General features: G+C 45.6%; 3 protein-coding genes across 60 annotated transcripts; 1 reads left to right on the top strand and 2 right to left on the bottom strand.

The window, feature by feature from the left end:
• Positions 1–22,801: 22,801 nt before the first annotated feature.
• Positions 22,802–24,224, top strand: TMEM271 (transmembrane protein 271). Its single transcript, XM_049886878.1, has one exon. It carries the CDS (start codon positions 22,802–22,804, stop codon positions 23,924–23,926), a length of 1,125 nt encoding a protein of 374 aa, XP_049742835.1. The 3' UTR covers positions 23,927–24,224.
• A 22,356-nt stretch (positions 24,225–46,580) lies between these two features.
• On the bottom strand, positions 46,581–111,883 carry PIGG (phosphatidylinositol glycan anchor biosynthesis class G). 9 transcript variants are annotated; one of them, XM_049886818.1, is made up of 14 exons: positions 111,617–111,883; positions 109,164–109,369; positions 96,598–96,807; positions 95,332–95,520; positions 94,328–94,469; positions 83,865–84,077; positions 80,726–80,943; positions 80,141–80,422; positions 79,037–79,494; positions 73,761–73,952; positions 64,533–64,842; positions 60,508–60,671; positions 48,441–48,624; positions 46,581–46,725 (listed from the first exon to the last, which is right to left on the bottom strand). In XM_049886818.1, the coding sequence occupies exons 1-13, from the start codon at positions 111,768–111,770 to the stop codon at positions 48,444–48,446; spliced, it is 2,919 nt and encodes a 972-aa protein (XP_049742775.1). In that variant the 5' UTR covers positions 111,771–111,883; the 3' UTR covers positions 46,581–46,725; positions 48,441–48,443. The 9 variants fall into 9 exon arrangements, 8 of the variants coding, with proteins under 8 accessions (XP_049742775.1, XP_049742774.1, XP_049742778.1 ...); XM_049886817.1 differs by lacking the exon at positions 46,581–46,725 and having other exon boundaries at positions 48,189–48,624; XM_049886816.1 differs by lacking the exons at positions 46,581–46,725; positions 48,441–48,624 and adding an exon at positions 48,638–51,904.
• LOC126077420 (keratin-associated protein 10-11-like) lies at positions 74,585–79,026 on the bottom strand. 50 transcript variants are annotated; one of them, XM_049886826.1, is made up of 5 exons: positions 78,383–79,026; positions 78,137–78,203; positions 77,865–78,067; positions 76,892–77,793; positions 74,585–76,826 (listed from the first exon to the last, which is right to left on the bottom strand). In XM_049886826.1, exons 1-5 carry the CDS (start codon positions 78,787–78,789, stop codon positions 76,117–76,119), a joined length of 2,289 nt encoding a protein of 762 aa, XP_049742783.1. In that variant the 5' UTR covers positions 78,790–79,026; the 3' UTR covers positions 74,585–76,116. The 50 variants fall into 50 exon arrangements, with proteins under 50 accessions (XP_049742783.1, XP_049742812.1, XP_049742792.1 ...); XM_049886855.1 differs by having other exon boundaries at positions 74,585–76,556; positions 76,762–77,793; XM_049886835.1 differs by having other exon boundaries at positions 76,892–77,205; positions 77,518–77,793; positions 77,865–78,203.
• Positions 111,884–144,179: the final 32,296 nt, after the last annotated feature.

The following is a 144,179-nucleotide window of genomic DNA, read 5'->3' on the forward strand; positions in this document are numbered from 1 at the left end:
AACATCTAGAAAGAAACTCAACAAAGATACAGAAGAGCTAAAGGGTATAATCAGCCAACTTGACCTCATAGACATATATAGAACACTCCACCCAAAAGCTGCAAAGTACACATTCTTTTCCAATGTACATGGAACATTCTCCAGAATAGACCACATCTTAGGCCACAGAGCAATCCTCAACAAAATCCAAAACATGGAGATAATACAAAGTATCTTCTCTGACCACAACACCATCAAAGTAGAAGTTAACAACAGGAGGAGCAAGGGAAAAAAAAAAAAAAAAAAACAATTACAGGGAAACTGAATAACACCCTGCTAAACAACTACTGGGTAATAGAAGAAATCAGAGATGGAATAAAAAAATTCCTAGAATCAAATAAGAATGAAAACGCATCATACCAAAACCTTTGGAACACAGCAAAGGCAGTCCTCAGAGATCAATTTATAGCAATAGATGCACACATCAAAAAGAAGAAAGGGACAAAATCAGAACATTAGCTACACAACTTGAACAAATGGAAAAAGAACAGCAAAAGAAGACCACAGCCGCCAGAAGCAAGGAAATAATAAACATCAGAGCTCAAATAAATGAAATAGAGAATAGAAAAACAATAGGAAGAGTCAACAAAACCAAACATTGGTTCTTTGAAAGGATCAACAAAATAGACAAGCCAAAGTTACAAAAGGAAAACACAAGAGGATACAATTAACCCAATAAGAAATGAAATGGGGGACATTATACAGACACAAATGAAAAGAAAAGGATCATAACAGAGTACTATGAAAAACTGTATTCCATCAAATTTGAAAACCTAGAGGAAATTGAAAAATTTCACTACCTACTCAAACTAACAAAAAATGATGTTGAAAATCTGAATAGACTCATTAACAAGAGATTGAAAAGGTAATTAAAAAATTTCCCAAACAAAAAAATCCCTGGGCCAGATGGCTTCACCGGAGAATTCTACCAAACATACAGAGAAGAGCTTACACCAGTACTACTCAAACTATTTCAGAACATAGAAAAGGAAGCGATACTTATGAATTCATTCAATGAAGCCAGCAAAACCCTGATGCCAAAACAAGGCAAAGACACCACAAAAAAAGAAAATTACAGATCAGTATCTCTCATGAATATAGAAGCAAAAATTCTCAACAAAATCCTAGCCAATAGAATTCAGCATCATATCAAAAAAAATAATAATAATACACCACGACCAAGTAGGATTCATACCAGGTATGCAAGGATGGTTCAACATTAGAAAATCAATGTAATCCACCACATAAATAAAAGGAAAGAAAAGAATCACATGATCATCTCAGTCAACACAGAAAAGGCATCTGACAAAGTCCAACACCCATTCCTGATAAAAACTCCCAATAATACATGTATGGGAGGGAAATTTCTCAACGTAATAAAGGGCATCTATGCAAAACCAATGGCCAACATTATTCTTAATGGAGAGAGGCTGAAAACATTCCCCTTGAGAAGAGGAACAAGACAAAGATGTCCTTTATCACCATTCCTATTTAACATTGTGTTGGAAGTCCTAGCTAGAGCAATAAGTCAAGAAACAGAAATAAAACGCATCCAAATTGGTAATGAAGAAGTTAAGTTGTCCCTATTTGCAGATGATACGATATTATACATGGAAAACCCAAAAGCCTCCAGGAGAAAACTACTGGAACTAATAGATTCAGCAGATTAGCAGGATACAAGATAAACATACAAAAATCAGTTGAGTTCCGTATAGGAGTGAATGATGAAAAGGAAATCAGGTAAACAATACCATTTATTATTGCCCCTAAAAAAAAAAAAAAAAAAAAAAAACCTGGGAATAAATCTAACCAAGGATGTAAAAGACCTATACGAAGAAAACTACAGAACACTACTGCAAGAAGCCAAAAAGATCTACATAAATGGAAAACATACCGTGCTCATGGATAGGAAGACTCAACACTGTGAAAATGACAATTCTGCCCAAAAAGATTTACAGATACAATGCAATCCCAGTCCAAATACCAACAACATTCTTTAAAGAGATGGAAAAACTTATCATTAACTTTATATGGAATAAGAAGCAGCCCCAGATAAGAAAAGCACTATTGAAGAAGAAAAAATAAGTAGGAGGACTCGCATTACCTGACCTCAGAACCTACTATACAGCTACGGTAGTCAAAGCAGCCTGGCACTGGTACAATGACAGACACATCGACCAGTGGAAGAGCATTGAGAATCCAGATGTAAATCCATTCACCTATGGTCACCCGATCTTCGACAATGGCCCAAAGTCCATCAAATGGGAAAAAGTCTTTCCAACAAATGGTGCTGGCAAAACTGGATGTCCATCTGCAAAAAAAAAAAAAAGAAACAGGACCCATACCTCACACCATATACAAAAACTAACTCAAAATGTATCAAAGACCTAAAAACAAAGCCAAAAACCATGAAGCTCATAGAAGAAAAAATAAGATCAATGCTAGAGGCCCTAACACCCGGCATTAACAGGCTACAAACCACAATCAACAACACATAAGCTACAGAGGATAAGCTAGATAACTGGGGTCTTCTAAAAATTAAACACTTGTGCTCATCAAAAGACTTCACCAAAAGAGGAAAAAAAGAACCTACAGACTGGGAAAAAAATTTTTGGCTATTACAAATCAGACAACGGTCTAATCTCTAAAATCTACAAGAAAATCTAACACCTGTACAACAAAAAGACAAATAATCCAATTAAAAAATGGGCAAAGGAAATGAACAGACACTTCACCAAAGAAGACATTCAAGCAGCCAACAGACACATGAGGAAATGCTCACGATCTGCAAACCAAAACCATAACAAGATACCATCTCACCCCAGCATTACTGGCACGAAACAATAAAACAGGAAATAACAAATGTGGAGAGGCTGTGGGGAGATTGGAACTCTTATGCACTGCTGGTAGGAATGTAAAAAAATGATACAACCATTTTGGAAAACGATATGGCACTTCCTTAGAAAGCTAGAAATAGAAATACCATATGATCCAGCAATCCCACTCCTAGGAATCCAATGAATCTGTGAAGCATCTCATAACATGGAAGAATCTGGAGGGCATTATGCTGAGTAAAATAAGTCAATCAGAAAAGGGAAAATATTGTATGAGACCACTACTGTAAAAACTCATGAAAAGGTTTACATACAAAAAGAAACAATCTTTGATGGTTATGAGGGAGAGGAGGGGTGGGGATGGAAAAACACTAAGAAACAATAAATAAGTGGAAGCTCTGGTGAAGGGTAAGACAGTATACAATACTGGGGAAGACAGCACAGCCTGTACAAGGCAAGGTCATGGTAAGTCCATAGACACATCCAAACTCCCTGGGGGATCAAATTGCTGGGCTGAGAGCTGTGGAGACCATAGTCTCAGGGAACATCTAGCTCAACTGGCATAACATAGTTTATAAAGAATATGTTCTACATTCTACTTTGGCGAGTAGCATCTGGGGTCTTAAAAGCCTGTGAGTGGCCATCTAGAATATTTCACTGGTCTCACCCCTTGCGAAGCAAGGAAGAATGAAGAAAACTAAAGATATAAGGGAAAGATTAGTCCAAAGGACTAACGGACCACATCTACCACAGCCTCCATCAGACTGAGTCCAGTAAAACTAGATGGTGCCCAGCTATCACCACTGACTGCTCTGATAGGGATCAAAACAGAGGGTCCCGGACAGAGCTGGAGAAAAATGTAGAACAAAATTCTAACTCAAAAAAGAAAGACTAGACTTGCTGGCCTGACGGAGGCTGGAGAAACCCTAAGAGTATGGCCCCTGGACACCCTTTCACCTCAGTAATGAGGTCACTCCTGAAGTTTACCTTTCAGCCAAAGACCGAATAGACTCATGGAACAAAACAAGAGTAAAGGGGCGTACTAGCCCTGGGGCAGGGGCTGGAAGGGAGGAGGGAACAGGCAAGTTAGTAATAGGGAACCGAGGGTTGAGAAAAGAGAGTGTTGACATGACAGGGGGTTGTTAACCAACGTCATAGATCACTGTGTGTACTGTTTGATGAGAAACTAATTTGTTCTGCAAACCATTATCTAAAGTAAAATAAAAAAATAAAATGAAATCCTTGATGAAAATAATAATGATCGGAACCTGGAATGTACAAAGTATGAATCTAAGAAAATTGGAAATCACCAAAAATGAAATGGAACACATAAACATCAATATCCTAGCCATTAGTGAGCTGAAATGGACTGGTATTGGCCGTTTTGACTCAGAAAATCATATAGTTTACTATGCAAGGAATGAAAACTTGAAGAGGAATGGTGTTGCCTTCATCATCAAAAAGAACTTTTTAAGATCTATCCTGAAGTACAACGCTGTCAGTGAAAGGATAATATGTATAAGTCTACAAGGAAGACTCCCCACGTGTCTGTCAGTTTGTCATACTGTGGGGGCTTGCATGTTGCTGTGATGCTGGAAGCTATGCCACCGGTTTTCAGATACCAGCAGAGTCACCCATGGAAGGCAGGTTTCAGCTGAGCTTCCAGACTAAGACAGACTAGGAAGAAGAACCTGGCAGTCTACTTCCGAAAAGCATTAGCCAGTGAAACCCTTATGAATAACAGCAGAACATTGTCTGATATAGTGCCGGAAGATGAGCCCCCCAGGTTGGAAGGCACTCAAAAGATGACTGGGGAAGAGCTGCCTCCTGAAAGTAGAGTCGACCTTAATGACATGGGTGGAGTAAAGCTTTTGGGACCTTCATTCACTGATGTGGCATGACTCAAAATGAGAAGAAACAGCTGCAAACATTCACTAATAATTGGAACTTGGAGTGGATAAACTATGAATCTAGGAAAATTGGAAATCGTCAAAAATGAAATGGAACACGTAAACATTGATATCCTAGGCATTAGTGAACTGAAATGGACTAGTATTGGCCATTTTGAATTGGACAATCACATAGTCTACAATGCTGGGAATGACAACTCGAAGAGGAATGGTGTTGCATTCGTCGTCAAAAAGAACACTTCAAGATGTATCCTGAAGTACAACACTGTCAGTGATAGGATAATATCCATACACCTACAAGGAAGACCAGTTAATACGACTATTACGCAAATTTATGCACCAGCCACTAGGGCCAAAGATGAAGAAACAGAAGATTTTTATCAGCCTCTGCAGTCTGAAATTGACTGAACATGCAATCAAGATGCGTTGGTAATTACTGGTGATTGGAATGCAAAAGTTGGAAACAAAGAAGGATCAGTAGTTGGAAAATATGGCCTTGGTGATAGAAACAATGCTGGAGATCAAATGATAGAATTTTGAAAGATCAACAACTTCTTCATTGCAAATACCTTCTTTCACCAACATAAACGGCGACTATACACATGGACTTCACCAGATGGAACACACAGAAATCAAATCGACTACATCTGTGGAAAGAGATGATGGAAATGCTCAATATCATCAGTCAGAACAAGGCCAGGGGCCGGCTGTGGAACAGACTATGAATTGCTCATATGCAAGTTCAAGCTGAAACTGAAGAAAATCAGAGCAAGTCCATGAGAACCAAAATAGGACCTTGAGTATATCTCACCTGAATTTAGAGACCATCTCAAGAATAGATTTGAAGCACTGAACACTAGTGACCGAAGACCAGACAAGTTGTGGAATGACAGCAAGGACATCATGTATGAAGAAAGCAAGAGGTCACTGAAAAGACAGGAAAGAAAGAAAAGACCAAGATGGATGTCAGAGAAGACTCTGAAACTTGCTCTCGAATGTCGAGCAGCTAAAGCAAAAGGCAGAATTGATGAAGTAAAAGAACTGAACAGAAGATTGCAAAGGGCATCTCGAGAAGACAAAGTAAAGTATTATAATGACTTGTGCAAAGAGCTGGAGATGGAAAACCAAAAGGGAAGAACACACTCTGCGTTTCTCAAGCTGAAAGAACTGAAGAAAAAATTCAAGCCTTGAGTTCCAATAGTGAAGAATTCTATGGGGAAAATATTAAATGACGCGAAAAGCATCAAAAGAAGATGTAAGGAATACACAGAGTCATTGTACCAAAAAGAATTAGTCGATGTTCAGCCATTTCAAGAGGTGGCATAGGATCAGGAACCGTGGTACTGAAGGAGGAAGTCCAAGCTGCTCTGAAGGCACTGGCAAAAAACAAGGCTTCAGGAATTGATGGAATATCAATTGAGATATTTCAACAAACAGATGCAGCGCTGGAGGTGCTCATTCGTCTATATTTCCAAGCAATATGAAAGACAGCTTCCTGACCAACTGATTGGAAGAGATCCATATTTATGCCTATCCCCAGGAAAGGTGATCCAACTGAATGTGGAAATTATAGAACAATATCATTAATATCACGCTCAAGCAAAATTTTGCTGAAGATCATTCAAAAACAGCTGCAGCAGTATATTGACAGAGAACTGCCAGAAATTTAGGCTGGTTTCAGAAGAGGACGTGGAACCAGGGATATCATTGCTGATGTCAGATGGATCCTGGCTGAAAGCAGAGAATACCTGAAGGAGGTTTACCTGTGTTTTATTGACTATGCAAAGTCATTACACTGTGTGGATCATAGTAAATTATGGATAACATTGTGAAGAAGAATGGGAATTCCCAAACACTTAATTGTGCTCATGAGGAATCTTTACATAGATCAAGAGGCAGTTGTTCGGACAGAACAAGGGGATATTGATTGGTTTAAAGTCAGGAAAGGTGTATGTCAGGGTTGTATTCTTTCACCATAACTATTCAGTCTGTATGCTGAGCAAATAATCCAAGAGTCTGGACTATATGAAGAAGAACTGGGCATCAGGATTAGAGGAAGACTCATTAACAACCTGCGTTATGCAGATGACACAACCTTGCTTGCTGAAAGTGAAGAGGATGAGAGCCTGCACCATGCACTTGGTGACTGACTATCTGGACACCTGAACTGAACCCATACAAGAAAAATGAATGGACTTCTATGCTCACGTATGTAGTAACAGCTAAACCACCTGGTGACAGGACATTAGAGCTTCAGAAGCAACAATAATCAAACTAGATCACTCGAGCAGCCTATTTGAGCATATCAAAACAAAACAACCGAGAAGCTAGGACACAGTAAGCAAACATAAAGTAAATACAATAAATTACTGATAGCTTGGAAGCTGCAGTCAATATCAAATCACATAAAGAGGCAGGCCACATGGCTTCAGCAAGCTTCCAAAACAAAGAATTGGGAAATTTTCTGGATGAAGAGAATGTCCTGAAATTACCAGAGGTACAATACAAAAGATTAACATACAGAACTCTTCAAAAGACCAGGAAGGAGATCAGGCAAAACGTACAACAAGCAAGGAACACACAGACAAAGCATTAGAGGAACTTAAGAAGGTTATACAAGAGTATAATGACAAATTTAACAGGCGGCAAGAATCTACAGAGAGACAGGGAACAGAAATCCAGAAGATTAACAATAAAATTTCAGAATCAGACAATTCAATAGAAAATCAAAGAGCAGAATTGAGGCAGTGGAAGTCAGAATTAATGGGCTTGAGGATAAAGCACTTGGCACCAATATATTTGAGGAAAAGTTAGATAAAAGGATTCTAAAAAATGAAGAAGCCCTAAGTGTTATGTGGAATTGTATCAAGAGGAATAATCTACAAGTGATTGGAGTACCAAAACAGGGGGGAGGGGAACAGAAAATACAGAAAGAATGGTTGAAGATTTGTTCACAGAAAACTTCCCTGGTATCATGAAAGATGAAAAGATATGTATCCAAGATGCTCATCGAACCCCATACAAGATAAACCCCAAAAGAAAGTCACCAAGATATATTATAATCAAACCTGCCAAAACCAAAGATAAAGAGAGATTTTTAAGAGCAGCTAGGGATAAACGAAAAGTCACCTACAAAAGAGAGTCAATAAGACTAAGCTCGGACTATTCAGCAAAGACTATGCAGGCAAGAAAGCAATGGGATGACATACGTAAAGCCTTGAAGAAAGAAAAAAAATTGCCAGCCAAGAATTATATATCTAGCAAAACTATCTCTCAAATATGATGGCAAAATTAGGACATTTCCAGGCAAACAGAAGTATAGGGAATTTGCGAAAACCAAACCAAAATTACAAGAAATACTGAAGGGAGTCCTCCAGTTCAAAAGTCAACATCAGATAAAAACCCAAAACTAGAACACAGGACAGAGCAACCAGGTATCAACCCAGACAAGGAAATCACAAAAATAAATCAGCTAAAATACTCAAAACAGAGAAACAGAGACATCATTACATAAAAGACGACAACATTAAAACAAAAAGAGGGACTAAAAAATGTAGTCACAGATCTTTCATATGGAGAGGAATTCAAGGTAATATAAAGAAATAAAAGATTGGTTTAAACTTAGAAAAAAATAAGGGTAAATATTAAGGTAGCCACAAAGGAAACTAACAATCCTACACATCAAAATAAAAAACAAGAAAAACTTACAGACTCAGCAAATACAATATCAACAACAATGAAAAAGAGGAGAAGAAAATATATAAGAAAAGACTCAGCACAGAAAATTAAGTGGAACAAAGAAACTGTCAGCAACACACACAAAAAAAGACATCAGAATGACAGCACTAAAACTCATACCATCAGTAATTACACTGAATGCAAATGGACTAAATACACCAATAAAGATACAGATAGTGGCAGAATGGATAAAAAAAAAAAAAACACAATCCATCTATATGCTGCCTACAAGAGACACACCTTAGACTTAAAGACACAAACAAACTAAAACTCAAAGGATGGAAAAAATATATCAAACAAACAACAATCAAAAAAGAGCAGGAGTAGCAATATTAATTTCTGACAAAATAGACTTTAAAGTAAAATCCACTACAAAGGACAAGGAAGGGCAGCATATAATGATTAAGGGGTCAATTTACCAGGAGGACATAACCATAAAAATATTTACACACCCAATGACAGGGCTTCAAAATACATAAAACAAACTCTAACAGCACTGAAAAGAGAAATAGACAACTCCACAATAATAGTAGGAGACTTCAACAAACCACTTTCAGTGAAGGACAGAACATCCAGAAAGAAGCTCAATAAAGACACAGAAGATCTAAATGCCACAATCAACCAACTTGACCTCATAGACTTATACAGAACACTCCACCCAACAGCAGCCAAGTATACTTTCTTTTCCAACGCACATGAAACATTCTCCAGAATAGACTAAATATTACCACAAAGAAAGCCTTAACAGAATCCAAAACATCGAAATACTACAAAGCATCTTTTCTGATCATAAAGCCATAAAAGTAGAAATCAATAACCAAAAAAGAAAAAAAAATGGAAACTGAACAACACCTTGGTCAGAAACTATTGAGTTACAGAAGAAATTAAGGACAGAATAAAAACACATCCCACCAGAACCTTTGGGACACAGCAAAAGCAGTCCTCAGAGGTCAATTTATAGCAATAAATGCACACATCCCAAAACAAGAAAGGGTCAAAATCAAAGAATTAACCCAAGAACTCAAACAAATAGAAAAAGAAGAGCAAAAGAAACCCTTGGGCACCAGAAGAAAGCAGATAATAAAAATTAGAGCAGAATTAAATGAATGAGAGAAGAGAAAAACAATCGAAAGAGTTGATAAGACCAAAAGCTGGTTCTTTGAAAAGATAAATCAATAAACCATTGGCCAAACTGACAAAATAAAAACAGGAGAGGAAGCAAATAACCCAAATAAGAAATGAGATGGGCAATATCGCAACAGACCCAACTGAAATTAAAAGAAGCATAACAGAATACTATGAAAAACTGTACTCTAACAAATTTGAAAACCTAGAGGAAATGGACAAATTTCTAGAAACACACTACGGTAGAACAACTGAATAAACCTATAACAAAAGAAGACACTGAAAAGGTAATGCAAAAACTTCCAACAGAAAAACCCCAGCCCTGACAGCTTCACTGGAGAATTCTACCAAACTTTCAGAAAAGAGTTAACACCACTACTCCTAAAAGTATTTCAGAGTATAGAAAAGGATGGAATGCTCCCAAACCCATTCTATGAAGCCAGCATAACCCTGATACTGAAACCAGGTAAAGACACCACAAAAAAAGGAAATTACCTACCAATATCCCTCATGAACATAGATGCAAAAACTCTCAACGAAATTCTGGCCAATAGAATTCAACAACATATCAAAAAAAAAAAAAAAAAACAATTCACCATGACCTAGTGGGATTCATACTAGGTATGCAGAGATGGCTCAACATTAGAAAAACAACCAATATAATCCACCACATAAATAAAACAAAAGACAAGAACCAGATGATCCTATCAATTGATGCAGAAAAAGCATTTGACAAAGTCCAGCACACATTTCTGATAAAAACTCTCAGCAAAATAGGAATAGAAGGGAAATTCCTCAATATAAAAAAGGGCATTTATACAAAGCCAACAGCCAACATCATCCTAAATGGAGAGAGTCTGAAAGCATCCCCCTTGAGAACAGGAACCAGACAAAGATGGCCTTTATCATCACTCTTACTCAACATTTTGTTGGAGGTCCTAGCCAGAGAAATTAGGCTAGAAAAAGAAATAGAGGGTATCCAAACTGGTAAGGAAGAATTAAAAATATCTCTGTTTGCAGATGATGTGATCTTATACACAGAAACCCTAAAGAAGCCACAAGAAAACTACTGGAACTAATAGAAGAGTTCAGCAGAGTATCAGGATACAAAATAAACATACAAAAACCAGTTGGATTCCACTACAGGAACAAAGAGAATGTCAAAGAAAAAAATCACCAAACAAATACCATTTACAGTAGGCCCCCACGAAGATAAAATATTTAGGAATAAATCTAACCAGAGACATAAAACACCTACACAAAGAAAACTACAAGACACTACTGCAAGAAACCAAAGGAGACCTACATAAGTGGAAAACATACCTTGTTCATGGATAGGAAGACTCATCATTGTGAAAATGCCCATTCTACCCAAAGCGATCTACAGATACAATGCAATCCCGATCCAAATTCCAATGGCATTTTTAACCAGGTAGAGAAACAAATTACCAACTCCATATGGAAAAGGAAGAGGCCCCAGATAAGTAAAGGTTTACTGAAAAAGAACTAAGTGGGAGGCCTCACACTACCTGATTTTAGAACCTATTACACCACCACAGTAGTCAAAACAGCCTGGTACTGGTACAACAATAGATACATAGACCAATGGAACAGAATTTAGAATCCAGACATAAATTCATCCACCTATGAGCAACTGATATTTGACAAAAGCTCAAAGCCCATTACATGGAGGAAAAGATAGTTTCTAACAAATGATGCTGGCATAACTGGATATCCACCTGCAAAAAAATGAAACAAGACTCATACCTCATGCCATGCGCAAAAACTAACTCAAAATGGATCAAAGACCTAAATATAAAATCTAAAACAAAGACCATGAAAGAAAAAATAGGGACAATGCTAGAAGCCCTAATACATGGCATAAACAGTACATAAAACATTACTAACAAGGCACAAACACCAGAAGAGAAACTAGATAACTGGGAGCTCCTAAAAAGCAAACGCTTATGCTCATCCAAAGACTTCACCAAAAGACTAAAAAGAATGGGAAAAAAATTTGGCTATGAAAAATCCAATCAGCATCTAATCCCTAAAATCTACAAGATACAGCAAAACCTCAACAACAAAAAGAGAAATAACCCAATTAAAAAATGGGCAAAGGATATGAACAGGCACTTCACCAAAGAAGACATTCAGGTGGCTAACGGATCATGAGGAAATGCTCACGATCATTAACCATCAGAGAAATGCAAATCAAAACTACAATGAGATTCCATCTCACCCCAACAAGGCTGGCATTAATCCAAAAAACACAAAATAATAAATGTTGGAGAGGTTGTGGAGACACTGGAACACTTATACACTGCTGGTGGGAATGTAAAATGGTATAACCACTTTGGAAACCTATTTGGCACTTCCTTAAAAAACTGGAAATAGAACTACTATACAATCCAGCAATCCCACTCCTTGGAATATATCCTAGAGAAGTAAGAGCCTTCACACGAATAGATATATGCACAACCATGTTCATTGCAGCACTGTTTACAATAGCAAAAAATGGAAACAAAGAAAGTGACTATCAGCAGATGAATGGATAAACAAATGACAGTATATCCACCCAACGGAACACTACTCAACGATAAAGACCAACGATGAATCCGTGAAACATTTCATAAATGGGAGCAATAAGGAAGGCATTATGCTAAGTGAAATTAGGCACAAAAGCGCAAATATTGTACGAGACCACTATTATAAGAACTCAAAATATGATTTGAACATAGAAGAAAACATTCTTTGATGGTTACAAGGGTGGGGAAGAAGGAAGGGAGAGGGCTGGCCACTAATTAGATAGTAGACAAGAATTATTTTAGGTGAAGGGAAGGACAACACACAAGACAGGGGAAGTCAGCATAACTGGACTAATATAACAGAAAAGAAGTTTCCTGAAAATACCTAAACACTTAGAGGGATAGAGTAGCAGGGGTAGGGGTCTGCGGACCATGGTTTCAGGGGACATCTAGGTCAACTGGCATAACAAAGTGTATTAAGAAAATGTTCTGCATCCCACTTTGGTGAGTGGCATCTGGGGTCTTAAAAGCTAGCAAGCAGCCATCTAAGATGCATCAATTTGTCTCGACCCACCTGGAGCAAAGCAGAATGAAGAACACCAAAGACACAAGGAAAATATGAGCCTGAGAGAAAGAAACGGCTACATAAACCAGAGACTCCATCAGCCTGAGACCAGAAGAACTAGATGGTGCCTGGCTACTACCAGTGACTGCCCTGACAGGGAACACAACAGAGAATCCCTGATGGAGCAGGAGAAAAGTGGAATGCAGACCTCAAATTCTAGTAAAAAGAACAGACTTAATGGTCTGACTGAGACTGGAGGGGCTCCAGAGGTCATGGACCCGGGATTCTCTGTTAGTCCAAAACTAAAACCATTCTCAAAGCTAACTCCTCAGGTAAAGATTAGAATGGGGTATAAGACATAAAATGGTACTGGTGAGGAGTGTACTTCTTAGCTCAAGTACACACATGAGACTATGTGCGCAGCTGCTGTCTGGAGGCGAGGTGAGAAGGCAGAGTGGGATAAGGGCTGGTTGAGTGGACAGGGAAAATATAGGGTGGAGAGAAAGAATGTGCTGTCACATTGTAGGGAGAGCAACTAGGGTCATATAACAATGTGTGTATAAGTTTTTGTACGAGAAACTGACTTGAATTGTAAACTTTCACTTAAAGCACAATAAAAAATAATATTTCCAAATGATTAAAATGTAAAATAAATATAGATAAATTTAACAAAATATGTACAAGCCTTGTGCACTAAAAACTACAAAGTAATGCTGAGAGAAATTAATGATGATCTAAATAAATGTAGAGATGTTTCAACAAATGTAATGTTGGAAGTTCTCACTCATCTATGCAAAGAAATTTGGAAGACAGCTACCTGACTAACTGACTGGAGGAAATCCACACTTTTGCCCATTCCAAAGGAAGGTAATCCAACAGAATGTAGAAATTATTGAACAACATCATTAATACCACAGTAAAGCTTTGCTGAAAATAGTTCAAGAATGGTATGCAGTATATCAAGAATGGCAGCAGTATATCAACTGGGAACTGCCAGAAATTCAAGCCGGATTCAGAAGAGGACGTAGAACAAGGGATATCATTGCTGATATCAGATGGACCTTGGCTGAAAGCAGAGAATACCAGAAAGATGTTTACCTGCATTTTATTGACTATGCAAAGGCATTCAACTGTGTGGATCATGACAAATTATGGATAACAATGGGAAGAATGGGAATTCCAGAACACTTAATTGTGCTCATATGTAACCCTATATAGATCAAGAGGCAGTAGTTTGGACAGCACAAGGGGATGTTGCGTTCTGTGTCAGGAAAGGTGTGCGTCAGGGTTGTATCCCTTCACCATACTTATTCAATCTGTATGCTGAGCAGATAGTCCAAGAAGCTGGACTATATGAAGAAAAACGTGGCATCAAGATCGGAGGAAGATTCATTAACAACATGTAATATGCAGATGACACCACCTTGCTTGCTGAAAATGAAGAGGACTTGAAGCACTTACTGGTGAAAAACAAAGACTATAGCCTTCAGTACGGATTACAGCTCAATATAAAGAAAACAAAAATCCTCACAAATGGACCAATAAGCAACATCATAATAAATGGAGAAAATATTGATGTTGTCAAGGATTTCATTTTACTTGAATCCATAATCAACGCCCATGGAAACAGGAGTCAAAAAGTCAAACGATGCATTGCATTGGGCAAATCTGCTGCAAACGACCTGTATAAAGTGTTCAAAAGCAAAGACGTTACTTTGAGGACTAAGCGGTGCCTGACCCAAGTCACAGTGTTTTCAATTGCCTTGTATGCATGTGAAAGCTGGACGATAAGAAAGACCGAAGAAGAATTGAGCCGTTTGATTTAGGGTGTTGGCAAAGAATATTGAATGTATCATGGACTGCCAGAAGAATGAACAAATCTGTCTTGGAAGAAGTACAACCATAACGCTCGTTAGAAGCAAGGATGGCAAGTCTTCGTCTCACATACTTTGGACATGTTATCAGAAGGAACCAGGCCCTGGTGAAGGACATCATCCTTGACAAAGTAAAGGGTCAGGGAAAAAAAAGGAAGACCCTCAATGAGATGGATTGACACAGTGGCTGCAACAATGGGCTCAAGCATAATGATTGTGTGGATGGTGCAGGACTGGGCAATATTTTGTTCCATTGTACATAGGGTTGCTATGTGTCGGAACCTACTCAATGGCACCTAACAACGACACAAATAAATGTATAAATAAACCATGTTCATGGGTTGGAAGATTTAATATTGTTAATACATCATTTATTTCCAAATTAATCTTTAGGGTCAGTAAAATCCAAATAAAAATTCTGGCTTTTTGGCAGAAATTGACAGGCTGGTTCTAAAGTTTATAAAGAAATACAAAGCAATTTTGAAAAAGAAGAAAGTTGGAGGGCTTACGCTACTTGATTTCAAGAATTACTATGGAGGTACGATAATCGAAATAGTGAGGTATTGGCATAGGACAGACATAGATCAACGAGGCAGAATTAAGAGTCTAGAAGGAGACTCATATTTTTACAGTCAATTGATTTCCAATAAAATGCTAAGTTAATTCAATAGGAAAGTCATGTTTTTTCGGAAAATAATGCTGGAACAATTGGACATCCATAAGCAAAAATAAACACTTTGACTGTTACCTCACACCATACACAAAAACTTAATTCAAAATGGATCAGATATGTAAGAACAAAATCTGTAAACTTCTGGAAGACATGGGAAACAACATTTGTGATCTTGTTTTAGGCAAATATTTCCTAAATAGGACACAAAAACCACAAAAGAAAAAAAAAGCAATGAATTGAACTTAAGTTCCATTGATTTAAGTTTTGCTTTTTAAAAGATATTGATAGGAAAATGAAAAGGCAAGCCATAGGCTTAGAGGAAATATTTGTAAAATATTTATCTGATAAATAACTTTTATCCAGGATATATAAAGAACTCTTGCAACCCAATTACAAGAAGATAAACCTCCCAATATTTTCAAATGGGCAAAAGATTTGCGCATATACTTCACCAAAGAAGATAAATGAAAGACTAACAGGCTTGTGAAAAGGTGTTCCACATCATTAGTTATCGGGGTAATACAAGTTAAAACCACAAGGAGATACCACTAAAACCCATCACGATGGCTAACATTATTAAGAAGACTGATGGCACCCAAGGTTGACCAGCATATGAAGCAACCGAAACTTTTACACATTGCTGTTGGGAACGCAAAATATACAGCCTCTCTGGAAAACAGTTTGGCAGTTTCTTATAAAGTTAAATATAAACTTATGGTTTGATCCATCAATCCCTCTCCTAGGTATACACCCAAGAGAAATGAAAACATGTTCACAAAGGTTTGTACATGAATGTTAATAACAGCTTTATCCATAAGAATCCCAAATAGAAACATCCAGATGTCTGTCACCCAGTGACTGGATAAACAAATTTCTAGTGGAATTCTACTCAGCAATAAAAACTAATGATCCACTGATTCGTGCAGCAATGTGGATAAATCTCAAAAGCATTATGGCCAAGTGAAAGAAGACAGAGTTCAAAGACTACAAGCTGTATGATTCTATTTATATGAAATTCAGTGATAGGCAAAACTACAGCCAATCAGGGGTTTCCTGGGGCTGGGGATGGAGGGAGAGGATGACTGCAAAGAGAACCATTTTGCCTTCTCAACAACAATGTGTTTATGGTGTTGGTGAAGAATAGTGAATATAACACAGACTGCCAGAAGAACAAAAACACCCATCTGGGAGGAAGTACAGCCAGAAGGCTCCTTATAAGCAAGGATGGCAAGACTTCGTCTCACATACTTTGGACATGTTGTCAGGAGGGTTAGTCCCTGGAGAAGGACATCATGTCTGGCAGAGTACAGGGTCAGTGAAAGAGAAGAGGACCCTCAAAGAGATGGATTGACACAGTGGCCGCAACAGTGGGCTCAAGCAAAACAACAATTACGAGGATGGCGCAGGACCAGGCAGTGTTTCATTCTGTTGTTCACAGGCTCACTGTGAGTCGGAACCGACTCAACAATACCTAACAACAACAACACAAAAACAATGTGTGAGCATTCAGGTTGCGCCACATATTCGCCAAACTTCGTCTTCCTAATAATGTTAGCCAGTCTGGTGGATTTTCGGTAGTATCTTGTGGTGGTTTTAATTTGTATTACCCTGATGACTAATGGGTTGGTGAGTCTCATAACATGACTGTGGTCGTGATTTACACCAATGTATACATTTGTCTAAAGTCATGAATTGTACACTTAAAATTAGTGACGTTTATTGCATGTAAAGTATATTTCAATACAAAGGGCACAAAAAGTTGAGGATACATATTGTATTGCTTATGGCCCAGCAATTCCAACGAAAGGCACACCAAGTGCTCCAGGCACACACCTAAGGAGGTTCATAACAGCCCCAAACTGGAAACAGTCCAATGTCCACCATGAGTAAAATGGACAAACACACTGTGGCATACTCACACAATGGATTTATACTGTTCGGCAATGAAAGTGTATGAAAAACAGATACATAAACAACACAGATGAATGGCACAAACAAAGTTGAATGAGAGAAGCTAGAATATAAGAATCGTGCTTTATGATTCCACTTATATAAAGTTCAAAAACAGGCAAAACCAAACAATAGTGTTTAGGGATGTATGCTATGTGATGAAAGTACCACCAGTCGCCGTTCAGTCCATTCCTACAAATGGCGACCCCATGAGTCTCGGAGTAGAACTGCACTTCATAGGGTTTTCAATAGGTGGTTTTTCATGAGGAGATGACCAGGCCTTTCTTCCAAGGAGCCTCTTTCCAACCTTTTCTTAGGAGCTGAGCATGTCAACCTTTTGTGCCGCCCTGGGACTCCAAATTCGAAGAAGTAATGTGCAAAAAACATCACCCAAATGGTTACCCTTGGTGGGAGGGAGGGCTGTGGCTAGGTGGGGAGCAGGAGAGAGGTTGTGGTTGGTGGGGGGACAAGAGGGAGGGTTGTGGCTGGGGAGAGAGAGGGAAGGTGTGGTTGTGGGGGGGGGTAGGAGGCAACATTGTGTTTGGGGGAGATGCTGCCTGTCTTGACTTCGGTGGCAAGCACACAGAGGCTCATTTTACAATTCATTAAGCTGCTGCATGTATTTTTTATGAAACTTTCCTGTATATTTATTACATTTCACAATAAAAAGCTTTTAAAAGAGTAATTAAGGTGCATTATTGTGTCTCAGAACCCACAGGCTGTGGTTCCAGGAGAGTAAGTTCTTTAATCACTAGGAGGAGTCAGCCCAGAGATGTGCAGACAGTAACTAAGAGATCATTGTTTGTTCCTAGACAAAACGGGTGGGGATTAATAATAACAGAAAATCTGAGTTTTCAGTCAGTCAAAAAGATAAAGGACAAAAACACTGAAAAATTAACTGACAAATTAATTAGAAAAATAATTAAAATAGGCCAAATTAATTAACTGAAGTCAATACTCCAAAAGACTGAATTTTAAATGCTAATGAACATGCGAATACTAAAATAATATTTAACGCTGTTGGGGAAAGTATTCTTAATTGACACATGATTACTGTTGTAATCAGAAAAAAAAAAAACATGAACTTTTAAAAACGTCTCCTCTGGGCTTTGGTTTCCTTATCTTTACAGTGGGGTAAGGCAGTGGTCAGGTGGTAGAATTTTCATGGTGCTACGGGTTTTTGCTCCATCACTGACAGAAAGGTTGGCGGTTTAATCCCACTCATTGACACAGCAGGAGAAAGGCCTGAGGGTCTGTTTCCATAAGATTACAGCCAAGAACGCACCACGGGCACAGTTCTACTGTGTAACTCATGGAGTTGCCATGAATCAGAACCAATTCTACGGCAACTGGGCTTATGCAGGAGACCAGGGTTCAACTCCCAGGCAACGCACCTCATGCAGAGCCACCACTCGTCCGTCAGTGGAGGCTTGCGAGTTGCTGATGCTGAACAGGTTGCAGCAGAGCTTCCAGACTAAGACTAGGAAGAAAGGCCTGGCGACCTACTTCTGAAAATCTGCCAGTGAAAATCCTACGGCTCCACAATGGATCACAGGGATGGTGCAGGAGCAGGTAGCGTTTTGTTCTGTTGTGCGTGAGGTTGCCATGAGTAGAAGCTGACTGCAAGGCAGCTGACAATAACAGAATGGGGTAGTGATGTCCACCAAGCGTGGAGACAGCCATAATGATTACAGCAAATACTCACCGTGAGGGTGCTGGGTGTGTGGGGGGTTCTGTGATTTCTAAAATCACTCCCCTTTCTCCAACATCTACTGCGAAGTCATTCCTCTCACTGGGTAGAGATGGGAGGTGCTTCTTTCCAGAATGACCTTCCCTCCCTATCCCCCTGGGACCCCCAAATTTCCAGACTGGACCGCAGCCGCACCTGGGGTTTCCTGTGACAGTGCTGAGGAAGGGCAGGGGACATACGCTGCTACCGGGGCGGGGCGGGGGGTGGAGCTGGATGGAAGGAAGGAGGCTTTACGGGTGAGCCTCACAGGTAGATGGGGGAAAGGGTTCCACCAGAAAGCAATCTAATCGGCTTTCAAAATGTGCATCGGTTTGTATCAACTTACTCTTCTTGGTTTTAGGCTTCAGAAACCAACTCAGGTGCAGAGGTCGTCACCATGAGAGACAAAGTAGTTAAGGGGTCCCTGTGAGCTTGACAGATGTCCTAGAAGTGAAGCTTTGCAGACTTCTGTCTGGTGCTCTCCTTCCTCCTGCTTAAAGGAAAGAGGGACAGGAGAGTTGTCCCTTCACTCAGGGAAGATTTAGCACCTACCGAATGCACCAGCTAGGTTGGGGGTAGCGGTAGATGACAATCTGGTGACTGCTGTCTCTGGAAGAAGCATGGGGCACAGAAGGGCTGCCTCCTCTGGCCCAAGCCCCCAGCCCTGTCCTCCCAGACAGAGCAGGCCTGGCATCCTTCTACCTTCTGGGCTCTCAGGACAAAGCCCAGCCTTCCTCACCCCTGTGGAGGAGACCTCAGTGTGTCCTCAAGGTCCTGCACCTCTAACCTCCAGGGCTCCACCAAGCTAGCTCTTCTTCCCACGTCCACTTTGGATGCTGCTTCTCCTAGAGAGCCTTCCCTCCCCAACATGGAGATGGCTGCTTTCCTACACACTGCCTGGCCCACTGCATTACTCATGCTCCTTGGGAGCAAACAGGCTGGTGTTATGTTCTGTAATAGGACAGGCACCCTCAGTCACTGCACATGGCCATGGTAGGGCACTGAGTATCCACATGGAGACAGGGGAGGTGCACAGGTTGGACACAGACCTGTCTGCACTGAGCTCCAGTCTGGCAGGGAAGACAAACATTTAGACTGGGGGAAATCCTGATGGTCACGGGAGAGTGTCTGCTGGGGCCATGCACAGAGCCGGGGTTTGAATCCTGGCTCCCGGATTCCTGAACGCCTTTGTGAGGGTACTAGGACCAGGCACCGCAGGGTCTGCAGCAAGGACTGAATTAGAAAACCCGGGCAAAGTACCTGGAAGGCAGCAGGTAGCCACTAAAGTTAGTCACTGATGAGATCTGAGCTACAGGAAGGCAGATGCGCTGTGAGGGCATGGAGAGGGGAATATATTCCAGGAAGAAGAAACCACACAAATGCAAAGGCCCTGTGGCAGGTTAAGGAACAGGGAGGTGGTCGGGGGTGGAAGCCTTCTAGTGAGGGCCTGGTAGAGCATCAGGGGCAGCTGGAGGAGGGGAGGAGCCAGGTCTCTGAGAAATCCCATACCACTGACCTTCTGCCTGGAAAGAGACATTTAACCTGCAGGTGCTTCCACACAGCCCTCCCAGGGAAGCCTTTCCCCAGCCCACCAGGCCTGCCCCCAACTAGCAGGCCAGCACCCCCAGGGCAGTTCATTTCCTCCCCCAAAGCTGATCAATCCGGCAGCAACGTCACCGCACTGAGGAGGGAGAGGCTTCTCCATCCTCCTTTCCACCGGAGGTTGCAGCAAATCTCGTTTCCCTGGAAACCGAAATAATCATTGGAAGTCAGTTCATGGCAACCGCGCTCACACCGCGTGGGCGCCACGCTTATTACACAGCTGATATACACGCTGTCCTTTTAAAATTCATCCACCACAAATGTGAAAGAAGTCGCACTATTTCGACTTTTCTGGCAAGTCATCACGCCTGAGCAGATTCGGCTGGCGCTGGAATCTGCGCTCCCTGCTAAAAATACCGCCAAACCTGCCGGCTCGCCTCATAGCTACCGCCAGGGAAGTCAATCCCACGCAGACGTCCAGAGGCCGAGTGAGGGACCCTCACAGGTACCCACACTGGACAGGTGGTGTCCGTGAAATGTGGCTGAGGAGCTCTGCGTGCGGCTTCTCCAACGAGCGCAGGGCCTCTGAGGCGTCTGCCCCTGCCTGCCGGCTCCCGTTGAACACTCTGAAACCTTTAGGGGCATGGAGAGTGTAGCTCTAGGGTGAGTCGTCAGGAAACTTGCTAGGTGGGTGCGAGGAATGAAGGTGCATTCTTGGAGGACCTTTGCACCTCTCCCCCCCCCTCCCCCCTCTCCAGCGCTTTCTATCTGCAGCCGCCGCCGCCTCGCCTCCTGGATGGAGCTCAAAGTTATTTAACGCTGCAATTAGCCAGCAGGGTGACTCATCCAGCCCCGGGCCTCGCGACTGCAGCACAAAAACGGAGTGGAAAGGACTTCGGAGAATAGGCCCACTTCGGCCTGAGGGACCTCAAGGGCCTTCCCAGGTGCCCCCCCCCCACACCAACTGCTAGTCCCTGCGCGGGAGGGGCTCCTTTCAGAGAGGAAGGAGGGCTCAGGCATGGCCCCCCAGCTTTCCTCTCACCCACCCTAAGTGTTCATGGTCAGAACGAGGCGATTTTCTTCCGCCCCCACCTTCGCCCTCAGGCCGTGGACCGCCTTCTGATGAGTTAATTCACAGGCACCTACGTCTGGGGAAATTCCTACCTGATCCCTCGGAAGGGCCTTTTAGACTAAAACCCAAACGAGACTCAGGAGAGCTGCCTAAGCCTTCCCCCTCTAGTTTAATTCCAATACTTTTTCCTGAGGACAGCACCTTCTAACACCCCTTCCCCCATCACACGCGCGCGCGCGTGCGCGCGCGCACACACACACACACACACACACACACACACACACACACACACACACACACACACACACACACGAGCGTGCACTTCCTAGCCTGGGTTGGAGAGTCCCAGCACCGGGCCCCCTCCACCTCTCCCAGCACCCAGGCTTTCCTAACCCCTCCCCCGAACCTCCCACCCACCCAACACCGGGCTCCCTCCCTCCTCCTCCTCCACCATACCCAGGCTCCCCTACTCCTTGCCCTGCACTCGGGCTCCCCACCATCGCCTTCCCCAGCATCAGGGCGCTCCCCCCTCCCACCCAGCAGCCGAGTTCTCTCCACCTCTCACCCCCAACGCACCTGGGCTAGCTCCCCCCGCCCCCGCTCCCAGTCTAACTTCTTCAGGCTCCCTTGCAGCCCGCAGGCCGGGGTGGGAGTGGAGTACTGCCCTCTGGGGCCCTGTGGCCCGGCAAGCGCAGACCTTGGGGCACCAAGAGGTGGGAGGTGCTGGGGGTGGGGCCCAGGGGCTCTGGGAGAGAGAGTCCGGGGCTCAGGGCGCGTTCCCATAGCGGTCGGCAGCGGGTGGGGACGCCCATAGGCGGAGGGACGCAGCGAGTGGTACCTCTCCCTGGCGAGGTGGCGTAGGGGCGACCTGGGGGCGGCTGGGACTGGGGGGCGGAGGAGGGCGGTGCCAGGGCGAGGCGCGCGGCCCGCGGGCGGGAGGGGAGCGTCCTGGGAGGGGCGCCGCCGGCTGGGGAGGGGGCGCGCGCCCTGCGGTCCTCGCCGCCGCATCGGTTCCCGGCGCGGGGCCGCGGCGGCGGCGGCAGGAGGCGGAGGATGCGGGCTCCGGCCGCGGCGGCGGCGGCGGCGTGGGCCCGGGAGGACGCGGGAGGATGAGGAGGAGGCCGGAGGTCCGGCCGCGCGGCGCCGGGAGGAGGCGCAGGCGGCGGGGGCGGCGGCGGGAGGCGGCGGGCGCGCGGGGTGCGGGCCGGCTCGGGCGCGGAGGATGAAGTGGAGCGTCCGCGGAGCCTGCGCCGCGCTCTCTTCCTGTCTCCTGCTCGCCTGTGCGCTCAGCGCTGCCGCCGTCGGCCTCAAGTGCTTCTCGCTGGGCTCGGAGCTGCGCGGGGAGCCGTTCCGGCTCGGGGCGGCCGCCGGCGCCTTCTACTCGGGGCTGCTGCTGGCTGCGGGCCTCTCGCTGCTCGGCGCCGCCCTGCTCTGCTGCGGGCCCCGGGACGCGCCCCTCGCGGGGCCAGGACCCGGCGCAGGGCTCGGGGTCCCCGCGGCCCCGACCGGAGCTCCTGAGGCCGCACCAGGAGAGCCAGGGGTCGGGGCCGGGCCCTCGGGGCCGGTGAACAGCCAGAACCTTCTCCTGTTCGGCGTCCTTGTCTTCATGCTCGGTGTCCTCAGCGCCTTCGCGGGAGCCGTGATCGACGGCGACACCGTGTCCCTAGTGGAACGCAAGTACTCTCACTACTGCCTGCCTCCGCGGGCGCCGGCCCCGGGCTCTGCCCCCGGCCCAGCAGCCGCCGCCCCCGGGCTGGTCGCCGGCGTGCCGCGTGCGCGCAGCACCCTGGACAGCGCCACGTCCGCCAAGTGCCGGCAGCTAAAGGACTACCAGCGCGGCCTGGTCCTCTCCACCGTCTTCAACTCGCTCGAGTGCCTCCTGGGCCTGCTGAGCCTTCTGCTGGTCAAGAACTACAAGTCGTCGCAGGCCCGGCGCGGTCGGCGTGGCCGGCGGAGGGGAGGCCGGGCCCTGACGCGGCCCCGAGGCGGCCCGGGACTCCGCGTGCAGTCGCCAGCCTCCCGGACTTGGCGGGGCCGGCGAGGACCGCGCGGCCGAAGGCTGCAGCCACGACCTAGCGAGGCCTCCATCCTCTCCCCGGAAGAGTCCGACTTCGCGTCCCCCGGGGACTGCGCAGGCTTTGCTGCGCACCACGCGGTCTCTTACATTAATGTGGGCGGCTTCCACGCGTGCGACGAGGCGGGCGTGGAGGTGTGTTGCGGAGGACATCCGTCGGTGGAGCTACCGGGGTACGCGCCCTCCGACCCCGACCTCAATGCCTCCTACCCCTACTGCTGCAGGCCGCCCTGTGAGGCGGCGCGCCCCTGGGAGCCAAGTGGGGCCTGCTGAGACCCATGTGGACCCGGACGGACCCCCACACGCGCCTCCTCCCCGGACCCATAGCCGCCCGGGAGCGGACAGGGGGCTGAGGTGGGTCCGAATGAGGCCGGGCCATGGCATTGTGTCTTCAGGGCCTGGAGCCTCTGACCGACCGCCCATGGTGTCCGGGCTCCTGGCCACAGGACCGGGGCCTCTGGTATTATGTTTTACGTGTCTGGGAAGTTTCTCATTTCTTCTGTGTCTGTTCATATCCGGATTCCATTTTAAAGTTTACAATAAATGTTTTGGGATTGGCTCGACCCAACCACACCGCTCTTTGGCAAATCCGTTCCCTGGGGCTAGACACCGGCTGTGCCCGCCCTCCCGGAGGTCCCATCTTCCGTGCTGGCAAGCCGAAGGTGAGGGGGAAGAGCACAAGAGCACGGATTGAGGGTAATTTCGGTGCGGAGGAGACCCTGGTACACTCCCAGCCCAGAACCTTCCGGCTGAGAGGACAGAAAGACAAATCAGCCGATACTTTTAGGGAGGAAAGAAAAGCACCCACAGCCACACTTTGTACACTGACGTGCCTGCTGTTGTTGGTACTTCCTTACTGTGAAGCTTTCCATAAACGGTGACAATGTTTGGTAAATTTACTGCAATTTAAAATGGTGAGTTCCTTTATTAAATTAGTTGATATATTACTGGAGAAGATTCATCAGGTTGCAGTTTGAGCTTGTCCACACACAATCATTTGGGGGAAATGGTTAAATTTGGTGAGAGAAGAGTTGTATTCCACTAGCTAGTTGACTAAACTATCCTCTTTCTTAAGCTAACTTTTCTCTGTGTGTGTAGACAGTGGTACCAGGCCCCCTATATTTCTTTTTTTTGAAAACTGGCTATGGGTTTTAACTGCAAAACAGAGCTTAATTTTGGTTAAGATATACGAACGATCCGATTCTATTTTGGAAAATTGCAATCATAGTTTTTCTGGCAAGGGTCATTTTCCTTCTGGTTAATTCATTAATCTGGTGATTTAGAATATTATAACATTTCACTAAAAATATACCTTTTAAATTGCCTTAACTGATGTGAAGGTCGTATTTTAAATGAACAGGAGGTGTGTGTGTGTGTGTGTGTGTGTTTACAACATGTTAGAAAAACTATTCCGAATGATGGTGAAGGTGACAGTGAGGGTGATTTGTTTCCATTTGGTCTGTTGGGCTGGCCAGGTCCTGGGCAGGTACAGGGCTTTGGGGGAAATTTAATCTGACCTCCATGTGCCTGGAATTGTGGCGTGCGTGGGGCAGCTGTGGTGCCCAGAGCAGAGCCCTGCCTGGCCGAAGGGGTGCACCTGTAGAGGAGGTGAGGACCCACCCATGGCCCTGCTGGGGTGAGCGCCAGAAAAGCCACTGTAGGTGGGAAAAGCTGAAAGCACAGTGTGTAATGGCTTTACAGCGTTTAAGAGTCTACTTCTAATTTTGAACATTTAACCAAATGTAAGGGCGGGCAAGGGGCAGGGGCAGGCTCTGGGGTGAGACCTTCTCCTCAGCCCCAGGTGCCCTGTCCTAGATGCCTGCCAGAGCTCTCTTGTGCCCATGGTGACAAGGGGCCCCTATCCCAGCGGGTGGGCTGCATCAGGGGCTGCAGAGCGTTTCGAGTTGTTAGAGGGAGGAGGCTTCAATCCTGTTTCCATGCAGAGAAGTGGAGACCTGCGCCATTTGGTGAGTTTGATCGACAAACACACCTGTGCTGATGCGTGGGCGATTACTAAGAAATCTGATCAAAAAGGCAGTGGACCAGTGCCCACCTCCTTGCTGTGTTCATGCAGCCTGACAAGAGTCACCCAGGGCTGATTTACTAGGTTACTCGGCAGCAGGCTTCTTTAGACACTGGTTCAAACCGACCTTTGCTCCTCCATGATGTGGCAGGGAAAGAGGATCAACAGGTCCAAGGGTACAGCCCAACCAGGTCCAACTGCCAGTCCTGCAGCTGGCCCCACCCCCTGCCCCCAGGACAAGCAGACCCTTCCAGAACAGCCTCAGCGGTCAATGTGATACATGGCAGCACAGGGGCTTTTTAAATAATTTTCCTGTCTACCTGCATCTAGGCACTCTGGTGTTGCTGAGTGCTTTCTGCTCATGGAGCAGGCTGATCTGACCTCCTGGGACAGAGACCCCACATGCAGCTTTGAGGCCTGCCATCGCAGAGCTACACAGTGGAGACCACCAGGCTGTGCCCAGAAAGGTGGGCAGATGGCAGCTCCCTGAGGAGGGCTGCGGGGCAGGGACAAAGTCAAACCCTCTGCTGCCCTCTGCTTTCTGAAGTGTTCAGTCTTGTACAATTTTTACAGCTTATGATGTTAGATGCCTTACAGGTCTTTCAAATTTGCAGTCAGAATTAGTGACCTTCAGTCATTTCTTGGGATAGAACAGGGGGAAGAATGGGGTGGGGCAGGCAGGGCCAGCATTCCTGGATTGAGCTATGGTGTTGTATCCACTTGGGCACTGGGCCTGGCCTCAGCTAGGGACAGCTCTGCACCCAAGGGCAGCTGGAAATCCAGGGGCCCCAGCAGGTCAAGTTGCCTCTTCTACACCACCAAGAGACGAGGTCATTTTGTTTTTCAAGAAGTGAGTGTTTTTAACCCCACAAGTATTGTTAGCTCCACTTTTATAGAGGTTGCTATAATAATGTGCAGTTTTAAGTTTATTTTCTTAAAGTTTACTAGAGGAAATCGAATCCCTAAACTTGTTCCAAAGATGAATACTCAGGGAAATGAGTGAGAATTATAAAATGACCTTCCTTCCTTCCGTTACTATTTCAACTCTAAATTTATTGAAGATTATTAAGCTCATGGCAGTACTTTTTATTCATGTCCAGTCTACTTTTTTGAAACTTTTGGTTTGTTGTTCAGAATTGGTTTTTTATGACACTTGAAAAGTAATGCCAGTCCCTGTGCCCTTCTAGAATGAGCCTGATTCTGCTTCTCAAATACCAAGGGTTTATTATGACGACAACAAAGTTAAAACGAAACAAATTTATCATTGTACATGGCTTAACACTTAGTTTCAAGGTTATTATCTTAACTCTGAAGGTGTGATTAGTCCAACAGTAGGAGCCCACTGTTCATATGGTTCATTGCTTGCATTTGAGGGAACAATTTAATAAAGATAGCACATGATATTGCGTGCAGGATTGGCCAGTGTATTCTCCGAACAAGCCACGTTTCCTCAGAGCTGACAGGCGAGAACCCCCACGGTATCGAACACCTGGTTCTCACGGCTCTCCTAAGGCAGTGGGTGCTCTGCCTTTGGAGGCGTGGATCTGAGCCACACAACTAAATTTTGGGCTGAAAATTCAACTTAAATAGTCATTTACTATTAAAAAAAAAACAGAGTTGGTTTGTATGATCACACTGTTGGTGTTTGATATTCTACTCCTGGCTGGTCACAGAGAGGTTAAGAGTTTGGCTGCTAACCAAAATGTCAGCAGTTGGAATCCACCAGGTGCTCCTTAGAAGCACCACGGAGCAGCTCTACTCTGTCCTACAGGATCACTGTGATTCGGAATCGACTCACAAGTTCGTTTTTTTGGTGCCCTGACATGGCGCAGACAGGAACCTCAGCACCCATGCACATGCATGCACATACCTGCCCACACACACGCACAAATACACACGAACACGCATGCACATGCTCGCACATACATGTGCATGCATACATATACTCACAATACATGTGCACATGTGCCCACACATGCACACACACACGGCCTTCATGTCCTGTATGGGACTCCAAGGGGAAACCTGTACTGGATGGAGTGGCCTGGCCATGGATTGAAGCCATGTTGTCCTGGCTGACTACTTGCCCTTGTGGTGTCATCCTCCATTGCTGGGAGGGCCCCTTGTCACTGCTGAGAAGCAGGCTGAGGCACATCTACCAGGGAGAGGTGGGCTGGGGGCCCCCATCTGTGGTGAGGCAGTGGGCTGAGGGCGCTCATTTGTGGTGCATTCTGCTGAGAGGTGAACTGGGGACCTCATCTGTGGCGAGGAATGGGTTGGGGGCCCTGTTTGTGGTTCTCAAACTTTGGTGAAGGATGGGCCAGGGACCCCGTCTGTGGGTCCCACACCCACACAGTGGTGAAGGATGGGTTGGGGATTGCCTCTGTGGTGAAGGATGGGCTGGGGGCCAAGTTTGTGGGTCCCACATAGTGGTGAAGGATGGGTTAGGGACCCCAACTGTGGTGAAGGATGGGCTGGGGGCCCCGTCTGTGGGTTCCATGCCGAAGTGAGGCTCCTCCGATGAGCAACAGCTGCTCACATGCTCCCTTGTCCCTCAGAGCTGTTCAGTCTTTATTACTCAAAAGCACTTTTTTTCTCACTAAGATATAAAAAAACTAATAAATGGAGACCTTATGAACAGTGAATTCTGACATATAAGTAAGTATAATTTGTTTACAGAAACCCTGGTGGCGTAGTGGTTAAGTGCTACAGCTGCTAACCAAAGGGTTGGCAGTTCAAATCCACAGGCGCTCCTTGGAAGCTCTATGGGGCAGGTCTACTCTGTCCTATAGGGTCGCTATGAGTCGGAATCGACTCAACGGCACTGGGTTTCTGGGTAATTTGTTTACATTTCCAGGCACCTATGTTTTTATATGAGACAGAGGCAGTGGCTTAGTGCCAACTGGTTTAACTTCTAAATGATCCAATCTTTTTGCTTCACTTGCTCTCTTTTAGTACTGTAATTGACATGAAAGAAAAAAAAAGGGGGGGGGACAATTAAATTTAGGAAAATCATATGCAATACCATGATCTTCCCAAACTTAAATTCTCCTGAGTTCTTTCTGGGGTGTCACAGGGCTGCACATATAACAGACTTCTTACAGTCTCTGTGCTCAGAGGGAAATCTTCGTATGCATGTGAATTTCATCTAAGAAGCCTTTCAATTTGCCATGGATTCTCAGCAGAATGTCTGTAATGATGTCCCTTTGTTGTTGTTGTTGTTAAGAGCTGTTGAGTCAGTTCCAACTCTTAGCGACCCTATGCACAACAGAACAAAACATTGCCCAGTCCTGCATCATCTTCACAATTGTTGCCATGCTTGAGCCTATTGTTGCAGACACTGTGTCAATCCATCTCCTTGAGGGTCTTCCTCTTTTTTGATGACCCCTATTTTACCAGGCATGATGTCCTTCTCCAGGGATTCATCCCTCCTGACAACATGTCCAAAGTATGTAAGACGCAGTCTTGCCATCTTTGCTTTTAAAGAGCATTCTGGTTGTACTTCTTCTAAGACAGATTTGTTCATTCTTTTAGCAGTCCCTGGTATATTCAATATTCTTTGCCAACACCACAATTCAAAGACATCAATTCTTTGGTCTTCCTTATTCATTGTCCAGCTTTCACATGCGTATGATGTGATTGGAAACACCATGGCTTGGGTCAGGCACATCTTAGTCCTCAAGGTGACATCTTTGCTTTTCACCACTTTAAAGAGGTCTTTTGCAGCAGATTTGCCTACTGCAATACATCTTTTGATTTCTTGACTGCTGTTTCCAGGGGTGTTAATTGCGGACCCAAGTAAAATGAAATCCTTGACAACCTCAGTCTTTTTTCTGTTTATCATGATGTTGCCTATTGGTCCAGTTGTGAGGATTTTTGTATTACGTTGATGTGTAATCCATACTGAAGGCTGTGGTCTTTTATCTTCTTCAGTAAGTGCTCCAAGTCCTCTTCCGTCTCAGCAAGCAAGGTTTTGTCATTTGCATAGCGTAGGTTTTCAATGAGTCTTCCTCTAATTCTGATGCCCTGTTCTTCATATAGTCCAGCTTCTCTGAGTACTTGCTCAGCAATGTCCTTTTTGGATCAGCAAATTTGCTCTGAAGCACAGTATACTTCACGCTGATCACTCTGAGAGTTACCATCCTGCCTTAGGGTATGCTTTGCAGTAGAAATGGCCAGACCCACCCAGATGCGCTGAAGGTAGGAACAGCCGAGCTGTGGGCCTGACACTTCCCAAGCACTTGGCAGAAACTATGGAGCCAGCTGGGGGCCTACATCTGCCCTCACCTCTCTCCCGCTTAGTGCCTGGAGGGGCGAGTCTTACCCCTGCCTTCCTTCCTTCCCCAACACCCAAACTTCCCATCCTCTGGTCCCTGGGTTCCACTTCTGTCTACCTGCCCTGGCCCTACCCCAAGAGAAAGGGCCAATCCGACTGTCCTCCAGGATTCCCAGAGGGCCTGCTGCACACCAAGCACAGTGCAGGGCACTGGCCAGGCAGAGCGTGTGGAGGGGGTGCCCTCCCAGGCCTTCCCTGACCTGGCCTCACCCCCACTTCTCTGCTCCAGCTTCTAATGCTTGACTGTGTCACACTGCGACCAATCCCTGTGCCCCCTACCCAGGCTGCCCCTTCAGGCCAGAGCAGCCTTCCCACGTTCATCTAGGGAACGCCAATCTAGGGAACACAACTCAAAATTAAGCCCAAGATAAGTGCCCATGGAGCCTTCGTACCCAGTGTCCTCCATTCACCTGAGCAGTGAGTACTGACAGAGCTACCTGCCTGTCGGCCATCAGACCCTCAATCAGCTGGACCTCACTTAGCAGCACCAATGGAATCACCATTTACACAGAGGACGCACTTGTAGGACACTCACATGACACATATGTAGTATGCACACATAGGGCACTCACACATGGCACACATGTTGGATGCACACGTAGGATGTAGGATGCACACAGCAGGATGCTTAGACACACATGTAGAATGCACACATAGGACACACATAGAAGGATGCAGATGTGGTACACATACATAGGACACATGTAGGATGACACATATGCACACACAGGAAACATGCAGGATGAACACATAGGGTGCACATGTATAACGTGTAGGATACACATGTAGGATGTCATGTATGATGTACATGTAGAACGCTCATGTAGGATGCACGTATGACACATGTAGGATACACTGCATGATACATATAGGATATACATGTAGGATGCTCACATACAACTCACACATAGTATGTATACAGAGGATGCATGCCTAGGACAGATGTAGGATGCTCACTTAGAATGCATGTAGAATAACAGGATGCCCATGAAGGATGCATGTAGGACACACATGTAGGATGCTCACATACAACACACATAGGATGTGCATGTACGATGCATGTAGGATGCACATAAAAGACACATGATACACATATAGGGTGACATGTAGGACACAAAGGATATGCTTGCAGGATGCACACGACAGCACATACAGAGTAGGCGTGCAATAAATGTTTGCTGAAGGAAAGAGTGGGGCGGGATCAATGCTGATGGGTGAGGGCTTCCCGAGGGCTCTTAACAGGCTTGGAGACTTGCAGTGTTGATAGCACCTGTCCCTACCATTCTTCAGGACACTCATGAGACGTGTGCTTTGCACAGACACTGTGCTGGGTGCTGGGCTGTGTGGATAACTAGGGCTGGCTCCCGACCACAAGGACAGTACAGTCCACTAAATACTCTCACATCTGATAGGAAGTGAGTAGGTGGGGGCAAAGGGGGAGCTCCAGGTAGAAGGAGCATGTGCGTACAATCCAGGGTGGGAGGGAGATGGAGGTCGTAAAGGGGAAGAGGGCCACCTGTGTTGGTGGAGGGGGCCACCGAGGAACCTTGGGGTCTTACAGGTCACTGCAGCTGTGAGGAGGAGAGTCATGGGGGCTGGCTGACACAGAAGTGGGGAGGAGGTGATGGAGGGGTGTGGAAGATGTGTAGAGTTTCAGGGACCTGTACATTTCAGGAGCTCCAGCCAGGTTCATGGGATGGGAAGCAACTCATGTGTTCTTCCTCTAGAAGCACCACTCCTCCTGCAGTGTCTGCAAAGGGTGGGCACTGAGGCCCCTGGCACTGGGGTGCTCCCCTGGGACAGCCGGGGTAGGGGACCCATGGCGATGGGCGACCTGAATAGATCCATCGGTTCAATATTCTAAAAGAAGCGCAAGTAGCAACATCAGTTGCCCAAGAGGAAAGCCTTCTGAAAATAAGTTACATTCACTTATTTGCAGATATTTAGATAATAGCCCTAATAACTGAATTTAGCTTGCGAATTGGCCCAGGCTGGCAGAGTCACCCTCCTCCTCTCCAGAGGGGCCACCCTTCCTCCTGGCCAGCTGGTTCAGCTGGTAGACTGAGACGCACTTGGACACACTTGGGCAAAGGCCGAGGGCCCCCAGTGCACCTTTGGGCTCTTTGGAAAGGAGCCTTCTCTGTCTGACCTGTGGGTCCCTCTGGGCAGCCTTCCCTCTGTCCCAGAGTTGGCCTTGCCCTGGTCAGATTCCTGGGGGTCTTCCCTCCTGCTCTCTCACCTCCTGGTGGGCCACGGTCCTGGGGTCCAGGTAGGGCGCTGGCTCTGGGAACTGGAGGCTGGCTGGAGGACAGTGTCCCCTCTGCTCCTCCCCCCACAGTGCCCCTCACTTCTGTCCCTTCACTCCCTGTTGGAACAGGAGAACCTCTTCTCTCCTCTGGAACAGGAGAGCCTCTTCTCTCCCCCTGGCCAAGGAGGTCTGTGGGGGCTGTGTGAGAACAGCTGACAGCTGCCTGGGAGAGAGCCCTCCTCGGCCACGGCCCAGAACCCATTGCCTTTTTAAGCGTAGCTCAGGTTATTTTTTCTTTAAGTGCGTGACTTCACATCTCCCACGTGGCAGCTCCTCTGCGTTGTGGATCCCAGTCACGCATGTGTGAACCCTGCCTGCAGCCCCCGCAGATGCAGGCGGAGGCTTTCCAAGGCCTCTGTTCATGGCTCCTCCTCCTCAAGGCTCCACAATGCCTTCCACTGGGGGAGCTCCCATCTCCCTTCGCCCTCCCCAGTTGTTCTTCAAGGCTGTGCTGGAAAAAGAGGGCTCTGTTGTTGTTCTTAGTCTCCACAAGTGGCCACTCCTCTCACCTGCCCCGGCAATTTGTACTTCCTGCTTGGGGCTTAGCACCTGGTGCAGGTGATAATGCTGTGTTCAACAAGTATTCACGAGTACCTACTGCATCCTAGCCCCAGGGCTGCCCCATCTCCCCAAACAAACACACTCCTTTATCTTCATCAGCTGATTTATACTGAGGACTTGTCATGACCTCGTGTGCCAAGCATTTGAGGCCCACTGTCTCCCCAAACTCCCCAAATCATTACTTTATAGGCAGGGAAACAGAGGCCTCCAAGCCCAGGGCTACAGGTGCTGGGAGATGGAGCCTGGCAGAGCCTGTCATATCAAGGCCTCCAGAGTTTCTAGAAGGTCTTATTAGCACAAGCCTGAGACAGCTAGGCCCAGTTTCTGGGGCATTGAGGTACTAAGGCCCAAGGACACAGCCCTCATATTAAGTATTTACAAGACACTGGATCAGAGTCATTTTTACAAACATTTCTACTGTCATTAATGAAAGCATGGGTTGTATTTGGGGAACATGATATAGAGTTCCAATTTGACGCCCGTTCCAAATTAGGTTTTTAGTGTCCCCGGGTTCCCTTGGGTGTAGTTAAAAAAGTCAGTCACATTAAAACAAGGGTATTGCTGTGGTATGTTAAGGAGGGTCGTGATGAAAATTGGGGTAAAGGTATATATGTTGAGGTTGTCTCTCCTTGGATTACTTGGGGTACATCTGACAGATTGGTTACAGGGACAGCTATAGGTAGGCCTGATGACAAACCCAGTAATTTTTGAGATCGTCCCCAGTGGCAGCAGCTTGAGAAATTTAAACAACAGCATTTCTACCCTGTGGGGAAACTAGGGTTTTGATTCAGGTATTAGGGGAGGCAGCGACATGTCTCCCACTCCAGGCCAAGACAAAGGTGAGGGTTAGGTTGAGCATCATACCCTTAGGAGTAGCAGAGGTGATTAAAAATAACTATTAAACAGGTTATATGGAAGGTTGATAGGGGTATCTGAAACAGAGCAACTCAAGCAAAAAAAAACTTTCACTTATCTCTTAAGGGTTATTTTTCTTGAGCAGCCACCTGAGGTCTCCTGTCTGTTCCGATTTCCAGGGAGGGTCACAGTGGACTGTTTCTCTGTTTCTAGAAGTTCCGGCCTCCGCGACAGGTAGAGCCTTCTTTATTCAGGTGTAAAAGACCCAAGGCCTCACTCCTTCTAGTTTTACAGAAGAGTGGGTGGTTAATAAAATAAGATAGGGTCCCCCCACCTTCCCTGTAGGCTATGATCTGTCTTCCAGTGTTTAAGAAGAACACAATCACCCAGTTGGAAAGAAGGGAGAGGGGTATCAGAAGGAAAGGACAGAGCTTCTTCAGAGTGTTGGGTTATTGACGACTGAGCTGCCTGCAGGGATTGTAGGTAAGCACAGATCAAGGCCTTTTGTTCTAAGTGAAGGTCCCAACCCACCTACCTGAGGAAGGGCCTCCCATATAACATTTTAAAAGGGCTTAATTTAAGCCTACTTCTAGGAGCAACGCTTATCCTCAACAGAGCCAGTGGCAGAGAATTTACCCAAGGTAGGTGGGTTTCTTGACACAGTTTGGCAATAGTCTTTAAGGTGTGGTTCATCTTTTCTACTTTTCCTGAGGATTGGGGCCTCCACGCTACGTGTAATTTCCACTTAACTCCCAACGAAGAGGAGATGGAGTGTTTTATCTTGACCATGAAGGCCAGCCCACTGTCTGATTGGACGGAGGCCGGGAACCCAAACCACATGATTTGTTCTAACAAGGCTTTTGCCACTTCTCCAGCTTTCTCTATCTTGCAAGGTCAAGCTTCAATCCAATTTTAAAGGTATCTCCCAAACTAGTAGGTATCTCAGGCCTCCAGGGGCAGGTAAAGTCTACCTGCCTATCTTCTCCTGGGTATTGTCTTCCATACTGTGTTCCTCAAATGGGGGTAGCCGTGTATGTCGTGGGTTGTTCTGCACACAAATTTCACATCTTTGAACTATTTCACAGATGACACGGCTCATCCGCGGTCCTGCCATTACGGGTCTAGCCCAGTTTCGAGTAGCCTCTATTCCCCAGTGGGCACCTTCGTGGAGAATTTTGAGGATCATCCACAATTGTCCCTCAGGTACATACACCTTGCCCTCAAGGTTTTTATTCCAGTATCCTTCCTTTTCAGCGAGCCCCCAGTCTTCCCTCCTTTTTTTGTCTTTGAGGGTATAAACAGGTTGAAGGTCCTTAGGGGGTCTGTGGAAATAAGGGGACATACCTGGACAGGGTTGGTTGAGGGCGAGCTTACCTGTTGTGCTGCTTGTTTGGCAGCTTGGTGAGCAAAGTTTTTACCCGGGGCCTCTGGAGATGTCCCCTTCTGATGTCCAGGGCAATACACAACTGCTACCTCAGTGGGCAGGAGTACGGCCTCCAAGAGTTCTTGTATTTGCTGTCCATGTTTGATATCTTTATTGTTAGCTGTTAACATTCCCGCCTCTTGCCAGACGGCCCTGTGGGCTTGTACCACAGAGAAGGCATAACACGAGTCCGTCCAAATTGTGATCCTCTTACCTGTGGCCAGGTGGAGGGCCCTGGTTAAGGCTATTATTTCTGCCTTCTGTGCCAATGTCCCGATGGGTAAGGGTTAGGGTTTGATCACCTCTGGAGTAGGTTTGACGGTGATAATTGCATACCCAGCATGCCACATACCCTCTTTTACAAAGCTGCTGCCATCAGTGAACAGCTCTAGTTCTGGAGCCTCTAGGGGCTGGTTTTGCATGTAGGAATGGCACAAGAAGACCTACTGTATCATCCAGTGATGGTGTGGGGAGGAGGGTGGCAGGGTTCGAGGTGGTAGATACTTTCAGGGTGATCAAGGGGTTGTCTAGTAAGATAGCCTGGTACCTTCCATATGACCAGTAGTTAACCAGAGTGTGCCCTTTTGTTCGGCAGGGTCCAAACTGCATGAGCGGTGTATACTATCATCAACTATTGCATAGCTAATTTTTCTGCTTCTAGGATTGGATCTCAAGTGGCTGCCACTGCCCTAAGGCAGGTGGGCCAGCCCTGGGCTACAGTGTCTGTTTTGAAAAATACCCTACCAGTCTCTCCAGGGGCCCCAGCATTTGTATGAGGACCCTGAGAGCCACTCCTTCTCTGTCACGCACATAGAGCTTGAAAGGCTTGGTTAGATCTGGGAGGCCCTTATGAGGTGGGCTTTTAGTTCTTGAAATGCCTGTTGGCACTGGGGTGTCCATATAAAGGGATTACTATCTGCTCCCTTTGTGGCCTCATATAGGGGCTTCACGATGAGTTCAAAATTAGGGATCCAAATTTGGCAGGACCCTGCCATTCCCCAAAACCCTCGGAGTTGCCGCTTTGTTGAAGGGACCTGAGTTTGACAAATGACCTCTTTCTTTACAGGTTGGGAGGAGAGTTCTTTGTCCCTCCATAAGGGAAAAGCCTAGGTACTGGACCTCTCGGTGTGTGATCTGGGCCTTTTCCTTTGAGACTTTATACCCCAAGGCTGCCAGGTGATACAGGATTTTAATCATGTTTTTGTCTGAGGCCTCTTTACTAGTGCTGGAATTAGCAGGTCATCAACATATTGGAGCAGGACCCCCTCCTCTAATTGTAACTGTTGGAGGTCCCTCCATAGGATTTCCCCCCAAATAGTGGGACTATTCTTAAACACTTGGGGCTGTACTGTTCAACAGTACTGGGATCTTTGCCCACTTTTGTTCTCTCACTCAAAAGCAAAGATTTCCTGAGAATCTCTTTCAAGGGGGATGCAGTAGAAGGCATCTTTTAAGTCTAAAACAGTGAACCATTTGCTGTCTTCCAGAAGCGCAGACAACAGGGTGTATGGGTTGAAGACCACAGGGTATATATCACTTACGATTTGGTTGATGGCTCTCAGGTCTTGCACAAACTGATATTCTCTGGTTGGTTTTTTCACCAGGAGGATCAGGGCGTTGTAGGGAGATTGACACGGCTGGATTGATCCATGCCTCAGAAACTTGCTTACCACCTCTCAGAGCCCGTCTTTTGCTTCTTGCCTGACGGGATACTGTCACAGGCAGGGGAGAGGAGCTCCTTCTTTGAGCCAAAATCTAACAGATTAGGCAGAGATGGGAAGTCTGTCATCCCACACACAGGGGTCCACCAACCCTTCCCAGTCTTCTTCTAGGGAAGGGTTCTCACCCTGCAGCCTTCAGGTATCAGTGAGGAATGCCTGTAAGGCCCATGCTTGTTCTGGGGGTATGCTTACCTCAACTGCATGTGAGGTGAACATGACCTGGGCCTGTAAATTGGTTAGGATATCTCACCCGAGCAGGAGGATAATGCATTCTGAGATATAGAGGAAGCTATGCACCAATTGGTGGGCTCCTGCTTTGCAGGTGAGGGGCTTCAAAAAGTTTTCTTTCTGATTGCCCTGTGACCCCTACAACTTGAGTTGTTTTTTGAGATAGAGGGTCGGGGACCTGGTTTAAGACGAGTGGGTGGCACCGGTGTCCAGTAAGAACTCAGCTTTTTCTTCCCCAACTTGCAGGGTTACCTGGGATTCTTTCAGGGAGATTTTGACTGACCCCTTATGGGGATCAGTTTTACTCCCCAGGCCCCATCACTGTGAACTTGGGTCTTGACTCATCATCTGGCATTCCCCCCTTCACATTCCCCTCATGCCTTCTTCTCCAGGGATATTCTTGTTACCAGTGGCTCTTCTACTTGCAGTATGCACACTGGTTTGGGCCCAAAGGGGGACGGCCTCTCGGTGCTCTGGGCTTCTCTGGCTGGGCTCTTGGCTCTTTCTCCCAGCGTCACAAAACTTGCATCTGGCCTGTAGGCACCGTTTGGGTCAAGGCTGCCACCAGGAAGGTGGCTTGTCATTTCATCTTCCGATTATCTTTTTGTTCAGTGTCCTGATCTCTGTTGTTAAAAACTCAAAATGCAATTTCTACCAACTGGGATATTGGCATACCCAGCTGCCCTTGTACCTTTTGGAGCTTTTTCTTGATGTCTGGAATACTCTGCCCAATGAAGATCACATTGTCCGCTGATTCTCTTGTACCTCTGGGTTCAAGTCCATGTGTTGTCAAAAGGTCTGAAAGACTCTTTCCAGAAACTCAGAAGGATTTTCCTTAGATTTTTGTATTACTTCATATATTTTAGAGAGATTTTTCTGTTTTGGAGCCCCCTCTTTCAGATCTATTAGTAGAAAGTGTCAGTAGTGCCTCAGTCTGTTCTGTCCTAATTCCTGATTGGGGTCCCAGTTGGGGTCCTGCCCTTGTACGACTAAAGGTGTTGTTGTTGTTGTTAGATGCCATTGAGTCGGTTCTGACTCATAGTGACCCTATGCACAATAGAACGAAACACTGCCCGGTCGTGCGCCATCCTTACAATAGTTGTTATGTTTGAACTCACTGTTGGAGCCACTGTGTCAATCCACCTCGTTGAGAGTCTTCCTCTTTTCCACTGACCCTGTGCTTTGCCAGGCATGATGTCCTTCTGCAGGGACTTATCCCTTCTGAAAACATGTCCAAAGTATGTAAGACACAGTCTCGCCATCCTTGCTTCTAAGGAGCATTCTGGTTGTACTTCTTCTAGGACAGATTTGTTCGTTCTTTTGGCAGTCCATGGTATATTCAATATTCTTCACCAACACAATTCAAAGGCGTCAATTCTTCTTCGGTCTTCCTTATTCATTGTCCAGCTTTCACATCCATATGACGCCACTGAAAATACCATGGCTTGGGTCAGGCACACCTTAGTCTTCAAGGTGACATCTTTGCTCTTCAACACTTTAAAGAGGTCCTTTGCAGCAGATTTACCCAATGCAATGAGTCTTTTGATTTCTTGACTGCTGCTTCCATGGCTGTTGATTGTGGATCCAAGTAAAATGAAATCCTTGACAACTTCGACCTTTTCTCCGTTTATCATGATGTTGCTTATTGGTCCAGTTGTAAGGATTTTTGTTTTCTTTATGTTAAGGTGTTATCCATACTGAAGGCTGTGGTCTTTGATCTTCGTTAGTTCTTCAAGTCCTTTTCACTTTCAGCAAGCAAGGTTGTGTCATCTGCATAACACAGGTTGTTAATGAGTCTTCCTCCAATCCTGATGCCCTGTTCTTCTTCGTATAGTCCAGCTTCTCATATTATTTCCTCAGCATACAGATTGGATAGGTATGGTGAAAGAATACAACCCTGATGCACACCTTTCCTGACTTTAAACCAATCAGTATCCCCTTGCTCTGTCTGAACAACTTCCTCTTGATCTATGTAAAGGTTCCTCATGAACACAATTAAGTGTTCTGGAATTCCCATTCTTCGAAATGTTATCCATAAAATTTTGCTGAAGATCATTCAAAAATGGCTGCAGCAGTACACTGGCAGGGAACTGCCAGAAATTCAGGCCGATTTAGAAGAGGACATGGAACCAGGGATATCGTTGCTGATGTCAGATGGATCCTGGCTGAAAGCAGAGAATACCTGTGTTTTACTGACTATGCAAAGGCATTTGACTGTGCGGATCATAAATTATGGATAACATTGTGGCTAAAGGTGCCTCTCATTTAACTGGGTCATGTAGGTTCTCAGTATGTTCTCGCTCTGCCTGTTGCCTAGCTTTCTCTAACACCATCTTCCTTTCTTCTGCCATAAGGAGGACCTCCATTATAGCTTGGTAATCTGCTCAGGTGGGCTGGTGTGTGTTGAAAGTGGAGAAGAACGTATTATGCATCTTTTGGGGGTCTTCCCTATAGGTGGATAAATTGTTTTTCCAATTAAACTGGTCTGAGGTGGTTAAAGGTACACGGATGAGAGTGTATTCCCGCAGTTGACCACCCCTGGTGCTCCTGACTGGAGCCTGCCTTAATGGGAATTGGCCTCCACTGGTTGAGGATACAGGTGGTTCCTGGCCAAAAGACAGCCCACTACGGGTGTAGGAGGAGGAGGCCATCCCTACCACTGGGCTTGTTCCCTGTGGCCTACTTCCTCCTGTGGCCTGAGCCCCACTCCCCAACATTCTAGCCCCTGGTCCTGGATCAGCGAGGGCCATTTGGGGCATCTGGGGATAGATGGGTTGATATGGGGGAGGGGCCAAGGGTCCAAGAATGAGATCTTCCTCTGGTTGTGTTAAGATGAGGGGTCCCTTCCTTTTCTTAGGTTTCTGCCTTTCCCCCTTCCGAACCATTATTTTACACTGCTTTTGTAGACCCTTGTTACTATAGAGAGCCATAAAGGTCTGTACATAGGGGATCTCGTCCCACTTTTGTTCTCTTTTGCAAAACAAATCTAGCTGTAAAATGGTGTTGTAAGTTATAGATCTGTCATTTAGCCACTTTCATTGGTTCCCAAGTTGGTCCTGGGGCCAGGTTACACCACAAAAGAAAATTAATTTATTTTTCTTCATTCCCTCAGGTTTGAAAAAATTCCAGTGCTTTAAGACACATCCTAGGGGGTCGTCACAAGGTATTGAACTTTCATTCCCAATTTTCCTTAGGTATTTACCCACTACTAGGTTTTTGTCTGTGATGTTCAATTAGGGGTCAGATACCATAGCCCCTGAAATAAGGGTTCTCTTAGGTGTTGGTAGACTCTCTGGTGTTCTGGGAGGCTAAGGATGGGACACGTTTTCCCTCTTAAAAAACTTCAGGGCTTGGGAGGGACTCTCAAGTTTGTCTTTTTGGGTTTCCCCCAAAATGAGACCTGTGTCTATAGCCCACAGCCAGGTTTGGTAATTCTTGGGATTACAATCTACCCAGGGGTGAAAAGCCACCCTTTTCCATATGGCGAGGAAAGAAAAAGGAAATAAAAGATCAAGAGCAGAAGAGAGCAGAATGGATACCAGAATGAGAAAGGAGGAAAGAGTGTTCTGAGAGAATGTGGAGGGACTTGAACCATCAGGTCACCAACACGGCAAGGGCCGTTTAAGTAGGTGAGAGTGGGTCCCAGAGGGCCACGGCCCCTATTTCCTTTGTTGTTATGGGGACTGGTCTTAGGACTGTGCCACCCTCTTCCTGCCTAATTCCCCGAGGCCACTGGAACAACCAGATCGAGTGCACTTACCTGAAGTTAGAGACCTCTCCTGTCCAGTTTCTGTTCCCGAGCTGAGGTGGGGACCCGATGGACCTCATCCTGAGTGGGGATTGTCATGGCCACATGAGACTCTTTTCTGATCAAACGAGACCGGGGCGTGCCTTAAGGGGTAGTGGGGGTCTGGATACTCACTGTCCAGGTTTTGGAGTTTGTGGGTCCCAGTGGAGTAACCAGAATTTGTAACTGAATGCCACTCGGGTTCTTTACCTGTCCTATTAGCTGATCAAAATAAGATGGGCACTAACTGCAAGGGAAACAGGAAGTGGCAAGTTTATTGTCTGCAGAGACAAAGAGCAATGTGGGGTCTAACAACCAGAAGACCATGTGCTGTCTGTCTGAGGGAGATGGGGAGCTTTTATTTGCAATCACATCTGGGGGTTGGGTTTGGTACCTGGAACTCTCCACCCTTAGCCTTCCCATGTCCACATTTGGAGGTCTGGACACTGAATCATCCTCCGTAGGGTGTCCATGTGGTGGGACCTCTTGCTTCTCAAAAGGGCTCGAGTGAAACCGGGGTCTGGGAAATATCTTCCTTTCTGGTGATAATCAGGTCTGGGGTTGGGTGAAGTATGCGATCTCTTCAATCTGTGCATGGTCCAAGGTCTAGTTTGGGCTGATTTAGTGGACAGAGCTGATACCTGCTGCAGCTTCCTGAAAAGTGTTGCTCAAAACAAGCTTGTGATTAGCAAGACAAAAAAAAGAGGGAGAGGGGTGTTGGTCAGGAGTTTCAACACTATCTCTCTGAACCAGCCACAAAAATGGACTCAAACATACCAATGGTCATGAAGGTGGCACAGGACTGGGCAACATTTTGTTCTGATATACATTAGGTCACCATGAGTCAGAGCCATCTCAACAGCAACTAACAACAACTACTTCATAAGAGAATCTAGACTTGTGCTTTACCAAATAGCTGGGCATCCCAGCCTGGTTAAGTTCACATATAAAATTGACCATCACAGTCCACCCCTTGTTAACTTGGCACTTGTCTTAGACTGGGCTCTCTAGAGAAGCAAAACCAGTGAAGCTTGTATACGCACACACACACGTATATATATATATACACATATATATATATACACACACACACATACATACATACATACATATATATGTATGTTGTTAGGTGCCATCCATTATTGCAGCCACTGTGTCAATCCATCTTGTTGTGGGTCTTCCTCTTTTTCACTGACCCTCTAATTTACCAAGCACAATGTCCATCTCCAGGGACTGGTGCTTCCTGATCACGTGCCCAAAATATGTGAGATGAAGTCTCACCATCCTTGGTTTTAAGGAGCATTCTGGCTGTACTTCATCCAAGACAGATTTGCTTGTTCTTCTGGTAGTTCATGGTATATTCAATATTCTTCACCAACACCATAATTAAAAGGCATTAATTCTCCTCGATCTTCCTTATTCATTGTCCAGCTTTAGTATGCATATGAGGTGATTGAAAACACCACGGCTTGGGTCAGATGCACCTTAGCCCTCAAAGTGACATCTTTGCTTTTTAAAATTTTAAAGAGATCTTTTGCAGCAGATTTGCCCAACGCAATGTGCTGTTCGATTTCTTGACTGCTTCTTCCATGGGTGTTGATTGTGGATCCAACTAAAATGAAATCCTTGACAACTTCAATCTTTTCTCCGTTTGTCATGATGTTGCTTATTGGCCCATTTGTGAAGATACTTGTTTTCTTTATGTTGAGGTGTAATCCATACTGAAGGCTATAGTCTTTAATCTTCATCAGTAAGTGCTTCAAGTCCTTTCCACTTTCAGCAAGCAAAGTTGTGTTATCTGCATAATGCAGGTTTCTAATGAGTCTTCCTCCAATCCTGATACCCCATTCTTCTTCATATGGTCCAGCTTCTCAGATTATTTTTTCTCAGCATACAGATTGAGTAAATGTGGTGAAAGGATACAACCTTGACTCACACCTTTCTTGACTTTAAACCACTGAGTATCCCCTTGTTCTGTTCAAATTATTGCCTCTTGATTCACGTGCAGATTCCTCACGAGCACAATTAAGTGTTCTGGAATTCCCGTTCTCTGCAATATTATCCATAATTTGTTATGAATCATACAGTTGAATGCCTTAGCATAGTCAATAAAACACAGGCAAACATACTTCTGGTATACTCTGCTTTCAACCAAGATCCATCAGACATCAGGATTGATATCCCTTGTTCTATGTCCTCTTCTGAATCCAGCTTGAATTTCTGGCAGTTCCCTGTCAATGTACTGTTGGAACCACCTTTGAATGATCTTCAGCAAAATTTTACTTGTGTGTGATATTAATGATATTGTTCAATAATTTCTGTATTCTGTTGGATCACTATTCTTTGGAATGGGTACAAATATGGATCTCTACCAGTCAGTTGGCCAGGTAGCTGTCTTTCAAATTTCTTGGCATAGATGAGTTAGCACCTCCAATGCTGCATCCCCGTGTTGAAACATCTCAATTGGTATTCCACCAATTCCTGCAGCCTTGTTTTTTGCCAATGCCTTGAGTGCAGCTTGGACCTCTTCCTTCAGTACCATCAGTTCTTAATCTATGCTACCTTCTGAAATGGTTGAATGTCAGCAAATTCTTTTTGGTAGAGTCACTCTGTGTATTCCTTCCATCTTATTTTGATGCTTCCTGCATCGTTCAGTATTTTGCACACAGAATCCTTCAATATTGCAACCTGAGGCTTGATTTTTTTATTCAGTTCTTTCAGCTTGAGAAATACCGAGCATGGTCTTCCCTTTTGGTTTTCTATCTCTAGGTCTTTGCACATGTTATTATAATACTTTGTCTTCTCAAGTCATCCTTTGAAATCTTCTGTTCAGCTCTTTTACTTCATCATTTCTTCCTTTCACTTTAGCTGCTCAATGTTCAAGAGCAACGTTAAGAGTCTCCTCTGATCTCCATTTTGGTCTTTTCTTTCTTTCCTGTCTTTTTAATGACTTCTTGCTTTCTTCATGTATGATGTCTTTGATGTCATGCCACAACTCAGCTGGTCTTTGGTCACTAGTGTTCAATATGTCAAATCTATTCTTGAGATGGTCTCTAAACTCAGGTGGGATATACTACGGTTGTACTTTGGCTCCCGTGGACTTGTTCTAATTTTCTTCAACTTGAACTTGCATATGAGCAATTGATGGTCTGTTCCTCAGTGGACCCCAGCCTTGTTCTGACTGATGATATTGAGCTTTTCCATCATCTCTTTCCACAGATATAGTTGATTTGATTCTTGTGTATTCCATTTGGTGAGGTCCATGTGTATAGTTGCCATTTATGTTGTTGAAAAAAGGTATCTGCAATGAAGTTGTTGGTCTTGCAAAATTCTATCATATGTTCTCCAGCATAATTTCTAATCACCAAGGCCATATTTTTCAACTACCAATCTTTCTTCTTTGTTTCCAGCTTTTGCATTCCAACCACCAGTAATTATCAACGCATCTTGATTGCATGTTTGATCAGTTTTGGACTGCAGAAGCTGGTAAAATCTTCAGTTTCTTCAGCTTTGGCCTTAGTGATTGGTGCATAAACTTGAATAATTTGTTGTGTTAACTGGTCTTCCTTTTAGGGCTATGGATATTATCCTACCACTGACAGTGTTATACTTCAGGATAGATCATGAAATGTTCTTTTTGACGATGAACGCAATGCCATTTCTCTGCAAGCTGTCATTCCTGGCATAGTAGATCACATGACTGTCTGATTCAAAATGGCCAATACCAGTCCATTTCAGCTCACGAATGCCTAGGACATTGATCTTTATGCATTCCAATTCATTTTCGACAACTTTTAATTTTCCATAACATACTTTGTATGTTCCACATTTTGATTATTAAGGGACACTTGCAGCTCTTTCTTCTCTTTTTGAGTGGTGTCACATCAGCAAATGAAGGTCCCAAAAGCTTGACTGCAACCACATCATTAAGGTCGACTCTACTTGGAGGAGGCAGCTCTTCTCCAATAACCTTTTGAGTGCCTTCCAATCTGAGGGGCTCATCTTCTGGACTATATCAATGTCCCCTTGCTATTCATAAGGTTTTCACTGGTCACTGTTTTCAGAAATAGATTGCCAGCTCCTTCTTCCTCATTTGTCTTAGTCTGGAAGCTCAGCTGATACCTGTCCGCCATGGGTGACTCTGTTGGTATTTGAAGTACTGGTGGCAAATCTTCCAGCATCATAACAACACACAAGCTCCCATAATATGACCAGCTGATAAACATGTGGTCTCTCTCTGTGTATATATGTCAACAACCATGGAAGCAACACTCAAGAAATCAAAGGATGCATTGCATTGGGCAAATGTGCTGCAGTAAGCCTCTTTAAAATGTTAAAAAGCAAAGATGTCACTTTGAGGGCTAAGGTGCGCCTGACCCAAGCCATGATGTTTTCAATCACCTCAAATACATGTGAAAGCTGGACTATGAATAAAGAAGACTGAAAAATAAGTGATGCCCTTGAATTATGGTGTTGGCGAAGAATATTGAATATACCATGGACTGCCAGAAGAACAAACAAATCTGTCTTGGAAGTACAGCCAGAATGCTCCTTTGAAGCAAGGATGGTGAGAGTTCATCTCACATACTTTGGACACGTTATCAAGAGGGACAAGTCCCTGAAGGACATCATACTTAGTGTAATGGGTTGAACTGTGTCTGCCAAAAATGTGTGTCAACTTGGCTAGGCCGTGAATCCCAGTATTGTGCAATTGTCCACCATTTTATCATATGATGTGATTTTCCTATGTGTTGTAAATCCTACCTCTGTGAGGTTAATGAGGCAGTATGACAGGCAGTTATGTTAATGACCGAAAAAAAAAAAGACCAAACCCATTACCGTTGAGTCGATACTGACTCATAGCGACCCTATAGGACAGAGTAGAACTGCCCCATAGAGTTTCCAAGGAGCACCTGGTGGATTTGAACTGCTGACCTTTTGGTTAGCAGCCGTAGCATTTAACCACCACGTGCCACTAGGGTTTCCATATGTTAATGAAGCAGGACTCAATCAATCTACAAGATTAGTTTGTATCTTGAGCCAATCTTTTCTGAGCTATAACAGAGAGAAGCAAACAGAGAGATGGGAGACCTCATTCCACCAAGAAAGTAGTGGCAGGAGGAGAGTGTGTTCTTTGGAACCAGGGTCCCTGCAATGAAAAGTTCCTAGACTAGGGGAAGATTGATGACAAGGGCCTTCCTCCAGAGCTGGCAGAGAGAGAAAGCCTTCCCCTGGAACTCGGGCCTTGGATTCAGACTTCTAGCCTCCTAGACTGTGAGAGAATAAACTTCTGTTTGTTAAAGCCATCCACTTACCATGTTAGAGCAGCACTAGATAACTAAGACACTTGGTAAAACAGAGGGTCAGCAAAAAAGAAGACCATCAGTGAGATGGACTGACACAGTGGCTGCAACAATATGCTCAAGCTTAGCGATTATGAGGACGGCACATGACTGAGCAGTGTTTTGTTCCATTGTACACAGGGTCGCTATGAGTCAGAACTGACTTGAAGGCACCTAACAAAAACAACATCAGTAAAAAACCTTTATAGCATGGAGTCAATAGATACAGACTAAAATAGGAGAAGAGTTAAAAAAAAAAAAAAGACTCCAGTCTCTTAACATTTTTAATTATATTTTTTCTTAATTTTATAGGAATATTTTGTCAACTAATATTTCTCATTAATATCACATGCAAGCAAAATTTTGCTGAAGATCATGCAAAAGCAGCGGCAGCAGTATATACACAGGGAACTGCCAGAAATTCAGGCCGATTCAGAAGAGGACGTGGAACCAGGGATATATCATTGCTGATGTCAGATAGGTCCTGGCTGAAAGCAGAGAATACCAGAAGGGTGTTTATCTGTGTTTCATTGACTATGCAAAGGCATTCGACTGTGCAGATCGTAACAAATTATGGATAACACTGTGAAGAATGGGAATTCCAGAACACTTAGTTATGCTCATGAGGAACCTGTACATAGACCAAGAGGCAGTTGTTCAGACAGAACAAGGGGATACTGGGTGGTTTAAGGTCAGGAAAGGTGTGCGTCAGGGTTGTATCCTTTCACCATACCTATTCAATCTGTATGCTGAGCAAATAATCTGAGAAGCAGTACTCTACAAAGAATGGGGCATTGGGATTGCAGGAAGACTCATTAACAACCTGCGTTATGCAGTGACACAACCCTGCTTGCTGAAAGTGAAGAGGACTTGAAGCACTTACTAATGAAGATCAAAACCACAGCCTTCAGTATGGATTGCACCTCAACATAAAGAAAACAAAAATTCTCACAACTGGACCAATAAGGAACATCATGATAAATGGAGACAAGATTGAAGTTGTCAAGGATTTCCTTTTACTTGAAACCACAATCAACAGCCACAGACGCAGCAGTCAAGAAATCAAAAGAGTGCATTGCATTGGGTAAATCTGCTGCAAAGGGCCTCTTTAACGGGTTGAAAAGCAAAAATGTCACCTCAAAGACTAAGGTGCACCTGACCCAAACCATGATATTTTCAGTAGCATCATCTGCATGTGAAAGCTGGACAATGAATAAGGAAGACATAAGAATGGACGCCTTTGAATTGTAGTGTTGGCAAAGAATATTGAATATACCATGGACTGCCAGAAGAACGAACAAACCTGTCTTAGAAGAAGTACAGCCAGAATGCTCCTTAGAAGTAAGGATGGCGAGACTACATCTTACAAACTTTGGACATGTTGTCAGGGGAGATCAGTCCCTGGAAATGGATATCATGCTTGGTAAAGTACAGGGTCAGTGGAAAAGAGGGAGACCCTCAACAAGATGGCTTGGCACACTGGCTGCAACAATGGGCTCAAGCATAACAACGATTGTAAGGATGGTGCAGGACCGGGCAGTGTTTCATTTTGTGGTGCATAAGGTCGCTCTGAGTTGGAACTAACTCACTGGCACCTAATAACATTTCTCGTAGTAAAAAACACTTATCCAAAGTTTAGCATTTTCTTTGGTTTCACTTTTTTTTCTCCTGTTAAATTTAGTAGAAATACTTTTGATTAAATGTAGCAATATGGTATGGTCCATGCATTCATCCATCCGTCCATCCATCCATTCATCCACCAGTCCATCCACCCACCCACCCATCCATCGACCCAACTGTCCTTCCTTTCCATCCATCTATTTATTCTTCCTTCCACTCTTTTATCCATCTATCCTTTCTTCCATCCAGACAGATGTTACAAATTGTGTTCACCAAAGGTTAATGATAGTTGCTTCTGGGTGGTGAGATTAAAAAAAAAAAAATTCTTTTTAAATTTGGCTTTTTTTATTGTTTGACATATTTAAAATTTTTTAAATTACAAAATGCACCAAATTATTATTCCTTATCAAGGAGGAGGGTAGGTCATGAAGGGATAAGTGGGAGACGGAAGAGGGGAGGGTAAAGAGGTGAAACAGAGAACATTCTAGGAGAAGGAAACAGTCAGTAGGAAGGCATTACCCAAAACAGCATTATACACGGGGTAGCAAGAGCAGTGATCATAGTTAAACTGATGGGTACTTACTGCCTAAGACAGAGAGGGACTGGTGTGAGCTGCTGAGGTGACGTCAGGGAGGAGGGATGCCTGAACCCGCAGGCCAAGAGGAGTCTGGATTTTGTTCTTGGTGAAGGAGGTAAGCCTTAGGAGGGTTTTGACCAGGGGGTGGCACTGTGGCAGCTCCAGGGCCTGGACGGAAGCAGCCTGTAACCTGAGCAAGAGATGGGTTGACTCAGGTGATGGCATATAGATGGACAGCATACGGGGGTGACAGAGGGGTGTGGAGCTCTCCAGGCTTTTGTCAGCCAGAAGCCACTGACTGGTGCAGGACAGGTGCGTGTGGCTCAGGAATGTGGATGGAGTCTCCTTTTCTCACATGAAATCCAGGGGCTTCTGGACCTTCCCCCTGGGCCCTGTGTACCCCAAGACTACCCAGAAGGTTCCTGCACCTTCCCCCTGGGCCCTGTGTACCCCACGTCTACCTGGAAGGCTCCTGTACCTTTCCCCTGGGCCCTGTACACCCCAAGTCCATCTGGAAGGCTCCTGCACCTTTCCCCTGGGCCCTGTGCACCCCAAGTCCATCTGGAAGGCTCCTGCACCTTTCCCCTGGGCCCTGTGCACCCCAAGTCCACTCTGAAGGCTGCTGAAGTGGAGGGCGGCATTCCTCTGTGCTCCGATGCCTGGATGCCCTGCCCCTGGGCCAGCCCCCACATCACGGACCTCCTGCACTGCGAGCTCTTCATCCCTCATCCTGTGGTTTGTAATATGGGCACTGTCTAACCTGCTTGCCCCACTGACTCTCAGCAGCCACTCATGGACCCTGTGGCCTTTAGCACGTTGTTCAGCTGCTCAGTGCCTCAGTTTCTCATCTGTCTATAAATTAGTTCTGATAATAATATGGGGTCCCTGTCACGAAAGCTCTGTCACAGGGCTTCTACCACAAAGCCCGTGTCACAGGGCCTCAGTCGCTGAGCTTCTGTCATGGGGCCCCTGTCAGGAAGCCTCTGTCACAGGGCTTCTGCCACAAAGCCCGTATCACAGGGCCTCAGTCACCGAGCTTCTGTCATGGGGCCTGTCACAAAGCCCACATCACAGGGTCTCAGTCACAGAACCTCTGTCACGGGGCCCCTGTCATGGAGCCTCTGGCATGGAGCGTCTCTCATTGGGGTCTATGTCACGGACCTTTGTCATAAAGTCTTTGTCACAAGTGGTACTTTTACTTGAAAGGCTGACTGACCAACTGATTACTCAGATTTGGGTATTTGGCATAAATGAAGAGTTCCGGAAAACGTCTTTGAGGAGATTGGTGGTGATATTAACAAAAGTGACATTTAGGTGTTGAATAATGAATGTCAACATTTGGAAGACGTACATAACTCAGTTAGCCGTTACTTCCTAGTGATAATGCAGACATAACTCACCACTCCTTGGTGCGAGACAAAGCAGGGGATTTTAATGTAACAGATTCCACGCTCCAATTCACCTTTTCTCTATTTAAATAACTTTTTATTTTTAAATATTTTAAGGCTTACAAGAAATTACAAAAATAGTACTAGAGTTCTGTCTTAGTTGTCCAGTGCTGCTATAACAGAAATACCACAAGTGGATGGCTTTAACAAAGAGAAATTTACTCTCACAGTCTAGGAGGCTAGAAATCTGAATTCAGGGTGTCAGCTCCAGGGGAAAGCTTTCTCTCTCCGTTGGCTCTCGGGGAAGGTCCTTGTCATCAATCTTCCCTGGTCAAGGAGCTTCTCAGTGCAGAGACCCCGGGTCCAAAGTGCTCTCTATTCTGGTTCTTGTTTCTTGGTGGTATGAGGTCCCCATATCTCTGCTCACTTCTCTTTTGTATCTCAAAGAGATTGGCTTAAAACAAAACCTAATCTTGTAGAGTCCTGCCTCATTAACATAACTGCCACTAATCTTACCTCATTAACATCATAGAGATAGGATTTACAACACATAGGAAAATCACATCAGATGACAAAATGGTGGACAATCACACAATACTGGGAGTCATGACCCAGCCAAGTTGACAGATATCTTTTGGGGACATAATTCAATCCATAACAAGTTTCATTTACCCTTCACCCACCTTCCCCATGATGACCTCTGACATAACCAGATACATTGTCACAACCAGGAAATCGACGTTAGTACAGTTTTGACTCAGGTACAAATCTTCTTGGGTGTCCCTTTTAACCTGTACATTTTTTTTCCCCCAACTAACCTTCAAGTAAAGTAGAGGGTCAGCGAAAGAGAAGAAGACTCTCAATGAGATGGACTGGTACAGTGGCTTTAACAATGGGCTCAAGGATAATGACTGAGGATGGCGCACTACTGGGTAGTATTTTGTTCTTTTGTACGTACAGGGTCACTATAAGTTTGAACTGACTCGATGGCACCTAACAGAAACAACAACCTTCAAGAAACTAACACTTGTTAAGTTTTTCTGTAGTATCAAAAAAAGAACAACCACAATGATCAGAAAAAGAATATTAAACAACTCTTCCCTTTTCCAACCACTTATCTGTGTGAGGCTGAGTTTTCTCATACTTCAACCAAAAACACATCACAACAGATGGAACGCAGGCTCCACTGTCTTCAACTAAGCCAGACATTGAAGAGATTTGGAAAGAGGTAAACAACGCCACTCTTCTCACAAAATATCTTTGTTTTGGAAAATATAGTTATTTTTCTTAAAAAATATATTAATATGCCATGGGCTTATTATTTTTAACAAATAAGTATTTTTGAAATTTCTTAGTTTTAATTTCAAATACCACAAACATTGATTGATATAACCCACATACACAAAAACTCTTTGGGGCTGCAATGATTTTCAGATCATGAAGGGGTGCTGTGACGCCAACCCTCACGGGACCCTGGCTCTCTGAAACCCTAACACGTGAGGCAGCACAAGAGTGTCTTGATTTGTTGATATAAGTGCACATATTTGGGTCATACCAAGCTTATCCAGAGGAAGTTGAAATTTCAGAAGTTTCTAAAGTGTCTGCCACAAAGGGAAATAACAACACTAACCATATAGATTCAATTATTTAAAGTGACCTTTTTCAGGAGGAAACATATTAAACCCGTTGTTATTTAGTCTAAATTCAAGTACAGTAGTCAAAGAAATTAAAGCTATTCATCACCTTTGTTGAATTTGCTCTTTTTCAGAATGCTCCTGCATTTAAGCAGGTTTTTCATCACTCAGATCTGTGAAGTTAACACAGACTTTTAAAACAGTATTTTCCCAGTCTCCATAGAGCTTTGTCTAAGGTTTTGTGAGTCTGGTTTGATCCATGGCTGTGAAGAACACACAAATAGCAGCTGTAACGAATAGATGCATTCCCTCATAGAGAAGCTTTGGAGAAAACACGCTCCATATAAATAAATGGTAACGCAGGGACGTCACCAGAATGATATACGCGGACACTGGAATGGAGCAAATCAGTGCGTAGCAGAAGCAAGCATGACGCAGTGCTGAATGGCTGCGGATGAAAAAGAAAACACGACTTAAAATGCGCCACTTTGTGTCATGTGAGGCAAGAACACATACGCAACCCATGTCCTGATTTTGGAAGCAACTGTGGCCCCCCGGCTCCTGCTCCTGGTGTGGCTCTCACTCAAACACGTACTCAGGCCCAGGCAGGCGGCTTGGCGCCAGCTTTCCTCTCGATGCTCCAGTGAAGGAGGGAAGCCCAGTCCCTACTCCCAATAAGCCTGTGTTGTAGTGACGGGGACAGGGCATACCATGTCAGAAGTAACCAGTGTCACCAAGAACAACAACACAGAGCAAACAAAGAGCAATGCTGTGAGGGCTGTTATTTCCTATAGCACACACCCCGAGCTCTCTAGGAATGCTTCTAACTCTGTACTACACATAAAAACGACTTCGGTGTTTGCCAAAAATGCCCTTTCTGGGCCTTCCCTGCCCCACAGGAGTCTGGATTCAGTAAAGCAGGGCTAGGCAGGAATCTGCATTTCTATGAGATCACACCTGAGACACGGCTGGAGACTGGCTGTCTCCAAACTTTCTCATTGCCACTGCAATCTGTCAAATGATTTTGAAACACCCCCAGATTTGCCCAGTAATTTATAAATTACATGCATGTACTACTATTAGCACATACAAAATACAAGCAACAAACAGGAATCACAAAGAAGAGGTAAAACATAAACAGGACTTTTTTTCTGTTCTACTCGGGAGACCGGCTCCTAGCAGGTTGGTCAGCAAGGTATCGCTGAAGGCAATTTCTGAAAATGACCACAACCCCTTACGGCACTTAATGCCCTGGTTCTTTTCAAACAACTCTGTTTTTAAGCAGAGTGCTTGTTAGTTCTTTATCAATCTGCAATACTCCACTGTTTGTATTTTAACCCACAAACATTTAATCTGAATTAGGTTGGCAGTTGGAACCCACCGAGGGGCCCTGGAAGACAGGACTGGTGATCTGCTTCTGAGAGGTCACAGCCTTGAGAACCTATGGAGCATAGCTCTACTCGGCACACGCGGGGCCACCATGAGTCAGAACGGGCTCAAAAACAACTAGTACCAAGCAGGCATCAAAGAATTCTGCAGTGTTTCCGCAACAAGGCTGAGGTGGCCCAGTGGATAAGGGATTTTGCTCCAGCACTGCCTTCACTTTGAAGCTCTAAGAATCTAAGCCCTGAAGGGGCCGAGGAGGCTGGGGGTCGTCTGTCTGCAGAGCAGAGGAGGAGGTGGGTTGGTGTCCATTCCTAGACGGACTATGGTCGCTCTGCTTGTACACAGCCAGAGGCAGCACCAAGGTAACCACGTGGGACTCTAAGGGGCAGAACCCGGCACTTGAGCCTGACTTACTGTAAGACTGAACGTTAAAAAACAGTGTCTTACGGTGTCTTCAACAAACGGTGCTGGCAGAACTGGCTATCCATCTGCAAAGAAATGAAATAATACCTATACCTCACTTCATGCACAAAAACTAACTCAAAATGGATCAAAGACCTAAATATAAAAACTAAAATGATAAAGATCATGGAAGCAAAAATAGGGACAATGCTAGGAGCCCTACTACATGCTATAAACAGTATACAAAACATTACTAACAAGGCACAAACACCAGAAGAGAAACTAGATAACTGGGAGCTCCCAAAAATCAAACACTATGCTCACCCAAAGACTTCACCAAAAGAGTAAAAAGGCAACCTACAAATTGGGAAAAAAATTTTTGGCTATGACAAATACGATCAGTGCCTAATCTCCAAAATATACAAGATACTGCAAAACCTTAACAATGAGAAGACAAATGACCCAATTAAAAAATGGGCAAAGGATATGAACAGACCCTTCACTAAAGACATTCAGGTAGCTAACAGATACATGAGGAAATGCTCACGATCATTGGCCATTAGAGAAATACAATCAACACTACCATGAGATTCCATCTCACTCCAACAAGGCTGGCATTAATCCAAAAAACACAAAATAATAAACGTTGGAGAGGTCGTGGAGAGACTGGAACACTTATACACTGCTGGTGGGAATGTAAAATGGTACAACCACTTTGGAAATCGATTTGGCGCTCCCTTAAAAAGCTGGAAATAGAACTACCATATGATCCAGGAATCCCACTCCTTGGAATATTTCCTAGAGAATTAAAAGCCTTTACATGAACAGATGTATGCACACCCATGTTCACCGCAGCACTGTTTACAACAGCAAAAAGATGGAAGCAACCCAGGTGCCCATCAACGGATGAATGGATAAATTTTGGTATATTCACACAATGGATTATTACGCATTGATAAAGAACAGTGAGGAATCTAAGAAACATTTCATAACATGGAAGAATCTGGAAGGCATTATGCTGAGTGAAATCGGTCAGCTGCAAAAGGACAAACATTGTATGAGACCACTATTATAAGAACTCAAGAAACAGTCTAAACACAGAAGAAAACATTCTTTGATGGTTATGAGGCAGGGAGGGAAGGAGAGGGGTATTCACTAATTAGATAGTAGACAAGAATTATTTTAGTTGAAGGGAAGGACAACACACAATACAGGGGAAGTCAGCATAACTGAACTAATCCAAAAACTAGTAAGTTTCTTGAATACCACCAAACACTCTGAAGGACACAGTAGCAGGGGTGGGGGTCTGAGGACCGTGGTTTCAGGGGACATCTACATCAACTGGCATAACAAAGTGCATTAAGAAAACACTCTGCATCCCACTTTGGTGTGTCTGGGGTCTTAAAAGCTAGCGAGCAGCCATCTAAGATGCATTAATTGGTCTCAACCCACCTGGAGCAGAGGAGAATGAAGAACACCAAAGACATAAGGAAAATATGAGCCCGAGAGAGACAGGGCCACATAAACGAGAGACTCCATCAGCCTGAGACCAGCAGAACTAGATGGTGCCCAGCTACCATCAATGACTGCCCTGACAGGGAACACAATGGAGTCCTTGACAACGCAGGAGAAAAGTGGGATGCTAGAACTCAAATTCTAGTAAAAGGACCAGACAATGGTCTGAGACTGGAGGGACCCAGAGGTCATGGCCCGGGGACTCTCTGTTAGCCCAAAACTAAAGCCATTCCTGAAGCCAACTCTTCAGACAAATATTAGACTGGAGTATAAGACATAAAATGATACTGGTGAGAACTGTGCTTCTTAGCTCAAGTAGACACATGAGATTATGTGGACAGCTCCTGTCTGGAGGCAAGATGAAAAGTCAGAGGTGGACTGGAGCTGGTTGAATGGACATGGGAAATATAGGGTGGAGAGAAGGCGTACGCTGTCACATTGCAGGGAGGGCAACTAGGGTCACATAATAATGTGTATGTAAGTTTTCGTATGAGAAACTGACTTGAATTGTAAACTTTCAAAGCACAATTAAAAAAAAAAAATCCCAGTGTTAAAAGTCTCTAAAGGTTTTCACGGGTGAATGGCCAACACCCCGAGATCCACCCATACTACAATTTATCCAGCAATTCCAGGATGCACAACTGACACACGCAGTCCTGGGATGGGTCTTGGGAGCTTTACGCTGAGTGGCGATAGCCAGCCCTGAAAGGTCACCTACTGTATGATTTAATTTGAACAAATACATTTCAAAAGGACAGAATGAGAGAGACAGAAAGCAGGTCAGTGGTGGCCAGGAGCAGCAATGTGAGGGGCACACTCAGCGTGAAGGGCAGCGCAAGGGACTTCTGAGGTGAAGCAGGTCTGGATCTGGCTGTGGTGGTAACAGGAATCTACACACAAGGTTACATGTGGAACCATACCCACATGGCACACACATGCCCACATACCACAATACCCCCACATGCCATACATACATGCCCACATACCGCACACACGTCCACATGCCACACGTCCACACCCACATACCGCACACATGTCCACATGCCACACGTACACACCCACATACCACACACACGTCCACATGCCACACGTACACACCCACATACCGCACACACACATCCACATGCCACACATACACACCCACATACGTCCACATGCCACACATACCCACATACTGCACACACATGTCCACACGCCACACATACCCCCACATACAGATACCACAGACCAATATACGCCATACACACATACACCACACACATCCTCCACATATAAACCCCCAAACACATGTATACACTGCACACACCCCACACATATGCAGACATACCAGACACACCCATACACCCCAACACACCCCCACACCGCATACCCACCGCACAACCTACACACATATGTACCCTACACACAAAGCATACACCACACACATACTCCCCCATCCCCTCACGCATACCCCCCCCACATGCACACATACGTACGCACACCACGCATACCCATACATCCCACCCATACACATCCCCACAGACTACACACCACCACCTACTTCCCACACACATACACTCCCCCACCCCCACCCCCACCCTCACAAGCGCAGGTGAAAGTTGGTGGGTAACACCTGCAGTCTGGGTCACAGTCTTCTAGGATTTTGATGATGGCCCAGCTGTTGGGGGAAGCAGGGTAAAGGATACGGGGGCTAAACTGTACCACTGCTGAACTTCCAGGGTCATCTGTGACTATTTCAAAATTAATGGTTAAGTTGTCTGGCACCTTCACTCACATCCACAACCTCCAGCCGGCTCCTGCCTGGTCTGGAAGGATCTATGGCAGCATCTCAAATCCTGCAGAGGTCAGCCCAGGCTCTTCACGCCTCCCTTGGGCACTGCCATGAGCACCTGCTGGTCTGTCTGGGTCTTCTCCCTTCACTCAAACCACACCACCATCACCGCTGTCTGGGCTCCTCAAAGCGCAGCTTCTGCCATTTGTTAGCCTCACAGCAGTACCGTGGAATGTAGCATCAGGCCAGGGCCTGGGCCACTGACAACCGGGACCACTGCTCTGAAGTGGTGTCATCAAAGGCTCACAGACCTTGGGCTGCTGGGAGAGGGAAGCACCCGCAGGCGTGGTGTGCACAGCACAGGAGAGGCTTCATGGTACCACACTTGGGCTGAAAAGGGTTTGCATGCAAGGGAACAGCAGTAAAGGTGTTCCTTGGAGTGGCCGCAGAGGCACAGAGGCAGAACAGCGAGTATGTGTGTGCATGTGAGTACACGTGTGTGCATGTGAGTGTGTACATGTAAAAATGGGTTAGGGGCAGCGTCTGACCTCCTCTACTGTCACAAGGGGGAAGGAGAACCAAGATGGAGAGCCCGAGGCTGACTCCTATGAGGCGGAGGTCAGACACGACTCCTCTCTCCACCATCTTTACCAATTCTGACACCAACTGTCCCTCCCACGACACTCTCTACTTCTCTGATGGGTTTGAGAGCTCACTGCAATGGCCACACAGAGCTCACAGACAATACTCATGATTATGGGGTTTATTAAGGAAGTAACAGGTTACAATTCAGGCTCAGGAACACTCAGGATACAGTTCTTCCATCAAGAAAGCCTCTTCCCAGCCATGCTCACAAGCACACCTCTCTCTGGCCCTAGGCCTCTGCCTAAAGCATTCAGCTTTCTCTCTCTGTGGGCTGGGAAGCCCACTGTGCCATCTCCTGCTGCCCGGTCTCTGCTGCTGCTTCTAGCCATCTTCAGTGCTACAGTTCTCTATCTCCTCTGTCTCCCTTCTCAGTGCAGGGATCCTGGGTCCAAAGGACGCGCTGGCTTCTGGCTGCTTTCTTGGTGCTGGTGGGATCATCTCTCTTCCCTGCCCGTTCGGTGGTGTTCAAGCCCAGTGGGATGGCAAAACTGACCAATACCCTTGGTGTGCTACAATTACTGGATCTGCACAGTCCCACCCAATCACCTGGGTGTTACGAGACCATGGAAAGACCGTTCAAAATCAATCCATTATACTGCAGCACCCATGTGTGTGCACGTGCATCTTGTCTGTGAATATGTGTACATGTGAGTGCTGCATGCACTATACATGTGTGGACATGTGGACACGTGTGCGTTGACATGTGTACACACATGCGAGTATATATGCATACATTGCATACGTACATGTGCGCACAGGTGCATATGTGTATCATGTGCATGTACGTGTACACGTGTGTGCTCTTCACAAGCGTAGGCACGCATGCATGTGGACAGTCACAGGTAACTGATGGTTTTACCACCTCCCACAAGCCGTGGGCTTCTGGAGGGGGGGTCCTCGCACCTGCACTGTGGGCTCCTAGGTGCACAGCCTCACAAGCAGGAGAGCACATGGGGAGGTGGACTCACAGGCGGTGACGAGCTATCTGCCCAGGGGACATGTGGCCTGGAACAGGCAGCCTGCCACTGAGCGAACACCTGGTAGAGGCACACGTTCCACAGGACGCTCCACAGAAAAGGGTCACACACCCGGGGGCACCTGCGGGCATCTGTGGGTCAGCCAACAAGCCTTCAAGTGCGCTTCCCTTCAGCCACACAGGGACACAGGAGGTGGAGCTCTAATCTGCCACCACTCTGGCCTGTGGTTCAATTTAATTCACAATTTTTAAAGTCACTGCTTAGTGGCCAGAGGCTGCGTCTTTTCTGTGAGAACATTCAGTGAGTCCTGCTCCTACAGCCTCTGTGAGGGCGGGATGGGCTTTGGAGGTGGTGGACCGAGGGGGTCAGCAACTTACACCACCTGCTTCAGTGTCTGTGGGGGTGTCAGGCCCCAAACTCAGCAGGGGCTCGCTAAGCAAAGGGCCTAACATCTGAGCCACGAGAAATACACTCTGCCTTTACCATTCTTATCTGTCATAGGTTTTTACTTACACAAAAAAGAGTAAATAAAACTTGGTGCTTTAAGCTTTCAAAAATGAATGAGAAAAAAAAAAAATTATCGGAGAAGAAACATTCCTTAATTAGGGAATCTTTCATTAATGTTCCCAACTGATAAAAATGCTTTCAGCTCACTTTTTAAAGTGATCGCACCTGCTGTTTTCCCCAAACAAAGTGGGGCCTGGCCGTGTGTCAGGTGATGGAATTGGGACGCCAAGCACCAGGAGCTGCCTCCCACAGAGGCGCTGGGCCCAGGTGGCTGGTCCAGACCTGAATGCCTGGGGTTGCTGGGTGCGCAGAGACCTCCAACCACCCCAGCCCCAGCCCAGATTACAGGCCATGTCTGAGGGAGGTGCCAAAGGGCTCATGGCCTGATATGGGGCCGTCTGGTGGCCAGCACCTCATCGGGCCATCAGCATGAGATGCTGGTGTCAAACAGGTCCCCAATGATGTCACAGACCCCGACAGAGTGAAGGAGCGAGTGTCCAGTCCTGCTGAATTGGCAGAACCAGGCCAGATGGCGAGAGGTTCCGGACATGGAGTCAGCAGCCACCATAGCGAGACCTTTCCTTTTTTATAAACAGGAGGCATCAGGATGAATGGGAATGGGGAAAAGGTGACTCCAACTCCACCTCTGACCCGAGGTCAACAAGACATGAAAGAGTGAGGGGCAGTTTGGAGCGGGGAGGTTGGGGTGGTGGCGAGGGTCCCAGTGGGTGGTAAGGACGACACACTCACTGCAGCTCTGACAGAAGCGGGAGGGGAAGTGCGATCCCTGGGGTCATGGCCCCCAGGCCCCTTCTTTCCTGTCACAGACCCCAACTCCCTACTGTGGCCCCCCGACTCTCTACCAAAGCTCTCTGGACCTCCCTGCCCCTACCCTGCACTCCTGGTCTCTGTGCCTGAGTTTTCAAATGGTCACCCATGCCTGCCCAGAGCTGTGTGAGGTCACCTGCCTTCTGGAGGGGCAGCACATCTGTCAGGCGTCCAGGCACTAACTGTTGAAGGGGCACTGAGGCATCGCTGCAGTGAGCCACAGAGGCTCACGAGGCTCACGGCCAACAGCAGGGGCAGAGGCACAAGGAGGACCAGAGCACCAACAGAGCTTGTACCGGATGCTGTGGGCCTCACACATGCGTCCTCCCTTCCCCCACAGCAGCCCCAAGTGCCCATGGTCCCCAACTCATGGGAGGAAACTGAGCTGCAGACAAGTCAGGTAACTGCTACTGACGGTGCTGCCTGCAGGCCAGGGAGGCCAGTGCCTGGGCTCAGCTGAGGACGCGATCCTCAGAGAACCCCAGGAGCTCAGAGCTTGGAACACAGCACCCACATCTGCCATCTGTCCACACCTTGCCCACGTGTGAGGGTGCCAAGACAGACAGACCACATCCTCTCCAAGGGACACACAAAGAGTAAGAGCAGACACCATGGCGGAAAGTGGCATAGGGACAGTGCCATCCCAGAGGGAGAGGAGGGCCAGGTCTCCAGCTTCCTGGGGGACGTGGACTCCCCGGGGACCAACTTCCCAGAATTCTGGGGGCCAAGCACCGAGTCTTTTGTCTTTATGCCCCTGGAAGTGAGGGATCAATCTCCCCTAGTCCAGAACAGCAAGCAGGCGCTCTTGGGTCAGCGAGGGAGCAAGCCAACTGCCCCTCAGAACCAGACTTAGAGGCTGTGCTGCCTGACAGCATACAGAGATCCAGCACCAGCTTGCGGGCAGCCCCTTCCTCCTTAAGGAAAAGGAAATTGATAAAAACACCCTTCTGGGCCCTTGGCCCTAGACCATGTGTGCTGGAGCAGAGCATCACGGATGGCAGACCAGACAAAGAGGTTTACCTGCTTGACTCTGAGCTCAGGTAGTTCACCAGGTGGCTGGCCCACAAGACGGGGCCCACGTAGGTGGCAAATGCAGTCAGGAACACGGCGGGGACCTCCACATAGCGCTCCAGGCCCACGAAGCCCGCCGAGACATCCACGGTAGCGATGTTGTTGGAGTTCCCCTGAGGAGAAGGAAGCTCGGCTGTCATGAGACCTGTACCCAGGGCAGCAGGCAAGTCAGGACTGGTTGCCCGCTGAATGTCCCGTGATGGCACAGCTGAGGTAAGGGGAATGAGATGCCTCCTCCTCTGGCTAGGGTCGGAAGTCTGCTCTGAGGACTGCAAGTGCCAGCTGTGGCCTCTCTATGCCATGTTTACCCATCCCTCACTGCTCCCCACCCCTCACTGATCACCAGCTAGCCCTGGACAGGACAGCCAGGTGTCCGGAGGCAGTGCCAGGCCGGGAGCCCCCCAGCTCTGCCACAACGCCCGATTTGGAACCATGCATCCCATGCCCAAAGAGGGGAGTGACGTGGACATCCCACTGGGCTGTGTCCTGGCACTAGAGGGGGCAGGAAGGCCACACAGGAACTGGGCAGGAGCCAGACAGGAGCTAGGACTGAGAGACCAGCTCAGCTTACCCACACCACCTGGGCCACACAGACTCCTGTTGCTTCACTGACACTTTTGGTTAGCTTCACCTAGCAAGTAACCCGGTAGGTGCCGTCTAGGAGGGTCAGAGAATAGGACAGAGGAAAGCTGTGCACCATGGACTGTACTGCAGCCAGGCCCGAAGGGCACAGAGAGTAAGATGTAAACATGGGAGCAGGGGCAGGAGGGGCTGACTGCCAGGACCCCAAAACCGACTTGCCCTCCAGGCCAGGTGTGAGGAAGAAGAGGAGCCACCATGCAGGAGCAGTGTGCACACCTCCATACTGGGAGTGAGACTCTGAGCGGCTCATCCAGTGAGAGCAGGGCTGCAGAGAGCTGAGGCATGCAGTGTCCATCCCCATGAGGGGCCTTCACACTGCACCCAGGAGAAGAGCCAGCAGTGGCCAAGCTGGGAGGGACCATCTGATCCAACAGGACAGATGTGGAGCTGAGCCTTCTGTCTACCTGTCCAGGTGGACAGGGCCTCCAGGTGGATGGGCTGCCCCATCTATGTGGGCATCCCAGGGGCGGCTTTCTTATCTCTGAGGGACCTTCTAGTCCTGGAGAGGATGTATGACAACTGCCAACCCCCTAGGACGGACAGATAGGTGGGACACCCACAGGCATCCAGAGCTGCCTGTCTGAACGCCCAGGGCAAAACTGAGCGCAATTATGATATCAACCAAATACAGCAACTGAGAACCATAACCTGTTTCCATAACTGCTCCCAGTAAAGGAACGCACTAGAACCACGTTTCCATAACTGCTCCCATAAATGAATACACTAGAACCACGTTTCCATAACTGCTCCCATAAATGAACGCACTAGAACCACGTATCCGTAACTGCTCCCATAAATGAACGCACTAGAACCACGTTTCCATAACTGCTCCCATAAATGAATACACTAGAACCCCGTTTCCATAACTGCTCCCATAAATGAACGCACTAGAACCACGTTTCCATAACTGCTCCCATAAATGAACGCACTAGAACCACGTTTCCATAACTGCTCCCAGTAAATGAACGCACTAGAACCATGTATCCGTAACTGCTCCCAGTAAATGAACACACTAGAACCATGTATCCGTAACTGCTCCCATAAATGAACGCACTAGAACCACGTATCCGTAACTGCTCCCAGTAAATGAATGCACTAGAACCACGTTTCCGTAACTGCTCCCAGTAAAGGAACACACTAGAACCACGTATCCGTAACTGCTCCCATAAATGAACGCACTAGAACCACGTATCCGTAACTGCTCCCATAAATGAACGCACTAGAACCACGTATCCGTAACTGCTCCCAGTAAAGGAATGCACTAGAACCACGTATCCGTAACTGCTCCCAGTAAATGAACGCACTAGAACCACGTATCCGTAACTGCTCCCATAAATGAACACACTAGAACCACGTTTCCGTAACTGCTCCCACTAAAGGAATGCACTAGAACCACGTATCCGTAACTGCTCCCAGTAAATGAACGCACTAGAACCACGTATCCGTAACTGCTCCCATAAATGAACACACTAGAACCACGTTTCCGTAACTGCTCCCAGTAAAGGAATGCACTAGAACCACGTATCCGTAACTGCTCCCAGTAAATGAACGCACGAGAACGTTTCCGTAACTGCTCCCATAAATGAACACACTAGAACCACGTTTCTGTAACTGCTCCCAGTAAAGGAATGCACTAGAACCACGTTTCCGTAACTGCTCCCAGTAAATGAACGCACTAGAACCATGTATCCGTAACTGCTCCCATAAATGAACGCACTAGAACCACGTATCCGTAACTGCTCCCAGTAAATGAATGCACTAGAACCACGTTTCCATAACTGCTCCCAGTAAAGGAACGCACTAGAACCACGTATCCGTAACTGCTCCCATAAATGAACGCACTAGAACCACGTATCTGTAACTGCTCCCAGTAAATGAACGCACTAGAACCACGTATCCGTAACTGCTCCCAGTAAAGGAATGCACTAGAACCACATATCCGTAACTGCTCCCAGTAAATGAACGCACTAGAACCACGTTTCCGTAACTGCTCCCATAAATGAACACACTAGAACCACGTTTCCGTAACTGCTCCCAGTAAAGGAATGCACTAGAACCACGTATCCGTAACTGCTCCCAGTAAATGAACGCACTAGAACCACGTTTCCGTAACTGCTCCCATAAATGAACACACTAGAACCACGTATCCGTAACTGCTCCCAGTAAATGAATGCACTAGAACCACGTTTCCATAACTGCTCCCAGTAAAGGAACACACTAGAACCACGTATCCGTAACTGCTCCCATAAATGAACACACTAGAACCACGTTTCCGTAACTGCTCCCAGTAAAGGAATGCACTAGAACCACGTATCCGTAACTGCTCCCAGTAAATGAACGCACTAGAACCACGTATCCGTAACTGCTCCCATAAATGAACACACTAGAACCACGTATCCGTAACTGCTCCCAGTAAATGAATGCACTAGAACCACGTTTCCGTAACTGCTCCCATAAATGAACGCACTAGAACCACGTATCCGTAACTGCTCCCAGTAAATGAACACACTAGAACCACGTTTCCATAACTGCTCCCAGTAAAGGAACGCACTAGAACCACGTTTCCGTAACTGCTCCCAGTAAAGGAACGCACTAGAACCACGTTTCCGTAACTGCTCCCAGTAAATGAACGCACTAGAACCACGTATCCGTAACTGCTCCCAGTAAATGAACGCACTAGAACCACGTATCCGTAACTGCTCCCAGTAAATGAACGCACTAGAACCACGTTTCCGTAACTGCTCCCATAAATGAACGCACTAGAACCACGTTTCCATAACTGCTCCCAGTAAATGAACGCACTAGAACCACGTATCCGTAACTGCTCCCAGTAAATGAACGCACTAGAACCACGTATCCGTAACTGCTCCCAGTAAAGGAACGCACTAGAACCACGTTTCTGTAACTGCTCCCAGTAAATGAACACACTAGAACCACGTTTCCATAACTGCTCCCAGTAAATGAACGCACTAGAACCACGTTTCCGTAACTGCTCCCAGTAAAGGAACGCACTAGAACCACGTTTCTGTAACTGCTCCCAGTAAACGAATGCACTAGAACCACGTATCCGTAACTGCTCCCATAAATGAACGCACTAGAACCACGTTTCTGTAACTGCTCCCAGTAAATGAATGCACTAGAACCACGTATCCGTAACTGGTCTCAGTAAATGAACTTGAGTCCGTGCACTGCGCAGCACGTCAGCCTGACACCGCCTCTCCTTCCTTCCTGAGCTGCACACCAGGGCGTGTACTACAAGTCACATGTGCTGACCAGCTACCCTTCACTGAGCAGATTTTCCTGGAGAAAGTCTGATGGAGGATGGCACGCACCTGGAAGTAGAAGAAGGCCTGGCCAAACCAGTAGTGCATCACTGTGACCTCGGCCACACCGTGGTTCAGGGGCTTCCAGACAAACTTGGCCATCAGGGTCTGGACCAGGAGGCTGGACACCAGCACCGGGAGGTTGTGTGGCCTGAGTAGCAATGCTGCCAGCAGGACTAGCCCACTGTATATCTCCCACAAGCCCACAGTCCTGGCTTTGATGGCGATGGCAGCAACTTGAGACCTGAGCAAGTCTTTGGTACCCGTGAAGAGGATGCCAAAGACAAAGACATAAACAAAACGAGCCTCGACAATGCCCCTGGAAAAGCAAAATAAATTATCTTAATTAGCACCACCTGGGAAAATTCAAATACATATTTTCCTGTGAAAAATACATATCTACTTAAGATACACACAGACGTGCCAATGTACCTGGCTAAGCCAGCCACAGAGGTCCTGCCTACCCAAGTAACTGTGGAAATGAGGGGTGCCTGCCTCCACACATCAGGCCTGCTGGGACAGACTCCATCAGGTTGCACCCCCAGGATTGAACGCCATCAGGTCAGACACCCGGGCCAGATACCACTGGGTGAGACCCCTGGGCTGCCTGCTAAAGGCTGCAGACACGACCTCTCTGTGCATTCTCTGACAGTGGGACTGGGTTCAGAGGATCTTGCCCATTCAGCCTGATAACCACCTGATGCATACAACCTGTAGCAGCAGGGAAACTGTCCACCTGCTCTGCACAGGTAACTGGAAAAACCACTGCACTCGTGTAAGATCGAGCTCTGTCTTAAACTGTCCGTGAGTCCATGAAAAGCTGATCACACAACTGTGTTCATGACAAAGCAGATTTAAATACATATTTCATATGTACACGCATAAATAGCACTGTCTTAGTCACCTAGTGCTGCTATGACAGAAACACAAGTGGATGGCGTTAACAAACAGAAGCTTACTCTCTCATAATCTAGGAGTCTAGAAGCCCAAATTCTGGGTGCCAGCTCTAGGGAAAGGGTTTCTCTGTCAGTTCTGGGGGAAGGTCCTTGTCATCAATCTTCCCTTGGGTCTAGGCACTTCTCAGTACAGGGACCCCGGGTCCAAAGGACACACATTGCTCTTGGCACTCGTTTCTTGGTGGCAGGAAGTCCCTCTACTCTCTGCTCCATTCTCTCCTCTACATCTCAAAAGAGACTGACCCAAGTCACAACCCAAGCCTTTAGATTGAGTCCTACCTCATTAACACAAACGCCTGTACGCTCCCTCATCAACTGCACTGTTGTTGTTAGGTGCCATCCAGTCAGTTCCAACTCATAGCGACCATATTGTACCACAGAACGATACACTGCTCGGTCCTATGCCATCTTTACCATTGTTGTTATGCTTGAGCTCACTGTTGCAGCCACTGTGTTAATCTGCCTCGTTGAGGGTCTTCCTCTTTTCCACTGACCCTGTACTTTACCAAGCATTATGTCCTTCTCCAGGGGCTGATCCCTCCTGACAACGTGTCCAAAGTATGTAAGACACAGTCTCGCCATCCTTGCCTCTAAGGAGCATTCTGGTTGTACTTCTTCTGAGATAGATTTGTTTATTCTTTTGGCAGTCCATGGTATATTCCATATTCTTCCCCAATACCACAATTCAAAGGCGTCAACTCTTCTTCAGTCTTCCTCATTCATTGTCCAGCTATCACATCCGTATGAGGCAAGTGAAAACACGATGGCTTGGGTCAGGCACGCCTTAGTCTTCAATGTGACATCTTCACTTTTGAACACTTTAAAGAGGTCTTTTTTTTTTTTTTTAATAATTTTTATTGTGCTTTAACCGAAAATTTACAAATCAAGTCAGTCTCTCACATAAAAACTTATACACAACTTGCTACATATTCCCAATTACAGTCCCCTCCATTAGAGAGCCCGCTCCCTCCTTCCACTCTCTCTTTTCGTGACCATTTTGCCAGCTTCTAAGCCCCTCTACCCTCCCGTCTCCCCTCCAGGCAGGAGATGCCAACATTGTCTGAAGTGTCCACCCAAACCAAGTAGCTCACGCCTCACCGGCATCCCTCTCCAACCCACTGTCCGGTCCAATCCATGCCTGAAGAGTTGGCTTCGGGAACTGTTCCTGTCCTGGGCCAACAGAAGGTCTGGGGGCCATGATCACCAGCGTCCTTCCAGTCTCACTCAGACCATTAAGTCTGGTCTTTTTATGAAAATTTGGATTCTGTATCCCACTGTTCTCTTGCTCCCTCAGGGGTTCTCTGTTGTGCTCCCTGTCAGGACAGTCATCGCTTATGGTTGGGCACTATCTAGTTCTTCTGGTCTCAGGATGATGTAGTCTCTGGTTCATGTAGCCCTTTCTGTCTCTTGGGCTCGTTATTATCTTGTGTTAAACAGGTCATTTTGCAGCAGATTTGCCCAATGCAACACATCATTTGATTTTGTGACTGCTGCTTCCATGGGTGTTGACTGAAGTAAAATGAAATCCTTAACAACTTCAATCTTTTCCTCATTTATCATGATGTTGTTTATTGGTCCAGTTGTGAGGATCTTTGTTTTCCTTATGTTGAGGTGCAATCCATACTGAAGGCTGTGGTCTTTGATCTTCATCAGTAAGTGCTTCAAATCCTTTTCACTTTCAGCATGAGATTGCATCATCTGCATAACACAGGTTGTTAATGAGTCTCCCTCCAATCCTGATGCCCCGTTCTTCTTCATATAGTCCAGCTTCTCGGATTATTTGCTCAGCACACAGATTCAATAGGTATGGTGAAGGAATACAACCCTGATGCACACCTTTCCTGACTTTACACCAATCAGTATCCCCTTGTTCTGTCCAAACAACTGCCTCTTGATCTGTGTACAGGTTCCTCACGAGCACAATTAAGTGTTCTAGAATTCCCATTATTTGCAGCGTTATCAATAATTTGTTACAAGCCACAAAGTCGAATGCCTTTGCAAAGACAAAAAAACACAGGTAAACATCCTTCTGGCATTCTCTTTTTTACCCAGGATCCATCTGACATCAACAATGATACCCCTTGTTCCACGTCCTCTTCTGAAACCAGCCTGAATTTCTGGCAGATCCCTGCTGTTATACTGCTGCAGCCACTTTTGAAAGATCTTTAGCAAAATTTTGCTTATGCGTGGTATTAATGATATTGTTTGATAATTTCTGCATTCAGCTGGATCACCTTTTTGGGAAAAGGTATAAATATGGATCTCTTCCAGTCAGTTGGCCAGGAAGCTGTCTTCCAAATTTCTTGGCACAGATGAGTGAGCACTTTCAGCGCTGCATCCGTTTGTTGAAACATCTCAACTGACATTCTGCCAGTTCCTGGAGCCTTGTTTTTCGCCCATGCCTTCAGAGCAGCTTGGGCTTCCTCGTTATTAACATCACACAGATTGGGATTCACAACACAGAATAATCACATCAGATCACAAAATGGGGAACCACCTCACAGTACTGGAAATCACGTCCTAGCCAAGTTGGTACATATCTTTGGGGAACAAAATCCAATTCACAACAGGCACAGTGGCCCAAAACTGTGGGGTCTGGAGAAGACAGAGCTGAGCTGAGTGTGAGCGCTGCCACCCACCAGCTCCGCTGTCTGGGGCAAGTTAAGACCTGTGACACCCGACTGCCTTATTGGTAGGATCCAGAGAAAATGGTACCTACACCTCACAGGTAACCTGGGACTTAAATGAGAGAGTGCACATGAAGTGCTGGGCACACAATAATGCTCAACAAAAACTAGGAATTAAATATTTTAGCACTTCACCACCAGTCAGTCACCTGTTAAAGATACAATTTACGATACTATACCAAAGAATGCAAATATTACGGTCCATGTGTGAGTCACAACGAACTATGGATAACACTGCAAAGAATGGGAATTCCAGAACACTTAACTGTGCTCATGAGGAACCTGTACACCGATCAAGACGCAGTTGTTCGGACAGAACAAGGGGGTACTGCGTGGTTTAAAGTCAGGACAGGTGTGCGTCAGGGTTGTATTCTTTTACCATAATTACTCAATCTGCATACTGAGCAAATAATCCGAGAAGCTGGACTATATGAAGAAGAATGGGGCATTAGTATTGGAGGAAGACTCGTTAACAACCTGGAATATGCAGATGACACAACCTTGCTTGCTGAAAGTGAAGAGGACTTGAAGCACTTACTGATGAAGATGAAAGACCACAGCCTTCAGTATGGATTACACCTCAACATAATGAAAATAAAACTCCTCACAACTGGACCAATGAGCAACATCATGATAAATGGAGAAAAGACTGAAGTTGTCAAGGATTTCATTTTACTTATATCCACAGTCAACACCGATGGAACCAGCAGTCAAGAAATCAAAAGATGCATTGCATTGGGCCAATCTCCTGCAAATCACCTCTTTCAAGTGTTAAAAAGCAAAGATGTCACCTTGAAAACTAAGGTGTGCCCGACCTGAGCCGTGGTGTTTTCAATCACCTCATGTGAAAGCTGGACAGTGAATAAGGAAGACGGAACAAGAGTTGACACCTTTGAATTGGGGTGTTGGCGAAGAACACGGAATATACCATGAACTGCCAAAAGAATAAACAGATCGGTCTTGCAGTACAGCCAGAATGCTCTTTACAAGCAAAGATGGCGAGACTGTACCTCATATACTTTGGACATGTTATCAAGAGGGATCAGTCCCTGGAGGGACATCATGCTTGGTAAAGTAGAGGGTCAGTGAAAAACAGCAAGACCCTCAAGGAGATGGACTGACACGGTGGCTGCAGTGATGGGCTCAAGCATAACGACTGTGAGGATGGCACGGGACCCGGCAGTATTTCATTCTGTTGTACACAGGGTCACTATGAGCCAGAACCGACTTGACAGCACCTAACAACACACCAAAGAATTTCGTCTTGAGAAACACATATATTCTAAAGCATAATACTATAAGTAAATTTCAGTGAATCTAGTATCTGGTATACTTTAGAGAAGCTGATCATTTAAAGTAATGCTAAGTAAATAAATTTTAAATGAAATACCAAAATAATGTCTGTTTTGAAAAACTGAAATTTCCTATATCAGGTCTCCTTAGAAAAGATTGTTTTTTAAAATTCTTTTGTTTTAGTATGACCAATCGGTTTAATTTTAAAAAGTTTCTTTGCATACCATCTTACCACGTGCCTGGGAGTATGGAAGATACTGGAATTAAGACACAGGTCCTGCCTTGCGGGGCTGACACCCTGATTGAGGAGTCAGATACATGGAAATCACAAGACAAATGTAAGTACTAAACTGAGAGCTAATGGTGGGGCCACTTAGGGATCAAAGAAGGGAGAAATCAGCAAAGGCTGAAGCAAGCCAGACAAGTGTCAAAGAAGAAGTAGATTAGGCTCTCTACCAACAGAGAGAACATCATGAGATGGTTTCAACAGACCCCTCTCTTTGCCCAAACTGTACATCTAGCACTGACCCAACTCCAACCTGCACTGAAGCCAAGCTGGGGTGTCCAAGCAGAGAACAAAGTCTGGAGTTAGAAGGTAGGGTTCAGAATAGCAATGGGTGCCAGCATCTGGAGGGACTGAAAGGACAGAAGCAGCCGTTATGGTAATCTAGCATCAGGATAGCTCTAGCATCAGCATGAGTCTAGAACCAGGAGATGGATCTAGCATCTGAACAGATCCAGAACCAGGCTAGGTCTAGCATCAGGACAGATCTAAAACCAGGGTAGATCTGGAATCAGGGTAGACCTACCATCAGAACAGATCTATTAACAGGAAAGAGTTAGAGTCGGGATAGAGCCAAAATCAGGACAGATCTAGAATCATGACAGTTAGAAAATGGAAGCATTTTAAGGGAAGAATGTGAACCAAGCAAGCCAACTAAAAGAAACGTCACGTTGGCTTTTTTTTTTTAACACCATCACGGTACACGATCCTGTAAGCAGATAAAGTAACATGACCAAGGTCTTGAAATGAATGATGCTGAAATTAAGATCTGAAAGGAAATGAAGAATAATGCATACCGTATGTTGATGACCAACAGCTTGGATGATGGCCCCAAGTCCCAGATTCCAAAGTCAACAGAGTTTGAGGCACCTCCAGGACAACAAGAACATCCCAGCACCTATACCTCACCATCCTCTCCCTGCCATGCCTCCCAGCCTTAGGTGAAGGCCTGGCCATGCTGCCATCACCTCAACTAGGCCGCTGTGTCACCATGACTCCCTGCCGCACTCCCCACACGTCTGTCAGTTTGTGGTTCTCTGGGAGCTGGTGTGTTGCTGTGATGCTAGACGCTATGCCACCAGTATTCAAACACCAGCAGGGAACCCAGGGTGGACAGGTTTCAGCTGAGCTTCCAGACTAAGACAGACTAGGACAAAGGGCCCAGCAGTCTATTTCTGAAAAGAATTAGCCAGTGATAACCTTATGAATAGCAGCAGAACACTGTCTGATACAGTGCCAGAAGATGAACCCCTGAGGTTGGAAGGCTCTCAAAATATGACCAGGGAAGAGCTGCCTCCTCAAAGTAGAGTCGACCTTAATGATGTAGATGAAATCAAGCTTTTGGCACCTTTATCTGCTGATGTAGCACAACTCACAAAGAGAAAAAAACAGCTGCAAACATCCATTAATAATCACAATGTGGAATGTACAAAGTATGAATCTAAGAAAACTGGAAATTGTCAAAAATGAAATGGAATGCATAAACGTCGATATCCTAGGCATTCGTGAGCTAAAATGGACTGGTATTGGCCATTCTGGATTTGACAATCATATGGTCTACTATGCCGGGAATGACAAACTGAAGAGGAATGGCGTTGCATTCATCATCAAAAAGAACATTTCAAGATCTATCCTGAATTACGATGCTGTCAGTGATAGGATAATATCCATACACATACAAACCCACCCAGCTGGAGACTACACAATAGAATTCTGCAAGACCAGTGATTTCTTCATTGCAGATTCCTTTTTTCACCAACATAAACGGTGACTATATACGTGGGCCTCGCCAGATGGAATACACAGGAATCAAATTGACTACATCTGTGGAAAGAGACAATGGAAAAGTTCAATGTCATCAGTCAGAGCAATGCCAGGGGCTGACTGTGGTACAGACCATCAAACGCTCACATGCAAGTTCAAGCAGAAACTGAAGAAAATTAGAACAAGTACATCAGAGCCGAACTATGACCTTGCACACATTATGCCTGAATTTAGAGATCATCTCAAGAATAGATCTGATGCGTTGAACACTAATGACCGAAGACCAGACGAGTTGTGGAATGACATCAAGGACATCATATGTGAAAAAAGCAAGCGATCATTAAAAAGACAGACAAGAAACAAAAGACCAAAATGGATGTCAGAAGAGACTCTGAAACTTATTCTTGAACATACAATAGTTAAAGCAAAAGGAAGAGATGATGAAGTAAAAGAGCTGAACAGATTTCAAGGGGCCACTCAAGAAGACAAAGTATTACAATGACATGTGCAAAGACCTGGAAGTAGAAGACCAAAAGGGAAGAACATGCTCAGCATTTCTCACGCTGAAAGAACTGAAGAAAAAATTCAAGCCCCGAGTTGCAATACTGAAGGATTCTACAGGGAAAACATTATATGACACAGGAAGCATCAAAAGAAGATGAACAGAATACACAGGGTCACTGTATCAAAAAGAATTAGTCGACATTCAACCATTTCAGGAGGTAGCATATGATCAGGAACTGATGGTACTGAAGGAAGAAGTCCAAGCTGCAAAAAAGTCTCCAGGAATTGACAGACTACCAGTTGAGATGTTTCAATAAAGGGATGCAGCATTGGAAGTGTTCACTCATCTATGTCAACAAATTTGAAGACAGCTACCTGGCCAACCAACTGGAAGAGATCTGTATTTATGCCTATGCCCAAGAAAGGTGATCCAAATGAATGTGGAAATTACTGAACAACATCATTAATATCACATGCAAGTAAAATTTTGCTGAAGATCATTCAAAATTGGCTGTAGACATATATCAACAGGCAACTGCCAGAAATTCAGGCTGGCTTCAGAAGAGGACGTGGAACCAGGGATATCATTGCTGACGTCAGATGGATCCTGGCTAAAAGCAGAGAATGCCAGGAAGATGTTTACTTGTGTTTTATTGACTATGCAAAGGCATTCAACTGTGTGGATCATAACAAACTATGGATAACATTGTGAAGAATGAGTATTCCAGAACACTTAATTGTGCTCATGAGGAACTTGTACACAGAACAAAACACAGTTTTCAAAGAGATTAAGAGGATACTGCATGGTTTAAAATCAGGAAATGTGTGTGTCAGGGTTGCATCCTTTCACCATAATTATTCAATCTGTATGCTGAGCAAATAATCCGAGAAGCTGGACTACATGCTGTTGTTTACAGCTTATCCAGAAAATGTCACTCATCCTGGACAAAAGTAACAAACCCCCTGCAGTGAAAAGTGGGGCGAGTAACTCCTCAGGTCTTAGGGGGAAATCTCTCGAACTGTTTTTCTGAAGAATCAAGGAAAAAGGTCACATAAAGGAACTCGTTTCACCACACCAGGTCTTGAGATAGTTTCCGCAGGGGATGACCAAGTCAGAGGGCTGATATCATCGAGGTTCTTGGTACACTTTACTCTGCTCTCCAGAAGCCCTGTCCCCTTCTTAGCCTCACCACTCAGACGAGGAAGGGTGCCCACTTCACCACAACTTCGTCACTGCAATTGACAAAAACATAGTTTGCTGCTGTTTTTGTTTTGTTGGATTATTACAACAGCCTCCTGGTCGGTCTCCCACCTGCTTCTCAGACTGAGTTCCAAAGTTTGCCCTTCACAACCGTTCTGACCCCTCACAATCAACAACTGCTCTGGCCCTTAAAGAAGTTAACCACAGTTATTTGGAAAATTTAACTTTCTAGCATCCTTCATTTCCCAGCCACAATCAAGTTTCCACTCAATATTCTCATTACTATGCAAAACTGAATCCTAGCAGATAAATTCTACAGGGAGCTTCAACACCAGCCCACACCGTCCGTGGTCCTATGGAGGTTTGATTTGTTTTTAATTTTTAACATCAATCTCTGTGATCTCACTTACAAGTTATTTGTCTTTCTTAAAAAAGGTGCTAACAAAGTAGGTTAACTGCAACATTATTGGTTAGGCTGCGTAACTGCCCAGGAAACCACAACTCACGAACACTGAGCAGATCTGCTGTGGGTCAGTCAGTGACACTCACTTTGAGATGTCATTGTTGCCTCGTTGCCATGGTGACATCACATTCCCGATGGCTGCCCGGTAGCAGTAGACACCCAGCAGCCCGAGTGCCAGGGCCACCTTGGACATGGGTGAGCACCTCCTCTGGACCAGCAGGAAGACAGCAAGCAGTGAGAGGGCAGCTAGGACTGAGAGCGCAGCCTTGTGGTCGGAGCTGAAAGGGGTGGAAAGGCCCGTTGAGCACATGACACACCAGCACACTGTGACCGCTGGGACCCACACCAGGGCTTTCAAGGACAGATTAGAAATAGCTTTCTTGACAAACCAAAAAAACCAAACAAAAAAAAACCTGCTGGTTATTTAAACTCAAGAAAATAAGACTGTTTATCTGAGTCTCTTCTCGTTCACAAATGGGTGGCCCACCATCGAAGCCCTGAGAGGACACTGCTCTGTGCAGGAGCCACTCCCAGGACAGCCCGTGCTCCCTAAGCCACAGGGAGCAGGTTCCGGGCAGAGTCGCAAGTCGGCTGTACCAGGTATTTCATCAACTCACATCTGTCTTTCCTACACCCTCAAGAGCACACACTTGTACCACATGCCCATCGCCCAGCACCTTCTGTGCACTCCTTCAATGCCAATGAGCTCACTGCTCCTCCTAGATGTGGAGGGCACTGCAAAGAGCCAACAGCCCCCACAGGCAGACCCAGGACCCCTCCCCACACTCCTCGTGGTCCTGCCCCCGTACACTCTCACCAAAACAAAGCTAGGACCTCTCCCCATACCCCTGGTGGTCCTACTCCCTACCGACCCACAGGCAGAGCGAGGACCTCCTCCCCACACCCCATGCAGTCCCCCCCTACACTCTTTAGGATTTCTCTCCTGTGTCATCTGCTGCACTCAACTTACGCGGCCTCCACAGCCAGTGAGTGCTGTGCCCAGACCACGCGTGTCAGCAGGAAGATGTGTCAGCCTCAAGAATGCTGCCTCTGAAGGAGGAGTATACAGTCTGGGTGGCGGACTGGACCCCAGGGCCATTTTAGGGGTACAACACTGCCACCCCTCCTGCACTGATGGACACTGCCCAGTGGAAGGGCACAAATGGCATGGGAGGGGGCATGTCCTCCAAGAGAGCATGGGGCGAGCAAGAGGGGTCTACACTGGGTGGGTCAGAGCCATGAACACACGCATGCTTACTCAGCCTCTAGGTGGTGGAGGGGGAAGCAGCCAACTCTCTTCTCATGCTTCGATTCTCAAAACACAGGGAGAGTGGCTGCTGTGCAGGCCTGAGGCTCACAGCCCTGGTCACTGCGACTGGTTTGAACCTCTCCCACCTCGGTCAGAGGCTTAGTGCAGTGATCCAGTGCTGTGTGCCCACCCACACCAGCTGCTCCCCACCTTGGGCTGAGGTTCAGTGTGATGACCCAGCACCATGTGCCTGTCCGCACAGGCTCCTTCCCACCTTGAGCCAAGGGCTCACTGTGGTACCCAGCACCATACGCCCATCCACACCGGCTGCTCCCCACCTCGGGCTGAGGTTAAGTGTGGTGACCCAGCACTGTGTGCCCATTCACACTGAATATTCCTCTACTGCCAGGCATCCGTTCATGCTAGCCAGGATCCCCCACCTTGGGCCAAAGCTCACCATGGTGACCCAGCACCGGGCGCCTGTCCAGTGCACACTAGACAGACACCTGACCCCTCTCTGCCTCTGTGCCGCTACAGGAAGCCAGTCTGTGTCCCATGTTTAGGAATGCTGTGAGAATGAGGGGTGGATGCAGCCGGGTGCACCGTGTGCCTAACACATGTCCTGTGTTGGGGCCGTGGTTAATACAGCAACACTGTGAGAGGCAAGGCCGGATGCCAAGCTCCTTTCCTTATTGAATCATTTCCTAAGGATCAATGCCTATAAGAAGAACACAGCTGGAGGAAGGAGAAGTGCAGCTCAGACACCCACACGCACTCCAGCGCTGAGCTCTATCATCTACTCTGTTTTCTTCCCTTGCTTCATGACTTTATTAGCCCGGTTCCCTGATGACCAGTGAGCGTGAGCCCCCTACTCTTCCGATGCTGCACCCCGCTGTCTCCGCCTGCACTCAGAGCGACCTGCTGTGCTGTCTCCTCTCACTCTAGTCTCCAGAGCTTCACTACCAGACGACTAAAATTTATAACACAGCCCGCTCTGAGGGCTTCCACTCCACTTTCTCACGATTTATGTCAGTTCTCAGACACTATCGCCCTTCCTAACAGACTCACTCTCCCCCAGGTTTCCTGGTCCGTGAATAGAGCTCAGGAGGTAGAGACTCAGCCTGTCACTGCACAGGCTCTGACCACCGTGCTGTCCCTCCCAAGTGGGGAGACAGGAGAATGGGGGGAGCACGTCATCCGAGGGGTCTGCCCACCCAACCCCATGCTGTCCCTCCCAGGTGGGGACGGGAAAATGGAGGGAGAATGTCATTCAAAGGGGCTGCCCACTGCCACGCTATTCCAAAACTCACTCCTACTGATCTATCTACCAGTCTTTCTGCTCCAGGCCTGTCCCCGTGGGACCCATGACACTTCCTAGGTGGCAGCTGGGGCCCCACCAATTCTCTACTGTTCTCACTCTCTGAGGTAAAGCAACCCGACATCATGAAGGAACAGGGCACTTCTGCCAGTCTCCCCAAAAGAGCCAACAGCCATGTCCTGTGCACGCAGCTGGAGGCACCACAGTGTTGCAGTGACACAGACTGACAGTGGCACAGTGACACACCTGGTGACACATGCACAGAGACATGGTGACAGACAACAGTGACAGAGTGACAGTGGCACAGTGATACACCTGGTAACACACATGCACAGAGACATGGTGACAGACAACAGTGACTGACAGTGGCACAGTGACACACCTGGTGACACACATGCACAGAGACATGGTGACAGACAACAGTGACAGAGTGACAGTGGCACAGTGATACGCCTGGTGACACACATGCACAGAGACATGGTGACAACAGTGACAGAGTGACAGTGGCACAGTGATACACCTGGTGACACACATGCACAGAGACATGGTGACAGACAATAGTGACAAAGAGTAACAGTGACACACCTGGTGACACGCACAGAGACATGGTGGCAGACAAAAGTGACAGCAGCAGTGGCACAGTGATACACCTGGTGACACACATGCACAGAGACATGGTGACAGCAGTGACAGAGTGACAGTGGCACAGTGACACACCTGCTGACACACATGCACAGAGACATGGTGACAGACAACAGGGAGAGTGACACACCTGGTGACACACATGCAGAGACATGGTGACAGTGACAGTGGCACAGTGATACACCTGGTAACACACATGCACAGAGACATGGTGACAGACAACAGTGACTGACAGTGGCACAGTGACACACCTGGTGACACACATGCACAGAGACATGGTGACAGACAACAGTGACAGAGTGACAGTGGCACAGTGATACACCTGGTGACACACATGCACAGAGACATGGTGACAGACAATAGTGACAAAGAGTAACAGTGACACACCTGGTGACACACATGCACAGAGACATGGTGACAGACAACAGTGACAGAGTGACAGTGGCACAGTGATACACCTGGTGACACACATGCACAGAGACATGGTGACAGCAGTGACAGAGTGACAGTGGCACAGTGACACACCTGCTGACACACATGCACAGAGACATGGTGACAGACAACAGGGAGAGTGACACACCTGGTGACACACATGCAGAGACATGGTGACAGTGACAGTGGCACAGTGATACACCTGGTAACACACATGCACAGAGACATGGTGACAGACAACAGTGACTGACAGTGGCACAGTGACACACCTGGTGACACACATGCACAGAGACATGGTGACAGACAACAGTGACAGAGTGACAGTGGCACAGTGATACACCTGGTAACACACATGCACAGAGACATGGTGACAGACAACAGTGACTGACAGTGGCACAGTGACACACCTGGTGACACACATGCACAGAGACATGGTGACAGACAACAGTGACAGAGTGACAGTGGCACAGTGATACACCTGGTAACACACATGCACAGAGACATGGTGACAGACAACAGTGAGAGAGTGACAGTGGCACAGTGATACACCTGGTGACACACATGCAGAAACATGGTGACAGACAACAGTGACAGAGTGACAGTGGCACAGTGATACACCTGGTAACACACATGCACAGAGACATGGTGACAACAGTGACTGACAGTGGCACAGTGACACACCTGGTGACACACATGCACAGAGACATGGTGACAGACAACAGTGACAGAGTGACAGTGGCACAGTGATACACCTGGTGACACACATGCAGAGACACGGTGAGAGACAACAGTGACAGAGTGACAGTGGCACAGTGATACACCTGGTAACACACATGCACAGAGACATGGTGACAGACAACAGTGACTGACAGTGGCACAGTGACACACCTGGTGACAGACAACAGTGACAGAGTGACAGTGGCACAGTGATACACCTGGTGACACACATGCAGAGACACGGTGACAGACAACAGTGACAGAGTGACAGTGGCACAGTGATACACCTGGTAACACACATGCACAGAGACATGGTGACAACAGTGACTGACAGTGGCACAGTGACACACCTGGTGACACACATGCACAGAGACATGGTGACAGACAACAGTGACAGAGTGACAGTGGCACAGTGATACACCTGGTGACACACATGCAGAGACATGGTGACAGACAACAGTGACAGTGACTGACGGTGACACACCTGGTGACACACACAGATGTTTACACAGAGTACAGTGACAGTGACATGGTGACACAGGTACACAGTGACAGTGAGAGTAACATGGTGACAACAGTGACATGGTGACACATTGACATAGTGACACATAGAACACAGTGATGCAGTGACAGTGACACGGTGACAGAACAGTGACAGTGTGACATGGTGACAAAAACTGACATGGTGACACAGGCACACAGTAACACAGCAAACACTGACATGGTGACACATGGGGACACAGTGACAGAGTAACATGGTGACACAGAACAGTGACAGAGTGACATAGAGTGCCACACACGCACAGGGCCCAGGCCGCCCTAGGCCTGGCAACTCTGCACCACGCCCCCGTCAGGCTTAGTATGAACCCACTAGCAACATCAAGTCACAGACCATGGTGTGTTTCTCTAGTCATGAGTTCAAATACAATCCTACCTTAGTCTAAAAAAGGCCGAAACATAAGACAAAGAAAGCCTGCCCTGGATGCACCTGGGACAGCCCTCACCTGGTGAGCCAGTGCCCAAGGTCAGGGCGGTGGGCCCCCTGCACGCCTGTCTGGTTCAGGGCCCGAAGCAGCCGGCAGCAGCACAGCACAGCCCAGGGGCTGGCTAGCACCATCCGCTGCTCCATGCTGCCCAGCCGCTCGAAGGCAGAGGCTGCCGCACGTGTCCTGTCCTCCTCCAGCGCGGCACAGCCCTCCGCTCCATCCTGCATAGTCAGCATGGCCCCTTCGGGCCCTGGCTCCTCGCGCAGGCCACACTGAGGGTCCCCATCACTGCCTAGGAAGTGGTTTCTGCAGACCTCTTGGCACAATGCCAGGCACAGGGTGCTGACGAGGAAGTACCAGGTCTGGTGCTCCTCCTCAATGAAGCTGCTCGCGCCCAGGCTCAGGATGTGGCCCATGGTCCCCAGCAGGATGAGGAGGTCCAGCTCTGACCACCGCACGCTGGGAGGAGCAGGGTTCTGTGAAGAGGAAATGCGCTCTGTAAGTGATGTCTGGATGTGGCACACACTGTGCTGCTGGTGCTCACCAAACTCTACTCATCAGAGACCCTGTCCTTCCCACGCCCAGTGCCTCCCAATCCTGCTCTGGGGGAACGTCTCTTATCTGGACACAGTCCTGGGAACTCTCAACCAGAAACGCAAGTCATGGGCAGAGTGGCAAAGCAACTGACAGTGGTGAGGGAGACCACCCCGAGTGATCGGAGAGATCACCCTGGGTCCTCAGAGAGACCACCCCCAAGTTCTTAGAGAGCATGCTCCTCCATGATCTACAGCCCTATAGGTACCTGGTGCCCCCACCTCCCCACATAGAGGTGCCTGTTCCTCTGTGACCCACGGCCCTAGACCCACAGGAACCTGCTTTTCCCTCTAAAAACTCACACACATAATCTGACGACATGACCTGGATTCTGAAATCAGGATGCCCAGGGGGTTCGCACATGTGGTTGCTGCGTTTGGAGAACTCCTGGTCCCCCTGATGCATGTGCTCCGGTGTCTGGTATGCTGGGGTTTGCCTGTGCACCGGGGTCTGCCCGTGAGGGAGCAGTGACAGGACAATGACACAGTCTGCACAGAGCCGCAGCGCTGCCTCTTTAGGAGCCCTTACCTTGCCCACACGCTTTGCGCTGACCACCGTCTTTGTAAGCGCAGACACGATTGCACAGAGCAGCGCGGACATCAGCAGCATCGCACCACCTGCTGCCAGCCAGGGCATGCTGCAGAAGTAGCAGGTGCTCTCAGTCGAGGTGCACACTACCACATGGATGGCCGAGAGGACCAGGATCGTCAGGTAGAAGAGCAGGGAGAACAGCGGTGACGACAGCGGCACATCCAGCTCGGCTGCCGGGCTCAGCGCCTTCGGGATGCTGAGCAGGAGCAGGGCAAGGACCTGGACAGGGAGACCACATAAGCATCCATGGACTGGGTCCGGGAGACATCTACTGCAGACCAAGCCAGGTGCCTGATCTTAAGTCAGCTGTCCCAACAGTAAAGCCCAATAAGGTTCCTGAAGCCTGACTTCCAACTAGCTGCCAAGAAGGCATGGCATAACCCAAGTAAGCCCACCTGATGTCTCTGTGAAACAAAGCTCAGCAAGTGAGAAATTCCACTTCCCCGTGTTTAGTAAGGCCAACATTGCACATACTTTAAATAGCAGTGGTTTGGTTCCATTTCCAACCCCCATGAGCCGCACCTCCAGGACCAGTGTGGCCCCAACCGCCATAGAGTAGATGTCATACTGCACCACCTGTCTGCTCAGAGACAGGCTCAGGGTCTGCAGGGCGTCCAGGTACTGCCTGAGGACCTTAGAGCCAAGGTTCAAAAGGACTTCTGAGCTATTCTCCTCCAAGTAGCGTTTGATCCAATTCCCGTGCAACCTTTCTGACATTTTAAACTGTTCAAATCCAGGATCTAACAAGAAGAGAAAAAAAGCTTTATACATATATATATCATTTCAAAATATGCAGGTATTTGTGGCATACGGTAAGGCCTTTATTTTTAAGAACTGACAGCTGATGGGTGGAAACCCTGGTGGCGTAGCAGTTAAGTGCTACGGCTGCTAGCCAAAGGGTCGGCAGTTCGAATCCGCCAGGCACTCCTTGGAAACTCTACAGAGCAGTTCTACTCTGTCCTATAGGGTCGCTATGAGTCAGAATTGACTCGACAGCACTGGGGTTTTTTTTTGGTTTGACAGCTGATGAAGATGAGCTACTCCTTAGTGAGGAGATGAGCAGCTTCGCCGGCAAGACATAAAAGCTGAGAGTGCTCATCAGCCCGCTCATGCCCTCCTTGCCCAACTGACAGCACTGCCCAATGCCTGGCATCACATTATACAGATGAACAGAAACGTCTGCCCTTGTGGAGCTTACAACCTCATGAAGGAGAGGGCAACAAGCAAAATAAATAAGCAAAATCTGGAACATGTGCTGTGGAGAACAGCAAAGCAGGGAGGGGCCCCAAGTGCTGGGCTTTTCTGAAGTAGCATCTGAGCAAAGACCCGAGAGTTTCATTTCTAATTTTTCTTAAGTATTTGTAAAATTTTTCTGTTTCAACACAGTAACAGCAACAAAAACTCAGAATAACTTTACCTCTCCCCAAGTTCACTATGTTGCCTGACTCAGGAAATAAAAACTGACATCTTCTGCCTATGCAAGTAAGGAACGTGACCCAGCTAGAGCAAGAAGAACGCATCAAACCGGGCCCTGAGCTATAAAAACAACGTCAAAGATGTGGAACCAGGGATATCACTGCTGATGTCAGATGGATCTCGGCTGAAAGTAGAGAACACCTGAAGGATGTTTACCTGTGTTTTATTGACTATGCAAAGGCATCTGACTGTGTGGATCAAATTATGGATAACATTGTGGAGAACGGGAATTTCAGAACACTTAATTGTGCTCATGAGGAACCTGTACATAGATAGATCAAGAAGCAGTTGTTTGGAAAGAACAAGGGGATATTGATTGGTTTAAAGTCAGGAAAGGTGTGCATCAGGGTTGCATCCTTCCACCATACCTATTCGATCTGTATGCGGAGCAAATAATCTGAGAAACTGGACTATATGGAGAAGAACGTGGGATCAGCACTGGTGGAAGACTCTAACAATCCGGGATATGCAGATGACACAACCCTGCTTGCTGAAAGTGAAGAGGACTTGAAGCATTTACTGATGAAGGTCAGTGACTACAGCCTTTAGTATGGATTACACCTCAACAAAAAGAAAACAAAAATCCTCACAACCTGACCAACAAGCAACATCATGATAAACAGAGAGAAGACTGAAGTTGCCAAGGATTTCGTTTTACTTGGATCCACGATCAATCAGTGCCCATGGAAGCAGCAGTCAAGAAATCAAATGACATATTGCATTAGGCAAATTAGCTGCAAAAGACCTCTGTAAAGTGTTGAAAAGCAAAGATTTTACTTTCAGGAGTAAGGTGTGCCTGACTCAAGGCATATTTCCAATCACCTCATATGCATGCGAACGCTGGACAATGAAGAAGGAAGACCAAAGAAGAACTGATGCCTTTGAATTATGGTGTTGACAAAGAATATTGAATATAGCATGGACTGCCAGAAGAACGAACAAATCTGTCTCGGAAGAAGTACAGCCAGAATGCTCCTTAGAAGCAAAGATGGTAAGACTTCATCTCATGTACACTGGACGTGTTATCAGGAAGGACCAGTCCCTGGAGTAGGACATCATGCTTGGTTAAGTAGGGGGTCAGTGAAAAGGAAGAAAACCCTCAACGAGAGGGACTGACACAGCGGGTGCAACAACGGGTTCAAACACAGCAACGACTGTGAAGATGGCACAGGACTGAGCACTGTTCCGTTCTGCTGTAAACAGGGTCGCTAGGAGTCCTAACTGACTGGCTGCACCTAACAACAACGGCCTATACACTGATGACTCCGTAACATTCCTCGGACTTGGACAGACGTAGCTCCGGCAGCGTGCTTGTCTGTTTTCCTCGTTTGTCTCTTGGAACAGATGCCAAATAAAATCTTTTGTACCGCTTTAGTGTACCTTTGGGATGATTTTACCCTAGGACGTGCCTGAGTACACACATGCCTGACCACCTCACACCTCCTTCCTGGTCCAGCAGGTGGCGCTCACAGCTGGATATCTGAACGAGGTTCACAAAACTAATTAACGAAATCTCTGGACACGGCTCACTCACTTGAAAACACGCAGACCCTAGGCTAGACCTGGATATGGTGACCTAACCCAGACTAAGAGAATGAGTGCTTTCCAGCCAAGACCCCCAGGAGGCCACATCTTGGTCACTTAACACTGGTGTGAGATGCAGCTGGCTATGGCAGGTGAGGAGGGGTCTCAAGACAGACTTCAAAGAAGGTAAAGAGCCCCAGGGGAAGAAGTGGTTCTTCTACAACCCACGCAATTAAGAAAGACTCTGTGTGAGGAAAAGAAGTCCTTTCTGCTCCTCTGCTAAATGAAGGGAAACTCCCTGAATGAAGAAGAGAAAAGTAATTCCCCCCAGATCCTCCCTCAAAGGGGAGGGGAAAGAAAGGGGAAGGAAGAGGATGAAAATGGCAGGAAGAGGATGGGACGGAAGAAGAGGTGAGGAGCAGGGAGGAAGGAAGGAGGGTAGAAGAAGAAGGGAGGAGAGGGGAAGGAGAAACGTATGCAAGGACTCTAATCAGATAACTGCATGGCTGTTGCTAACCGCTGACAAGGTTCTCAGAAGACAGGAGCAGGACCTGCGTGAGCACAAGGCACTCCTGTTACTAAACTCTCATCATGGAAACTCCACACTGTTCAGTGGAAATACAAAGCTCTTACAAGAGCCAGAGGCTGCTCATCGACTTACCTTTTTCATACAGTGGCACATTCCCTTGCAACAATTTGCTAAGCTGCACTGTATTTAAATGTAAAAATCTTAATTGTTCTCGCACTGGTTTTCCTTCCACAACTGGGAATAAAAGACGCCCCACGTTGTTTCTTGGAATTGGCAAGCCCAGGCCTATTGCCAGTGTTGCAGCCAGATCAGTCTGTTGGACACGCTTTGGATGTCTCCTATCACCTACAAAAAAGAATACAGTGTTGCAGGTGACGGCTTCTAGAGAGTGTATGACTGGTCATTCTTGACTTTGAGCTTCTATAACAGATGTGAGTCAAATAGCGCGTTATCTCCAAACCATTCGGTGTAGATTCATCCAGAAAAGAGGAGTCACGATGTTTTTATCTCAATTCATGTACAGAACACCCATTCTACATCAAGCACAGCGCCGTCCCTGAAGGAGCTTGTTTCTATGCACTGAAAGAGAGACTAAAGCAAGATACTCAGTGGGGCCAGCAAGTGCAAGGGAGGGTCATTCCAGTGGAGGCAGGGAGGGAGCGTGGCCCCTTCTGGACACAATGCACTCCAGGTGCTGCTCTTTCCACACACACAAACAGCCAAATGCGCTCCACTCTCAGGGGCTCCTGGACAGAACAGGACGAGGCTGGGTATGTGGCCTCAACAAAAAACTCAGCATAGGGGTTTTCTCCTCGGTGCAGACAACAATCAGCCCAGGCCAAGGGCTCTGGCACAGGTACGACTCAGGTAATACACAATTCCGACTGAGGTACAATATAAGCATGACTCAGGTATGACAGGTACAACTCAAGCACAACATAGGTATGACACAGGTACGACTCAGGTATGACACAGGTACAACTCAGGTATGATTCAGGGACGACACAGATATGACTCAGGTATAACACAGGTACGACAGTTATGATACAGGTACGACTCAGGTACAACACAGGTATAACAGGTACGACTCAGGTACAACAAAGGTATGACACAGGTACAACTCAGGTATGACTCAGGCACAATACAGGAATGACACAGATATGACTCAGGTATTACAACTACAACTCAGGTACAACACAGGCATGACACAGGGATGACACAGGTACGACTCAGGCATGACACAGGTATGACTATGACTCAAGTATGATACAGGTACAACTCAGGTACGACACAGGTATGACACGGGGGTATGCGCAGCTACAACCATCTTCGCAGGGCAGGCTGGCTGGCCCACCCTCCAGCACTTGAACAGGAGCTTCTGCAGTTTTACTTTGTGGTAGCTTTTGGTTGTATAGAAGTTCCCTTTTTTTATTTGGTGGCATTTATTAACCTTTCCTAGTCAGCCCTCCAGCGGTGGCTCTCGGCCCTCTGTTATGCTTAAACAGCCTTTTTCACCCCAACATTGCTGTTTGTGTTTTTTTCTCATACTTCTAAAACTGTATTTTCTTACACTAAGCTTTTTGATCACAGAAAACAAAAACAAAAAACCCACCTTAAACTACTCTTGGTAGTCATATGGTCTACTGTGGGACAGAGCAATTGAGCAACTATACGATCCTCTAGTTCTGTCATTTCTGAGGGTGCTAACAACCAGGGTTCTAAGCTTGGGAAAAAGGAAGTACAATGCGAGCTCCACGAAATTAATTTTGTACTAGTGAGTATCAAGTGGAAGTGTAACTCCTTGCTTTCTCCAGAAACAATGGCTAGCCCAGGACCAGCGGGCGCTCCGCCCAGGACCAGCAGGTGCTCCGCCCAAGACCAGCGGGCGCTCCGCCCAGGACCAGCGGGCGCTCCAGCTCCAACACTGTCATCCTGAAATTCCACTTCCCACTGAAAGGAATGACATCTTGGCGATGGGGCTGCTTCTGGGCCGAGGGGAGTGTGCATATGACTGTCTATCAGAGGCTGTCCAGATCTTGTCCAGAGGACTCAGGAGCAACTCTGAAGAGGTCCCCACTGGCAAAGACGGGGCAACTTGAATGTCAAAAAGAGTTATACGTACAGTGAACTGAAACACACCGAATACATTTAAATGCATCAGTTCATAATGATACTTAAAAAGGAAATCAGCCTAAGTGGTCCCATCTGAAGGACGCTAGTGAACTAACCCACTGAGACTGGTAAGTGTGGGGAGACCAAACCATCATTCTTCCTGTCTCTTTTACACCCAAAAAGTACACAAGGGGATGTTCTCTTTGTAGCAGTATTCCGGCTAATTAATGAGAAAAGAACGTACAACTTCCTGCCACGACTTGTGCCCTCTGGTGCATTAACAGGCCATGCTGATCACCACCAGCTATTAGCATGAGTGAAGCAGACAGCCAAATGTCACGTGTTCCCTGACAGAAGGAGCCTTGCTAAAGCAAAAGACAAGAACAACAACAACAACAAAACTCCACAGAATCTGAACCTACTCAAGCCTCGGGACAAAGGATGCCTCAGCAGAGACTGTGGGAGACTCCACAGGCAGACCAGGTACTTCAAAAAATAAGCTGCAGTGAGCAAAGGACGAGGTGGAGCCTACAGATTAAGGAGACTTAGAGACGTACCAACATATCACAATACATGAGCCTCATCCTAAATGAAACAAACAAAACAACTAGAGACAGACAATGGGAAATTCTGACTGCTTGATGATACTAAGGAATTACTGCTATTTTTTTTAAATGATAATGGTGTCAACGTTGTTTAATAATAAAAAAGAGCACCTATCTTTAAAGATCTGCTTCCAAACAACAAAGGGAAGGAAAACGAGTAAGGGCACAGAGGAAACAAGAAAACAAAGCACTGGCTGTAACTGGCCAGTAACTGTCGAAGCTAGATGACAGCTTGGGGACCTGTCACACTGTTGTGACTACTTTTATATGTCTGAAATTTTCCATAATGAAGACTCATCTAAAAGACCAACTTTCTGACCATCTGGAATGTACACTGATGTAAACGACGAGTACAGGTCACTTACTACACAGACTGTCCTGCCCTTCACCTGAAATGCCACCTCTATCATACAGTACACTGAGCTACATTTCTGGCCCCTTGATCTTGTTCTGTTGATTTGTCTGACTAGTTCTCGCAGCACAAACTACTCTAATAGCTGGAACCTTGTAGCACAGCACACAGTAGACCACACTATCAGGTTTACACTTTATTCTGTAGGCAATGGGAAGCCACTGCAGGACTTTAAGCATTTCAGAAGATCATGCTTTCCAGCAACAAGTCCTCCACCCACTGGTCTCCACTTCCACTGCCACCATCTCCCCTGACCTGTACTTCCATTCAGGCCCAGCTACAATCCATTCTCTATACAGCCAGGACATCTTTTTAACATTCAATCAACAAACAGGGTGATGAAAGGTTCTAAAATTGATTGTGACAATGGTTGCACAACTCTGTGAACATACTAAGAAACACTGACTAGTACAGTGGCAATGGGTAAATTGTATGGCATGTGAATTTTATCTCAATAAAGCTTTACTCCCCCACGTGTCTGTCAGTTTGTCCTACTGTGGGGGCTTGCGTGCTGCTATGATGCTGGAAGCTACACCACGGGTATTCAGATACCAGCAGGGTCACCCATGGAGGACAGGTTTCAGCTGAGCTTCCAAAATAAAACTAGGAAGAAGAAGTCGGTGGTCTACTTCTGAAAAGAATTAGCCAGTGAAAACCTTATGAATAGCAGCGGAACACTGTCTGATACAGTGCTAGAAGATAAGCCCTCAGGTTGGAAGGCACTTAAAAGATGACTGGGGAAGAGCTGCCTCCTCAAAGTAGAGTGGCCCTTAATGACGTGGATGGAGTAAAGCTTTCGGGACCTTCATTTGCTGATGTGGCACAACTCAAAATGGGAAGAAACAGCTACAAAAACCATGAATAATCGGAATGTGGAATTTACAAAGTACAAATCTAGAAATATTGGAATCATCAAAAATGAAATGGAATGCGTAAACATCGATATCCTAGGCATTAGTGAGCTGAAATGGACTAGTATTGCCCATTATGAATGGGATAATCATATCATCTACTATGCCAGGAATGACAACTTGAAGAGAAATGGTGTTGCATCATCAAAAGAACATTTCAAGATCTATCCTGAAGTACAATGCTGTCAGTGATAGGATAATATCCAGATGCCTACAAGGAAGACCAGTTAATACGACTGTTATTTGAACTTACTCACCAACCACTATGGCCATAGACGGAGGAACTGAAGATTTTTACCAATTTCTGCAGTCTGAAATTGACTGAACAAGCAATCAGGATGCACGGATAATTGCTGGTGATTGAAACGCCAAAGTTGGAAACAAAGAAGGATCAGTAGTTGGAAAATATGGCCTTGGTGAGAGAAACAATGCCTGAGATCAAATGATAGAATTTTGTAAGACCAACAACTTCTTCATTGCAAATACCTTTTTGCACCAATATTAACAGAGACTATATACTTGGACCTTGCCAGATGGAATACACAGGAAACAAATTGACTACATCTGTGGAAAAAGACAATGGAAAAGCTCAATATCGTCAGTCAGAACAAGGCCAGGGGCCGACTGCAGAACAGATTATCAATTGCTCATAACCAAGTTCAAGGTGAAGCTGAAGAAAATTAGAACAAGCTCACGAGAACCAAAGTACAACCTTGAGTACATCCCACCTGAATTTAGAGACCATTGCAAGAACAGATTTGATGTGTTGAACGCTAATGACAGAAGACCAGATGAATTATGGGATCGATGACATCAAGGACATCATTCGTGAAGAAAGAAGGAGATCATTAGAAACACAGGAAAAAAAAAAAGACCAAAATGGTGTCAGAAGAAACTCTGAAACTTGTTCTCAAATGTTGAGAAACTAAAGTAAAAGGAAGAATTGATGAAGTAAAAGAGCTAAACAGGAGATTTCAAAGGTTGGCTGTAGAAGACACAATAAAGCCTTATAATGACATGTGCAAAGAGCTGGAGATAGAAAAACAAATGGGAAAAACACACTCGGCATTTCTTAAGCTGAAAGAATTGAAGAAAAAAATCAAGTCTCGAGTTGTAATATTAAAGGATTCCATGGGGAAATATTATATGATGCAGGAAGCTTCAAAAGAAGATGGAAGGAGTATATGGAGTCACTGTATCAAACAGAATTGGCTGATGCTCATTAACAACCTGTGTTGTGCAGATGTCTCAGTGCTGCTATAACAGAAATGACACAGTGGATGATGTCTTAGTCACCTAGTGCTGCTATAACAGAAATACCACAGTGGATGGTGTGTCAGTCACCTAGTGCTGCTAGAACAGAAATACCACAGTGGATGGTGTCTCAGTCACCTAGTGCTGCTATAACAGAAATACCACAGTGGATGGTGTGTCAGTCACCTAGTGCTGCTAGAACAGAAATACCACAGTGGATGGTGTCTCAGTCACCTAGTGCTGCTATAACAGAAATACCACAGTGGATGATGTCTTAGTCACCTAGTGCTGCTGTAACAGAAATACCACAGTGGATGGTGCCTCAGTCACCTAGTGCTGCTATAACAGAAATGACACAGTGGATGGTGTCTTAGTCACCTAGTGCTGCTATAACAGAAATACCACAGTGGATGATGTCTTAGTCACCTAGTGCTGCTGTAACAGAAATACCACAGTGGATGGTGTCTCAGTCACCTAGTGCTGCTGTAACAGAAATACCACAGTGGATGGTGTCTTAGTCACCTAGTGCTGCTGTAACAGAAATACCACAGTGGATGGTGCCTTACTCACCTAGTGCTGCTGTAACAGAAATACCACAGTGGAGGGTGTCTTAGTCACCTAGTGCTGCTGTAACAGAAACACAAGTGGATGGTGTCTCAGTCACCTAGTGCTGCTGTAACAGAAATACCACAGTGGATGGTGTCTCAGTCACCTAGTGCTGCTGTAACAGAAATACCACAGTGGATGGTGTCTCAGTCACCTAGTGCTGCTGTAACAGAAATACCACAGTGGAGGGTGTCTCAGTCACCTAGTGCTGCTGTAACAGAAATACCACAAGTGGAGGGTGTCTCAGTCACCTAGTGCTACTGTAACAGAAATACCACAGTGGATGGTGTCTTAGTCACCTAGTGCTGCTGTAACAGAAATACCACAGTGGATGGTGTCTCAGTCACCTAGTGCTGCTGTAACAGAAATACCACAAGTGGATGCTGTCTCAGTCACCTAGTGCTGCTGTAACAGAAACACCACAGTGGATGGTGTCTCAGTCACCTAGTGCTGCTGTAACAGAAATACCACAGTGGACGGTGTCTCAGTCACCTAGTGCTGCTGTAACAGAAATACCACAGTGGAGGGTGTCTTAGTCACCTAGTGCTGCTGTAACAGAAATACCACAAGTGGAGGGTGTCTCAGTCACCTAGTGCTGCTGTAACAGAAATACCACAGTGGATGGTGTCTCAGTCACCTAGTGCTGCTGTAACAGAAATACCACAGTGGAGGGTGTCTCAGTCACCTAGTGCTGCTATAACAGAAATACCACAGTGGATGGTGTCTCAGTCACCTAGTGCTGCTGTAACAGAAATACCACAGTGGATGGTGTCTCAGTCACCCAGTGCTCCTGTAACAGAAATACCACAAGTGGATGGTGTCTCAGTCACCTAGTGCTGCTATAACAGAAATACCACGGTGGATGGTATCTTAGTCACCTACTGCTGCTATAACAGAAATACCACAGTCGATGGTGTCTCAGTCACCTAGTGGTGCTATAACAGAAATACCAGTGGATGGTGTCTTAGTCACCTAGTGCTGCTATAACAGATATACCACAGTGGATGGTGTCTTGGTCACCTAGTGCTGCTATAGCAGAAATACCACAAGTGGAAGGTGTCTTAGTCACCTATTGCTGCTGTAACAGAAATACCACATGTGGATGGTGTCTTCGTCACCTAGTGCTGCCATAACAGAAATAACACAAGTGGGTGGCTTTAACAAAGAGAAATTTATTTTCTCACAGTTTAGTAGGTTTTAAGTCCAAATTCAGGGTGTCGGCTCCAGGGGAAGGCTTTCTTTCTCTATCAGTTCTGGAGGAAGGTCCTCGTCTTCAATTTTCCCCTGGTCAAGAAGCTTCTCAGGCACAGGGACCCCATGTCCAAAGGACACACTCTGCTCCTGTTGCTGCCTTCTTTATGGTATGAGGTCCCCAACTCTCTGCTTGCTTCTCTTTCCTTTTATCTCTTGAGGGATAAAAGGTGATCCAAGGCATACCCCAGGGAAACTCCCTTTACAGTTGATCTGAGTAAGAGTGGTGTTATGATCCCACCCTAATCCTCTCAACATAAAATTAAAATCACAAAATGAAGGACAACCACAGAATACTGGGAATCATGGCCTAACTAAGTTAATATACACATTTTGGGGGGACATAATTCAATCCGTGACAGCAGATGACACAACCTTGCTTGCTAAAGTGAAGATGACTTGAAGCACTTACTAATGAAGATCAAAGACCACGGCCTTCAGTATGGATCACACCTCAATATAAAGAAAACAAAAATCCTCACAACTGGACCAATAAGCAACATCATCATAAACAGAGAAAAGACTGAAGTTGTCAAGGATTTCATTTTACTTGGATCCACAATCAACACCCATGGAAACAGCAGTCAAGAAATCAAAAGATGCACTGCATTGGGCAAATCTGCTGCAAAGGACCTCTTTAAAGAGTTGAAAAGCAAAGATGTCACCCTGAAGACTAAGGTGCACCTGACCCAAGCCATGGTGTTTTTTAACTGCCTCATGTGTATGTGAAAGCTGGACAGAGAATAAGGAAGAGGGAAGAAAAATTGGCACACCTTTGAATTATAGGGCAGGGGAGAATACTGGTTATACCATGGACTGCCAAAAGAATGAACAAATATGTCTTAGGAGAAGTACAACCAGAATATTTCTTAGAAGCAAGGATGTTGAGACTATGTCTCACATACTTTGGACATGTTATCAAGAAGGATCAATCCCTGGAGAAGGACATCATGCTTGGTAAAGTAGGGGGTCAGAGAAAAAAAGGAAGATCCCCAACGAGATGGAATGACAGTGGCTGCAACAACGGGCTCAAGCATAATAACAATCGTGAGGATGGCACAGGATCAGGCAGTGTTTCGTTCTGTCGTACATGCGGTCGTTAGAAGTTGGAACCGACTTGACAGTATCTATGAACAATAACAAAGCTTTTACTAAAAAAATAAGAAGTACAGTCCTGGCTCAAAAAATTGACACAGTGAGAATGTGAACTTGTTGCATTTGCCCTCTCTTCAAGAGACCCAAGTAGAGGTGTCAGACGGCCAGTTGAGTGTCTTGAGGTCAGAGGAAGGACACACCTGAGGCACGGGCCTATGGATGGCACTAAAGTAGATGAGGTAATTGTGGGAGTGAATATGGAACCAGGCAAGAAGGCAGTCTGGGAAGAGATCAGGAAAAGATGCTAAGCCAGCAAAGAGGGCGAGGAAGTGAGGGGTGGGAAGAAATCAGAAAATTGTGTCACCTAGTCGTGAAGGGGCCAGCAGTGTGGGGTGATTGTGAAGGTCCACAAAACAGAGCCAAGCATCTACTGGGCTTCACAGCAACACAAGTGTAACTGCCACCCAACTGGAAGCAGATCTGTTTGAGTGCTCAGAAGCTAACCATAGTGGTGTAAGGGGTGGGGGTGACACAGCCCGAAGCCAACAGGCTGTGGGGTGTGGGTCACAGAGAGGAACATGTTGAGGTCTGGGATGGGGGGTCTCCTGTCAACTGGAAGCAGCTTAGTGAAATGGGGTCAAAGGTCGAAAGCAGGAATGTAAAACGGGGGGTAGGGGGGTGCAGCCCAGAGCAGATGAGCCGTGGGTCACAGAGACGGACGTGTAAGGTCTGGGGTGGGAGGTTCTGAGTGTGTCAAAAGCCCCTTGGAAGTAAATCCTGCTCCGCTGACTGGACTGTGACTCTGGTTGACACTACTAGTCAAAATATGAGTTTAAACGATGGACACTTTCAAAAGAGTATTTATGCATAGTGGTTAAGTCCTGTGGCTGCTAACCAAAGGGTCAGCAGTTTGAATCCACCAGGCACTCCTTGGAAACTCTATGGGGCAGTGCTACTCTGTCTTATCAGGTGGCTATTAGTCGGAATAGACTCGACAGCACTGGGTTTGGTTTGGTTTTTTGGTTCAGTTCATATATGTGGCACAGATGTCTCTAAGCGACTGTTCATTAATATTCATTAACAGTTCTAGATATCCAAGCAATAGCAGCCATACCATAAAATTCCTTCAAAGAATATTTTTAAGAATCAAGGAAATGTTAAAAGTTCTTCAGAGAAAAAGAGAACTATACGAGTCAGAAAATCAAATCTATACAAAGAAAAATGTTGAAGAAGAAATAAATGAGGATAAAATAAAATCTTTTAATTTTCTTATTCTTAATGGGTAACAGTTTGTTTAAAATAACAGCAACTCTATTTTGGATGTCTATAGATAAGTGAAATGACTACAACGTTACACGTGACGGGAGAAGAACTGAAAACACTGTTACGAGGCACCTGCACTACCTGTGAAGCCGTATACAGTTATTTCGGAGCGGCCTTAGGTTTGTCATAAATGTATGTGGGAAGCTCCAGGGCAACCTCTAAAAAAAAATTTTTTTAAAGAAGTATACTGGATAGGCTAAGAGAGAAGAAAAATGGAATCATACAAAATGCCCAATTAAACCAGAGAAGACAAAAGAGTGGAAGACAAAAAAAAAAGAACGAACAAAGGCAATACACAGGAAACAGTTACAGATACGGCAGATACGAATCCAACTGTATCAAGAATCACTTTACACGTGAATGGTCTACACACCAAGTAAAAGACAGAGACTGTCAGAGTGGATAAAAATGTGGCAGATGTGAATTCGACTATATCGGTAATCACTTTACACTTCAACAGTCTACACACACCAGGTAAAAGATAGACTGTCAAAGTAGATAAAAAGATAAGACCCAACTATACGCTGTCTACAAGAAACCCACCTTCAGTGTAAAGACACAGATAAATATAAAGTAGAGATGGAGTAAGACATGCCATGCTAAGAAAGCTGGAGTAGCTGTATTGATTTCAGACAAAGTAGACTTCAGAGCAAGGGAAATGATCAGCACAGAGGGGCTCTGGGAAATGATCAGGGACAGAGCAGCTTTACATAAAGATGAAGGGGCTAATTCTCCACGAAGATGTAACAATCCTCAACGTGTATGTGCCTAACAGGGGAGAGTCAAGATTCCTGAGGCAAAAGCTGACAGAACTGCAGGAAACAAACTATTACAACTGAGAATCAGGGAAGGAATGTAAATTCCACATCTTGACAGGCCTTTGCCCATTATTGTCATTCTCACTTTGCTCAGGATATTTCAAGCTTACGTAGCTTCTAAAAGATGGTTTTTAAAAATTAAATTCAGACTATATGAAACAGAAAAATAAAACACAGGTTCAAATGCTCAACCTTTCTAAGTGCTCACCAGGCTTCCTCTCGAATGCAGAGCTGATCAGCACCAGAGCAGTGTTCACTTCCTCTGTGGAAGAGGCCCCGTGACTGCCTGTCTCCGACATGCCGTGATCCCCACAGAGAACAAGCAAACTGGGTAGAAGAGCCTCCTTCTCCTGTAAGTCAGAGGAAGCTACTTAAGTGCCTTCAGTCTGATGGGAACACACACTCTTGTTGAGAAAACATCTCAGATTCCAGTTTACTTTGTAAGTAGCCCTTTCCAAATGAATCACATTTTTTTCTCCTGTGAGCTCACAACCAGATCGAAGGATTAAGATCAAATAACATCACAAATGGAACAAACGGAATGACGTGTTTGCGCTGATGTCAGCCAAGCCCTGAACGCAGGACTTGGGTTTGACTTCTCTTTCTGCCCTTCTGAGCTACGGACCTTGGGCACTACACTCCTTGTACCTCAGTTTCCTCATCTATCAAATGGATAGGCTGATAGGATCCATCTCGCCAGGTTGTTGTGAGGATTAAAACAAAAACCACATGGAAAGAGCTCAGACTGTCCTTAACCCCAGCGACCCCGCTCTGCTCACCGTGCTGTGGGTTCCAGCCACACTGGCCTTTGCCACTTCTTGGACACGGCCCCTTCTTTGGACACAACCCTCCTTGGACTTACCCACCTGGTGCTTGTCTGCCTAGAACCTCCTTTGAAGACTAAGAGCATCTACCTCCTCCCTTCCTTCAAGTCACTGCTTACACCCCACGCCTCCTCAAGGAAGCCTCCCTTCTGCTGTTCTCCATGGCACCAACCACTTGCTAGCAAACTTACTGTTATCTAATTACACGTTACGCTTCTTGTTATTGTCCGTCTCTCCTAGCTAGAAGGTGCGCTGGAGCTGCCTGGCATGTGGCCTACATCAGTAAACGGGTGTGAGAGCAGCTTCCCTCTCGGGGTGACTGAGCACATTTTAGTAGCTTCCTTTTTCCTAGAGACACTGTCCCTGCACACCACGAACGATGCCTCACCTTTGACAACAGTGCCATGTGGATCTTCATGAGGACACCATCCATCTCACTGAGCTTCTGCCCAATCAGGGGGCTGTTTGGCCCCGAGAGGTGCCCGATGTGGTCCAGCCCCAAGTAGTGCAGGATCAACAAGTCCCAGTCTTCTCTTTTCAGTACTTTCTCCAAATGCCTCGTGACATTGTTATCAACCTTTAAAGTACACACAAATGCTCACCTAATGTTCCCCTGATCTTCACTCCCCAAGGAAAAACTGACAAGGTCATTTAAAATCTAGGAGTTCATTCCAGTAGCAGGACTCATGGAAGTTGAAAAGACATAAAACAAAAAAGCAAACATGCACATTAAATATGGCTTTTTCTAATATGCTTTTTATGTCTCTAGGTTGCAGACAGAACGTATTACGCAGATAAGTTAAACGAGCAAGGGTTGTTCTGGACAAATGAGATAGCATTTCTGTGGGACCACTACTGGGGCTAAACGGGCCCCGAGTTGTCACTAAGTAACTACTGGCAGAGAGCCATTAATGAGCCATGACAGGCCTTGGATTAAGGTGACGAGCAGGATGGGGCAGACTGGAGAGCTGCAGGCATGTGGTTGCCCACGAGAAGGCTGACTTGGAGGGAGAGACTCAGCACCCAGCGGCCACATCTACTTCTGAAATAAACACATCACAAGATCAGCAGTCTGGCCCTCAGCTAGCCGCTCCCTCCCACAAGGAAACTACGTGACAAAGCGTGTGAGTGCTACCTTGCTCTGCCTCAGGGAAACTCAGCCACTACTGAAAAGTAACTGTGTCCATCATGGAGCACTACGTGCTGCACCTGAGAGATGTGGGTGTCCACTCCTATACCACCCACCCATCTTCCCCTGCCCCCACTCCCAGGAGAACCAAACAGCTCCGAGAGTCCCAGGCAGGCCCAGGAGTCCTATGGACCAGTTATATCCAGATAATGCCACCCCACTGTGTCCACTTGGGAAGGTCCTGCTCACCCGTCAACACCTGGTTCAAATACCATTCTCTGCTGTGAGGCCCTTCCTGACCCTTTGCGCCCCTCGATAAGGTGGTTCGTTGCTCTATGCTTTGGGCTCCACAGAACGTGGGCTCACATCCCCACTGGTGACACGAATCAGTAATTCTTAAAATCTCTCCACACTCACCCCCAATGTACTAGCAAAGCCACATATACAAGGGCACTGCTTCCCATCCGGCAGCAGGCATGCGAGTTCCACCTAGTGTAACATATTTCTCCTGTTTTAAAAACTAACCTCTGTGTAATCTGACACAAAAAACGAGGTGGTTCCATCATATTCCACAAAGTGCTTTGGGAATAATTTGACCCATGTTTCATCTCCATAAAAGATCACTCTTTTCCCAGCGGCTTTTGCCTGTCTTAGCACATTGTCTTCCAGCAGCACCGGAGAATTGAGGTTCCTGATGACATCGACAAAGCCAGGGATGCTCCCTGTCATCAACGCCTGCAGGAAGAAACAGTTGAGAATCAGACTAGAGAATCCAAATGTGCAGGCTGAGAAGGGGCACCCAAAGCCATCTTATAGATGAGATTGGTGTGCACGGGACTGGGGCACCCCAATTCTGGGGGCTGGTCATCTTGAGGACCACAATTGGGCAAAGGCGGAAAAGCTACACATAGAGTCTACAAAGAAGAGCAGACTCAACAATGAAGACTTGACTGTGAACGATCCTTCCAGCTGACAAGGGAATAGAGGAGGCTGTTGCGAGGATGGCTAGGTGACAGCACGGCCAGAGAGAAAGTGTGGGCCAACAACAGAGAGAAGTACAGATCAATAACAGACTTGAAGCCAATGACACAAAGTGTGCCCTGGGCTGAAAACATGAACTGGTATATTTCGGTTCCCACTTAACTTCAAATCTGCTCCTTATGACGAGCAAACTCCACATGCTGACCCTATGATCCAGCAACTCCAATGTTCCACCTCTGAACGAGAAAACGGACTCACACACCGAAGGAGGGATGTGGTCTCTGGGCACAAACTCTCAGAGGTCTCAAAGTAGACTGGCCCAGGGACACCAGCTAGATACTTTCCCCCCTCCTCCCTTCAATGGTACACCCCACTCTGAGAGGAGAGGGTGACTGTGTGAGTCATCTAGTATAGCTATAACAGAGATACCACACGTGGATGGCTTTAACAAAGAGAAGTTTATTTTCTCACAGTAAAATAAGCCAGAAGTCCAAATTCAAAGCGTCAGCTCCAGGGGAAGGTTTTCTCTCTATATATCGGCCTTCTCATCAATCTTCCCCCAGACTAGAAGCTTCCCTGGAGAGGGACCCTGAGTCCAAAGGACGTGCTCTGCTCCCGGCACTGCTTTCTTGGTGGTATGAGGTCCCCGTCTCTCTGCTTGCTTCTATCTTTTATCTCTCAAGAGATTGTGTCAAGACACAATCCAATCTTGTAGGCTGAGTCCTGCCTCACTAACACAACTGTCTGTGTAATCCAACACAAAAAACGAGGTGGCTCCATCATGTTCCACAAAATACTTCGGGAATAATTTAACCCATATTTTCTCTCCAGAAAAGATCACTCTCTTCCCATCTAACATCACAGAGGCAGGATTTACAACATACAGGAAACTCATACAACACTAGGAATATATACACACATTTTTGGAGGGACATTATTCAATCCAACAGTGACCTTTGATTCCTCACATGACATGTCCTCATACCACCCTGATAGAAAATTAAGTCAATAATCTTATGTTAACCATTCTCAGCTCTCATCAGGCAGGGCCTTAATTTAAGCATCGAATGTAAAAGGTCATATTGAACAGGTGACAGATCTCTGTGACCTGAATTTACACAACAACCTACAACACTGGGATCCAGGGTTCCATGCGATGAAAATAAACAGGAATCTGGATAATGCTAATAGGTGTAATAATTTTGCCAAACTTCTTTAACAGCAAATATGAATTATCTAAACATCCAGAGTGCTTAAGGAGTTCAGCAAATCTTCTCTCTGAAAAGCAACATAAAATAAAATATAACAATTTCAAACATATATGTTCCTAACAACAGAGTCCCAAAACACATGAAGCAAAAACTGACAAAACTGAAGGGAAAAATAAACAAGTCAGTAGTTAGACGTCAATACCTCACACCAAGATGGATGCCACAGGAGACTCTGAAACTTGCTCGCAAACATCAAGCAGCTAAAGCAAAAGGAAGAATTGACGAAGTAAAAGAACTGAACAGAAGGGCCTCTCGAGAACACAAAAAGTAAAATATTGTAATGACACGTGCAAAGAGCTGGAGATGGAAAAACAAAAGGGAAGAACATGCTCAGTGCTTCTCAAGCTGAAAGAAATGAAGAAAAAATTTAAGCTTCGAGTTGCAATAGTGAAGGATTCCATGGGGGAAAATATTAAATGATGCAGGAAGCATCGAAAGAAGACGGAAAGAATACACAGAGTCATTATACCAAAAAGAATTAGTCAACAGAAGAACCTCAGTGGTCATGGCCCCCAGACCTTCTGTTGGCCCAGGACAGGAACCATTCCCGAAGCCAACTCTTCAGACAGGGATTGGACTGGACAATGGGTTGGAAAGGGATGCTGGTGAGGAGTGAGCTTCTTGGATCAGGGGGACACTTGAGACTATGTTGGCATCTCCTGCCTGGAGGGGAGATGAGAGGGTGGAGGAGGTTAGAAGCTGGTGAAATGGACACGAAAAGAGAGAGTGAAGGGAGAGAGCGGGCTGTCTCATTAGGGGGAGAGTAATTTCGAGTGTGCAGCAAAGTGTATATGGGTTTCTGTGTGAGAGGCTGACTTGATTTGTAAACTTTCACTTAAAGCACAATAAAAATTATAAAAGAAATAAAAATTAGTCGATGTTCAACCATTTCAAGAGGTGGCATATGATCAGGAACTGATGGTACTGAAGGAAGAAGTCCAAGCTACTCTGAACGCATTGGCGAAAAACGAGGCTCCTGGAATTGATGGTATATCAATTGAGATGTTTCAACAAAAAGATGCAGTGCTGGAGGTGCTCACTCGTCTATGCCAAGAAATATGGAAGACAGCTTCCTGGTCAACTGACTGGAAGAGATCCATATTTATGCCTATTCGCAATAAGGGTGATTCAACCTAATGCGGAAATTATAGAACAATGAGCATTTAATATCACACACAAACAAAATTTTGCTGAAGATCATTCAAAAACGGCCGCAGCAGTATATCGACAGGGAACTGCCAGAAATTCAGGCTGGTTTCAGAAGAGGATGTGGAACCAGGGATATCATTGGTGATGTCAGATGGATCCTGGCTGAAAGCAGAGAATACCTGAAGGATGTTTACCTGTGTTTCATTGACTATGCAAAGGCATTCGACTGTGTGGATCATAACTATGGATGACACTGTGAAGAACGGGAATTCCAGAACACTTAATTGTGCTCATGAGGCACCTTTACATAGATCAAGAGGCAATCATTCCAACAGAACAAGGGGATACTGATTGGTTTAAAGTCAGGAAAGGTATGTTTCAGGGCTGTACCCTTTTACCATACCTATTCAATCTGTATGCTGAGCAAACAATACGAGAAGCTGGACTATATGAAGAATGGGGCATTAGGACTGAAGGAAGACTCATTAACAACCTGCGTTATGCAGATGACACAACCTTGCTTGCTGAAAGGGTAGAGGACTTGAAGCACTTACTAATGAAGATCAAAGACCACAGCCTTCAGTATGGACTGCATCTCAACATAAAGAAAACAAAAATTCTCACAACTGGACCAATAAGGAACATCATGATAAATGAAGACAAGACTGAAGTTGTCAAGGATTTCACTTTACTTGGATCCACAATCAACAGCCATGGAAGCAGCAGTCAAGAAATCAAAAGACATACTGCATTGAGCAAATCTGCTGCAAAAGACCTTTTTAAAGTGTTAAAAAGCAAAGATGTCACCTTGAAGACTAAAGTGCATCTGACCCCAGTCACAGTGTTTTCAACAGCCTCATATGCATGCAAAAGCTGGACAATGAATAAGGAAGACCAAATAATAATTGATGCCTTTGAATTGTGGGGTCGGCAAAGAATATCAAATGTACTATGGATTGCCAAAAGAACAAACAAATCTGTCCTAGAAGCAGTACAACCAGAATGCTCCTTAGAAGCAAGGATGGTGAGACTGCGTCTCACATACTTTGTACATGTTGTCAGGAGGGACCAGCCCCTGGAGAAGGACATCATGCGTGGTATAGTAGAGGGTCAGTGAAAAAGAGAAGACCCTCAATGAGATGGACTGACATAGCGGCTGCAACAATGGGCTCATGTATAACAACAATTGTGAAGATGGCACAGGACTGGGCAGTGTTTCGTTCTGCTGTACCCAGAACTGCTATGAGTCGGAACAGATCCAAAGGCCCCTAACAACAACAGGGTTGGGAGAGACGGGGAAAAGAGAAGTTTTGCTTAGGGGACACGGAGCTTATGTTAATGGTGGTAGAATAATTAGGAAAAGGATAGCAATAAAGTCTGCACAACATGAAAGACAGAATCAATGCTGCCGAATTGTATATGTAGAAATTGTTGAACTAATATTTCATTGTGTACAGTTTTACCACACAAAAAATAAATCATTCAATATGTGAAAATATACAAAGTGTACACTGTATTGTATGAAAATCACCACAAGAAAGTTGTTTTTTAATGTGAATCTCTCTTTTATACTCAAAATCCGACCCCCTAAAGATAACCAGTCACTCTTGCCAAGTATCCTTGCAGACTTTTTTCTACATGTACATAATTACAAATACACACTATACAAACTACACATATGATTCCACAACTTACTTTTGTTTTTCGATTAATACGATGAACCTCCTTCCCCTGAACACACAAAAGCTACTGCTTGTTTTTAACAGCTGCAAAGTGTGCATTTAACCAAGTGCATCCTAACGGACATTTATTCTAAGAGCTTCATGTGGAAGTGCCGCCTGAGCTGAGAGCTGAGGAAAACCTGCTGTCTGGGTGGGGCGGGGCGGGGTGGGGTTGGCTCCCAGGGGAAGACGGCAGCCTGCAAAGGCCCCAGCAGGGAAGGGCAGGCGCTTGAGGCACTGAGTGCATGTGACGTGGGCAAAAGTCAGTCAGATGAGGACGGAGGCAAACAGGCAGAACACAGAGCCTTGGGGGGTGTTGAGGATGTGAGTGTAAACCTAAGCAGAGAACAGGCCACTGTGTTTTAGCAGGTGGAGTAGCAAAACCGACCTGGGCTTGGACTGGGCCGCACACAAAGAGGGGCTGGCAGACCTTACAATCCAGGCGGGAAGGTACAGCAGGCTGTCCTGAGACGGGCAGTGGGGATGAGGGAAGGGGTGAGGACAGACCTCAGGGGACAGCAGGTTGGCTGCAGCAGCGGGGGTGAGGGTAGGGGTGGGGACAGATCTCAGAGGCATTAGGGAGGCAAAACCACCTGGACTAAAGGACTAGCTGGAATGGACACTGGGGAATGAGGAAGAAACGTCGAGGGCACTCTCCAGTAGTCCTTAGCTGAGGGGCACCCCTTGAGACCTGGTGTCTGGGGAATGAGGAAGAAATGTCGAGGGGACTTCCAGGCCACCCTTAGCTGAGGGGCATCCCTAGAGAAACTCCCAGGCCGTCCTGAGCTGAGGGGCACCCCTTGAGAACCTCCCAGACTGTCCTTAGCTGAGGGGCACTCCTTGAGAACCTCCCAAGCCATCCTTAGCTAAGAGGCATCCCTTGAGAAACTCCCAGGCCGTCCTTAGCTGAGGGGCACCCCTTGAGAAACTCCCAGGCCGTCCTTAGCTGAGGGGCACCCCTTGAGAAACTCCCAGGCCGTCCTTAGCTGAGGGGCACCCCTTGAGAACCTCCCAGACTGTCCTTAGCTGAGGGGCACCCCTTGAGAAACTCCCAGGCCGTCCTTAGCTGAGGGGCACCCCTTGAGAAACTCCCAGACCGTCCTTAACTGAGGGGCACCTCTCAAGAGCCCCAGTATCTGGGGCTGGTGGGCACAGCACCAGAGCAGGTGCACATGTAGGACTGGGAGCTGCCGAGGTGCTCCGGGGGAGTATCCAGCAGTCGGTGAATATACAGACCCTGAACCAAAAGACTAACCAGAGGTGGAAACTGGGAGTCTTTATGTTGATAAACTTGCCTAGAGAGTATCAAACTCCTTAAAGTCCACAGAGGGGAGGACTGATTGGCAAAGGAGGCTGAGAGGGGACAAAGAGTGGTAAGAGGAAAGCTAGTGAAGTTTGGTGTCACAGAAGACAAGACCCAAGAGTGCCTGGAAGAGGGGAGATCAGCAGTGCAGACACTACAAAAAGACCGCAAGGATGGGAGCCAAAAACGTTCAGAGATCAGCAAATTAAGGACACTAAGTAGGAGCCCTGGTGGCACATTGATTAAGTGCTTGGCTGCTAACCGAAAGGTCAGTGGTTTGAACCCACCAGCTGTTTCATGGGAGAAAGATGCAGCAGTCTACTCCTGTAAAGATTACAGCCTTGGAAACCCTATGGGGGTGGTTCTACTCTGTCACATGGGGTCGCTATGAGAAGTACCAGTCCACCCCATTTCTGGTACAGAGTAGATATAATTAAACTTTACATTTTTACAACGTGACAGACAAAAACTGGCCTTACAGACTGCTTCTAGTTGCCACCACTTTTACAATTAGTGAAGCTGAGACTCTTGTGTTTACTGGACATTTCAACTCCTTCCTTTGTGTATTTCTTATCTCCTTTTGGGTTTCCACTGGACTGTCTGTCCTTGATTTGATCCTCCTTACATGCTATGGATTTCATGTCTTGTGTCCAGTGCATACTTTTTTTTCCAAGTTACTGCCTGTCTGTGGATTTTGAGTACGATGTCTTCCACCACATGGAAGTTTGCTGTTTTCAAGTCACATCTGTCCACCCTTTCCTGTATGGCTTTTATAAGGCACTCCTTTCTTTTCACAGCAGTCTGGGTTACCCTGATATTTCTAAGAAGGGTAGGCATTTTTTGGTGTCTGCTCACCCCAGGAAGCATGTGGGCAGGGCTCAGGCTGAAGGCAGGAGTCCTGACAAATCTAATGGGCAGCTCAGGCCTGACACCTCCTTGGAGGTTTGCCTGGGCCTGCTGTGGCCATCTGAGAACCAAGGAGGGCTTTTCAGGCTGCATTTAAAGAGGAATTTGACCTGGTCATTCTATTCTGCATTTAAATTGTATACCACAGTACAGCCAACAGAGGCTGTAGGGTCAAACAAACAGGTTCACACTCAGTCTCTGATGCCAGCTGTGTGGTTTTACCCCTTCAAGTCTTTTTTTTTCTCTCACCTGAGAAATGGAGAAGACAGAAGTGCCCAGTCACGGGACCTGGTTCACAGGGCTGTTGTAACAGCACAGGAGTAAAGTTCTGTGCTTTGTGCTGAATGCAGTGCCAGGCACAGAATCAGTGAACAGTAATAACTCTTTGTTATGACTATAAAGTCCCTCAAGAAAGAGAAGGCATTAAAAATTTAGTTACAGAATTAAAAAAAAGCTGGTGTATCTTGACACCTGAAAGCGCTGCTGGGGGCTGCAGTGCTGCGGCATTTAAGCTGGTGTTTTGTCGAGGATGTGGGCACTGTAAGATTAAGTAAGTTCTTTCCCCAACTGGGAGGCAAGGCAGGGGGGACACACTCCTTGCCGACAATGCCCCTCCAACCAAATCCAGAGTTGTGTAGCCCAGTTCCTCCCTGATGGGGAATGAGAAGCGAGGACCTGCAAATGGTTGAGAACAAAATGAAACAAAACAAAACAGCTCTGGGCTGAGGCTCCTCAGACAGAGCTGAAGGAAACAAACGGGCTGGAGGCCAGATGCTCCAAGAATAGCACCAGTTAACACATGAACGTAAATAAAAAACTGGAACCCTGTACACACGTTCAGACACTTTTTTACAACTTCACCTAGATTCCTTAACAGAATGAGCAGGAGCCCGGATGCATTCTCCCAGCTTTCACAGAACAGATCCCAGCAGAAGTGACTGCTGCTCAGAGAAGTGTCACCGGTCATCCTGACCAAAGTTCCACCCCCCCATCACACTCCTCCTCGACTTCACTCACACTTTCATCACCCTCTGGAACCGTCTTGGCGATTTACATGTATACTCACGCATTTTCTGTCCCCTACCCTCACGTTAGAAAGTAAGCTTCGTGAGAGCAGAATTGTTGCTGTCTTGCTCTTCACTCTGTCCTTCTGGTCTAGAACAGTGTGCAGTACCTAGTAGATGCTCAAAAAATATTCCTGTATGAAAGACACGCCACATTCAAAAGTGGAGAGTGGGAAAACCAGAAAAAAGTCAGTGAAAGATGTGGCACTGATCCCTGCAATCCCAGACTGTTTTATTTATTCAACAAACATTCACTGAGCACCTACCAAATGCCAGCCTTAAGCCTTCAATCCTTAAGGAAAGCAGCAGCTCCTTCTCAGCAAATAGTAAGATGTCACATGATTGGCCTTGGATGTAAGGCTCAGCCAAAGACTCTCACACCTCACTAACATGCAACAAAAGTCCAGCTCCTCTGCCCACCCTCTCCATCCCCACCCCTCTACTCTTCCTTCCAATCTCAACTTAATGTCACCTCCTCAGCAGGCTTCTCTGAGCTCCTCTTCTAAACTGAGCTCCCACCCATCACTGCTCACCCATTGTGTTTCCTTCCATCACTGTGTTAACTACGCTTTACAACTGTACATTCAGGCACATGTTCATTTGTTTAACGGCTCCATGAAGGCAGAGATATCCTTCCCGAACTGTGTTGTTGTTGTTGTTAGGTGCCGTCGAGTCAGTTCCGACTCATAGTGACCCTACACACAACAGAATGAAACACTGCCTGGTCCTGTGCCATCCTCACAATCATTGTTATGCTTGAGCCCATTGTTGCAGCCACTGTGTCAATCCACCTCGTTGAGGGTCTTCCTCTTTTCTGCTGACCCTGTACTCTGCCAAGCATGATGTCCTTCTCCAGGGACTGATCCCTCCTGACAACATGTCCAAAGTATGTAAGACACAGTCTCGCCATCCTTGCCTCTAAGGAGCATTCTGGCTGCACTTCTTCCAAGACAGATTTGTTCGTTCTTTTGGCAGCCCATGGGATATTCAATATTCTTCGCCAACACTACAATTCAAAGGCATCAACTCTTCTTCGGTCTTCCTTATTCATTGTCCAGCTTTCACATGCATGTAATGTAAGTGAAAATACCATGGCTTGGGTCAGGTGCGCCTTAGTCTTCAGGGTGACATCTTTGGTCTTCAACACTTTGAAGAGGCCCTTTGCAGCAGGTTTGCCCAATAAAATGCGTCTTTTGATTTCTTGACTGCTCCTTCCATGGCTGTTGATTGTGGATCCAAGTAAAATGAAATCCTTGACAACTTCCATCTTTTCTCCATTTTTCATGAATGTTGTTCATTGGTCCAGTTGTGAGGATTTTTGTTTTCTTTATGTTGAAGTGTAGTCCATACTGAAGGCTGTGGTCTTTCATCTTCATTAGTAAGTGCTTCAAATCCTCTTCACTTTCAGCAAGAAAGGTTGTGTCATGTGCATAATGCAGGTTGTTAACGAGCCTTCCTCCAATCCTGATGCCCCATTCTTCTTCATATAGTCCAGCTTCTCGTATTATTTGTTCAGCATACAGATTAAATAGGTATGGTGAAAGAATACAACCCTGACGCACACCTTTCCTGACTTTAAACCAATCAGTATCCCCTTGTTCTGTCTGAACAACTGCCTCTTGATCTATGTAAAGGTTCCTCACGAGCACAATTAAGTGTTCTGGAATTCCCATTCCTTGCAGTGTTACCCATGGTTTGTTATGATCTACAGTTGAATGCCTTTGCATAGTCAATGAAACACAGGTAAACATCCTTCAGGTATTCTCTGCTTTCAGCCAGGATCCATCTGACATCACCAATGATATCCCTGGTTCCACGTCCTCTTTGGAAACCAGCCTGAATTTCTGGCAGTTCCCTGTCGATATACTGCTGCAGCCGTTTTTGAATGATCTTCAGCAAAATTTTGCTTGTGTGTGATATTAATGATGTTGTTCAATAATTTCCACATTTGGTTGGATCACCTTTCTTGGCAACAGGCATAAATATGGATCTCTTCCAGTCAGTTGGCCAGGAAGCTGTCTTCCATATTTCTTGGCATAGACGAGTGAGCACCTCCAGCGCTGCATCTGTTTGTTGAAACATCTCAATTGATATTCCGTCAATCCCTGGAGCCTCATTTTTCACCAATGCCTTCAGAGTAGCTTGGACTTCTTCCTTCAGTACCATCGGCTCCTGATCATATGCCACCTCTTGAAATGGTTGAATATCGACTAATTCTTTTTGGTATAATGACTGTATATTCCTTCCATCTTCTTTTGATGCTTCCTGGGTCATTTAATATTTTCCTCATGGAATCCTTCACTATTGCAACTTGAGGCTCGAATTTTTTCTTCAGTTCTTTCAGCTTGAGAAATGCCGAGCGTGTTCTTCCCTTTTGGTTTTCCATCTCCAGCTCTTTGCACATGTCATTATAATACTTTACTTTGTCTTCTCAAGAGGCCCTTCTGTTCAGTTCTTTTACTTCATCAATTCTTCCTTTTGCTTTAGCTGCTCGATGCTCAAGACCAAGTTTCAGAGTCTTCTCTGACATCCGTCTTGGTCCTTTCTTTCTTTCCTGTCTTTTCAGGGACCTCTTGCTTTCTTCATGGATGATGTCCTTGATGTCATTCCACAACTCGTCTGGTCTTTGGTCACTAGTGTTCAATGCATCAAATCTGTTCTTCAGACGGGCTCTAAATTCAGGTGGGACATACTTAAGGTCATATTTTGGCTCTCGTGGACTTTCTCTGATGTTCTTCAGTTTCAGCTTGAACTTGCATATGAGCAATTGATGGTCTGTTCCACAGTCGGCCCCTGGCCTTGTTCTGACTGATGATATTGAGCTTTTCCACCGTCTCTTTCCACAGATGTAGTCAATTTCCTTTCTGTGTGTTCCATCTGGCAAGGTCCATGTGTACAGTCACCGATTATGTTGGTGAAAGAAGGTATTTGCAATGAAGAAGTCGTTGATCTTGCAAAATTCTATCATTCGATCTCCTGCATTGTTTCTATCACCAAGGCCATATTTTCCAACTACCTGCCCTTCTTTGTTTCCAACTTTCACATTCCAATCACCAGTAATTATCAATGCATCCTGATTGCACGTTCAATCAATTTCAGACTGCAGAAGCTGGGAAAAATCTTCAATTTCTTCATCTTTGGCCTTAGTGGTTGGTGTGTAAATCTGGATAACAGTCGTATTAACTGGTCTTCCTTGTAGGAGTATGGATATTATCCTATCACTGACAGCGTTGTACTTAAGGATAGACCTTGAAACGTTCTTTTTCACGATGAATGCAACACCATTCCTCCTCTTCGAGTTGTCATTCCCAGCATAGTAGACTATATGATTGTCCGATTCAAAATGGCCAACACCAGTCCATTTCAGCTCACTAATGCCTAGGATATCGACATTTATGTGTTCCATTTCATTTCTGACGATTTCCAATTCTCCTAGATTCATACTTCATACATTCCAGGTTCCTGTTACTAATGGATGTTTGCAGCTGTTTCTTCCCATTTTGAGTCGTGCCACATCAGCAAATGAAGGTCCCGAAAGCTTTACTCCATCCATGTCATTAAGGTCGACTTTACTTTGAGGAGGCAGCTCTTCCCCAGTCATCTTTTGAGTGCCTTCCACCCTGGGGGGCTCATCCTCCAGCACTATATCAGATGATGTTCTGCTGCTATTCATAAGGTTTTCACTGGCTAATGCTTTTCAGAAGTAGACTGCCGGGTCCTTCTTCCTAGTCTGTCTTAGTCTGGAAGCTCAGCTGAAACCTGTCCTCCAGGGGTGACCCTGCTGGTATCTGAATACTGGTGGCACAGCTTCCAGCATCACACACCCCCCACAGTACGACAAACTGACAGACACATGGGGGTTCCCAACTGTACATCCACTAAACTGTACATCCACTAAAATATAAGCACACAGCAGCTGCTCAGTAAACAGTTCTTAAAACCGTCAATAAAGCTTTACTTTTTTCTTTACCAGTGAATCTCTTGGGTGATACACTATCCACTATCACTAAGCTGAACACCTGAAACCTTATACAGAAGCAGCAGCAACAATTGCCAAGGCCAGAGAGTACCAGTTTGCTCATCATACATAGTTTGGGACATGCCATTTAACTTCTCTGAGTTTGTTTCCTCATCTGTAAAATCAAGGGATTAGACTTGATAACCTTAAAGGGTCCTTCTGCATGTAAACCTAGGGTTCTAACTGACCCATGGAGGTCAGCAGGTCACCAAGGAGGATGGTACCTCTTGGGTTGGCCTGGAAACCTGGCTCTAAATATTATCTCACAACCTTCATGCCTCTCCTAAAGCACATGCTCTAGTGACGTGATAAAAACCAAACCCGTTGCCGTGGAGTCGATTCCGACTCATAACGACCCTACAGGGCAGAGCAGAGCTGCCACAGAGTTTCCAAGGAGCGCCTGGTGGATCTGAACTGCCAGCCTTTTGGTTAGCAGCCAGAGCACTTAAGCACTATACCATGAGGGTTTCTGGCAACCTGATAAGGGGTGTAATTCACAGGTCTCACCCCTATCCTGTTTCTGAGGCTTTGTCAGCATTCTGTTGCCTCAGCAAAGCTGACAGCACCAAAGTAAAGCTCATTTAGTCAAACCTGAATTTTGAATGAAAGTTTACAGACAGCTCCTCTAAACCTCCAAAAATGCCAAAATTTACAGAACCATGAAGCCAAACGGTTTACCTTGATTCGAGGCATAGTAACTGTAGGTGGTTTTGCTTCAGCCACAAAACTGTGAGATGCTCCTCTTTCCACAAGATAAGTCACGTAGGGCATGAATTTCACACCCTTTGACCCAAACACAAAATCGTCCCTCAAGGCGTCTATCAGCATAATGACAACTTTACCGAAGAGAGGTGGTGGGAGCTTAGTCCAGTTGGAACTGGCTCCTAAAACGTGTTTGAAAGAAGAAAAAACAAAAGTTGAATTTTAGACTCTATTTAACATTCAAGGACCTTCAGAATCCAGCTCCTGCTACTTCTCCAGCACACACCTGTCATTCTCCATGTCCTCACCCAAGCCCCAATCCATTGCCGTGGAGTCAATTCCGACTCACAGCAACTCTGTAAGACAGAGTGAAACTGCCCCATGGGGTTTCCAAGGAGCACTCAGTGGATTCAAACTGCTGATGTTCTGGATAGCAGCCATAGCTCTTAACCACTACGCCACCAGGATTTCCACCCAAGCCCCAGCAGTAGTGAAATGTCTAGCTAGAGGAGAACTAAAGAATAGTAGTCCCACCTTGAGGTTCCAGGGACAAAAAGGAATCAATCAAGGAATAGGTGTGGGGATGAGATGAAATCAGAAGCTTTCACACGATGTGAAATACTGGGACATGGCATTCCGACATTAAGGTCTTGGAATGTGGCATTTAGTGGGCTAGACCTAAAACACAGCACTGCAGGCAGACAATGGGCAAGTGTTCACAGACTGTTCACACAGTCAGTGGATGGTACTGTACAAACCTGGCCTGGAAAGGGAGAGCCTCTACCAAGTGTGTATTGCTAGGCAGGTAAAGGCTACCAAGGGGCCTAAAGAGGGGGGGCCTTAACACTGGAAAGAAAAGGGTCCTGGTAGAAATGTCACAGAAGAAACTCCAAGGAGGTTAGCAGGAAGCTTACCTGTTGTATCCTATTGGGCCAAAAGGACTCCAAAAAACAGGAGTGACTCAAAAGTTACTCAGGAGAAGCGGGGGGGGGGGGGGGGGGGGGGTGAGTAGGTGGTTATTAGATGAGTAAAAACCAAAAAAAATGAAACCCACTGCACTGCCGTCAAGTGGATTCTGACTCATAGCGACCCTTTAGGACAGAGCAGAACTGCCCCCATAGAGTTTCCAAGGAGCACTTGGCGGATTCAAAACGCTGGCCCTTTGGTTAGTAGCCGCAGCACTCAAACACTATGCCGCCATGGTTTCCATTAGATAAGTAATGCTGGGGAAAGGTGGTGGCCCTGTTGAGATCAGGGAGGAGGGTAAGGAAAGGTAGGGGCCCTGCAGTAAACAGGGAGGAGGGTAAGGAAAAGTGGGAGCCCTGTGGTGATCGGGGAAAAGAGTAAGGAAAGGTGGGGGCCCTGTGGTGATCGGGGAGGGGGTAAGGTGGGAGCCCAGTGGTGATCGGGGAGAAGGGTAAGGTGGGGGCCCTGTGGTGATCGAGGAGGAGGGTAAGGTGGGGGTCCTGTGGTGGTCGGGGGGTGGGGAGGAGGGTAAGGAAAGGTGGGAGCCCCGTGGTGGTCGGGGAGGAGGGTAAGGTGGGGGCCCTGTGGTGGTGAGGGAGGAGGGTAAGGTAGGGGCCCTATGGTGGTCAGGGAGGAGGGTAAGGTGGGGGCCCTGTGGTGGTAGGGGAGGAGGATAAGGAAAGGTGGGGGCCCTGTGGTGGTCAGGGAGAGGGTAAGGTGGGGGTGTTGTGGTGGTTGGGGAGGAGGGTAAGGTGGGAGCCCTGTGGTGATCGGGGAGGAGGATAAGGTGGGAGCCCTGTGGTGATCGGGGAGGAGGGTAAGGTGGGGGCGTTGTGGTGGTCAGGCAGGACGGTAAGGAAAGGTAGGGGCCCTGTGGTGGTAGGGGAGCAGGGTAAGGTGGGAGCCCTGTGGTGGTCAGGGAGAGGGTAAGGTGGGGGCATCATAGTGGTCAGGGAGGAGGGTATGGTGGGAGCCCTGTGGTGATCGGGGAGGAGGATAAGGTGGGAGCCCGGTGGTGATCGGGGAGGAGGGTAAGGTGGGGGCGTTGTGGTGGTCGGGGAGGAGGGTAAGGTGGTGGCCCTGTGGTGGTCGGCGAGGAGGGTAAGGTGAGGGCCCTGTGATGGTCGGCGAGGAGGGTAAGGCGGGGGGCCCTGTGGTGGTCCGGGAGAGGGTAAGGTGGGGGACCCTGTGGTGGTCCGGGAAAGGCTAAGGTGGGGGCGTTGTGGTGGTCCGGGAGAGGATAAGGTGGGAGCAGTAGTGATGGTTTCTGTAGTGGGGGAAATTTGGAAGAATATCTATATCCAAAGAGCGTGGAGCGGTAAGAGGAGGGTTCCTGGGCGTGCGGACCACAAGGGAACAGCAGGCCAAGCAGAAGGACCCCTGCAAGGAGCAACGCCACCCCACCCCGAGGGAGTGACTGGGAGCCCCTGGAGGAAACGTTCTCCAGGGAGGTGAGGCCGTACCCGCCGAGGGTTCCGGCGCTGGGCTTTCTGCTCGATGCTCCGTCGTGGACGAGGAGCGAACCGGAGCGGGGAAGAATCCCCGAAGGAAGATGGCGACCCCGAGCACCTCGATCGCTACGCAGCAGGCGGCGAAGGTCCCCGCGCCCAGCCGCATCGTGCTGACCCGCCGAGCCCGGGTCGCTGGCTCGGTATCGACGAACCGGAGCAGCTCCCGGTGCCGCAGAGCCCCCTCAGAGCAGAAGCCGCCGGCTCCCAGCGTGTCGTCACGTCCGGCGGCGCGCCGGAAATACGAACGAAGTGGGCGGGCTCTGCTGGCCGTGAGGCTGCCGGGAGGTCGGGGCCGCGTTCCTGGCGCGTCTCGTCCCCAGCTCCGCCCACCGCGTGGTTTTTGGCTGTTGTCTGTGTGACAGCTTGTTGGGACACTTCGTGAATTCTCTGCCCCGAGCTAGGCGCTTTCACACAGATGACCGCACTTATTCCTCCGTTAGCCTGGTGACTCAAGTGTTACCGACCCACTGTTCAGGTGGACAAACAAAATCCCAGAGTCCTTAGATGACTTCCTGCCATGCAGGCGGACCAGGGACACTCCGGGAGGCCGTGGCCCGGGTGAAGGATCAGAGGATGGGGAGTGGCCCTGATGGGAGGGGTGGGCAGGCGCAAGGCCAGAGCCCAAGCTAGCACAGCGCTCAGAGGTGAGGCCAGGAGAAAGGAGGCTGAGACTGGTCGGGCGAACTGGCGGATGGGGGCCGGGTGGAGCCCCTAAAGGGCTTTTGGCGGACAGACGCAGAGGAACCAGCACAGAAGGCAGGCACTGAAGCCTCCACCGAGGCTCCCCTCACTCCCCCGCGGCAGCCCCCTTTATGTTCGCAGCTCGCCAAGCCACATGCCCTAACCAAGATTTGGCCAGAACCCGCCGAGGTCCCAAACCGTGGTTTGCTCCGAGCCTCACAGGCTGCTGCTTCTGACCTGCGCTCTGTCTCGCCAGCCTCCCTAGCAGGCTGCAGCCACCAACTGCCCTTTGAATTTGGAGCCAGAACCCTGCGCATGCGCGAATCGGAATCTTCGCTTAGGGGCGGGACCTGAAGAGCGAGTCCTCAACCTGACCCTGGACCTGAGCATACAGCAGAGGAAGATGTTTTGCAGCACACCCACGGGTGTCCGAGCCCATTTGCAAAGGGAAAGGTCCCTTCCTCAGCAACGTGACTCAGCACCCAGATCTCCAAATATGGGCATGGGAGGGATGGAGGTTTCAAATTTGAGGCGCGGATCCCTGCCCCCTGGAGACTTGAAGACATAACAGCTCCCTGCTCCCTTGGGGTGGGGAGCCTGTGGCCTTTCAGCTGCTAGGCCCCACATTGCTCCTTGTTTGTGCAAACAATAAATTTCCACTTTACGTTTCCCTTGTGTAACCGAACAAGGGCTCTTGTCCTGTCTTATTAAAAAAAAAAAAAAAAAAAAAATTTTTTTTTTTTTATGTCTTATTAGCCGATCGAAATAAGACGAAACGCCACACCACCAGTTGCAACGGAAACAGAAAGTGGAAGTTTATTTTTTGCACAAACAAGGACCAAAGTGGGGCCTAGCAGCCCAAAGACCACATGCTCCCAGCCCTAGAGGGGCTTGGAGATTTTTGTGCCCTCCAGTTCCTGGGGGGTGGGATTCATGCCCAAAATCCAACACCCACCCCATTTCCGTATTTGGAGATCCAGGTGCTGACTCATTTACAAAGGAAGGGAACTTTCGCTTTGCAAATGACCTCAGGTGCAGCTGTGTGCTGGAGAACATCTTTCTCTCTGGCGAAGTTCAGGTCTGGGGTCAAGTTCAGGGCCATGACTCTTCAGGTCCTGCCCATGCGCTGAGATCTTGGTTTGCACATGTGCAGGATTTGGGCACCAAATTCAAACCGCGGTTAGGGCCTGAAGCACGGTTGGGCGCCTTAGTTAGAAACCTCTGCTTGGCGGGCTGCAAGAGAGGGGGGAAACTGTGGCACAACAGGGGAAGCCTTGCCTGTGGCTTCAATCCCTCCTTTTAATCTTAAAAGGGGTTTAGGGCCAAAGGTCTCATCTTCTGTAGCTTCTTCCCGCTGGCTAGGGGTGTTGGCATGGAACTGGACTCCAGCTGGAAACTGCTCGGGGGAGACGGGGTGATATCTCCATCATAGCATCACCTGCAGGTGGAACTTCTGAAGCCCGGAAGATACAAACTTTACTAAAAGATTAAACAAACAAGATCCGAATATAAGTAGCAAACTGACCATGACCAAGGGTCTTAGCAGGGAAAGAAACCATGTTTCGCTTGGGATTGCTGCCTTTACTATATGCAAGGCATCTTGTGAAGATGGGCCTCGGTTGAACTTGTGTAGCCACTTAGCTTCCTGGTAAGTCTTTTTGCAAGATGTGATGGTCATCTCAGACTCATCTCATGGTTTCTTTAAGAGCCCCATACTCCTGGGCTTCCTGACTTCCTTAAAGGTGCAATAGATGGAACTCTTTCAAACTCTGTTATCCTGTAAATATACTGGTGTGTGCAGGTTCCTTTCTTAGCTCTCTTACTATACCTCCCCTGGATAAGCTCTACTACCTTGACTATAATTACCAATTTTGCTTATTATTTTCAAATCCACATTTCTAGAACATATCTCTCTCCTGAATTTCAGACATAAAAATCTTACTGTCTGCTATTTACCTCCTCTTATATATCCTAAGGAAACCCTGGTGGCATAGTGGTTAAGTGCTACGGCTGCTAACCAAAGGGTCAGCAGTTCGGATCTGCCAGGCGCTCCTTGGAAACTCTATGGGGCAGTTCTACTCTGTCCTATAGGGTCGCTATGAGTCGGGATCGACTCGATGGCACTGGGTTTTATATATCCGCTAGTCAATATTAAAATGTCTAATCTTGAACTAATCATATTCTCACCCCCTAGCCACATAACCCTTTTGCGTCTCCATCTAACACCCTATCTCAGTGACAAATATCCAAGTTCCACTTTTTCTGCTTCTCTGTCATCTATTGGTCCAATCAGTCACCAAAGCCTGACAATTTCTGTCTCCGAAAAGCCTCTGGCACCTATCTTTTTCAAAAGCCACTGTCACTGTTTGGCACCGTAATTAAGAGCACCAAATCAGAAGCTAGACTTAAAAAAAAAAAAAACTTGGGTTCAAATCCTCCCTCCACTGTACATTAGCCAGCTGTGTGATCTTGGATAAGTAATAACCTCTCCAGTGCCTCAGTTCTCATCACACAAAATACATCACTGGGATTGCTTCTACATTGTTTTCAGTTCTGGAGGGGGAATGAAGCAGACCCCCTGATCTTTTAAGTGGAGAGCGTTTCAGGTGCTTATGAGATAATTATCTTGCCATTCTGGGGGCCCTGCCTCTCCCCCACAGAGACATAGGAAATAAACAAGCAGGATATAAGGTCGCATATAGGTGGTAAACATAAACAGAGCCATGAATAGAGGTAGTGGATGGTTAGTCATTAAGCTCAGCAGGAAACAAGCGCCAGCTCTTACAGAGCCACAAAACTATTATCAATAAGACTAACATAACCTGCACAATTACCAGGGGATGAAAATCAACTGGCACAATTGTCTATCAGTTTAAATCCTCTCAAGCCTGAGTTTCTCAATTGTCACTGTCCTGCCAATTCTTACTGTTTTGCAGGGTGTGTTGGTTGATATTGTGAGTAGGAGCCAGCTAGATGCGAGAGTGGTGGATCCACGCTTCCTTTTTGGCAATCTCAATTTCAATGCCAGGGGTTTTTTTCTCCTACCAGGTCTGTCGTGCTCCAGGTCTTGACATGGAGAGAGAGTTCAGGTTGTGGAAGAGTCCATCACGTTGTATACCTGTAAAGAGAGTCAAGCACCCCTGCTATTGTTTAATAGCGAGCTAGCTTTGTGCGTGCCTCTAACCTCCAAGGTGTTCTCAGGACCCAGAGTAGTTAAGCCCCCCCACAAGTTACGCCCATACATAAGCTTAAAAACGCTTACCTTAAGCTTGGTTTGAGGTGCAACCCCAGTCCTGAACAGAGCCAAGGGAAGGGCCGTAACCCAGCCCATGTTAATTAGGCTTTCTCGCAAGGTTTAACCTGGTGGACTTCAATAGTCCAGTATACCTTTTTCCTGCAATCTTCTTCCAGAATGTATTTCTGGTGCTTAATTAGTCCCCTCTTATTCTGCCAAGAAGATCTTTTTGCTGCCTTTTTTTTTTTTTTTTGCAACTAGTAGTCTTTAATGCTGAGAGAGACCATACAGAGTGACAGGTTGTGCAGAGCCAGCTGCTCACAGGACTCTAAAACCTGATACAGTAGCAGAATAAATCCATATATTTACTTTTAGGTTTTTCCTGGAAACCCATGACAGTCCAGTCTGGAGCCATCCCTCCCTTTCTTCCTACCTTCCTACTTCCTGTTCACCTTTCTTTCCCTTCCTTAGTCTTTCTTCCTTTTTCCTGCTTTTCCTTCTCGCTATTCTACTTCTTCTTCTTTCTTTTCCTTTTTTCCCTTTCCATTTTCTCTTCATTCTTCTTCCTTTCTACCCTTATACTACTCCAAGCCTAGATCAGTCATTTCTTTCCTACCCAGCCCCTATTTCTGCAACTATCATGAATGGTCCACATAAAGGTCTTCCGTAGCTTGTGGCTAGCTAGTACAGTCATTACTACTGAGTCACAGTTCTCGCCGCTCACTTGGCCTGTAAATCGGCCCTTTGGTGGCCTTGGGGCACCACCGTAGCTTCCTCTCAACGTCCTTTGCAGTGTACCACTGCCAGAGTGACAGGGAGTGACACCGCCTCAAGGAGTTGTAAAATCTGTTGGCTGTGTTTGATTTCTTTACTGGCCTAATTAAAAAACTCCCTTTGAATACGAAAAGAGAGAGTAGAGGGAGAGAGCAGACTGTCTCATTAGGGGGAGAGTAATTGGGAGTGTGTAGCAAGGTGCGTGTGGGTTTTTGTGTGAGAGACTGACTTGATTTGTAAACTTTCACTTGAAGCACAATAAAAATTATTTAAAAAAAAAAAAACTCCCTTTGTGTCCACAGAGTCCCGTATACACGTAAAACTGACAACACATACTCTGAATCTATATAAATGGTCACTCGCTTGGACTTGGCCAGCCGCAAGGCCTGGATCACTGCAACCAGCTTGGCTTTTTGGGCCGAGGTTCCATTTGGGAGAGCATTTGCCTCAAGGACCTCAGTGTGGCTGACAACTGCACAGTTCACTCTCTGTTGGCCACCCTCAACAAAACTACTCCTGCCTATGAAGATCTCTAAGCTGGCCTCTGCTAAAGGTTGATCATGTGGGTCTGGGCAGCTGGCATGGACCAGGCCCACCATCCAGATACAGTCACCGTGGACAGAGTCTCCCAGGACAGAGTGGGGAGAGAAGTGGCCAGATCTGGAGTGGCCACAGATTGGGCTGGTGTGCTGGGATCATCGACAAGAGAGGCTTGGTATTGAGTTACTCAGTGCTTGCTCTTTCTTAGGACACTCTCTCTTCCAGTGGCCCTCCTGCTTACAATATACACAGTGGATCTCTCCCAGTGGGGGTTGGGCCCAGGCCTCACTGGGATCTGCATGTCGTCTCCGCAGGTGGGGCAACCGGGCGCTTCCCGCTTTTGTCTTCCCTGTTGTTATAGACCTTAAATGCCAACTCGACCAGGAGTTCAGTATTCATAGTTACTTCTCCCTCTATTTTGCAAAGCTCGTTCCCAATATCCAGGGCACACTGTCTTATAAAAATACTACTGATCATGTGAGTATTTGATGGGTCCTCTGGATCCTGATCGGTATATTGTCTAAAACCTAAAAAAAATATTGTCTAACGGCTCTATAAACTCTTTCAAGGAGGGCTATGGGATCCTCATCTTTACAATGGTTAATTTCATGTACCTTGTTCCAATCTAAGAGCTTAGGCATTCCACATCTAAGGCCCACCAAAAGACAGTCCTGATATCTGTACCCTGCTGTGCGATTGTGGTCCCAGCGGGGGTCTAAAGGGGGAAAATGTCATTGACTGCATCTCCGGTTGGTTGAACATCAGGTCGCCTCTGGGCTTTCGCTCAAGCCTTGTCTGGGACCATCCACCTCTCTTCCAGGGGGAGGAAGGTGCTTAAGAGATATTGACAGTTTGCCCAAGTGGGGTCAAAAGAGTTAAAGATGGCAGTAAACAGTTCATACGATTTCCTTGTGTTCTCTCAACATCGTGGGTGTTATTCTTCCAGTTAATTAGGTCTGCTGTACTAAAAGGAACCTGGCCCCTATTCGCCGCTGGAGTTGTTTGATGGAGGGGATACTGGCTGGCGACTAGACCCCCTGCTGACTCTGTTCTGGCTTTTTGGCACCCAGGGCCACATTTGTCCCTTGATAGTGTGTCCCCCTCCCTCGTATGGGGCAATGGCAAAGCAAAATTCCCAGGACATTTGAACTGCCTTTCCTGGTTCATTCTCCACCTCTTCTCCCCGGCACTGGTTTGGGAAGAGAGCCACATGCTGCTGGAATTGTAAGAGCCGTTCATCACTAGCCTGGGCAGCAGCGCGGTAGACTTTCTCTTTCTCGCATGATCACAACTATTTATCCCAGTCCTTTAAAGTACACCTTAAGGTTGAACACTTTTGAATGCTTTTAGTATTATACCTGTTCTTAAACCTACACATTCACGTGAAGACACACAGACAGACAGACAGACGGAGAACACCAGTTCCTAATGCATTCTCCAGAAGGGCACCCTCCCAACCCAGAGAAGTGCCCACCAGACAGACAAAGAGCACCAGTCCAAAAAGGACGTCTCCTAAACTAAAACCAGGACCCTAACCAAAACCAAAAACTTGAACCAAAACCCAAATCAGGACCTAACCAAACTTAATGACCATAAAGTAAGTTACCCATTTTCTGCTGTCAGAGAGCAGATATAGCGAGAAAGGGAAAGAGAAAAACAGTGTTCCAAAAGAAAGACTGTTGTAATGGCAGGGCAACCTCTGAGGGACTTAAATACCCTCTATCAACTACCTTTTATCAACTACCAATTAACCTTGGGTGAATTGGCCTATGGTGGGGAGACTTCTGGAGTGATGAGGACAATCTTAGCAGTGCTTCAATCCCTCCTTATGGCTCAGGCCTGGAGATGTCTTAGTCCTGCCTCAATCTCCCCGGCCGTCACTGATGGCAGAGCAACCTGATACCCATGGTTTTGGATGGGGCAAGTGACCCCAGCTAGGCTGAGGATGGGTACCGGGGGTCACGACACCCACTACCCTCATTTTACAACCCTTGGAGTTGGGTCTTATGACTGCGCTGTTGCCACCCTCTTTGTTGCCTAGCCTGTGGTGGGGGGGGACTGCACTGCTCCCCCAGATGACCAGTGGAACAACCTGGTCCAGTGCACCACACTTAACCAATTTCCGAATTTCCTTATCTGAACCGGTTTTCAAATTTCCAATTACCAATTTACCTCAATTTGAGGATTATCTGTCCAGTTTCTGTTCCCAGCTGTGGTGGAGACCTGGTGGACCTCATCCCGGAGCAGGGATCACGGTGGCCACCCAAAACTCCTTACGGACCAAATGGGGTCAGGGCACGCCTTAAGGGGTTTCAGGGGTCCATATACTCACCACCCAAGTTGCAGAGTCCACAGGTCTGGGTGGAGTCGCCAAAATCTGTAACCAAACGAGGGTTCTTATCCTATTTGTTGTTTTTAGGTCCCGTCGAGTTGGTTCCGACTCATAGCGACTCTATGCACAACAGAACGAAACACTGCCCGGTCCTGTGCCATCCTTACAATCATTGTTATGCTCGAGCTCATTGTTGCAGCCACTGCATCAATCCACCTCATTGAGGGTCTTCCTCTTTTCTGTTGATCCTGTACTCTGCCAAGCATGATATGTCCTTCTCCAGGGACTGATCCCTTCTGACAGCATGTCCAAAGTATGTAAGACGCAGTCTCGCCATCCTTGCTTCTAAGGAGCACTCTGGGTGTACTTCTTCTAAGACAGATTTGTTCGTCCTTTTGGCAGTCCACAGTATATTCAATATTCTTCGCCAACACCGCAATTCAAAGACGTCAATTCTTCTTCAGTCTTCCTTATTCATTATTTAGCTTTCACAGGCATATGATGCCGTTGAAAATACCATGGCTTGGGTTAGGCGCACCTTAGTCTTCAAGGTGACATCTTTGCTTTTCAATACATTAAAGAGGTCCTTTGCAGCAGATTTGCCCGATGCATTGCGTCTTTTGATTTCTAGACTGCTGCTTCCGTGGCTGTTGATTGTGGATCCAAGTAAAATGAAATCCTTGACAATTTCAATCTTTTCTCCATTTATCATGATGTTGCTCACTGGTCCAGTTGTGAGGATTTTTGTTTTCTTTATGTTGAGGTGCAATCTGTACTGAAGGCTGTGGTCCTTGATCTTCATCAGTAAGTGCTTCAAGTCCTCTTCACTTCCAGCAAGCAAGGTTGTGTCATCTGCATAACGCAGGTTGTTCATGAGTCTTCCTCCAATCCTGACGCCCCATTCTTCTTCATATAGTCCAGCTTCTTGGACTATTTTTTCACATACAGATGTCCTGTCTTATTAGCCAATGAAAATAAGACAGATGCCATGCCATCAGCTGCAAGGGAAACAGAAAGTGGAGATCTATTGTTTGTGCAAACAAGGAATAATGTGAGGCCTAGCAGACAAAAGACTGAGCTCTCCCAGCCCCAGGGGAACTTGGAGCTTTCAAGCCCTCCAGTCCCTAAGAGGCAGGATTGACGCCCCAAATCGCACACCTCAATCTCTCCCAGGTCCGTATTTCAAAATCCAGGTGCTGAGTCATTTGCAAACAAAGGGAACTTTCACTTTGCAAATGAGGTCGGGTCCAGCTGTGTGCCAGAGAACACCTCCCTCTCCAGCAAAGTTCAGGTGAAGGTCAAGTTCCGGGCCACAGTTCTTCAGGTCCTGCACATGTGCGCGATTTTGGTGCCAAACTCAAATTGCAGTTAGGGCTGGGAGCATGGTAGCCAAGTTGCACTTAGAAATCAGCTTGGCAGGCTGCCAGGAACAGGGGGAACCTCAGCTGCAGCTTCACTTGCAAATGGTGGTGTGGCATCCATCTTATTTCCATCGGGTAACACAACAGGATGAGACCCCAAGGTCAGTTACAGCATGGCCTCTGAAGATCCTGTCATGCTCCAGGCGCTTTGGCCACTGGGTGTGGCTGTAAGAAGATTACTCAACGTCACAGGGGACTGCTAGTGACTTCCGGGATCATCTCAGCCCAGGAGCAGGCTTCAAAACAATGCTTGTGTTGGGCCTTGCCCGCATGGTCCACATTTGGCAGTGAAAGTCCCGTGTCCTGGAACTTCTGCTGTTGTCCTGTACCTTTTCCTCCACCCTACCTGTCTGCTCATGCCTGAGGGGAGGGTTTGGGGATAAAAAAAGTGGGAAGGTAGGATATAAAAAAAAGCAGGTAAATTCCGCAGGAAATGGTAAGGACACTGCGTAACTGTGGAAACGCTCCTCCGACAAATCGGTCTCTGGATCTGTCGGACACCAGCACAGGTCTCTCTCTCTTCTGCTGCCCACTGTGTAAGGCCCATGGGAAAACCCTGAAAACCTCTCTGTCTCTGTCTCTCCCTCTGAAAGTCAGAGGCAAAAACCTTGGCTTGGGCACAGCAGCCCCTCTCCTTCTTCTCCTGGGCTCCTGCTGCATGGGGTCCCAAGGTCACACTGCCTGTTCCTGTCCTGCCTCCAGCTCTGCTGTGCCTTCTTGGACTGCAATCAGGGGAGAATTAACCAGTAAGCAGGGTATGCACGGGCCCTGGGCAGTGCAGTAGTTAAGTGCTCAGCTACTAACCAAAAGGTTGACAGTTTGAATCCACGAAACCCACTCTTTGGAAACGCTGTGTCTACTGTATTCTATTCTATACTCTATGTATGTTCTCTATGAGATATAACTAAATTACTTTTCTTAAAAGTTGTAATATTTATTAGTGGCTGAGACTATATGGAGAAGAAATAGTTTCAGAGAAATACAACTGTGTACATGCTTCTGTTTTTCAAGGAAAATGATTCGTTTTTCCTTAAGCAATATTTGTTTTGTTTTGTCTCCAAATGCCTTTGCACTCTTCAAATTTACTGAGGATCTTAAGGAGTTTGTGTGTGCATTGGGACAAAAGGGATATCTTAGTCATCCAGTGCTGCTATAACAGTAATACCACAAGTGGATGGCTTTAACAAAGAGAAATTTATTCTCTCACAGTCTAGGAGGCTAGAAGTCCGAATTCAGGGTGCCAGCTCCAGGGGAAGGCTTTCTTTCTCTGTTGGCTCTGGGGGAGGGTCCTTGTCATCAGTATTCCCTTGGTCTAGGAGCTTTTCAGCACAGGGACCACAGGTCCAAAGGACGCGCACTCTTGGCTCTTTTTGCTTGCTAGTGATGAGGTCCACCTGTCCCTTTGCTTGCTTCTGTCTTTTATATCTCAAGAGATTGACTTTAGACACCTACTCTTGTAGATTGAGCCCTGCTTCATTAACATAACTGCCTCTGACACAACCTTGCTTGCTAAAAGTGAAGAGGACTTGAAGCACTTACTGATGAAGATCAAAGACCACAACCTTCAGTATGGATTATACTTCAACATGAAGAAAACAAAAATGCTTACAACTGGACCAATTGGCAACATCATGATAAACTGAGAAAAGATTGAGGTTGTCAAGGATTTCATTTTACTTGGATCCACAGTCAACACCCATGGAAGCAACAGACAAGAAATCAAAAGATGCATTGCATTGGGCAAATCTGCTGCAAAAGATCTCTTTAAAGTGTTAAAAAGCAATGAAGTCACCTTGAGGACTAAGATGTTTATGACCCAATCCAAGGTGTTTTCAACCGCCTTGTATGCATGCAAATGCTGGACAATGAATAAGGAAAACCAAACAAGAATTGATGCCTTTTGAATTGTGGTGTTGGTGAAGAATACTGAATATACCATGGTCTGCCAAAACAACGAACAAATCTGTCTGGGAGAAAGTACAACCAGAATGCTTCTTAGAAGCAAGAATGGTGAGACTATGTTTTATAGCCTTTGGACATGTTATCAGGAGGGATCAGTCTCTGGAGAAGGACATCACACTTGGTAAAGTGAAGGGTCGGCAAAAAAGAGGAAGACCTTCAACGAGATGGATTGACACAGTGGTTGGAACAATGGGCTCAAGCACAGCAGCAGTTGTGAAGATAGTGGCAGGACCGGACTGTGTTTCCTTCTGTTGTGCATAGTGTCACTGTGAGTCGGAACTGACACGACGACACCGAACAACAACAGCTACAATCCTTTCTCATTAACATCATAGAGGTAGGATTTGCAGCACGTAGGAAAATCGTATCAGATGACAAAATGGTGGACAGTCACGCAATGCTGGGAATCATGGCCTGGCCAAATTGATACACATTTTTTGGGGGACACAATTCAATGCATAAAAAAAGGGTAACTATTGACATTCACCATAAGTTAAAATTGAGAAACGTTTACTTAAAATGTTCATTTATTAAATTATTTGAAGGTAGCAACAGTGAATGCATTGCAAGATAATAACATCTTAATTGTTGTTGTTGCTGTTGTTATGTGTCCTCGAGTTGGTTCCGACACATAGTGACCCTATGTACAACAGAATGAAACACTGCCCGGTCCTGCGCCATCCTCACAATTGTTTTCATGCTTGAGCCCATTGTTGCAGCCACTGTGTTAATCCATCTTACTGAGTGTCTTCCTCTTTTTCACTGACCCTCTACTTTACCAAGCATGATGTCCTTCTCAAGGGACTGATCCCACCGACAACATGTCCAAAGTATGTGAGACTTAGTCTTGCCATCCTTGTTTCTTAGGAGCATTCTGGTTGTGCCTCTTCCAAGGCAGATTTGTTCATTCTTTTGGCAGTCCATAGTATATTCACTATTCTTCACTAACACCACAAAAGTATCAATTCTTCTTCCCTCTTCCCTATTCATCGTCCAGCTCTCCCATGCATATGAGATGGTAGAAAACACCACGGCTTGGGTCAGGTGCACCTTAGTATTCAAGGTGACATCTTTGCTTTCAACACTTTAAAGTTGTCTTTTGCAGCAGATTTGCCCAATACAATGCGTCTTCTGATTTCTTGACTTCTGTAATCCATACTGAAGGCTGTGGTCTTTGATCTGCATCAGTAAGTGCTTCAAGTCCTCTTCATTTTCAGCAAGCAACGTTGTGTCGTCTGCATAACGCAGGTTGTTAATGAGTCTTCCTCCAATCCTGATGTCCCATTCTTCTTCATATAGTCCAGCTTCTCAGATAATTTGCTCAGCATAGAGATTGACTAAGTATGGTGAAAGGATACAACCCTTACACACACCTTTCCTGACTTTAAGCCATGCAGTATCCCCTTGTTCTGTTCAAACAACCGCCTCTTGATCTATGTAAAGGTTCCTCATGAGCACAATTAACTGTTCTGGAATTCCCATTCTTTGCAATGTTATCCATAATTTGTTATGATCCACACAGTCAAATGCCTTTGCATAGTCAGTAAAACACAAGGAAACATCTTTCTGGTATTTTCTGCTTTCAGCCAGGATCCATCTGACATCAGCAATGATATCCCTTGTTCCACGTTGTCTTAGTCTTCTAGTGCTGTCATAACAGAAATACCCAAGTGGATGGCTTTAACAAAGAGAAATTTATTTTCTCACAGTCTAGTAGGTTACAAGCCCAAATTCAGGGTGTCGGCTCCAGGGGAAGGCTTTCTTTCTCTGTCAGCTCTGGAGGAAGTTCCTTGTCCTCAATCTTCCCATGGTCAACATGCTTAGGTGCAGGGACCTCTGGTCTAAAGGACGTGCTCTGCTCCCTGCACTGCTTTCTTGGTGGTATGAGGTCCCCAACTCTCTACTTGCTTCCCTTTCATCTCTTGAGAGATAAAAGGTGGTGCAGGATCTCCTGTCTGAAGGGGAGATGAGAGGGTAGAGAGGGTCAGAAGCTGGCTGAATGGACACGAAAAAAGAGAGTGGAGGGAAGGAGTGTGCTGTCTCATTAGGGGGAGGGCAATTAGGATTATATAGCAAGGTGTTTATAAATTTTTGTATGAGAGTCTGACTTGATTTGTAAACTTTCACTGAAAGCACAATAAAATTTTTTTTTAAAAGTGGTGCAGGTCACACCCCAGGAAAACTCCCTTTACATTGGATGAGGGATGTGGCCTGAGTAAGGGTGTTACATCCCACCCTAATCTGCTTTTACCACAGGCAGAGATTATGATTTATAAAACATAAGAAAATCACAAAATGGAGGACAACCATACATGGCCTAACCAAGTAGACACATATTTTGTGGGACAGAATTTAATCCATTACACACATCCTCATCTGAATAGGGCTTGAATTTCTGGAAGTTCCCTGTCAATATACTGCTGCAACCACTTTTGAATGATCTTCAGCAAAATTTTACTTGTGTGAGATATTAATGATACTGTTTGATAATTTCCACATTTGGTTGAATCACTTTTCTTGGTAAGAGGCATAAATATGGTTGTCTTCTGGTCGGTTGGCTGGGTAGCTGTCTTCTCAATTTCCTGGCATAGACGAGTGAGCACTTCCAACACTGCATCCATTTGTTGAAACATCTCAGTTGGTATTCCGTCAGTTCCTGGATCCCTGTTTTTTACCAATGCCTTCAGGATAGCTTGGACTTCATCCTATAGTATCATGGGTTCCTGATCTGCTACCTCCTGAAATGGCTAAACGTCGACCAATTCTTTTTGGTATAGTAACTCTGTGTATTCCACCTTCTTTTCATGCTTCCTCTGTCATTTAATATTTTCCCCATAGAATCCTTCAATATTGCAACTGGAGGCTTAAATTTTTTCTTCAGTTCTTTCATTGTGAGAAATGCTGATTGTGTTCTTCCTTTTGGTTTTCTAACTCCAGGTCTTTGCACATGTCATTATGAGACTTCACTTTGTCTTCTCGAGTGGACTTTTGAAATCTTCTCTTCAGCTCTTTTACTTCATCGTTTCTTCCATTTACTTTAGCTACTCAACATTCAAGAGCAAGTTCCAGAGTCTCTTCTGACACCCATTGTGGTCTTTTGTTTATTTCCTGTCTTTTTAAGGACGTCTTGCTTTCTTCATGCATGATATCCTTGATGTCATTCCACAACTTGTCTGGTCTTTGGTCATTAGTGTTTAATATGTCAAATCTTTTCTTGAGAAGGTCTCTAAATTCAGGTGGGTTATACTCAAGGTCCTACTTTGGTTTTTGTGGACTTGTTCTAATTTTCTTCAAACTGAAAAAGCTGAGGAAACGTCTTAACGATATTAGTTCTGAACTTGCAGACCCCTGTGGTGGAATGAGTTCTTTATGTGGTTTTTGGCACGGCTCTTTGGAAAAACAGCTTGAGAGACTTTTCCCCTAAGCTCTGAGGGGTTACTTTTGCCCTCATTTTCTACCCCAGGGGGTCTGTTACTTTTGTCCAGGTTGATAAAACAACTTCTGGCTTGATACTTTGTGTCTGGTCCTGGGCTACAGCCTGCCCTGTTATTGGTATGCACCTTGCAGGGATTGGTCAATATTCCATTCAAATGAAGTTACCATAGCCTATTTTTTTTTAATTATTTATTATTATTACTATTTTTTATTATGGAAATGAAGTGTCTGCAGCTTACCGAGAGGGGATTGGTCAGTTTGTGGCCTTGGTGGATGGGCCATGCCTTGAAACCGATGAGGAATTTGTGTACATATGCAGCCAACCCCAGACAGGTTTTTCCAACAAGATGCAGGAAGAAGAAGAAAGGAGGAAAGGCAAGAGAGAAGTAGAGAGAAAGAAGGCAAGGAACCTCCTAAAAGAGCTGTAATATGGGTCAAGGGCTGTAACACTGAAGACTGCAAGAGGCCCAGAAGGGGCCCTGCAGCAGAGTTGGTGGTGACAGATGGCAGGGCCAAGAGGAGTCCGTCCTGAAGGGGCTGAAAGGAGGCCTGTCCTCAGGGGGCCAAGAAGCAGCTTGTCCTGAGAGGGCCGAAAAGAAGCCCGTCCTCAGGGGGCTGAGAAGAGGCCTGTCCTCAGGGGCCTGAGAGGCAGCTTGCACAGCTGAGGGGGCGTGTGAAGAGCAGAGAGAAGGCCTGCTTGCCTGCACAGCAGAGATGAGCTAAGACAGTCGTCCTGCACTGAAGAACAGTGGGATGTGCTCTCCACTTTGGGGGAGCCTTCCAGGCTTTGCCTACATGCTTCATGACCCTGATCCTGAGTTGTAGCCTGTTGGTCCCAATTCTTAGCTATACCCTGTTACTTCCTTAATAAGCCACTTAACTGTAAGTACAGTCTGTGAGTTTTGTGAGGCCACTGCAATAGAATATCAAGCCCAGAAGAAAAGTAGAGCATGCTGTGGGATTCTGGCTGCTGTCAGAATTGATAAAAAGATTGGAGTGTGGTGGTATATCTGACCTCCACTTCCCGGGAATCAGCTTTGGCTGATCCTGGTCATTATCCCACTTAAAGTTAGACAGGTGCTGACGCCATTACTAATCCTACCGTTTTGTACCCCCTGAGATAAGACCTTAAAATGAAGTGTCAGTTTGGTCCAGAATATAAAAGAGCATAGTAAAGGACAAAACTTGGAAATAAATTTTATTTGCTTTTGTTTATAATACTTAAGTCTGAAAAGCTATGAAATCTGTTAAAATCTTAGCAAAATTTACTCAATTTTGATGGTCTTGTTTCCTTAGTTTACTGTTTATTTCCTTTACCTATAATATAAAAGGTTACTCTTTTTTTTCTGTGTAATCTGCCTAGATAGCAATATGCTCTGTGTCTCATTAGAATAATCTGAGTTTATGCATTTCTTTTACATCCTTGACTAAGAAAACAAGACAATGGTGATTGGAATGTGAAAGTTGGAAACAAAGAAGAAGGATCAGTAGTTAGAAAAAATGGCTTTGGTGATAGAAATAATGCCGGAGATCGAATGATAGAATTTTGCAAGACCAAAGACTTCTTCATTGCAAATACCTTCTTTCACCAACAAATGGCGACTATACACATGGACCTCACCAGATGGAACACACAGAAATCAAATTGACTGCATCTGTGGAAGGAGACGATGGAAAAGCTCAATATCATCAGTCAGAACAAGGCCAGTGGCCAACTGTGGAACAGGCTCATAAGCAAGTTCAAGCTGAAACTGAAGAAAATCAGAGCAAGTCCACGAGATCCAAAATATGACCTTGAGTATATCCCACCTGAATTTAGAGACCATCTCAAGAGTAGATTTGACGCATTGAACACTAGTGACAGAAGACCAGACGAGTTGTGGAATGACATCAAGAACATCATCTATGAAGAAAGCAACAGGTCACTGAAAAGACAGGAAAGAAAGAAAAGACCAAGATGGATGTCAGAGGAGACTCTGAAACTTGCTCTTGAGCATCGAGCAGCTAAAGCAAAAGGAAGAATTGATGAAGTAAAAAGAACTGAACAGAAGATTTCAAAGGGCCTCTCGAGAAGACAAAATAAAGTGTTATAATGACATGTGCAAAGAGCTGGAGATGGAAAACCAAAAGGGAAGAACACACTTGGCGTTCCTTGAGCTGAAAGAACTGAAGAAAAAATTCCAGCCTCGAGTTGCAATAGTGAAGGATTCCATGAGGAAAATATTAAATGATGCAGGAATCATCAAAAGAAGATGGAAGAAATACACAGAGTCGTTATACCAAAAAGAATTAGTCAATATTCAACCATTTCAAAAGGGGTGGCATGTAATCAGGAACCGATGGTACTGAAGGAAGAAGTCCAAGCTGCTCTGAAGGCATTGGCGAAAAACGAGGCTCCAGGAATTGATGGAATATCAATTGAGATATTTCAACAAACGGATGCAGTGCTAGAGGTGTTCTCTCATCTATGCCAAGAAATACAGAAGAGAGCTTCCTGGCCAACTGACTGGAAGAGATCCATATTTATGCCTATTCCCAAGAAAGGTGATCCAACAGAATGTGGAAATTATAGAACAATATCATTAATATCACACACAAGCAAAATTCTGCTGAAGATCATTCAAGAACAGCTGCAGCAGTATATCGACAGGGAACTGCCAGAAATTCAGGCTGGTTTCCAAAGAGGACGTGGAACCAGGGATATCATTGGTGATGTCAGATGGATCTTGGCTGAAAGCAGAGAATACCAGAAGGATGTTTACCTGTGTTTCATTGATTATGCAAAGGCATTTGACTGTGTGGGTCATAACAAACTATGGATAACATTGCAAAGAAGAGTGGGAATTCCAGAACACTTAATTGTGCTCATGAGGAACCTTTACATAGATCAAGAGGTAGCTGTTCGGACAGAACAAGGGGATACTGATTGGTTTAAAGTCAGGAAAGGTGTGCGTCAGGGTTGTATTCTTTCACCATACCTATTTAATCTGTATGCTGAACAAATAATCTGAGAAGCTGGACAATATGAAGAAGAACGGGGCATCAGGATTGGAGGAAGACTCATTAACAACCTGTGTTATGCAGATGACACAACCTTGCTTGCTGAAAGTGAAGAGGACTTGAAGCACTTACTAATGAAGATGAAAGACCACAGCCTTCAGTATGGATTACACCTCAACATAAAGAAAACAAAAATCCTCACAACCGTACCAATGAGCAACATCATGAAAAATGGAGAAAAGATGGAAGTTGTCAAGGATTTCATTTTACTTGGATCCACAATCAACAGCCATGGAAGCAGCAGTCTAGAAATCAAAAGACGCGTTGCATTGGGTAAATCTGCTGCAAAGGACCTCTTCAAAGTGTTGAAGAGTGAAGATGTCACCCTGAAGACTAAGGTGCACCTGACCCAAGCCATGGTATTTTCAGTCGCATCATATACATGTGAAAGCTGGACAGTGAATAAGGAAGACCAAAGAAGAGCTGATGCCTTTGAATTGTGGTGTTGATGAAGAATATTGAATATAACACGGACTGCCAAAAGAACAAACAAATCTGTCTTGGAAGAAGTACAAACAGAATGCTCCTTAGAAGCAAGAATGGTGAGACTGCGTGTTATATACTTTGGACATGTTGTCAGGAGGGATCAGTCCCTGGAGAAGGACATCATGCTTGGCAGAGTACAGGGTCAGCAGAAAAGAGGAAGACCCTCAACGAGGTGGATTGACACAGTGGCTGCAACAATAAGCTCCAGCATAACAATGATTGTAAGGATGACGCAGAACGGGGCAGTGTTTCGTTCTGTTCTGCATAGGGTCGCTATGAGTCAGAACTGACTCGATGGCACCTAACAACAGCAACAAAGAAAACAAGCCTCATAGCTTTTGAAAAAGCTAAGGTTTTTGCTTTTAAAATCTTTTATTGTCTCTTTGGCTAAATAGATATCCAGGTATTTCTTGGTGACTTAAACTCTTGACAACTCTGAAACTTCATGAAATGTCACAAAAGAATTGTTCCCACCGTGTAAGGAGAAAAATGCTAGCAACGATAAGGTTTATTAAAAATGTTATGAGTCACATGAAAAGTGTTGCCAAATCAGGGTCCATGCTTAATTTTCTTCAGGTTAAAATTTACATGAATTTCAGTGCTCTTGCTGTTCATGGTGTATCTGTGTTGCTTTGCCTGACATTAGATAAAAAAGCAGTTTTATTTCTTTAAATCTAGCATCAGGGGTTTCAACTGAGGATTTCCTCCACTTACTTATACAGTTTTGTTAATATTCAGATGTTTAGAAACTTGATAATCTTGGTGTACTCTTGGTGTCTCCTAACTATATACACTATATTCATATTATGTTTTCTCAGGATCATTGTGTGTTCTATCTAAAGTCCTTTTCTTGCTAAGGATTATGGTCCTCCACTTTCATAAATCACATGTAATATCCACTCTTCTTTGAAAATAGGATTAATCATTATGTTTAGAGATAGTTTGTTTGAACTTTTTATTGACTATTTTGCCTTGCATTACTTTCGTAATGAATTGTCATCAGGACTTCCACATCTGCCAAAATGGCACTGCGTCAGAGGTGCTCTAACTTTAGGGGGAGAGTGGGAATCGCCATCAACAGCATCATCCCAAATGCTGTTTGGAGGTGAAACACACTTCTTTTCTGCAACCGTTTCGCCAACTCTGTCACCAGCTGTCCCTCCCATGGCACTCTCTACTTCTCTGTTGGGTTTGGTAATTCATTGCAATGGTCACACAGAACTCACTAGACCACACTCACAGTTATGGGGTTTATTACGTAAGTAACAGGTTTTTTTTTTTTTTTTTTTTACACACCTCCACTCAAGAGTCAGCACCCAGTTAACACTGCTGGTTCCTCCCCTCTCCGCATAGCTGATATTGCTACAGTGACCACATAACTCATTGCTCAAATCAGAGCAAATCTGAGAGAAAAAGGAACAGGGCTTCAAACCAGTTCGTTCTGGTTCAAACCTCTGCTGAGAATTTGCATTTCTAACAAGTTCCCTGCTGAGAATTTGTATTTCCACCTCAGATATACTGAATCAGAATCTACATTTTTTTTTACTAACCTTTATTAAGCTTCAAGTGAACGTTTACAAATCCAATCAGTCTGTCACATATAAGTTTACATACATCTCACTCCCTACTCCCACTTGCTCTCCCCCTCTTGAGTCAGCCCTTTCAGTCTCTCCTTTCGTGACAATTTTGCCGGCTTCTCTCTCTCTCTATCCTCCCATCCCCCCTCCAGACAAGAGTTGCCAACACAACACTGGAGAGTGTCCACCTGATATAATTAGTTCACTCTTCATCAGCGTCTCTCTCCCACCCGCTGACCAGTCCCTTTCATGCCTGATGAGTTGTCTTCGGGGATGGTTCCTGTCCTGTGCCAACAGAAGGTCTGGGGACCATGGCCGCCGGGATTCCTCTAGTCTCAGTCAGACCATTAAGTTTGGTCTTTTTATGAGAATTTGGGGTCTGTATCCCACTGATCTCCTGCTCCCTCAGGGGTCCTCTGTTGTGCTCCCTGTCAGGGCAGTCATCGATTGTGGCCGGGCACCAACTAGTTCTTCTGGTCTCAGGATGATGTAGGTCTCTGGTTCATGTGGCCCTTTCTGTCTCTTGGGCTCTTAGTTGTCGTGTGGCCTTGGTGTTCTTCATTTTCCTTTGCTCCAGGTGGGTTGAGACCAATTGATGCATCTTAGATGGCCGCTTGTTAGCATTTAAGACCCCAGACGCCACATTTCTAAGTGGGATGCAGAATGATTTCATAATAGAATTATTTTGCCAATTGACTTAGAAGTCCCCACAAACCATGTTCCCCAGACCCCCGCCCTTGCTCCGCTGACCTTTGAAGCCTTCATTTTATCCCGGAAACTTCTTTGCTTTTGGTCCAGTCCAATTGAGCTGACCTTCCATGTATTGAGTGTTGTCTTTCCCTTCACCTAAAGTAGTTCTTATCTACTGATTAATCAATAAAAAAACCCTCTCCCACCCTCCCTCCCTCCCCCCCTCGTAACCACAAAAGTATGTGTTCTTCTCAGGTTTACTATTACTCAAGATCTTATAATAGTGGTCTTATACAATATTTGTCCTTTTGCCTCTGACTAATTTCGCTCAGCATAATGCCTTCCAGGTTCCTCCATGTTATGAAATGTTTCACAGATTCTTCACTGTTCTTTGTCAATGCGTAGTATTCCATTGTGTGAATATACCACAATTTATTTACCCATTCATCCGTTGATGGACACCTTGGTTGCTTCCAACTTTTTGCTATTGTAAACAGAGCTGCAATAAACATGGGTGTGCATATATCTGTTTGTATGAAGGCTCTTGTATCTCTAGGGTATATTCCCAAGAGTAGGATTTCTGGGTTGTATGTTAGTTCTATTTCTAACTGTTTAAGATAACGCCAGATAGATTTCCAAAGTGGTTGTACCATTTTACATTCCCACCAGCAGTGTATAAGAGTTCCAATCTCTCCACAGCCTCTCCAACATTTATTATTTTGTGTTTTTTGGATTAATGCCAGCCTTGCTGGTGTGAGATGGAATCTCATCGTAGTTTTAATTTGCATTCCTCTAATGGCTAATGATCGTGAGCATTTTCTCATGTATCTGTTAGCTGCCTGAATATCTTCTTTAGTGAAATGTGTGTTCATATCCTTTGCCCACTTTTTGATTGGGTTGTTTGTCTTTTTGTGGTTGAGTTTTGACAGAATCATGTAGATTTTAGAGATCAGGTGCTGGTCAGAGATGTCATAGCTGAAAATTCTTTCCCAGTCTGTAGGTGGTCTTTTTACTCTTTTGGTGAAGTCTTTAGATGAGCATAGGTGTTTGATTTTTAGGAGCTCCCAATTATCGGGTTTCTCTTCATCATTTTTGGTAATGTTTTGTATTCTGTTTATGCCTTGTATTAGGGCTCCTAGGGTTGTCCCAATTTTTTCTTCCATGATCTTTATCGTTTTAGTCTTTATGTTTAGGTCTTTGATCCACTTGGAGTTAGTTTTTGTGCATGGTGTAAGGTATGGGTCCTGTTTCATTTTTTTGCAAATGAATATCCAGTTAGGCCAGCACCATTTGTTAAAAAGGCTTTCTTTTCCCCAATTAATTGACACTGGTCCTTTGTCAAATATCAGCTGCTCATACGTGGATGGATCTATGTCTGGGTTCTCAATTCTGTTCCATTGGTCTATGTGCCTGTTGTTGTACCAGTACCAGGCTGTTTTGACTACTGTGGCTGTATAATAGGTTCTGAAATCAGGTAGAGTGAGGCCTCCCACTTTCTTCTTCTTTTTCAGTAGTGCTTTGCTTATCCGGGGCTTCTTTCCCTTCCATATGAAATTGGTGATTTGTTTCTCTATCCCCTTAAAATATGACATTGGAATTTGGATAGGAAGTGCGTTAAATGTATAGATGGCTTTTGGTAGAATAGACATTTTTACTATGTTAAGTCTTCCTATCCATGAGCAAGGTATGTTTTTCCATTTAAATATATCCTTTTGAATTTCTTATAGTAGAGCTTTGTAGTTTTCTTTGTATAGGTCTTTTACATCCTTGGTAAGATTTATTTCGAAGTATCTTATCTTCTTGGGGGCTACTGTGAATGGTATTGATTTGGTTATTTCCTCTTCGGTGTTCTTTTTGTTGATGTAGAGGAATCCAAGTGATTTTTGTATGTTTATTTTATAACCTGAGACTCTGCCAAACTCTTCTATTAGTTTCAGTAGTTTTCTGGAGGATTCCTTAGGGTTTTCTGTGTATAAGATCATGTCATCTGCAAATAGTGATAACTTTACTTCCTCCTTGCCAATCCGGATACCTTTTATTTCTTTGTCTAGCCTAATTGCCCTGGCTAGGACTTCAAGTACGATGTTGAATAAGAGCGGTGATAAAGGGCATCCTTGTCTGGTTCCCGTTCTCAAGGGAAATGCTTTCAGGCTCTCTCCATTTAGAGTGATATTGGCTGTTGGCTTTACCTAGATGCCCTTTATTATGTTGAGGAATTTTCCTTCAATTCCTATTTTGGTAAGAGTTTTTATCATAAATGGGTGTTGGACTTTGTCAAATGCCTTTTCTGCATCAATTGATAAGATCATGTGGTTTTTGTCTTTTGTTTTATTTATGTGATGGATTACATTAATGGTTTTTCTGATATTAAACCAGCCTGGCATACCTGGTATAAATCCTACTTGATCATGGTGAATTATTTTTTTGATGTGTTGTTGGATTCTATTGGCTAGAATTTTGTTGAGGATTTTTGCATCAATGTTCCTGAGGGATATAGGTCTATAATTTTCTTTTTTTGTAATGTCTTTACCTGGTTTTGGTATCAGGGAGATGGTGGCTTCATAGAATGATTTGGGTAGTATTCCGTCAATTTCTATGCTTTGGAATACCTTCAGAAGTAGTGGTGTTAACTCTTCTCTGAAAGTTTGGTCGAACTCTGCAGTGAAGCCGTCCGGGCCAGGGCTTTTTTTTGTTGGGAGTTTTTTGATTACCGTTTCAATATCTTTTTTTGTTATGGGTCTATTTAGTTGTTCTACTTCTGAATGTGTTAGTTTAGGTAGGTAGTGTTTTTCCAGGAATTCATCCATTTCTTCTAAGTTTTCAAATTTGTTAGAGTACAATTTTTCATAATAATCTGAAATGATTCTTTTAATTTCATTTGGTTCTGTTGTGATGTGGTCCTTCTTGTTTCTTATTAGGGTTATTTGTTTCCTTTCCTGTATTTTTTTAGTCAGTCTAGCCAATGGTTTATCAATTTTGTTATTTTTTTCAAAGAACCAGCTTTTGGCTTTGTTAATTCTTTCAATTGCTTTTCTGTTCTCTAATTCATTTAGTTCAGCTCTAATTTTTATTATTTGTTTTCTTCTGGTGCCTGATGGATTCTTTTGTTGCTCATTAAGTAACAGGTTTACAATTCAGGATCAAGAACAACTCAGGAGACCAGAAGAACTAGGTGGTGCCTAGCTACAACCAATGACTGCCCTGACAGGGAACATAACAGGGAACCCCTGAGGCAGCAGGAGAGCAGTGGGATGCAGACCCCAAATTCTCACAAAAAGACCAGACTTAATGGTCTGAGACTAGAAGTACCCCGGTGGTCATGGCCCCCAGACCTTCTGTTGGCCCAGGACAGGAACCATTCCCAAAGCCAACTCTTCAGACAGGGATTGTACTGGACAATGAGATGGAGAGGGATGCTGGTGAGGAGTGAGCTTCTTGGATGAGGTAGACACTTGAGACTATGTTGGCATCTCCTGTCTGGAGGAGGGATGAGAGGGTAGAGGGGGTTAGAAGCTGGCGAAATGGACATGAAAAGAGAGAGTGGAGGGAGAGATCGGGCTGTCTTATTAGGCGGAGAGCAATTGGGAGTATGTAGCAAGGTGTATATAAGTTTTTGTGTGAGAGACTGACTTGATTTGTAAACTTTCACTTAAAGTACAATAAAAATTAAAAAAAAAGCTCAGGAGACAGTTTTTCTATCAGGATAGCTTCTTTTCAGCTGTGCCCCCAAGCAGGCATCTCCCTTGGCCTCTTGGCCTCCTGGCCCCTCAGCCCTGTGGCCTGGCACTCTCTGCTGAGATAAGTGTTACAAAGCTCTTTAGTTCTGCCAATAAGTGTCCTGAGGCACCTCGCTCCACCAGCAAGCCTTGGCCGAAGGCACTCAGCTCTCTCACTCCATGTGTCAGCACGTTCACTGTAGCCACCTTGCTCCGTGGGCTGGGAAACCCACTGTGCCATCTCACACTGGTCTCCTCGTTCTGTTGCTGCTGTTTCTCTGCCCTGCTTGCCGCTGCTTCTCACCATCTGGTGCCATCTCTGGTATTACCACACTCTCTCTGTCTTCTGGGTCTATGAGGTTCTCAGCATAGAGACCCTGGGTCCAAAAGACTTGCATTACTCCTGGCTCTTCTTCTTCTTGGTAGTGAGGCCCCCTCTCTCTTCTGGAATTGGCTCCCTTTAAGCTTAGTGGGCTGGCAAAACTGACCAATCTCCTTGTTAGGATACACCTTATTTCAATGGCCCCACCCACAAGGGTTCCATGCACTTTATCTGCCTTATTAGCAGGCTGCCCAATCCCCTTGGTGGGCCACAAGCACCTTATTTTCATAGTCCCACCCAATTATTTTGTGGGAGTCACAAGGACCATGGGTAGAAGGGCCGTATTAAAGTAATTCACTACACTGGCAACTTTTAAAAATTATTATTAATACTAACCATGGCTATTTTGAAGTCTTATCAGCTCTATATTGTTCTTACTTTGATGATGTCCTGAAGGTGCTTGCAATAAACCACATACCAGAATCCTTCAACAAAACGGACTGTGTCAGAGACCCACGGAGAGGACTACGCCAGATATTTGGGCATGGACTTCTAAATGGAAGTGTATACCACTGGACTGAATCAAGATTTCCAGAACTCTTGTGGAGGAGCTGACGGGATCAGACTGTCCGAACGGTCCAAGACAAGCGGAATGGACATTAATTACACGGGACGGAGTGGACTGAAAGATTATCATGGGTTGTGTATGGAATATTGCTGATGTTGTGATGCTCCATAGGAATCTCTTTTCTCTAAAATTATAAGTTAGAATAATTTAACATACTGAACTTATACAAAGAAAAATGGAACATTTATCTTTTCTCCCTGTGAGATCTCTCCAGAATTGGAAAACATTAATGAGTGTTCTTACTTCTACAGCAATATAATTATTTGCTTAAGTTCAATAAGAATCTGCCCCCCTTGTTAACAGGACGTAATTGAAAATCTTGGTTATGTGCCCAAAGTTCTGACTGGAATGTCGTATTTGAGAATGGTGCTCAGAGAATCAGGTATGACCAGACACTTTTAAGAAACTAAGGTCGACTTGATGGAGCCAATGCTTACAAAGTCCTCCCAGGAAATCTAATCTGGTACCTGACTTAAGAGGTTCTCAGCCTTGTGGGTGAATAAGGAAGGACACTTCCTAGCAGGCTCAGAAAGCCTACAATATTCTGGGGCCTCAAGAAAAGAGAAACCCAAACCTGTGTTATAGGTACGATCTGTTGGCAAATTCTCAACTTGGCTTCCTTGCCTCCAGAAGCTTTTACAAGTATAATCTGAAGTTTCTTATAAAAACTTCCAGAAAAGCAGATTGAAAAGGCTATATGAGAAATTATTGGTGCAGTGGTTAAGAGCTCAGCTGCTAACCAAAATGTCAGCAGTTCGAATCCACCAGCTACTCATTGGAAAACCTATGGGGCAGTTCCCATAGGGTCATTATGAGTTGGAATCGACAGCAATGGGTTTTGTTTAGGTTTTTTGTTTGATTGTTTGTTTCTGATAATTACCATTCTTGCTGCACCTAAGTAAATAATAATGAAAAGTCATATTTTAGGTCAAAAAAACCTTTGCTTTGAGATTGTCTTGATTGAGAGGACAGTAATCACCTTATGTAAACATAAGCAATTGTGTCAAGCCCTAGTGGGCTATCAAATTCTGGTTTCGTTCATTGTCTTAAGGTATTTTATGAATTTTTTTGTAAACCACTGTTAACTAATGGGTTTATTTTCTACTTGCAGATTGAACTGGTCCTTGTTACATAGTTTATGCTGTTCTCTATGTATCTATACATAATAAATTACCCAAAAGGAAAACTAGAAATAGGAGACTAAGACTCAAGGTCGTCAAACAACTGACTAAACTGCTATCGAATCAGGGTCAATTGACAAAGGGAGCATTTACAGGCTGTTACATAGGATCCTTAGTTAATAGAATTGATTTAACCTGTAGGGAGAAAAAAAAATCAGGTTACAAAGGATGTTTGACAAGGTGGCTCTATAATTAGATAGCTCTGTTAATAGCCTAGGTGATGCTGTATTCCCTCTCCCTCCTTCTGAAATAGCACAAATAAAGATAATTACATTATAAAATAGTATTTAAAAAAAAAAAAACAACCTGCTGCCATCGAGCTGATTCCCACTCATAGCGACCCCATAGGGTTTCTGAGGCTGTAAATCTCTACAAAAGCAGACCTCCACATCTGTCTCCCACGGAGCTGCTGGTAATTTTGAACCACCGACATTTCAGTTAGCAGTTGATGGCTTTAACCACTGTGCCACTAGGAGGAGTTTGTGTTTTGGTAAAAGCGTATCGTTGTGTATGTATTAACGACACCTAAGCAGATGTGTATCAAGGTGTGGTTTTAGCAGAAGCTGGTGCTATAGATGCAATTCATGCTGCAGGTGCTTCTCCTGCACGTTCCTGGGATTTATTTTCATGGTGAGGTAACTCGGGTTTGTGGGCCAGACAAGTCTTTCAGACCACTGCTTTACGCATTCTTTTCATTTCCATCCTTTATATTATCATTAGCTACTAAGCCGTTAGGGAAGGAGCCTTGACGGCACAGTGGCTAAGCAATTGGCTGTTAACCAAAATGTCAGCGGTTCAAGCTCCTCAGGAGAAAAATGTAGCAATCTGCTTCTGTGAGATTACAGCCTTGGAAACCCTACGGAGCAGTTCTACTCGGCCCTATACGGTCACTACGTGTTGGAATCAACTTGACTGCAATGTGTTTGGCTTTTTTTTTTTGGAAGCTGTTTGGTGTCTGGGATCTTAAAACCTTGTGAGTGGCCATCTAAGATGAAGGAAATAGTCTCCTTCTGAGTGGAGGGACAGTGAAGAAAAGAAGTTAAGGAACCAAGAGAAATGACATATGTTACACTAGAGTATCTCATAAAGTGATACCTCTATGATTACTGAGACCAGAATAACTTAGATGGTGCCCAGACAACACTTACTTGATCAAAGATTCTAATGGAATCATGATGAAGAGGGGATTGTGAAAGAAAAAAATTAATAACAGACATCTTACTTTGATTTTAAGGGGTTTTTCTTACCCACAAAACCAAAAATTAACTGTAAAAATACCTGACTCAAAGTTGCTCTTTCCTGCCGCTTCGCTGGCCTAGTTTTTTTCACTCAAAGTTGCTAATTGACTTTGCAGCATCGTTAAACTTCCCTCCACTTCCCTGCTCAAGGAAAGCATTCAATCACAAGACCGTTACCTCAGGATTTAATGGAAAAGGCTCTGTGCTTCCTCAGTTTAGATTTCAAGAGATCTCATGGTACAAACGGGTGAAGGGGCAAAGGCTTAGCAGTTGCAGCTAGTCCTTGACTTAGGACTCCGTTGTAAGTCGGTTTTGACTTACGTCAAATCCTCATTTTTTTTTTAAGTTTTCATTATTATTGCCATAGCCTGCTATAAGGCAGTGTTTTCAACAGTAACTCATAACGCTGAACATCTGTGCGTGAACATCTGAGAATAATGTCAGCAAATTACACGCTGCAACATTGTATGTAGTACATATTATCAACAATAAAATGATAAGATGGTATAGACAGTTCTAAGTGTTAACAGTAACTCAAATAAGTTGTAAGTCGTGGACTACCTGTAATTTTTAACGTTAACTCAGTAACCATTAAGTACTTGGTCACCATGGAAATGTGTATTCATTAAGGAAAAAATATTTAAAGCTTCCGTGAAATCTCCAAACTTTGGGTGCATTCTTTTTCATTTTCTAAATCATGTAAGCATCTCCCACTCTCCCAACTTGTAAATTGTTTATTAAATTATGAAGCAATCAAATATTATATTATTGTTTGGGGCTAATTCAAAGGATTGTTTTTAACAACTATACCCAGCCTTCAAACCACTTGTTTTCAGAAACAAAATTGTCTCCCTGCACACGTAGCAAGACTGCTCGGGATAAACCTTATGTTTCAATTTCTTTGAGTTTTGATTATTTTTTAAAACAGAAATATTGAAAAATCAAGTAAAAACTGTCAGAATCAACTTTGTCAGAACTCTGGAAAACAGTAAAATGTTTAAGCAATCAAGCAAATGCCGAACCAATACATAAAAAAAAAAAAAAACCCTGCTGCCGTTGAGTCGACTCCAACTCGTACCGACTCCGTGTGTTACAGAGCAGAGCTGCTCCACAGGGTTTTCTTACTCGTCATTTTTACAGAAGCAGATCGCCAGGTCTTTCTTCTGTGGTGCCACTGAGTGGGTTTGAATGGCCAATTTTAGATTAGGCACTGAGCACAAACCACTCAGCTACCATGAATCAATACATTAAAAACAAAAACCAAGCCCAGTGCCGCTGAGTCGATTCTGACTCATAGCGACCCTACAGGACAGAGTATAACTGCCCCATAGAGTTTCCAAGGAGCACCTGGCAGATTTGAACTGCTGACCTTTTGGTTAGCAGCCGTAGCACTTAACCACTACACCACCAGGGTTTCCGAATCAGTACACAGACATCTTAAAAGCAATAGGAAAGCTTCGTGTCATTTTTATTTGCCCTTGCTTCGCTACCACCCCAGCTCAACAGCAATGGTCTTGCAGACAGCAGCCTGTGTTCCCAGAGTGGGACCATGGTCCCTGGTTCCAGAGGGGGCAGAGCAGGCATAGTTTTCAAATTCTTGTGTTTGTTCTAACCTGTCTGGGGGCTACCTGAAGGACTCTTGGGAAGCCACCCAGGGTGAAAAGTGGTGGTCATTTCTGGAAAACATTCCTGCAAATAAACACCCAGAAGCAGCCTTGAGCAGATTACTGCTGAGGCATACAATAGAAAGTGAAAGCCTGGGAGGAAAAGCCGGGGAGATAATTTCCTTGGGAAGCTGTTGTGGTTGTTAGTTGCCCTGAGTCGGCTCAGACTCATTGTGACCCCATGGGTAACAGAATAAAATGTTGCCCATTCTTGCACCACCTTCATGGTCATAGCTATGTTTGATTCCATTGTTTCAGCCACTGTGTATTTTGAGCACTTCCAGTCTATAGGGCTCACCTTCCAGCTATTCATTGTGATCCATAGGGTTTTCATTGGCTAATTTTCAGAAGTATGCCAGGCCTTTCTTCCTAGTCTGACATAGTCTGGAAGCTCTGGCGAAACCTGTCCACCATGAGTGACCCTGCTGATATTTGAAATACTAGTGGCAGAGCTTCCAGCATCATAACAACATGCAAACCACCACAAACTGACAGATGGTGATGGTTCGGGAAATCAGGACATTCGAAAGCTCATGCGTAGGTAATGTCATGCAAAATGGCAGAGTAGGAAACTCTATGAGTTCGTCCCTCCGCCAAAACAACAATTTAACTGGAAAGAGCAATTGTAACCAACTATTCTGGAACTTCGGAAACTAATCGGGCATTCACATCAACCAGTGGAGCACTTGATGAAGGCAGAAGCTGCTGATCTTCCCTGTGTGAACCATACACTCCAACTGGCTACCACCCTCCAGTTCTCGGCCTTGCCATGGTGGTGGGGGCAGCAGCTGTGCTTTGAGAGCAGCTGACTGGTGCCTGGGAGAGCAGTGGGGACCTTTTCTTAAAACAATCAATAAGAAAATAGAGGTTTTGCGTGACACTATAAACCAACTAGACCTAACATACATACAACACTTCCACCAACAGCAAAGCAATACACATTCTTCTCCAGTGCACATGGATCATTTTCAAGGATAAACCATATGTTAGGTCAGAAAATGAATCTCAGTCTGTTGGCAGAAAACTTCCCTGACATCATGAAAGAAGAAAGGATATCTACTCAAGATGCTCATCGAAAGCCATTTAAGATTGATCCAAAAAGAAAATCACCAAGACATATTATCATCAAATTTGCCAAAACCAAAGATAAAGAGAAAATTTTAAAAGCAGCCGGGGATAAAAGAAAGATCTCCTACAAAGGAGAATCAATAAGAATAAGTTCAGACTACTCAGCAGAAACCATGCAGTCAAGAAGGCAATGGGATGACATGTATAGAGCACTGAAGGAGAAAAACTGCCAGCCAAGGATCATATATCCAGCAAAACTCTCTAAAATATGAAGGTGAAATTAAAACATTTACAGATAAACACAAACTTAGAGAATTTGCAAAAACCAAACCAAAGCTACAAGAAATGCTAAAGAAAACTGTTTGGTCAGAAAACCAATAATATCAGATACCAGCACAACACAAGGTCACTGAACAGAACATCCTGATATCAAATCAAATAGGGAAATCACAAAAACAAATTAAGATTAATTTTAAAAATAAAAAAACGCTCAACACAGGGAATCACTGAAGTCAATATGTAAAAGATCACAATAATCAAAAAGAGGGACTAAATACAGGTGGCATAGAACTGCCATATGGAGAGGGATACAAGGCGATATAGGACAACACAAGTTAGGTTTTTACTTAGAAAAATAGGGGTAAATATTAAGGTAACCACAAAGAGGTATAACAACTCCACAACTCAAAATAAAAGCCAAGAAAAACATAAGGACTCAGCAAACATAAAGTCAAATACTATGAAAATGAGAAACACACAATTTACAAAGAAAAACGTCTCAGCACAAAAAAGTAAGTGGAAAAAAGAAATTGTCAACAACACATAAAAAGGCATCAAAATGACAGCACTAAACATATACTTATCTATAACTACGCTGAATGTAAATGGACTAAATGCACCAATAAAGAGACAGAGGGTCTCAGACTGGATAAAGAAACATGATCCGTCTATATGCTGCCTACAAGAGACACACCTTAGACTTAGAGACACAAACAAACTAAAGCTCAAAGGATGGAAAAAAATATATCAAGCAAACAATAAGCAAAAATGAGAAGGAGTGGTGATATTAATTTCTGACAAAATAGACTTTAAAGTTAAATCCACCACAAAGGATAAAGAAGGTGACTACATAATGATTAAAGGGACAATTGACCAGGAAGATATAACTATATTAAATATTTATGCACCCAATGACAGGGCTGCAAGATACATAAAATGAACTATAACAGAACTGAAAAGTGAGATAGACACCTCCAAAATTATAGTAGGAGACTTCAACACACCACTTTCGGAGAAGGACAGGACTTCCAGTAAGAAGCTCAATACAGACACGGAAGACCTAATTGCTACAATCAACCAACTTGACCTCATAGACTTATACAGAACACTCCATCCAACTGCTGCAAAGTATACTTTTTTTTCTAGCGCACAGGGAACATTCTCTAGAATAGACCACATATTAGGTCATAAAACAAACCTTTGCAGAATTCAAAACATTGAAATATTACAAAGCATCTTCTCAGACCATAAGGCCATAAAAGTGGACATCAATAGCAGAAAAATTAGGGAAAAGAAATCAAATACTTGGAAACCGAACAATACCCTGCTGAAAAAAGACTGGGTTATAGAAAACATTAAGGAAGGAATAAAGAAATTCATAGAATGCAACGAGAATGAAAATACTTCCTATCAAAACCTCTGGGACACAGCAAAAGCAGCGCTCAGAGGTCAATTTATGTCGATAAATGCACACATACAAAAAGAAGAAAGAGCCAAAATCAGAGAACTGTTCCTACAACTTGAACACATAGAAAGTGAGCAACAAAAGAATCCATCAGGCACCAGAAGAAAACAAATAATAAAAACTAGAGCTGAACTAAATGAATTAGAGAACAGAAAAACAATTGAAAGAATTAACAAAGCCAAAAGCTGGTTCTTTGAAAAAATTAACAAAATTGATAAACCATTGGCCAGACTGACTAAAGAAATACAGGAAAGGAAACAAATAACCCTAATAAGAAATGACATGGGCCACATCACAACAGACCCAACTGAAATTAAAAGAATCATATCAGATTATAATGAAAAATTGTACTCTAACAAATTTGCAAATCTAGAAGAAATGAATTCCTAGAAAAACACTACCTACCTAAACTAACACAATCAGAAGTAGAACAACTAAATAGACACATAACAAAAAAAAGAGATTGAAACAGTAAACAAAAAACTCCCAACAAAAAAAGCCCTGGCCCGGATGGCTGTACTGCAGAGTTCTACCAAACTTTCAGAGAACAGTTAACACCACTACTACTGAAGGTATTTCAAAGCATAGAAAATGATGGAATACTACCTAACTCATTCTATCAAGCCACCATATCCCTGATACCAAAACCAGGTAAAGACATCACAAAAAAAGAAAATTACAGACCTATATCCCTCATGAACATAGATGCAAAAATCCTCAACAAAATTCTAGCCAATAGAATTCAACAACATATCAAAAAA

The sequence above is a fragment of the Elephas maximus genome, chromosome 5 (assembly GCF_024166365.1).
Source record: "Elephas maximus indicus isolate mEleMax1 chromosome 5, mEleMax1 primary haplotype, whole genome shotgun sequence".
Taxonomy (NCBI): Eukaryota; Metazoa; Chordata; class Mammalia; order Proboscidea; family Elephantidae; genus Elephas; species Elephas maximus.

What these genes read in the sequence shown, in the direction of transcription:
- TMEM271 (XM_049886878.1), top strand. Translation starts at nt 22,802, where the DNA reads ATGAAGTGGAGCGTCCGCGGAGCCTGCGCCGCGCTCTCTTCCTGTCTC.
- LOC126077420 (XM_049886825.1), bottom strand. Translation starts at nt 78,789, where the DNA reads ATGTTACTCTGTCACTGTGTCCCCATGTGTCACCATGTCAGTGTTTGC. An exon ending in TTCTGCATGTGTGTCACCAG is followed by an intron (nt 77,794 to 77,864) that starts GTGTATCACTGT and finishes GTGTGTTACCAG; the next exon opens with GTGTATCACTGTGCCACTGT. An exon ending in CTGTGCATGTGTGTCACCAG is followed by an intron (nt 76,827 to 76,891) that starts GTGTATCACTGT and finishes GCGTGTCACCAG; the next exon opens with GTGTGTCACTGTTACTCTTT.
- PIGG (XM_049886816.1), bottom strand. Translation starts at nt 111,770, where the DNA reads ATGCGGCTGGGCGCGGGGACCTTCGCCGCCTGCTGCGTAGCGATCGAG. An exon ending in AGCGCCGGAACCCTCGGCGG is followed by an intron (nt 109,370 to 111,616) that starts GTACGGCCTCAC and finishes AACACGTTTTAG; the next exon opens with GAGCCAGTTCCAACTGGACT. An exon ending in GGCAACAATGACATCTCAAA is followed by an intron (nt 64,843 to 73,760) that starts GTGAGTGTCACT and finishes TTGCTTTTCCAG; the next exon opens with GGGCATTGTCGAGGCTCGTT.